Here is a 137,904-nt window from a genome sequence, read left to right as displayed (position 1 = left end):
TTAGTGACCTGAGTGACTCATCCCTTTTTGTGTGCACACTGCAGCCTCCCACCACACTGTAAAAGATGCACCATAAAGTCCCCCCGCCCGGTGCCCGGCGTAACGGGGAGCCCAGACCTGTGGCAGCCTCCTGCTCACGCTGCTTCTCCTCCCGCTTCGCACGTGGTCTTCACACCTCCACCCGGACCTGGGGGCTCTGCGTTATGGAGATGCCCTGTTTGCGCAGCGGGGACCCTGTGCAACATCTCAGTCCCCAGCCTTTGTCCCAGCAGCAGGTCCCTCTCTCCCAGGCTGTGGAAATCCCCGACACAAATGCATAAATGCATGTTTTTCCAGCACAGGGCAGCCAACGCATGCTTTTTTAGCAAACAGGGCTTTACCGCCGGTACCAACCCCCCCGAAGTGAGGTGGGCAGCTCGGTCAGAGCCAGATTTCAGCCACAGGCCATGCATCACACGCCATGAACACCACGGGGGGTTACCGTCTTGTACCTCTGCAGCCAGAAGCTGCAAAACAAGGCCGGGCAGTCACCCGGCTGAACTCGGGGGGTCTCTGGGGCTCACTCACAGCTCACTCCCGCTGCCCACCGCTCGCACACAGGAGCCTCTCGCCCCTTCGCTTTGCTGGATGCCTCTGGAAACCACAAAGACCTTGGAAACACGGCACGTTTAGTCTCTTTTTCGAAATCTGTGCAAAGTGAAATAAAGAATTAAACAGAGTTGAGTCCTATGCATTTAGCTGCTGCTCATAGCAATATTTGCTTCTTGTAGAGCATTTTGCATGCCAAGAAAAACAGTTTTGCATTTCAGGGAAAGAAAGTGGTGGTACGTCTGTGCATCTGTACATACGCTTGTTAATTCCGCCTGAACGGCTTCCCGGGGCTGTCAGCTCAAAAGCTCTCCTTACAGTGACAAATCTTGACTGTGTTTGCAACAAATCTTCAACCAAGAGGGGTTTATTTAATGAACCAAGAAATGCTGCCACATTTCCAGGCTTGATCCCAGTCCCATTAATGTCAGCAGGCGAGTTCCCACCACGTTTGGTTTGTTGGTTGGGTCTAATCTGGATAAGGGAGTTAAAAACCTGCGTTAGGGTCAGATTTGCAGACAAGTTCATTGCTCCACTTCGCTGTGCCAGAGAGTCTGTGGGAAAAGCAGATGATACAGGTGGGACTCATCTTGACTGATTTTAGGCACCTTCAAGCCCAGCAACAGATAGCCAAGAAGGAGGAACATTCAGATCATCTTAAGCCAGGAGCCCCAAAGAGGTGAAATTAATTTATTTCTTTCTGTGGAGGCATCTCACCCCCTGAGGATGTGCAGCTCGTGTGAAGGAACCTGACAGGGCAGGAAGGTCTCTGCAACAGAGGGAAAAGGACCTTGCTCAAAGCCAGCCCCTGAGCAGGCGGGTGCCAACCCAGGCGCTGCCGCAGGTCTTCTGCTCATGTCTCCTGCCTGCGCCAGGAGGAGCCCAGGCTGATGTTCAGGATGTAACCACAGCACAGCAACTCTGGTGGGCAGTGACCCCCTCCTGCCAGCAGCAAATGCTTCTGCATGGCCCTGGCAAGGCCTGGCAGAGCTGCTGGGAGAAGGGGAAGGAGGAATGTGGCAGCTCCCCACCTTCCCTGCGCCCTCACCCACCGCCAAAACACATGCTACATCCTCACCTCCCCATGCCACGAGTGGGGACCAGCACAGAGCAAGAGCTGCCCATGCTGGTTGCTCCAGGGACAATCCCACCACTCTGCTCCCAGGGCATAAAGAGCACTGGGGAGGTTTGGGGGGCCAGCTGTGCCCACATATTTTGAGGGGGGTCCCCAGCAGTGACCATGCACCTGCAGTGTCCCACAGAGATCAGTGGCTGCTTGTTGCGAGGGAAGGAGACTCCCTGGATGGGAAGGGCTGGAGGAAGGAGGGCTGCTTTGCTGCTCCATCACCAGCTGCAAAAGCTGACCATACAGGCTCATGTGCCAGCGGTTGGCCCTTAATTACATATACAGCTAATAAAGAGAAGGAGCTCATTTCTTCAATTCACAAGGGGAAGCAACACTGAGAATCAAGGGGATTGCAAAGCACGAGATGCCAAAACCCCACTGTATCTCAGGGCCATCCTGGCTTTTGCTGATTTGACAGAAGCAGGACGCAGAAAAATGAGCAGATTTATGGCTGTAACTGTCCCTGGGGCTCGGAGGTGCTCCTTGGGATACAGCTTTTTAAATCATCATTAACAATGACATGAGCGGGCACTGGAGAAGCACGGCAATGCAGGGGGTGAGAGCAGAGTTTGCTGGCACTTCCTACGCAGCGCTCCTGCCCCGGGATGCGGAGATGCTTTATTTCAATCAATCATGCCCAAAGTGGGTGCAGTGACAGGGTGCTGCAGCTCCTACGGGCTGTGGGGAGCTGAAGTTGGATCTGTGGGGAGCTGTAGCGTTATGGATGGGTTCTGTGTGTGAAGATGGAAGAGTTGGAGGCATGGGTATTTTTTCAGGAAAGGAGGGGAAGAGTTCGGTGCTCTGGAGAAGCTCAGATGGAGGGACTGCATGCAAGCGGCAGAGGCCAGATCTGCTCCTAGCATCTTCCCTATTAAGATATTCCCTACTGCAGAGACAGAAGAACATCTCATTTGGGAATTTTACCTTTGTCTTTTGATTTCCTCTGGATGAGGTGGGAGCTGAAAGTTTCAGGGCTTTGCTGAGCAGATTTTGGGGACCTACCTTAGTGCGTGCCTGGCCCAGCACTGCTCTCCACCGGCTGCCTGTGGTCTTGCCGCGCAGGCAGGCAGCGCTCCCCGCAGTTCCCCGTCTGCAGAGACCTGGGAAACTCGTCACCACTCCCTGCAGCAGGCGGGCCCCTGCTCCAGCCCATGGGCCAGCTGGCTGCTGTGGTCCTATAAAGCTTTAAAAGAAGCCAGATGACTCATGACTGAAAGCGTTAGGTGTTTATTTGCACTTTAGACATTAACTCCGTCTGAAAGCCAGCCGCAGCTCCCTTTGCACAGCAGCAAAGGTGGGTCCGTGCGAGGAGCGGCTGACCGTGATAAATACCAGGCTTTGGTCCAAAGAGCGCAGCGTCTGCGGGTCAGCACTTTCCCGACAGATTTTAACTTGCAATCGACTTTCTTCAGCTGAGCTGCAAGATCTGCTGTTGCAAATCATGTCGCTTCTTTCACACGGACGGAAACGTTCAAGCTGTTCATGGTGGGAAAAGCCAAGAGAGAAAAGCAAAACGCCGCTTGGGACCGACTATTCCCCCCCCCAAAGCGGAGATCCCCACAGCCCCTCGGCGATGACACACGCGCTGCCCTCGCCATTGAATCTTGACTTCACAAGCCTTCAAACCAGTGTTGCCTCTCTCTTTTTCACATGTCTAATTTTTAATAGACATGTCTAATCCCCTCGCAAGGCTGGATGCAAGAGTAAGGTGCTGCCACCCACCTGAAGATTTCAGAACTCTGCTGGGGTTTGCCTGCTGAAAGCGGTGGTTCAGGCTACTGCAGTCATTCGCCTTGCAAAAAACCCAAACCCAACCAACAGCCTCCAGAAACTTTAAAATGCCGAGTTGTTGTCTGCTGTATGCTCTTCCAAAAAAGAGTGAGTAATGCTAAAATACTTTTTTTCTTCTGTGAAGGAGGTGGGCAGTAGAGGATAACACAGATCCTGAAGCAGCTCAGTCACCCAGGAACAGCTAACCCGGGAACTGGCACAGCTTAGTCATATATTTTAAAACCTGATATTTTCATTAATATTTCCATTTCCAAAGCACTTCCCTCTGCAAAAATTCATCCTCTCAGCTGTTCTGCAACACAGGTAGTTAATTACTGGTGCCCTCTCCTTGAGTGTAGGATGGAATCCTGTCTCAAACCCACGTCCATTGGGGAGGAGTGGACGCAGTGGGGGGACAAAGCATCGTTCACCCCCATCCCTCACTCACCGAGGAGCTCAATGAGCCTCCAGGGAGCCAGGAGGATGTGCTTGGACGACTGCATTGGAGGCTGGAATGAGAAACACTTCAGGACTGGAGTAAATGCAATGTTCATCTCTTTCCATCTCCAGGTGTGCTATAAGCAAGATGGTTGGGTGGAGTAGCTTTGCTCTATAACCTGGTCCCAGTTTGGTCTCTGATGCCAGCAGTCCTGTCTGTCCCTTGTGTGAGATTAGAACCAGTGATGCTGCAGTCACCATCTCCCTGCAAAACAGGCATCAAGGTGAGGGGGCTGCTCCCGAGAAGGGGCCAAGCGCAAACTGAAGTGGTGCCGTCCTTTGGAGGGAGTATCTCAGAGCTCATCAGAAGCTTCCTCCTCACAAAGAATGATGGTCATCTTCTTCTCATCCGTCTGGCAAGAAGTTTTCCTGATGGAGTTGAACCCCAGGGACTGGCTGGCTCTTTGGCGGATGGTCCTCATACGTGACATGCAGTCTTCACTGGTCATCACGTAGATCAGGGGGTTGAGGGCACTGTTGAAGCTGGCCAGGCCCCGGGTCACCTGGTAAGAAATGTAGATGTTCTTTAAAGCCTGCGTGCAGGATCCTTGCAGCTGCCAGCCTCGAGACAACAAGTTGAGGTTTCTGAAGATGTGGTAGGGGAGGAAGCAGATGGAGAAGAGGACCATCACGAGAATCACCAGTCTGATGCTTCTTCTTCTAAGGCTGAGGTCCATGGTGTCGTTCCTGCAGAGCACCACCACCACATGGCAGTAGCATCCGATGATGATGAGGAACGGGATGACGAACCCAGTCATGGTGATGGCCGCGTTGTACGGTAAGTAAACGCCCAAGTTCTCATGCTCCGTCGTGTCATGGCACCGCGTCCCCGTGTCGTCCATCTTGCTGAAGGCAAAATCTGGAGCTACCTGTGCGATGACCCACAGCCAGACCATCACGCTGAGCCAGGCAGAAGAGGTTGCCCCCTGGTACCTGCCCCGCGCCTTCAGCGGGTGCACGATGCCCAGGTAGCGGTGGACGCTGATGCAGGTGAGGAAACCGATGCTGGCGTAGAGGTTGAGGTGGAAGAGGCCCCGGGTGATCCGGCACCAGCTGTGCCCGAAGAGCCACGCTCTGCCCCGCAGGTAGTAGCTGACGAGGAAGGGCAGCGTGCTGACGTACAGCAGGTCGGCCATGCCCAGGTTGCCCACCAGCAGGCCGAGGGGATGGCGGGTGCCGCGCCGAGGCCCCGTGCAGAGGTGCCACAGCCCCAGCCCGTTCCCTGCCAGCCCCAGGGGGATCACCATCAGGTACACAGCGGGCAAGAAGCGCTGGGCGAAGGCGGCGTCCACAGGGCACAGGGCCCTGCTGGCATTGCCGGGCCACCGGCTGAGAGCCTCGGTGGCCATGGGGCACTGTGGCGGCCCGTCCCAGCCGCCGGCGAGGCGGTGGTGGCAGGGGCGGGGCGGCCGCGGCAGCGCCGTGCCCAGAGCCGTCCCCGGCAACCCCGCGTTCCCCGGGCCTGCGCTCCCCGCTCCTGCTGGGCCCCGGCTGGGGGCGGTTTGGGGAGCAGGACTTTCCCCCGGAGCGTGGGGAGGATGTGGCTCAGCCGAGAGACCCGGTGTCCGCAGGCTTCCGCCGCTCCCTCGGCGCCTGCCGCCAGCCCACTTGAGATATTTTGAGCCAGGCGCCAGGGACGCGCAGGCCCACGGCTATTTCGGACGCTGCGGAGGAAGGGAGCAGGGAGGGGGGCCATGCCTCGGAGCGGGAGGGAGATTCTGACGATGGCGGGGGCAGAGCTTTCAGGCTGCTTCTGTTCTGTCCCACTCGGGGTGAGGAGAACCGCCCCATCCCTCCGGACGGGGGGCTGGAAGCCTGCACCCCACGAGCCGCCCCTCACTTTCAGCCCTGACAGCCATTCTCCTGGCTCCGCGGCTCATCCAGGAACAGCGGGAGCCGGGGTACGGTGGAGACCGGCAGCTTTCCATGGGGCTCGTGCTGCCAGCCCCGTTCCAGCAGGCAGCCATGCCGGCAGCCCCGCTCCCTGCTGAGTGGCTGCACCTCCCCTGAGCACACAGCAGCGACCGACCCTTGCTGCCTTCTTCTATATCCCTACCCAAGCGCAAAAACCCGCTTCCGCACCCTGGCTCTTTGACCCCAGCGGGGAGGGAATGCCAGGCTGTGACCCTGCCTTCCCTGTCTCCTGCCTTCCCCGTCTCCTGCCTTCCCCGTCGCAGGGGATGTCACGCAGAAGACCCCCCCAGATACAGTGAGGCTGGGGCAAGAGCTAAAACCAGCGACCCCAAAGAGGACCCCCAAGAAAAGGCAGCCCCCGTTTGCATTGCTGAGCAGCTGCCGCCGCGTAAATGAGGCCAGAAATAACTTTATCTCCAGGCGCAGGAGTAAACATGCCAGCAATCAGAAGGGAGAAGGTTTATCCTGGCAAGCCATAGGGAAACGACCTTGGCAAAACGGCTTCATTTGAAGGGCTGAGCCCAGGACGGGCCATGGTCACCTGCTTTCCTGGAACTCAGTCTCGGGCAGAGGCTGGGAAGAGGCTATCATCTCATCTGCCAGCGGGGAAGGAGTGGGGCAAGTCCTGCCGAGCCATCCTGACTGCCCTTCCCGCCTCGGGAGCCGCTGGACCGTGCTCGAGCGTGGCGGGTCGGGGCCAGCATAGGGAAGCCCTAGATGGTGATAGCTGCTTGTTGTGCGTACCAATGTGTTGACTCCAAAAAGCGCTCGATGAAGCAGATAAACGATGGGAAAGGCCGTATGTTATTTCCTGCCTATGTGATAAAATCTGACCACTTCAGATGTGCCCCGAGAGGTGAAGCTTAAACGCTGTTTCCACGGGGTGAGGATATGGCTTTTCTGAGGTTTGCAGAGGCTCTGGTGGGCGTGTGCTCCTGCAGCAGCAGCAGAGGAGGGGCCCGTGGGAGCTCACCCCTCAGGAAAGCAGTCCTCCATCCTGCCCTGCTCCTGCCCCCTTCACCTCCATGTGTTTCAGCTGCTCCTGCAGCCTGGCGTTGGGGTGGAACTCACAGAGCAACTCTGTGGAGTTGTGGAAGTGCAGCGAGATGAGAGGAACAAACTGGGACTGGTTCCCTTTGTCCCAGAGCATCAGCCATTGGGGAAACTGAGGCAGAGACAGCAGCTGGTTGGGAAGACTTCTGTAATCATGGGAAGGGTCACAAGCTGCTCTCAGCAGCGTAAGCAAAACTTCCTTGCTCCCCAAAACAAAGGCTTGGGGCTGGATGCCTCCTGGGAAGAGAGGAGCCGGGCAGGGCACGGCACAGGGAGTGCTGCCCTTGCCTAGCTGTAGCCCCGTGTCCTCCACATCTGCTGCTCCCTGGACCTGGTCGAGGCACGCACGCAGTGGTACAGCTCCGCTCCTCTCTCGTGCTTGCCTCACGTGTGTTTAAGGTGTCCTCGTGACCCATGATTTCACGTGCAATAGAGGTGCTACCACCCGACTCTGCCTGAGCATCCCGTATCAGGATGCTCGCCCCCAGTGCCCGGCTCCGGCACACGGCAGCGATGCTGCTGCCAGGGCAGTGCGAGAGCACAGGGCTGGGATGGCTCCTGTGGGTACCAAAGAGGTAACCAGAGTGATGGGCTTTCAGGCAACCAATTCATGTCTCTTCAACAGCAAAAAAAAAAAAAGGGCTTTGATCTACTTCTTTTTATTGAGCACTGCACACCTGTGCTTGGGGAGGTATCTGAAAATGGTTACCTTAAATGAGGGGCTCACCCAGCCCTTACTCAGCCAACACCACGTATTTAAAACTCATCAGTCATGAGAATGGCTTGGAAAAAAAATTTTCTGATGCACATTGTTTACTCATGCAGTAGGACACAGTTTCCCCTTCAGCTGCTGAGTGTGCTTCACTGAAATGAGCTGTGATCTGTTGCTCACGGCTGGGTCAGGAATACGGTCGTCAAATCACATGCCGTTTATGTATGCAGATGTGGCAGTACGCTCTGAGGACAGGAGTGAGTTGTCTCCTGGTTTGGGGTTTTTTTTGTGTTTACAGGTGAACTTAATCATCTGGGCATGGCAGAGTATTTATCTACTGCCCCACAAGAGCAGGCAAAGCTTGGGACCTGCTGTGTCAGAGGCTGCAATAAACCTGATCCTCAAATAACCATGTTTCCAGGGCAGCAGGGCTTTAGAGGGAACAGCAAATATTGTGAGACTAGCAATCAAATTGCAAGAGCTGATTTCCCCGTATTCTTAAGGAAAAATAACTCTGATTTATTTGGATTCATTAATTCATTATTTAGATGTTTTCTGCTCAGTGAATCAGGGAGAAATGACATTTTGCATTTTGCAGGGGAAAAAAAAAAAAAGGGAAAAAATTATAGCAGAGGTGCATTGAGTCATTTCTGTTTGAGGTAAGAATTACAGGTTGCTGCTTAAAAAGTGACCTTTTGATTTTTATCATCACCCAGAGGTGGCTGGGCAGGATTTGGGAGGGGATGAGAGTCCTGGCAGCACTCCCTGCCGGCAGCTCACCTGGCCTTGGTGGCCGTGTCTCAACATGCTTAAACAAAACCTGGCTTAAAAACAGGCTTTTCAGTACACAGGACATATCTCATCCATGTCAATCGAGGAACATTGCGGGTTTTAAAGTCTACATGAGCCTCATGTCACCACTTTTTTTTTTTGGCACAGCCATCGCAGAGGTGAAATAAGTCAACAAAAGCTGCAGGCTGGGCCACGTTCATTCTGCAATTTGCTGCCTGCCGGAGGTTCACCACGTCCCCTGTATCAAACTGCATTAACGAATTAACGATTTGTATTCGGGCAGAGCACCAGATGATCACAGTAAAGAATTCTCTTTGTAAGCGATGTTTTACTGCACAAGCAGTGAGATTTTCTTTTTTTTTTTTTTTTTTTTTTTCCACCCCAAGAGGTGCCGGAAAAGCATCCTTGACTTTAATTTTATTTTCAGCACTGGCTGGGGGAGCGGGCGAGCTGCTCTTCCTGCTACTTGTGGGGAGGGAGGAGAGAGGAGCTCCCTCTGCCATTCAGCCTTTTGCCCCTGCACCCCCAAGTCTGCCCTGGTATCGCCTTGCTGGGTCAGGAGGACAGTTAGCTGGTGACGGTGGTGGCACGATGCCGGGGAAATCCTGGTCCAGGGTGAGTGGAGGACATGTGTGGCTGGTGGGAGGTGGGATGAGTTACAGGGGGAGAATTTGGGCTTTGGTTTTTGGGAGGCTGAGAAGAGGCATGACCTGGTCTGTGCTGGGCTGCAGCCCCAGCAGCAATGCAGCCCCAGCAGCAATGCAGCCCCAGCAGCAATGCAGCCCGCGCCATGCCGTGCTCTTCTGCGCACCCTGGCAGCGAGTGGAGACCGAGGCACCACTATGGCCAGAGCCGGTTCCATTGGCAGAGCTGATGGAGTTACGGCTGGGTTAAAGCAAAGGGGCAGAATTTAATCCAGGATATAATATACTGTAGTGTTTTCAATGCTTTAATTCACTTTTTTTTTTACTTTTTTTATTTTCTTATTCTAAACAGCCTGAATTGAGGTGCCTCCAAGCTGACGGGTCCTGGGTCAGACCTTTTCTGCAGCAGCCAGGCTGGAGTGAGCAGCAGGGATCCCGGGGGCTCACCGGAGCCGGGATCACCCACAGACAGGCCCAGACAAGCTCCACACCTAGATGAGCACATCTTTATTTTCAGTTCCACAAATACACATCTCAACTGTCCAGATCTCACCTGGACACGTCACCTAAACCGCTGCTCCTTTCCAGTTGCCCTTCTCGCCCCGCCGTGGGACGCGCGTTCCCTCTGCACGCTTGTGCGAGGCCGTTAGAGGGCATTTGGGTTTCATTTTTCAATCACCCAGAAGGATTATCGCTGTGAGAAAGTTAAGGCAGAGCTGCCAAGCCGCTCTCCTGCGCCGACTCCTGCATAGCTGGAGCAGCTCCAGACCGTCGAGAGAGGGCCCCGACTCATCTTTGAGATTTGTTTTCTCTTTTTCCTGCTTTTCTTTCGGCCCTGGCGCGTGGGGTATGTGCTTGGATGGCAGGCGGTATGTCTGGTGCTGCGGAGCGGTGTCTCCTGCGTCTGAGCTTCTCGCTCACCGAAGCCCTGCCAAACCGCCAGTGCTTTGGAGAGGAGGAGGCCAGGCGGAGCAGGAAGGTTCGTGTTTATTCTGGAGAGATGTGGGGAAGGTGAATTAGAGCTGCCATCAGGAGGATGCCTCTGCCTGCGCCCAGGAAGGTGGCTGCAGGGTGGATGCTGTGGGATGGCTGAGCTCATGCAAGGTGGAGCTGCTCAGCCTGGTGCGGCGGTGACTTGTGGCGTGCGGCCCGATGTACCTGCTCCATCTCTGGTGGGCCAGGGTGTGAGGGTTTCCCCCGGGGATTTGGGCTTCCAGGTGCTAGATACGGTCTCTCTCGCAGCCCCCGCAGAGCAGAGCTGGGTGCGTTGAGTGACGTGGTGGAGGAGTAGCATCACCTTGCCAAAAGCCCCACCAATCTGGGAAAGGACCAGTTCCTGGTTTCTTGGGTAGGTTCATGCTCGGGGCAGGGTTTCCCCATTTCTCATTTCATTCAGCCTAAGAAACTCGCAGATGCCACCCAGTAACCCTGCCTGGGGCAGTGGGGTGCACAGAGGAGGCAGGTGCTGGGTAACACGGGGATCTTGTTCTCTATTTCCACCCTCCTTCGCAGCCAAAGTCCATCAGTTCTTCCCCAGTTTCCCAAGGGACATGTCCTCCGTCTCCGCCGAAACCACAGTGCCGTGGACTTGTGCCAGACTCTTTGTCGGGATGAGGTGTTGGCTCTGGGATGCGACCGGTGTGGGCATGGCTACAAACGACCTCCTCTTCCCCTCTGGAAAAGCAAAACAGAGAGTGATGGGGAGATGGAGGGGGTGGTGGCGTGTCCTCCATGTCTAGGGTGCAGGGTCATGTGGTAGTGTGGGTGCCTGGCTCTGGAAAGTGCCGGCTACATGTGAGCAAGGCAGTTTTGCACCGTGTCTGTGCTAGGGCTGTGCCAGGCTAATTAAAGGGGTGGCAGAGCCCTGCCTCTCGGGGGGAGCCGGGGAGCCAGGCAGGAGCTGCAGATGCATCTCCAGCCACACGGGCAGGTCGACCCCAGCTGTGCAGCTCAGGGTTACATGGGATTCATGGTGCTCTTGGATTCAGACATCCAGAGATCCCAAAATTCAGGTCTGCACCTGCAATCAGCTATTTTCCAAGTGCTGAAACTAGGAGACAGTTTATCTTTTGCTGAGACACTGTCAGCTCGTGGCTGGGGAGGGGTGATGGGGTGCCCACAGGTAATCAGGGCATCCCATGGCTTGTGTTGGCTGGCATTTGCCTTTCGTGGTCAAACCTATTGCCCAGGGGCACCAGCTTCACTGAGGCTCTCACTTACCGCCGGGGATGCTGCCGGCAGGGCCGGGCAGGGTCTGGCCATGCAGAGCCGCCTCTGGGTCTCCAGCCTGCAGTAGCGGTTCTGGTTGGAGACGCGGGTAGAAAAGCCCACGCCGCAGGTGGCCGAGCAGGCGCTCCACTCCGTGCCCCACTCCTGGCAGGGGTATGGCAGCGGTGGGGACACTGCCCTGGGGGCTGGATGAAAAGAGATGAGGGGAAAAAGAGCGGTTGGAGCCAGGCACTGTGCAGAGTGCCCTGCGGGTGCTGCGGGCATAGCCCTGCATGGCAGGGAAATGTGCAATGAGGTGTCTCCTGTTGATGCGCCCTCTCTGGGGTGAAGGGACCACCCCCAGAGACCTGTGTGGGCACCCCCTCATTGACATGCCCTGCATCTTACCTGCCGCAGCATCCTGGAGGAGGTGCTGGTCCCGGGCTTCACAGATCCACTCAGGGCAGCACTTCCCGGGGACCTCCACGCGCCGTGGGTAGGGGCAGTCCGGGGTGGGCAGCCGGACGTCCTCCTGGCAGAGCGGGACGCAGGTGAAGCCCCCGTCCAGGCAGCGGCACTGGAGTTTGCAGCTGGGCTGGAAAACCTCCCCATCGCGATAGACCCGGCCATTCACCTCGCAGCCCTCCTCGCTGTCTTCAACTGCAAGCGACAGCCAGGAAGCCGTTAGGGACTAAGCGGCAGAGATGTGGATGGCAGAGGGGACTGCTGGGGGAAACAGTGGGGCTGGCACAAAGGGACTGAACAGCGGGGGCAAGAGAAGTGACTGAGAAGTGACCTCCTCCCCTTCCTGCCTCCTCTCCTGATCTCTGTATCTTCAAAGCAGCAGCTCACCACTTGGTGAGGAACCTACTGCCCTTCAGCTCTGACCCTGTCTTTCTGGGTGTTCAGGCTAGAAAAAGTGTCTCTGAGCTTTCTCTGTGGGACCCCCAGGCTCCAGCCACAGCAGGGTGACTGCAGCATCCCCAGGACCTCTGTGTCCATCCCCGCTCAAACCACCCTGAATCCCCAGGTGGTAAATGGCACGAGAGCTGGCTGGAGCTGCAGCACAGCCCTGAGGCCAAGCTGTGGGCACCAGCCTCAATAAAGCTGCTTTTGGAGCCTTAACGCCTCCTCTGAAGGTGCTGTGGGATGCCTGGCCCTGTCTGGAGCCCTGGCCGGTGCCAGGGTTATGCTGGGCTGGGAGCACGGGGGCATCCCCGGGGGACGCAAGCACCCCTGTGCTCACAGTTGCAGGTGGCTCCTGTCCCCGCGGGCGCCGCGCTGTAGTCGCAGACGAGGCCCTGGCTCTGGTCACAGACGTGGAGGAAGTCGCAGGGCTCTCCCAGGCGCCGGGCGCAGATCTTACAGCAGCCGCAGCCATCCAGGACCAGGGGGGACCCGCGGGGGCAGCGGGGTGGCACCCAGGGGCAGTAGCATGGTCTCCGGCACAGCTGGGCACACACCTGCGGAGGCAAAGCCATCCCTGATTCTATTCAGGTTGTTTTTTGGCTAATGGCTGCTATTTCGCTGGGGCAGCCAGGTAACCTTCTCTCATTAATTGGGCAGATTTTCAGTGGAGGGAGGCTCTGCAAATCCATGGGAATACGGCGAAGCAGCTTGGAAAGCTACAGTCACCTTAGGGCACAGTGTGACAGGCACCTATGGAAAACCAGGGAGAATCAGGGATACTCTGCAGGATGAGGACTTAAACACACCACTGCTCTGAATACACAGGAGGAGGATGGAGCTACAAGGTGAACGTCCCAAGTAGCGGTGGTTATTTAGGGGGGCTGGCAGCCCCAGAGGCAGCCGATGCTGCCCTAAGCAGCCCAGTGGGAGGGAGGGAGGAAGGGAAAGCCCCGTGCCAGCCACCAAGGCAGCAGGTTGTGCCCAGCTCGAACCTCCCTGCTTTTCTTCCTGGTCCAGCTGCCTCCTCTGCCCTGGCCCTGGCTGCAGCATCCTCTGCCTGGCCCGGCCCGCTGGGCGAGGAGCCCTGAGATAGGCATGTTTTCGAGGACTGGGAGCTATATTTTCCCCTTCTAGCTAGACTGAGTAATGACTTCGGCAGGGCTGTGCACTGCTCAGCTGATTGTTTGCCAGGGATGTGCCTGCAGGAGTTCACCCGGGCAGTTAGGTCTTTATATCCACAGCTCATTCTGCTCGCGCAATTACCCTGGCACAGACAGCTTTTGCAGGCAGCACTTGTGCTCCCGTCATGTCGTATCTGACAGGGCCGTTGCATGCAGGGCCCCAAGCCAAGTGAGTTAGCTCTGCAGTTTGGAAGGGAATTCTTTGCCAGTACTGGCCCGGCAGCGTGTGTGAGCCCCGCGCAGCCGCCCCCCTGCAGCCCTGCTGCTCGGCACCACGCACGCTCTGCTCGCTGCGCGGCCCGCACCTGCAGCTTGGGCAGCAGTTCAGCAAACGTGCAACCGAAAAATTCATCCCTGTGCTGGTCCAGATACTGATGTGTCTGCTGAGGCTGCCAAGAGATCGATGGGTTCAGCTGGACCACATAAATTTTTAGATACCATTTTTCTTTCTCTTTTAATTTCTCCCAGTAGCATCAGGACTGACACGACCAGTTAGACAGAGAAGGTAGGTACCAGTGTGTTATCTGTTTCCTTTTTGCAGCAGTTCAGATGGTTTTTTATGGGGCTGTAGAAATATCACTGCCAGCAACTGGCAATAAAATATATCCGAAGTGGGCTGGGCAATCTGTGTCTTGTTCTAGTTTTACCAACAAGCACCATCGTTAGTGTGGCAGAAACCAGGGAGAGACTGGTGGCAGGGACCGAAGGACTGGCTGTGGTGGCCAGGTTTGGGCTGGAGGCACGAGGGCCCTTGGTGATTCTCCAGGCACTCGTGAGCACCTGGGGCAGGAGTCATTTCTCTGTCACGGCTTACCCAGGCAGCCAAGGGCATTTTTCATCTTTCAGGAGGCTGCTATTACAAATCAATGTTTTAGAAAGATTAGCCAAGCCAACTCCATTAATCCATTTCCCCCTGCTCCTTGTAATTAACTTGTCTTTAGATGACAATGTGGCTCCTATCAGAGATCTTAACTGTCTGGGAAAGGCGCCAAATAGGCACGACGCTGCCATGATGTCCCTGCTTGCAGAAGGTCTGCTTTGGGATTCAAGCAGCAATTAGAACTTGGAGCTGAGATACGCCAAACTTTTCAGCTTTCCTGCTCTCTGCACAGGCAACTATTTTCACATGGAGTCCAAGAGGAAAAAAAAAAAAACAAAACTTAAAAAAATCACTGCAACAACCCAAATCCTGTCAGAGGCATTGGCTTTGCATGAGCATCCTGAGAAGTCGGGGGGGGGGAGCTGAGTAATGCCGGGGCTGGTGCTCGCTGCTTGGCCCCCTGCCTCGGGAGCCTGGGCAGGGACCAAGGCATCTGCAGGAGCCGCTACCGCCGAGCTGCTGCTCTCTCCCTTGCAGGGGCACATACCACAGCCCCCGGAGAGCTGCGGGGACGGGCGAGCAAACAGACCGCATTGCTGTCATTCCTGGGCGCTCCGTGGGCTTGCACAACTTTGGCCCACAAACGTTTAAGACCCCACTGCTTAATTGCAAATGTCTCTCCCGAGCATAGCTCTGCCCCCCTGGGACTGCGTAAATAAAGCCCGTCTGCCAGCTGGCGTTAGCCACTGGGCTCCTTATAACACCCCAGCCCTCCCTGCATCCCACTTTGCAAAAACCGGGTGCTTGCCCAAGTAAGGCTAAAGCCACCCCAGGGCCCCGTCTCCCTTACCTTGGAGAGGATGCAGAGGAGGGAGAGGAAGAGGAGCTGCTTCTCCAGCTGGAGCCTCATGCTGCTCTCCCCTCTGCTGCTTCAGCACTTCACCCCCCAGGCAGTTTGGAGGCAGCGGCGTGTTCGCAGGTTTTAAAGCCCCGAGTAGGTCCTGCTGGTGTTTATACTCTCCCTGCTCTGATGTCACTCACAGGCTCCAATATAAACATGAGTAGGTTTGGACAAGCCTCAAGATTGTCTTTTTTTTTTTTCTCTTTCTTTTTTTTTTTTTTTTTCCAGCCCACATTCCAGCTGCCATTTCCACTCCCCTCTAGGTGAGAACGTGCCTTCCACCCAGACAGTGAGCGAAGGGAAGGGACGCTGTCCCAGGGGAGCACGGCAGAGGGGCTGGGAAGCCAGGCTGGTGGGGTGAACCGGCTCCTTGCTGCTGGCCGGGACCGGGAGGGAAGGTCCATGCCTCTTCCTACTGATCAAGCTCTGCCCAGGCAGAGCCAGTGTCTTCCTCCTGGGTTTTGAAGGGTTTGGTGGGGCTGGCCCTGCCACCATCTACTCTGGGACATTGTCCCCACAGAGTGGGGGACCCTCCCCTATATTTTAAGCTGGACGCAACGCATGGCAGGCTATGGGACAGGGGTGAGTTGCCCGGGCTGTAGTCAAGAGCAGGATCCTGTCCCTCCATCACTGGGGACAGCATGTGACTTGCTTTTGATTGCTGGCAACTGGTGTTGCAGCAGTTTGCCTGGCAAGCTCTCCAGGCAGTAGAGCTGTGCTTCCTTCCTTCTCCGCTCCTCTGGCACAGCAAGAGCCAGAAAGGGGTTTGCTGTGGTGGTGCTGCCACAGCATCCCCATGCTGCGTGGGGCTGCGGCTGCCCGGGGTGGTGGTGTTGGATGCACATCGCGTTGCATTGCCCAGGGTCCACGATGCAGAGAGGGCTGCAGCCTGGCTCTGCTGGTTTCAAGCCTTGTAAACTCCAATTCAGCTCCCGAAAAATTATGACTGGCTTAAACAATCACGAGAACTTAAAATCCAATTTTGGGGAAGAGGAACAGGTGCTCAGCGTTTGCCTACAAACGCTTTGCCACTTTTTGGTCTGCCCTTTGCAAACTTTCCTCGTGGTGAGGCTGGCTCTTCGGAAAGAAGAAACGAAACATCTCAAGACCTCCGGGAAACTGAGCCCCTTCTCTACATTCCCGTCTCCCAGATCTTATCACAAGATGCAAGAAGGGGAATCTGGTGGATGCACAGACTGTCCTTGCCTTGCCAGCACGATGAGAACTGCTGCTGTATATCCTATATTATGATATATGTTGGCAAACACGCAGAAGAGGCTGGTGCTGTAGAAGCAGAGCACTGAAATTATGCCCCATCCTGTCCTCCACCATTTCCCCCCCCGCCCTTTCCTTTTGCAAAGGCAGGTGACAGGTCCTCTGCCACCTGGGCATCAATCCTGACCTCAGCTCCGGCACTTGCCGTAGCCTGGAAGCCAGGGCACAGAGCAGGGAAGAGCACACAGTCAGAGCTCTCCCGTTACCACCCTGATTCTCTGCTTTGGTTTTGCTTCGTTAGCTGCAATCAGTCTGTTAACGAGGTCATGGCAGCTTGTGGAAATACCAGGCCACCTTCCAAAGGCTGCTGTCACTTATCCCGGCGCTGGAGTCTCCGCTCTTCGTGTCAGAGCCTCAGCTCCCTGCATGGCCCGAGCCCTGCCTGGAGGCAACCCATGGAGGTGTGAGGACCGTGCGTTGCTCCGTCCTCGCTAGCAGCGGGGTTCAGGCCCTACCGACGGGGGCTCACGAGCCAGAAGGTTTGATGCCAAAGGCTGGAGGCACATCTCGTGTTGCTGTTTGCTCCTCCACACCCTGGAGATGGTGCCCTCCCGCCAGCCACCGCGTTTGGGATGCTGCAGCCCAGCCAGACGTCCCGGGGGCGGCTGCGGTGCCTCCGTCAGCAACGGCTCGAGAGCAGCCAAAGCGCTGGTCCAGCTTTGCTGCAGGGGGACGGCGCGTTCTATTAATTATTCCAGGCTTGTGTTTATTAGGGACCGCTGATTAATGGGCATGACTTCATTTCCCAGTTAGAAATCAGGTGACAGTGCTGGTAAGGGAAATAAAAACCTCTCGTCGCCCTCAGTGAGCAGCTCTGGGAGCAGCCAGCAGCCCCGAGTGTGAGGTCTGGGGGGGCAGCAGGGCACCCCCCGGGGGGTCCGCAGGGCTCAGGGCTGCCCAGGGGAGCCCACGGGCGATGAACGCCCCTGTGCCTGCCCTCTCCTGGGTACAGGTTTGGCCCTTTGGGGTGGGGACCCCTTCTTTACCCTCTCCCTCAGCTTGGGACGAGAGGGGACATTGGTTCCACAGCTGATACCACTGGGATGCAGTAAGGTGACATCACTATGATGGTGTGACATCACTGTGATGGTATGACATCACTAGGAAGCCAGCAGAGCTTGGGCAGTGACAGAGAGTCGCAGCACCAAGTCAAGCAGCCAGACAGGGGCCGAAGCCACCATCGCGTGCCTGGCCAGATGCCCATCCTTCAGATGGCATTGGCGATCCCCAGCAGTCCCTCGCTGGGTTTTGGGGGTGCCCAGAGGAGCTGGCGGGATGGGTACCCACAAAGTCCACCATGATTCTGTCTTCCCAAGGAGGATTTTCCATGGGTGACGTGGGCTTGAGTTTCCCGTCTCCCAGTGTCCCATGTGCCCACCCACGTCACCGTGCCGGGGGACCAGGGGCTGCAGGCAGAGCCCGACAAAGCAATACAGCCCTTGCGCAGGCTTTGATTTGCGAAGCCGCACGAGAGCAGCACATTAGCAGTTCGTTTTATAAATACTCAGTTATAACCCTTCCCCTCTGGAGCACGTACCCCATATGTGTTCTGTACCATACGTGTGATTTCATAGCTAGTAATTAAGTCCATATGTTGTGCTTCGCAGTTGCCATGGTATTATTGTCAGGTTTTTCGGGGGGTTGTAATTTTTTTTTTCTTTTTGTGGTCAGTTGTGCAAGAGAATAGTTGATACACGGATCAGAATACATCTCCTTTGAGTTAGCCGCTGGCAAGCTCGGCTGTTTCTATAGAAATGAAGGAACTGACCCAGTGAATTTACATTTTAGACAGCTTTTTTTTTTCATGTCTGTGCAATTTAACGTGCCATCGTGAATAACATGGCAAGGCTCTCATTTGCGCACCCTGCTCAGCTGAAATTGCATCCATCTGTGATGGATATAGACCATATTCTCCCTCCATCCCTTTTCCTTTGCTCAGGACTCTTCCCTTCTTTACTTTGTGCCGTGTATTGAACACCCTCCCTGGAGCTGGCTGAGGTCAGACCAGGGTCTGGACATCCATCTCAGCTGGGGAGCACCTGGGCTGGCCTGGGGCCTTGCTGGGTTTGTTTCTCTTCATACCAACAGTGAAATTATGGGTCTAGGGCGAGCCCAGCTCCATACCTTGGTGGGGAAGACATTCCCTTTGCTTCTGGGCACTGCTGGCTCTAATCCCCACTGCAGAGGAGCAGGGCTGCCCACGGATGGTGGACAGCACCGGTGGGAAAGCTGGACAGACACCCAGCTCGGAAAAGCCAAGAGCCCCTCGCCAAAAAGGAGACGTCTCAGGTCTCCCTCAGCTGTTGGAACCTTTGGGGTGGCTGCTGGCTGTTCTTCATGAGACTTCTGGAAACACCCCGGCTTTGGGAAACTTTGAAATACCTTCATTTTTGGCAGGATGAGAAAGTTGTTTCCTACCCAGAATGAATCCGTCTCCAGTTTCAAACAGCAAGAGCCGAGAGGGGTGGTGATGGCCATTTCCATCCCTGTCTGGCCATTTTTATTCCCTCTGGTTCTCACACCTTAACTGGAGAGCGGAGCTGGGCTGGGAGGACTGGCCACCCCGAGGGACGGGCCAGGCAATCTTTTACCTTGAGGTCACTCCTTCCACCCCAGAGCCGGGCTAGGAGAGACTGAAAGTATTTACCATCTGGTGCCTGTCCAAGTGACTTGCGAGAAAAGAATTCAGGGCTGCCGTCCAGTTTCTTGATGGTCAGGCAACTACATCAGAAAACCTCGGCTTCATCTGGGACCAGTTGACCCCTCCAAGCTCCCAGCCACCGCGGCGAGGCCAGCGAGGGAGCGAGCAGCAGCCGGGCAGTGCCCTCTCCCAAGGAAAAAGGGTCTTTTGGACGGGGAGCAATGCGTGGTGGTGGGGACGCTTGATCCTTCACCATTTTCCAGGCATTTCTAAGTAGGTTTCATTAGAAAGTAGCACTGATAAATGAGACTCGATGCTGGTTCTGGTCTCAAAGCCTGACATTGCCAAGAGGAAGGAGCTGAGTGACTACAAGGGGAGCAAATGGACTACCACAACCAGGAAAGGGCTTGTTTAGCCAAAACTATAGTGAGATCCCATCATTCAGGCTGAGGGACTTCTCATTAGTACAGTCCAGCCTTATATCAGCTGTTGTGACAGGACAACGTGTTTTCTTAATAGACATATCAAACCCTGGGCAGTAATTCTGTGTGGTTTCTTTTTTTTTTTCTGCAGTCCAGACGAGAGCAATTCATAATTGTCCCCCTAAGTTAAACATTCAGATAACCCGAAGTATAAGACTTTTGTAAAACAAATCCTGGAAACTTCAGCCAGATGAGTCTTTCCATTATTATTTGGAAAACAGTGTCAGAAATCATCACGTATCAAACATTAATGATCCTCTGAGAGTTTATTTTTGGTATCAACATCATCAAACACAAACTTATTTTTAAAAAAATCTCACTAGAAGTTTTGTCTTTCAGACAAGATATAAACCCCAGATCCTGACCTTGTGTGGTTACTGACAGGCCCTTGGTATTTTCCATGGAGCTGCACGGCTAACTCATGTTTCCTGATCAAATTGCTCATTCTTTTTGACTATCTCTGTTTTTCTTGTGGTTTCAGGCTAAAACAGAGGGTGTTTTTCCTTCAGTTCTTGTCCTGCTCGAGTGTGCTATGTGTTCTCAAGCAGCTGCCATGTCCCATGCAGCATCAAATATGCTGCAAACTGAGGCATGCGCTAAGGGTACAGCCAGGGATGCTTTTAGGTCTTGCCAAATTTACCTTTTAATTGCAGCCAGCTCTGCTTTTACAGCAGGAGAGCTTAGGTGACGCCTGCGTTTCCTTCCAGCCCTGTTTTCTGTGACGCTGGGAAGACCTTTGAGGATGCAAATGCTGCACCCTCGCAGCAGCTCGTGCTGCGCCTGGGGAGCGGGTGGTGCTGGAAGAGGTTTGGGTGACACGGGTCGTGTCTGCTCCCAAATGTCACAGCCCTTCACATGCCCAGAGCAAATGTGAGCCAAAGCAGCCCAGGGCACAGGTGGATCCAGGACACTGGGACTGTGTGCAGAGAAGGGAGGGTTGGGACAGGATGGAGCTGGTGAGGGGACAGTGACCTGGGACAAAGGTACACCTCCTCCACTGGTGTATCTCCAGTGGGTGCTCTGCACAACTTCCTCGCAAACTCCTGGTTGTTCCGGGGACCTTCCCAAAGACCTTGTGCACCAGGCGCTTCCTAGCATCCGTGTGGACTGGGAGGAGTCTGGCCCCTGCAGGGAAGGGGCTTTCAGCGTAGCCACTGGGCAGGTGAGCGGGGCTCCGCACGGTGGGCTGGTCTGGGGAGGATGGAAGAGCTGCCGGTTCACCTGTCTTGCACCTCGTTCACACCCCACACTTAAAAACAAACCCCAAATGACTGGTCACCACAAAAAACCAGTTGGCAAGGGGACCTGCTGCTACTCCCCAGGGAATAAAGCAAGGACTGGGCTGTCTCTCCACCTCCTGAGCAAGACTAGAAAGGCTGAGACCAGTGATGCCTCAATGTGCAGAGGGGTCCTAGGCCACCAGCCCTCCCCTACGCCCCCTCCCCATGCCAGAGACATCTGGAGACATCTCCCAAGCATGCACTTTGCATAAACCACCTCCTCTTGTCCACTTCCCCAGCCAAGTCAATAAAGACATGACTGAAACCTTTAGTGTATGTGTGTGTGTGGGATCCAGTTGAGAAAAACAAGCCTCTCGGTCTCCCTATGGTTATGAAAGCAACGATGTCGCCTGGAAAGTATGTACCAGCGAGCAAAGAGCCTGTGTCGAGGGGCGAGCGGAGGAGGTGGGCACCGGCTCAAATATGACTCAAAATCAGGGTAAATTATTTCTGATGAACGTAATTACTTCGGCTCCAGCCCTGATCAATACGAGGAGCTGAAATGCTCATAAACCGGCCGAGAATGCGAACTATGCAGAATGATTTGTAAAAGGTGTTTGGCTGGGCGCGCTCTCGCCCGGCTGTCAGGCTGCCCACGGGGCAGGGTGACCTGTTGCTCTGGGAGGTGGGAGACCGGCAACTTGCTAATTGCAAACCGGTGGCCCCTAAACGAGAATCCCCCACAAAGGAACAGGCAGGCGGCTGCCTCACGCAGGTCCCGAGTCTAATTAAAAGCAACTCGCTTGGCTTGGCTGGGTTTCTTTTGTGCTCTGACCACAAAGCAAGAGCCAAGACTGGCTCTTTACAGCCAGGCTGGCTTACGCTGGCCCCCACGGTGTGTGGGGAAGTTTCGGGGGGCTGGCACCCAGCACAGCCCGGGCAGGGGCTCCGCGTGGGCACTGGCAGGGCTGGAGACCTGCGGGACCACAGGGACAGTGCTGGAGGGGACGGTGTCCTCAGACATCATGCTGGCTGAGCTCCAGCTGTGTCAAGCGTGGTGTCAATCTGCAGGGGACAGGTGGTTCCTCCTCGAGGGCACGGCTGCATCTTGGGGACCCGCACCCGCAAAAGCGGATCAGGAAGAGGAAGGGCAGCCCGGGAGATCCCCTGCAGCAGGTTGGCTGTCAGGAGGAGGCAGGAATTTCCTCCTGAGAAAGCAAGCAGAAGCTGGGGAACGGTGTTGCAGGGCACGAGAGTCTCCTGTGAACCGGTGGTTTGCCTGACACCGTGAGGAAAGGGAAGGAGAAAGGCTGTGACAGTCTCATTTTTGTCCCGCCGTTCCCCAGGGAGACTGGAAAACCCCACCATGAATGTCTCCCACCATCTAGGCTTCTTATTAGGAAAGTGTCTCCAGAAACCACGATGGCAGAGAGGCAGAAATGGGAAAAGAAGATGAACAGAGCCCCTTGCTGGTAGCTACCCACACCCCGGCACCGCGGTGGCAGGAGGAGATGGGGTGGTGACAGCTTCGCCTTTCTGCTCAAGCAGCACTCGAGCTGCCCTGCTGCCAAGGTGTTTCCAACCTTCTGTGGTGGCAGCTCCATCTTCACCTGGCTGCAAGTTACAGCCACCACCTGCTGCTGCTGCACTGCAGCCACCCCACCTCACTCCCATGAGACACTTGATTAGCAGGTGGGGCAAAACTCCCCGATTCTTATTTAATGGGACCCTGTTGGCTTTCAGCCATCCAAGCCCTGCCTGCAGAGGGTCCCTGCACCCACAGCCCTCCCAGCCATGGGAAGGGAGACCGTTCTGGAATTTTTTCCTTTTCTGACTAAAGGGTTTTTTTTATTATTTTCTTTAAAAAGAAAGAGAGAAATAAAAAACCAACAACAAAAAACCCAAACCCCCATCCATGACTCGTGACTCACTGGGATGCGTCACGTTCTGGATTAGGATCTGCTCGTTCTGGGCTGGTCCCCTTCGCCACGGGTTGCCTTTTCCGTTTGCTTAACTGGGCCAGTTCTGTTTCTGGCACGGAGATCAGCACCTCCCTGGCTCTGACCGCACCACTGGGAACGGCTCCTCCAAGGAAGCCACTGGTGGGCTCCCTTTGACAGCTCAGACAGCCCCGGACAAGAGGAGCATCACCAAGCTGGCCGCTGACCTTCGGGACCATCTGCGGAGGCGTCTCGGTGAGGCGGGCAGAGCAGTGTTGTGAAAACCATGTGTGCCTTGACAGCAGCCCAGATCCCTGCAGCCCCAGGCAAAAAATAGCCAGAGCTCCTGCTGGGGGTCACCAGGGCAAGGCTCCCACCCGTGGCCACCACATCCACCCTGGGAAAAAGCCCAGCGGCTGGCTCATCATGGAGCTGCGGTGAGACAGCCTGCTGCCCTTGGCCATGCTGGGAACTGGGACGGGCTGGGCTGGGCTGGGAATGGCAAAGGATCCTTCGTGTATTCCTCCACTAAAGACCATTTTTGGTCGGGTTTCCACCTGCTGCAGGGCTTTGGGGAGGGAAATATAGAAAGGGAGCATTTGACTGATGGGCCTGTTGGCACCTGGCAGCCCGACCCACGGCTTGGCTTGTCCTGGGAGCTTTCCTCTGGGTCGGAGTCAGCTGGAGCCCCGCAGGAGCATCTCACGAGGCAGCTCCTCTCATGGGCCAAACTCCAGGATGGGAAACACAGCCCAGAAGGTCACTCTGTTGGCCAGGACAGACACCTGCTCTCCCTGCTCCGGCTGAGCCCAAGGGAGGACAGTATCTCTACCGGGTACTGCCAAGGGAGCAGCTTAGAGCGTGGAGAGCTGTGTGTGCGTGGGGCAGCCAGGCTGCTCTTTAGCCCTCGCTGACGGCCCAGGCTGGAGGGGATGTTTTGAGGTGCTTTTGGCTGCCCTGCATGCTGTCCGTGCCACATTTCTGACATTATCTCCATCTCCTTCCCCCGGCAGGGAGCTCCCCAGGCCACATGGAGAAATCTGGTCTCCCCATGCTGTGATTTTGCTGGAAATCACATCTAGCACGGTGTGTTTGGGGTTAGGAGAGCTGTTTCCCCAGCGGTTGGCTGCACTTTCCACCACCAGAGGCTGACCGCATACAAACCCCAGTTTTCTTTACATCCCCCGGTCCTGCTGAGATGTGGTCTGCCACCCGTGCAGGCGAAGCCACTCCGCTGGCCTGCCATCCAGAAAACATGCTCTGGATCGCCTGTATGAGAATCAAACACAAACACTTTGCAAACCGCAGTCTTTGAGTGCGAGGCAATGAGCCGAGAGCTGTCAAAGCGAAGGGGAAGATCCTCAGAGCTGCCCGGGCGCAGCCGACCCCCCTGGTACACACAAGCGGAGAAGCGACAGTGGCTCCAAGGGACATCAGCCATCCTCTGCGCCCAACCCTGGCTTTGAGACCTCACTTTTCTGCTGCTGTTCCCCCGTCCTGCCTGTGATCCCCGTCACAGGGGTGGTGCTGGGCGTGAGAGGAGACTGACAGTGCAACCCCTGCTGCAGACCAGCACCTTTCTCCATCAGCTTGGCCCAGGGACGCTCTGCGCAGCCCAGTGTCCCCCCAGCGGGGCAGAGCCGTGCCTCCAGCCCCTCTGCCGCAGCCTCTCCCCCCTAAACCCGTGTTGTCTCGGTACCACTGTGCCTTCCCCTCCATTGCACTCACCCTTATGCCACCTTTGATGGCACCAAAAGGTGCTGCAACTCATGGGGAGGCAGCTTGATGGTTCTGCCATGACATGCAGCTTAGGACCTGGCCGTGTCCTCCACAGCCTGGTTGTCCTCCCTGTCCCCATGCAGGGCCACAGGCACCTGCTTCGAGCTGGCTTTCCTCTTCCAGGACGTTCCCTGCCTGGGCTGGTCTGCGGGGTACGAGCCCAGACTCTCTCCTCCTGCCTCCGAGCCCTGGCCCCTGGAAACATCTGCAAGGAAATAGCTGAAGGTATTGAAAGGGGAGGCAGGAAACGCTCCGAATTTTTTTTTTTCTAAATATAATGACACTAATGCTGTTTGCAGTGTTAAAAATAGAAGTGGAGGGAACCTGCCTTTTTCCTGTTTGCTTTCAGCTCTCGCTTTCCTGCCTGTCTCTGCGTTCTGGGGATCTGCGTGAAAATAAACCCAACAGAAAAGATCTCAGCGGTGTGCAAAGCAAAACCAGACAGGTTTGTCTTCGGCTCCAGCTTCTCCGAGCGGGGCCATGTCCCACTGCGCAGCACAGGGAGCTCGAGGCCGTGATGTCCCCACCTCGGGCAGCTGTCCCCACAGGCTCCATGCTGCCGTGGGACCATGGGCTGACCCAGCCACCAGGGTCCTGGCCACTCTCACTGGGTGTCTCTGCGAGCGTGGCCGCCCTCCCACACCCCTTGTGCTGGCTCCAGTCACTCTCTTGACTTTCCCAAGCGTCTCAATGCAGCGAGTCAGCTCCGAGCATCGCTGCTGCTCTTCTAACTGTGGCTGGCAGAGCCGTGCTTGTGCCTGGGGCTGGATCTGCTGGTGTGCTACCACAGGAGCCCTGGGCAAAAAATGCCCACCTCTCCCGGGGAGACATTTCTCCAGCTGGCTGTGGCTGGGCAGGAGCACATCCCTGTGCCCTGTATGTGCCCATTCCCAGGTCTCCCTCCCAGCCTCCATCGGTGCATTGGGGGGGATTTTGCTGCCAGTCTCTCACCAGCTCATTAGAAAGCAGTGGCCACGCTCAGCACCTGCGTCACCAAATTCAGTGGCTGATGGATTCAAACTCACTTTGGCAGCACTGAGCCAGAGCAGGGCATCCAGAGCTCAAGGGATCGGGATGTGGGACCCAGCTCCCTGCCCTGTATGGGGAAAAGAAGAACGCCGGCGCGCAGCAAACCGGCCAGGGAGACAGTGTGTGAGCAGCGACGTGCCTTTGATTCAGGAGGCGATGCCGCACCCCCAGTCAGCGCGGCTGCCTGCCGGCTGCAGGTGTTCCGATGAAAAGAGAGGCGCTCATTTTTCAGCAGACCAACCCGGGGTGTGCGTGTCTTGGATGGAGGCTGCTGCCTGATTTATTACAGACTCAGCTCTAGGTGCCTCGGGAGAGTAAGTCCTGGCAGAGGATGAGAGGCAGGCGTGTGTATGGATGGATTGCAGCGCACAAAATGCTGCATTGTAGTACAACTGCCTGGAACGCGCTGAAACTGGGAGCGGGGAGGATGAATGAGTCCTCCGTCCTGGTTTGCATTCCTCTGCCCTCCCCATTCCTTTCTCCTGTCGGTGAATGGGGTGGACAGGCAGTTCCGGGCTCTCAGTCTGTCTTGGAAAGCCAGGAGGCAGAGAAGCACTGGCCGGGAGCGTTGCTGGCACTGGCCTGGCAGAGCACATGGAGCATGCTGCCAGCGCCAGGGGACCCGCCCCGCTGTGCCGCGGGTGCCACCCCCTGCAGCATCCCCCCAAAAGGCTGATTTTTGGGAGTGGTTTTCCATAGGGTGACAACTTACCGGATTGACCCCAGGTTGTTCTTTCAAAAGTCTTTGGTTAGCTGGAAATAGACACTTCATGGGCCACTTTTGGATCGCAGACCCAGTTCTCCTGCATGTCACTTGAACCTGGCATGACATGATTTTAAAAACACCTCCACAAGAAGCTTCCCTGAGTCTCCTTCTCCCTCCAGCTGCTTTCCTGGCCCTGGCATAGCCCTGACCCCCAATAGCCAGCACACCTCTACTGCAGGTTTTTGTGTGCCTTTTCCCTGCCAGGTGTGTTTGGTCCTGTTAGTGCCCGGTCTCTGCTGTCAGCGAAGGTTCGGGTCTTTCAGCAGCAGTGTGTCAGCAGTATCCAAAGGGGCCATTGATTTGCAGATGTGACAATGTCCTGGGCTGGCGGATCATGCCCACCTGCCAACAGGACACCTCTCTGCTGACAGGGTTTCACTGGGAACTCACTGACAGTGCTTTTGGGGCCCATTTGAGCACCAAACCTGCGGTGGGAATGGGATCCTGACCCCACCTGGTGCTGATCGGCAACCTGTCATGTTGTTAACTGGGGCCAAACTGGAACCGTTGACGGAGGATGGACACGCAGCCATGGGGACTGACAGCCCATCCCTGCGGGCTCCTCCCCTACTTAATGCGTTGTATCTGCACAGTCCCTCTGTAAGGCACAGCGGGGTGACTGCCCCTGACGTACAGATGGGAGCTGAACCGCAGGGACTTCCCGGGCTTTCCCCTCTGCCCAGTTCTGCTGCTGATCTGCAAGACATCCCATCCACAGCCCATGTCTTCGGTGGGAATGGAGAATGGGACACAGCTGTGCCATCCAGGCTGACCCCAGAGGGGAAAATAGCCCTTCAAAAGGACTTTAACCATAACTCATATATTTAAATGCTCATCTTCTTTTCGCCAGCCAGGCCTAGCAGATGAACAAAAGGTCCCCAGGATGGTGGGCAGCGATCTCGCTCGGGGACCACTGGAGGTGGCTGCCTTCCCACAGTGCATGTGCTCTCTTACTGAATCGGGGCCAATCACCCCGCATCACCCTGGCTCCACGGCGTTGCGGGGGGGGCTGGAGCCGTGGTCTGGGGGGAGTCAGGCGGTGGCAGTGCTGCAGCCCCTGGTCCCACAGCAGCCCTCGGCCTCGCAGCCCCCAGCCCCACAGCCCTCATCCCGCAGCAACCCCCCGGCCCCGCAGCCCACCCACTCCCGCATCAACCCCCCAGCCTGGCAGCAGCTCTCATCCCCCCCAGCCCCGCAGCCCCTCAGCCCTGCAGCCCTCACCTCGCAGCAGCCCCAGCCCTGCAGCCCCCCTGTCCCGCAGCATCCCCTGTCCCCGCATCGCCCCCGGCCCCGCAGCATCCCCTGGCCCTCAGCATCCCCTAGCCCCGCAGCCCCCAGCCCCACAGCCCTCATCCCGCAGCAACCCCCCGGCCCCGCAGCCCACCCACTCCCGCATCAACCCCCCAGCCTGGCAGCAGCTCTCATCCCCCCCAGCCCCGCAGCCCCTCAGCCCTGCAGCCCTCACCTCGCAGCAGCCCCAGCCCTGCAGCCCCCCTGTCCCGCAGCATCCCCTGTCCCCGCATCGCCCCCGGCCCCGCAGCATCCCCTGGCCCTCAGCATCCCCTAGCCCCGCAGCCCCCCCGCCCCGCAGCCCCCGGCCCCCCCGCCCCGCATCGCGCCCCCACCCGCCTCCCCCCGCAGCAGCGCACGGGCTCTGCCTCCCTCTCGCGGCCGCTCTGCTCGGGCTCCGCCGGGGGCGGGCGAGGGGCTGCACTCCCTGCCCCGCATCCCCCTCCAGCATCCCCGCCCCGGGGTCCCCGCCTGCCCCCCGGCACCCCCGCACTGCCCCCGCCGCCCCGCACCCCGGTGTGTCTCCCCGCGCCCCTTCGCCGGGTGCCCACACGGGTTTAGCGTAACGTCGCGCCCGCGGGCGCCGGAGGTGTGGGCAAGGCCGGCAGCGCGCAGAGCCTGTTCTTTCGTTGCTCAGCACCGTTCCTGGATATTTACCTTTTGCTTTTAAGCAAAGCCCTTTCGGCTCCCCCCGGGGAAAAACTTTTTATAGCCAGACTTGCATCACGCCTGGGGAATGACTGGAAACGAAGCCAACTTCACTAGAGACAGCTGTCTAAAAATTGAAGCTGTTTTCTTCCCAATAATCTGTTTTCAATTTCTTCTGCAGCCCTTGAAGCCAAGAACAGAACAAAACAAGAGCTCCAGGAGATCCTATAGAATATTAATTGGGTCGGGGCCCTGGATTAGATGAATCAAAGCGTCTCCAGAAATTTCCAGCTCGGCACGGCAAGGATCAGTTTCTCTTCAAACATTTTTTGCTTGAGCCGTGCCCAGTCTGCCCTGGGGCTTGCAGCCACCTTTCTCTGTGGCAGCAGCCAGGCAGCCCCCTGTCTGCCCCAGCGGCACCAGGATGCCCCCCAAATGCTCCCAGCACCTGCTGGGAGCCTGCACTAGGAAATGGGTGGGAGCACCTGGATGTTCCCCTTCTGCTTCTTCTCCCCTTCACCTGCTTTTCTCTCCCTTCCTGCTATTTCTCCTTTTAATTGCACCCACTGCAATAGCCCCTAGTGCTGGTATTTCTGCTGGTGGTCTGCAAGCCCAGCTCGAGGAGCAAACATCTCCTGGGACCAGGACCCCGCGTGTGAGTGCTGTGACCCTCAGACCCTACCTAGCTGGCACTGCAAGGTGGGTCATCCGGGCATCCTGGGATGGCAACCTTGAGCTGGGACCAGGGAGGACATGCTCCCTGGGTATGAAAACAGCTCCTGTATCACTCAAAACCACCTACAGGCAGCGTGGAGCAGTGTCAAGGATGGACCAGTGCCAGGACCAAACCCTGCTGTCTGCCAGCTTTAAGGGCTCCACGGGGCCTCGCAGTGCCCTGGCTCAGGGTAGCAGAGGAGCAGAAGCAATCCCCCAGCTTTGCTTTGCTTTGCAGGATGTGACACTGCAAGTGTCAGAGCCCTGAGAACACTAATGGGCCATAATGGCCCTGACCAGCCCCACCTGGCCCCACACCTGTGGGCCCAGGAGCCCTATTTAAGCTCAGCCCAGGGCCTCAGGTTCTTCCTGAGCTGTGCTGGAGGGGTGCTGGGCTCTGGTGCAGCCACAGCAGTGCCTTGGTTCTGACCTCAACCTGCTGACTGCCCTCCTGGCTTGGGGTCAGCCCTGCCCCATCGCTACGGACCTGCCTGGTGCTTCTGGACCTGATCCTAGCTCAAGTGGGTATGCTGACTTCCCAGCTTGGCCTGGGACCTGCCTCATCACTGTCATACTGCTTTATGAGCTGTGCTCTGGGATGGACCTGGCTGCCACCTGCGCTGCTCCCTGTGATGGCACAACACCTGGGTTTGGACACGGTTCTGAATATCTGGCCTGGACTGGGATGGAGATGCAGGTATGGGATGACAATGGGCTCCTTAGCCCTGGTCCGCAGGTGCTGCTGAGAAGACCGGGGACCCCCTTCGGCTCTGGCGCTGCTGTGCTACAGCCTGAGCAGGATGGCTGGGCCTGTGCTAGTGGAATAACCCAGTGTTAGGCCCCCGATGTGGTGGGGTGTCAGATGGAGAGGATGCCCTCTCCCCCTGGTGCTGAGCGACCTGCAGGCAGCACCTCCCCATGCCTGACCTGTCCCATGCAGCAGCTCCTGCCTCCCTGCAGCAGCTGACCAGCTCGGCTTCCATCCCTCTTCCCCACATCCCGCCCTGAACAACTGTGTGATGAAGGGTTGAGAGCTTGGTTGAAACCCCTGAAGGAGCACAAAGCTGATTCTGTGGATCCTTCTACAAGAAAGATACGGATGTGCTAGAAAATGCCGAGAGAAGGGCCACAAGGATGATTAGAGGGCTGGAGCACCTCTCCTATGAGGACAGACTGAGAGAGTTGGGGTTGTTCAGTCTGGAGAAAAGAAGGCTCCAAGGAGACCTCAGAGTGGCCTACCAGTATCTTAAGGGGTCCTACAAGAAAGCTGGGGAGGGACTTTTTAGGATGTTGGGTAACAGTAGGACTAGAGGGAATGGATTAAAAGTAGAGATGGGTCGATTCAGACTGGACGTTAGGAAGAAGCTCTTCACCATGAGGGTGGGGAGACACTGGAACAGGTGGCCCAGAGAGGCTGGTGGAAGCCCCATCCCTGTAAATTTTTAAGGCCAGGCTGGATGGGGCTCTGAGCAACCTGATCTAGTGGGAGGTGTCCCTGCCCATGGCAGGGGGGTTGGAACTGGGTGATCTTTAAGGTCCCTTCCAACCCTAACAATTCTATGACCTTTGGGAGGGGTGGGGGGGAACACCAAACCAGGCTCTAGAAGGTGTTGCCTGTGGAGGGGTGAGATGCGATATCAGGTTCAGCAGGAGCTGGGAGCTCCCAAATCCGCTTGGGCCCTGCCTGCCCTGGGCCAGGGGAGCTGTGGTGGGGAGATCCAGGCTTTTCTGCTGTGACAGCGTCCCGGCTCGAGAGCTGAGGCTGTGATATTAGAAAGAGTCTGAGGGGGGCAATATTATGCTGCTGTTTTCTGCTGCTCAGTCCCTACCAAAGTACCTCTCAGAAGGTCAGGTTTGGCAAAAGCATTCTCCTTTTCTTTTTCGCCATTGCGGTGAAGATGGGGTGCATGGCGCTGACCTGGGGCATCACAGCCCTTCTGAGAAACACTGTCCTCAGTTCCTCTCTGTCCTTTAATGGCCCGGGTGGCAGTGTCTGGCCGAGCGCTTGTAATCTAATTACCTGGCTTATGCTGGGGGCTGGAGGGCAGCTCAGCTCCCCCAGTGCAACACGTGCCGCTAAACCCCAAGCACGCAGGGTCTCCTCTGGGACTGGAGAAGCTTATTGCTGCTGGTCACAGCTGTCAGGTGTGCGTACACCACCCTGACCAGGCGTTTCACTTGGGATCCTCGTTACTCTGCCCTGATGCGGTGACTCTGCAATTTTTAGACAGCACTTGGCCATGGGACAGGGTGTGAAAACTGATCTAGCTCCTTGACGTGGCCTGTGGGGATGGAAATCTGCTCCCAACACGGCCCTGGATAACGGGAGGAATAGCTGTGGAAGCACCGCGGGTTTGGGGCTGCAGAGCTTTGCATACGTGTAAAACTGCACAAGCCTTGGCTCCCTGGGCCCTGCTTTGCAGAGATAAAATCAGAGGTGTCAGACCGCGTGTCTCCTGGTCCCTGCTCAAAAAGGGGATTTGAATAGAGACATGTGTTAAGGTGCCACAGCTGGACTTGCGCTTAGCCTTGCGAGCTGTATCTGTGTTGCTCGGCTCAATGACCCCCTCGCAAGAGCAGGGCAGCCCGCTCGGTGTGGAATTTCCTCGAGAGAAGTGCTGCAGGAAGGGGTGGAGGGGGGGGATTTGTTCCAGATGAGGCTTGGCATGCTCCCCTCTGCTCCTCCCTGGCAGGTCCCACTGGCTCAAGATGCTCCGAGCCAGGCCCAGCAGGGCTGGTCCAGCGCTGCAGGAGAGCTCGGGTAGGTCTGAGTGGGGCATTGGGATCACGTTCCAGCCCCAGCCTGGACACCGTGCTGCTGCTCCTGCGGAGGCTTTGATCTGCAGGTGAGCTGTGCCTTTTGAGATGGTGCTCAAAAACCCTCAGGAGAAACACGTTGTGCCAGGCTGGGCTGAATCGGGGTGCAAGTCTTGGTCTCTGTTGGTGCATGATGCCTACAAGGAGGGCACCATCCTCCTCCTCAGCAGGGGGAGACGGGCCTGATCCCCTCTATCCTGGCAGGATGGTTCCGTCTCCTGTGGAACGGTGAGGACGGCTCTGCCTCACCCCTTGGCTCCTCTGAGTGCTCCTGAAAGGCTTTGCTTGGGGCGGCAGCGCCGCGGTGTCAAGTCCCAGCTCTGTCTCACCCAGTGCCTTGAATAGGGGATGTGTTTATTTAAGGAACAACAAAACAGAGGAATGTGCCCTGGCAATGACCGCACCTCCTTATTGCTGGGAGTTGGACTGAGCTCCTCTGGGACCTTCCCCAGCGTGGTGTGGGGACCAACTGGGACCTGCTGGAGCATGCCTGTTCCCATCCCGCTCTTCTCTCTGGGTTTGCCTTTGTGAGAATTGGAGCCAGTGCAGGGAGGGACTGGTGTGTGCTGGGGCTGGGCTCCCCTGGGGCGCAGGCACCAGGAGGGTCTCCTGTCCCACGTGGTGGAGGTGTCTGGGCACTGACCCAGGCAGCGGGGTGGGAAGGGGGACCTCTCATCATCCCAACAAGCTACTGGTGAGAAGGTGGCTCCAGTCCTGCAAGTAGCATCAGGTTCAGTAATTCCCTGCAGCAAAGCCTTCCTCCAGTGCCCGAAGCATCACCCCTTGCGGTGAAGGTGGTGGGCTTCTTTCAGCACGCTTGGCCAGGGAAGCCTTGTACCCATCCACCCCCTTATCTCCTGGCCTCCTCAGGATGATCTTGGCTGATAACGATGTTGGCCTTAACCTGAGATGAGGTCCATTCCAGTGAGGTTTCTGTCTTAGCTGCTGCATCTGGTTCAGGCTTTTCTCAGCTCTTTCTCTTGACAACGTTGGCACAAGAGGGACACGGCTGTGTCTTTCCATAGGATGGAAAGATTCCTTTCCATCCTTCTCTTTACCCACAGGAGGAATCAAAGGGCAGCTGGAGCCCAAGGTCCCAGGAGGAGATGAGCTGTCTGCGCCTCACCTCCACGGCACGGCAACGTGAACCTTGCTTCCATTTGTGGTGATATTACCCTGGGTCTTGAACTTGAACCTTGATTTTAATACTGTGAAACAGGCTGACAAAGCAGCTAGGGCAGAGGGAAGGGTGGTGCTCCTGCCAAGGCGAAGCTGCCCCACGCTGCGGGGACCGTGTGCTCCTCTTGCCTGCGGGCACTGCGTCCATCTGTGGCCCGTGATCTGAAGAGCTGGGTGAGAGCAACGCTGCCTTTATCCTTGGGTAACCCACAGCTTCCAGCGTGGGCTTTGAAGGCATTTCCAGGTCTGAAATGCTGCCAGATCCAGACCACTGCTCTTTTTCCCAGCCCAAAGCAATGGCACTGTGTTTCTCTGCTGTATCACCTTCAAAGCTGTGCTATAGCCATGTCCTGTGGGCCCTGGAGCACCCGGATGTCCCCATAGCTCTATTCAAGCATCCCTTCTGGTCCAGGAGGTGTTCAGAAAAGGTTGAAATACGTTAGCATGGCCTGATGCTCCGTGCGAATTGGCCCTCCATGTTACAGCCTTAATCCGGTTAGGGGATCAGCGTGGCAGGCTTGCAGTGGCCCACGTGGCTCTGCCTGCGGCTTCATCCTGGGATGCGCCTGTCTGCCCAGGCGTCTGTGCAGGGCATGGTGTCATCAGCCAGGTGTGCGTTCCTGTGCTGCTCGGAAATGCCACCAAATGGGAAAATGCAACCTGTTTATAAGATAGGCTCATCTGTACCCTAGGGTGGTACACCTCAGGGGGAAGGAGGGGGGCTCCACTGTGGGGGTTAATAGGTCTTTCTATTTTCAGGCTAGTACTGCACGTAGTGGTGTGAGGGTTGTGGTTTCCTTGGGAGCAGCACCAGGCAGGAGGGAGGCAGTGGCAGCTCTCGGGTGTACCCCGGTAGCCATCAGCCCTCTGAGGAGCTGCTCGGTGGCACCCTGTGCTTGCCTTAATGCTCTCGGGGCTGCAGTTGCATGAACATCCTTAAGAAAAGCCCGTCACCCACTCCCGGACGATGGAGAGCTGGGGGAAAGTCTGCCTGGGACCACGGTCTTCTGGAGGCCGGTGTTGGGTCTGCTCCCAGCTCCTTTGAGAGCAGAGGGGAAATGAAGTCCCTTCAGGGAGCAGGGTGGCTCCTCAGCTGGGTTTTTGCCTTTCCCATTGACCGCAGGGTCCTGTGATCCTCAGCAGGAACCAAGCGGGTCACAGCTGAGTTCCCACCAGTGACTCCAGCGTGGGGACTGGTGGTGGCTTGCCCCGGGGCAGAGGTTCTCCCTGTACTGCGGGGAAGCTGCAGAAGTTAAATGGGAAATGCTGAGACAAGTTAGGGCTTTGTCTCAGAAACAAAGATTTTGCCGAAGCAATGGATGCTTGGGCTGAGAGCGTCTGCTCTTGCAAAAATGACCCGTATAGCAGTATGTTGTGGTTATACAGGACGCAAGCATTTATAATCCCTTACTGGTAGAACTAATCTAAACACTTTTTCCTCTCTTAGTCACTTACAATGGGCTGTACGTAGTGTGACACTCATTGGTATCTGGTTAAAAAACAAACAAACAAAGCCCCAAACCAAACAGAGAAGTACTTTTATTTTTTTTTCTTCCCCCCTTGAAAATCAAATCCCAGCATAAGCACAATTTTTAGTATTATTTTGGAAAGTTACTTGTGAGTGTCAGCAACCCCGGCATGCAGCTGGTCTTAACCTGTGGGGGGCAAGAGAAAGGAAGCGTATTTTAATATAACCCCTGGGAAATAAGCGTTGGAATATCTTCCAAGATCAGTTTTACCCCTACATTGCTGCCTGGAATTTTTCCTAAGGACACAAAAGTTAAACGATGAAGAGCAGAGACCAGAGCCATGGCCAGGCTGTGCAGATGAGCAGTCGCTTCCCCTAGGGATGGCCCCAGAGCATCCTCCTGTGGTGCCTTGTACTTGGCCAGACCACCCCAGGCATGAGATGTGTCCCTGTCCCCTTACCAGCCCCGCTAGCCTGTGGTGGCTTCCACACATGGTAATGCAGCCTGGGGTGTCTCTTGCGTCCCCCAGCCCTGTTAGCGTGTGCACTGATCCCTCACTCCAGCAGCCCTGGGGAAGCAGCACCCTCCCGCTGTGCCTGGGGCTGCCTCTCCTCCTGCTTGCAGGGCTCAGGAGGGGCTCCCAGCTCGGGGCAGTGACATGAACCGAGGGAGCAAAATCACACTGGGGCCACTTCATAACCGTGTTTTCCCCCGGAGTTGTTCTTCGCTTCCTATTCCTAACAGCGAGGCCCTGGGGAGTGCCTGTCGTGCTGAAGGGAGGGAGGGGTTTGGTCTCTTCTCCACCTCAAAAGCACGGCTCCTCGAAGCTGGACCCAGCGCAGGGCTGGCTGTCGTTACAAGTGACTCCAAGGCTTGACCGAAATGGAAGGGAAAGCAAATGAGGTCTGAAGTGTTGGGCTGACACAAATGTCCAAGCAAGGGTTTGGGTGGAGCAGAGGTCTTTGTGTGTGCCCCTCTGGCTTCCCAGGTGGGAAATCACAATCAACCATTAAACAACAGACTCTCGTCCTTCTGGCTGCAGGGAGGTGTGGTGTTCTCTCTAGGAAAACATTCATTTAACATCAACAGTACAGCAGTTGTCGCAACCACCCGATTAAGCCAGTGGTAAAGATGGATAAAGTGGATCAAGGTCAGGTCAATTAAAATCAGCCCAAGCCTTATTTCTAAGGCTCTGCAACGCAGTTGAGTGCAATGAATATGCTACATGGTCCTGGCGTTGACGCTCCTGGAAAGAGCTGAGCCTGCAGTGCACATGTATTTGCTAAGCAGAAAAAAAAAATAATCAAAAAACCCTTAGTACACCATTCCTTGTTGATGGAGCCAGTTCAGCTCCATTTGCCTCTTCCTGACCTTTGCTAAAAACCCTCCTCCCAACACGAAAATTACCCACGTTATTTTTTTACCTTGTAATTTCCTTGAATCTCAAATAAAGGCTCTATCTGACCTCTGTCCTTCCAGCGTAGATGACACATCGAGCAAGGCTGTGCCCACAAAAGACCATTAGAAAGCACCGTGTACTCATACTGGGAGCATTTATGCTGCAGATGCTTTGAACCAGAAGTCAGACCTCAAATATGTGATGCTGCAGGACACTCTCCAGGCAAAATAGATGTTTTTCAAGCAGCTGCTAGAAAAGCCCATGATGTGGAGGTGAAACGGTCCAGGAGAGCCAGAGCTCACCTTGCTTGGGGACAATTTCACACCCAGTTGCTAATTTTTATTTCTGCCCAGACCCTCTGTGCACACCCAGGGGAGTTTTACCCAAATTCAGTGCTTGCAAAGCTTTGGGAGCCTGGAAAATCTCGATCTATTTTGGTGGCTCCAGAAATCACAAGTTTTAGTGCATAAAATACCTGCTGCTTATTCCCACTGGTTTCCCATGAGCCTGGTTTAGTGCTGCTCCATCCTACCGGCTCCTGGAAGCCCTGAGCGATGCTGGCACCACGCTTGGCAGTTACTTTCCCCTGCCAGTCACTATTTTGTAAAGAATATTTTTGCCGGTTAACTGCAGCTAATGTGCTTTCGTCTCTACAGTATGGATGCAGTCAGTGCATCTCTGAAAGGTGGTACTTAATAAAAAAAAACATGTTGATGAACTTTCCTCCCCAGCCAAGCCCTGTGCTTTTCCCACGGGCTCCGCTGCAGTGTACATACCCAAATGACCTTGGGATTTGAGCTGAAAAACTGCTGTTTTCTCAATGCCTACTTGGCTTTGGGGCAGAAATTCCATCACTGCTCTCATGGCAAAACTGGGGAGGAGGAACAAGGGATGCCGGTGACATTTCCCTGCGGAGCAATGAGTCTGCAGCACGTCCTGCATTCACCGAGCAGTGCCTACCACCAGTTTAGAGTCACCATTTTCAGGGCTGCTGGCTCTCCTGGGCTGTTCCATGTCACCTTGCTGGGGCGGCAGCGCGGCTGTGACAGCACAGGGCTGGAGGAGCGCCCAGCCCTCCCCATCCCCGCAGGCAGGACTCCGGCATGGCTAATCCCCTGCTGCGAGCTTCCACAAACAGTGTCCCTCTGGTGTAAACACAGCTGGGGAAGAAGAGGAAGCTTCATTTTCAAACCATTTGTGGTAGTGTTCATGCCTACAGCCCCAAGTGCTTTCTCCGCTTACGCACCAGCACGAGCGATAATAGTATTTTACACTGATTTTCATCTCCAAGGCTCCCCGCAGACCTGGCCTGCGGTCTGGGGACAGCCTCACCTGGGCAGGTGAACTCCAGTGGTGCAGAACAAGGCCATGACCCCAGTCTCTGCAGCGATTTTGGAAACATCACCCTCTTGCTTAAGGCCCTCCAGACAGCTTGGAGCTTGTCTCCCCTGGGGCTGTGCCAGGACCCAAGGGATGTTCCTCAAAGCTCACTCCGGGGAGCGGTTCCACCTTGCAGATTTGCCTTTGGTTAAACGGGTTTGACTTTGTGGGTGCTCCAAGACCAGAGTGGCTGAAAGCTCTGCATTCTCCAGTACCACAGAAGCCACGCTCGGCGGGGAGGAGCAGTACGTTTTGCCCGCTGTCCCTCAAGGATGCGGGCTGCCACGTGCGTCACCTATCAGAGAGGAAGGCAGGAGGCGGAGGAGCAGCACAAAACATGGCCAGGTCACTAAAGCCAGGTCCTGGCTTTCAGCAGGAGCTGAAGGCAGGTGTATGATGGACCAAACAAGTCCGAAAGGCCATCAGACACAACAAGTGAGCCACCGAGCAGCAGCTTTGTAAGCAGGAAAGGGGGGTGAGGGCTGAGTGCTCCTAAGCTGAACGATTAAGTCCTTTTTAGGTTAAAAAAAAATATTGTTGCATTGGCTTAAGACGGCTCTCAAAGCCGGAGGTCGCATTCCAGCCCTAGGAGCTGTTTTATCGTGGTGTATTTTCCTTCGATGTTATCGCCGGAGGAGCGGCTCCGCCCGGGCTCCGAGCTCCCGAAGGAAATGGGGTGGGGGAGGCATTACCGGGCGGGATTTGGGGGACGGGGGGGCGGCCGAGACACCCCGCCGGGACGATGGCGGGATGCGGCGGGGCGGGGCCAGCGGGGGCGGGCGGGGCGAGCGCGGCCGGAGGAGCGGAGCGGGGCGGCGGGCGCGGAGCGGAGCGGGGGCAGCATGGAGCGGGGGGTGTGCGTCTTCGGGGACCCCAAGGTGAGGTGGAGGCGCTGCCGGGGGGCACGGGGCTGGGAACGCGCCGGGTGTAAGGGGCTGTGCACCGGGACTGGGAACCGGGGCGTGCACCGGGTGTGAGGGGCTGGAAACTGGGGCGTGCACAGGGTGTGAGGGGCTGGAAACCGGGACTAGGAACCGGGGCGTGCACAGGGTGTGAGGGGCTGGAAGCCGGGACTAGGAACCGGGACGTGCACAGGGTGTGAGGGGCTGTGCACCGGGGCGTGCACCGGGGCTAGGAACCGGAGTATGCACCGGGTGTGAGGGGCTGGGAACCGGGGCGTGCACCGGGTGTGAGGTGCTGCGCACCGGGGCTGGGAACCGCGGCACGCACCGGTGTGAGGGGCTGTGCACCGGGACTTGCACCGAGGATGAAGCGCCGTGCACCGTGGCTGGGAGACGGGACATGCCCCGGGGCTGAGAACCGGGTCGTGCACCGGAGCCGAGCCGCTGCGCATGCCCCGGTGTGCGGGGGCTAGGAGCCGGGCATGCCCCGGGGCTCGGCGGCTGAGCCGTCAGGATGTGCGTGCCCTCAGGTCTCACTCGGCGGTACCAGCCGGGGGCTGCGCTGCCCCGGCCCCGTGCTCTCCGCAGGGACAGGCGGGAGCTGCCCCGGCTGTCCCGGGAATCCCGGCATCCCGCCGCCGGAGCGGTACCGGTCCCTCGTCTCCGCCGAGATGGAGATGCGCTGGTGGCACGGCTGGGGCATGGCTGGGGAAGAGGCGTCCCTGAAGTATCCAACACTCTAACCATTGCCTTGGTCTACTAAAACAAACGTCTCTCTTGGGGTTTTTCTTCTTTTCGTTTGAGGGTTTGGTTTTGCTGGTTTATTTTTTGTTTTTTGGGGTTTTTTGTTTGTTTGTTTTTTTGTTTATTCTTAAACCCTTAGTTGAGTTATCCCTCAGATACCCGAGATACCATCTTTGGTGGCTGCTGTCAGAGGATGCCCCAGTCTTTCGCTCTCACCACGTGCTGCATAAATACGTCTCAAGTAGGATCACACAGTAATGTATTTATTAATCAGATTATAACAAACTTGAGAAGGAAGAAGATGAAACAGATGTGGTTAGCTAGAACCCTGTATCTGATGGCAGAGTGCTGCCTGTGCTGCAGGACAGCTCAGCTCTTGGGCTGTGGTCCGGGTAAGCTGGCGTATGGGGACCTTGGCTGCCTTCGGGCTCTGACGACCAGCCAGGGTTGGGCTCTTGGTAGGCAGCGAGGGACCGGGGCAGAGGAGACCAAAAGAAGTGATGTGAAGGTCGTGGTGGTCCGCCCTGGGAGAACCTGAGTGGAGGCAACTGCATACACCTTTCGCAGGGAAGATCGGGTCTGAAATCCCAAAAGGTTGTTTGGTTTTTTTGGCCACTATTTGCATCCCCTACCACTCCCAATCCATTTGTCTCTCAGTTTGAGCTCACACCAGAAACATCTAGCATACTCGGAAAAGCCTGTGTGCGCGGGTCTGATTTGTGCTTCGTTCCATCACTGCATGAGGTTTCCCTCGCAGGGAAGGCGACCCATGCGATAGCAGGCAAACCTTCATTCCAAAATCAAGGGAGCATTGACACCTGTTAATAGTTAAAGCCTTCCTCAGGCTGCTTCAGTTTTGGGAGATGTTGGTGTTTCATCAGCTCCGCCAGGACCAAAAGCTGGTGGTTTACCCCACTGATCTTAAACTTTTGGCTAAGAGAAGCAAGTTAAGTTCTTCTTTCACTTGTGCTTCTTCCTAATTTTCTGGTGCGTGGGAGAGCGGGATGCCAAAGAGAGACCTGGGAAAAAACGTGCAGGGTTTGACCACAAAGATCAGGCTTCTGTTGTCTGGTTGCCGGCAATTACGAGACTGGTTTTCCTGAGTCAGGCAGTCCCTTTCAGTCCTGCCAACCTGCTAAGTCAGGCTTGGGGAAAAAAAACGGGTCTGAAGTCAGTTAATGAGCCCTATTCATTCCCCTGGACCCTCTGCCATTGGGAACGATCAGTTTTGTGTTTTAGAGATGTTTCTGGTCACTGGAGCGGCTTCGAGCTCCGGCTGAATGTGGGGCTGGGGCTGCCTCCGTGCTTTTCGGGAACTCGCTGACTCCCGGCTGCTGCAGCGGATGAACCGGGAGCTGCTGGGGCTGCTGCAGGGCGACTTTGAACCCTGCTTATCGTGGGCCATGAAAGAGCAGAAAAGACTGCTGTTCCTTGGATGCCGACCACCAGCCTCTTCCCTCTCTGCTCCACAACCAGAGCAGAGACGGTGTCCTCGCTCCCTGCTGGCTCCTCTCCCCAGCTCAGGGGCTCTGGGACTCGTGGCTCTTTCTCCTGCGACTCCTACGTTGCAGGGAGCAGGATGGGACCAGGTTCTCCTGGGGTCAGACCCGACTTTCCCAGCAGCTGGTGTAGCTCTGCCGCTGGACACTTGTTGCCCAAATAAGCTCAGGTGGCGCTGGGCAGGGGGCCCTGCAAGCCCTCCCAGGGCACACTCTGTGTGTCACGGCATTCCGGGGCCTGTCCCTATCCAAGGGGAGGTGGTTATCTCCGATGTGCCCTTTGTGCCTGGGCATTGGGAGAGATGGCTGGAACTGGCTGTAGCCGCGTGTGTCCTGTCAACGGTTAGGAGAGGGCCTGGGGACCAAATCTGGGTGGCACCAAAGGCGACGGCCATCCTGTAGGTACAAAGGTGAGCGCTGGCTGTACCCAGGGGGTTTGGGTGGGCGTCCTGCCCTGCTCCCTGCAACGGCTGCAGCCTCCCCCTGCTCGAGACAGACCTGCCTAACTGCGCTGAGCTGGTATCACAGGTATTTGCTTTGGCTGTAAAATTTAAAAAAGTTTTAAAAAAAATAATTTAAAAATAATTTGCAAAGGTGATCCTTATTGTGGGGAGTGCAAGTGCACGTGGGTGTGCCGAGGATGATGTTTTCTTCAGCTCATCCACTCCTCGTGCGCAGCCTGACGCCTGACTGCCTTGGCACGGGTCGAACCCTGGCGCCGCCGGGGCTGCGTGGGGCTGAGCCGTACCCAGGCAGGGACGCGCACGCTCGGTCCTTCAGCAGCGCTCTGCGGGCACGTAACCTTCCTGGCTCTGCTTGTCAAACGTGAGGGCAGTAAGAGGCTGGCCTGGGGCTGCTCAAAGTGCAAGGGCTCTGTTTACTGCTCCCAAGCATTGCCTCGTTGCTGCCACGTGCAGTTGCGAGGTCTGATATGGGAGGGCCTTGGTCCAGCCATCCCTGCAGGAGGGCGACACACAGCCACCATCACCTCTTAACAGCACCAGGAGCCTTGTGCCGAGGGGCTGGTGCCAGGAGGAATGGTACTAAAGGCTGCTCCGCATGGGAGCATCCTCCTCCTCTGTCACCAAAGCCACGTCTCATGTGAACCCTTCCCTAGAAAGCACCGTTATTTCTTGCAATGGGGCAGTGGGTGAGTCTTGTAGTCCCCCGCGTTTCTCTCTCAAAGGCTCAAACCTTACAGCGTATGGTAGATTCACCTCCAAAGCTCATGTGTGGGTGGCGTCAGGTTTGAGGGTAACACTGTGCCTCTTCTACCTCACATCCCTCTTGATCCTGGTGCTTCTAGATAGCGTTTGTGGCAAGTTTATGAGGACTTGGCTCCTGACAGTGCACTTTCATGAAACCAGTATTTGAGGAGCACTGTTCGTGTTTTTTGCAGTGGTTGGCATTCGTCTTATCTCTTGCTGAATTTTGCTCTCTGTTAACGTTTTCCTGCCATGTGTATCTAACAATTGACAGCTGTAATGACGCTGTTTTTCAGTTATTGAGACCAATAGAGTGAACTTTAAATTATCACCTTTTAATGCGCTGATAAATAATCCTGGGCAAAGTCACCACTAAGGGTTTTAAAATGATGCAACTTTAGCGGCTGCCTGGATTATCTATTAACATCTGCTGGAAACCAATCAAAAGAAAAGGTGAGGTTGGTGTTACTTTTACCATGGTGTCAGGGCTGACTTTGTGCATTGTATGTATTTGAAAAGGGACCCTAAAACCACCTGATACAGGAATTCCCTCCAATGCATTAGCTTGGACGGTCCTTTTTACGCCACATAATAGGCGAACCGAGCAGCTAACTGCTCTGCCATGGTCTGCTGAGCAAACCGTAGAGTAATAGAGAAATTCTGTTGGGTTGACTGTAGCTGAAAATATTTTGAATGTTTGGTTAACTTTTTCCTCTTAATTTCACTACATTGAAAATAATCAGACTTGATCTTTGAACGGAACATACTTGCTTGCAGTACCTCATTTTGCGTTTGAATTTATTTCTGGAGCTTATTAAGTTCCAGAGAAAACATTACAATATTTTCAGAAGAGAAAGATCAAGCCAGAGCCCTTAAAACTTCTCCTTTTCTAATATCTGAACCAACTTGCTGATATCCGCACTAACGAGTCACGTGCCGTGATTGAACTTAAACTTTTTTTGCATAAAAATGGAAAGCGCTCGGTTTGCTCCGACAGCATTGCTGGGGGTTGTCTGTGCTGAGGACGCACAATTTATGGCCGGTTACGTCTTTTGAACTCATCCCTCTGGCTTTTGGCAGCTCTTTAGTGAAACTCGGAGAGCTGCGGGATGGTTTGCATTGTCACCCCGTGACCGCGGGGGCCGGTGAGACCGTTCCCAGCCGCGGCCCGGTGGGGGTGCAGGAGAAGAGCTGAAGGGTGCCAACGCAAAGGTGGCCCTGAGGGTCCTTGCTGTGGCTGGGGGAAGAGCAGCGCTCTCTTTGAGAGTGTTTGAGAGCTCTGCTGGTTTCTCCTTCATCAGAACAGAGGTTGCCACGGCCAGGTTTGCTGTGAGAGAGGGAGGCATCGCTGGTCCTGGCACGGCTGAAGGCTCCCGTGCCGGTGCAGCCCATGGTGCCGTTGGGGTCCTGGACCAAGTGTCGAGATCCCTGTTTAATCTGTGTGCACAGGCTTCCTCTCCAAATAAACCAGAGGGTTTGGGGTGGGAGACCACGCGTGCGTGGACCTCTGCGTGCTGAGGGGCAGAGCCCTGGAAGAGGCACTGGGCTCCTGCCTTCACCGTGTTTCTGCTTGCTCAGGCGTCGTCTCCTGGAGCCACAGTTCAGAGAAAACTCTTTCATCTTTATCTGGGTACTTTCCTTGACTTAAAGCAAGGTCATGTCACCCACTTGTATCTGGAAAAGTCTTGTGCTTTGTTTACCTGAAACAAACAGGCAGGAGGAGAGCCATGGCGTGATCGGCAGCGAGCGACCTCCCACGGACCAGGAGAGCTGCGGGGTTTGCGAGCAAAGCGCCTGGGGCAGCCAAGCTGCTCGCTGTGCCTCTGCTGATTGCATCCTTATCTGGGGCCAGCTCTTGGTGGAGACCCTTGTAGGCACACCTTTCCTTCTCCACTTGAATGTCCCTTGGTAATCTAAATAGCCCAGATTAGTCCCCAGCTGGAGAAAGCTCCCCCAAGCACCGGTCTTGAGGAACCCCACAAAGTTTTGGGTTGAGTAACGTTGCACAAGAGTTTCTTAGCGCTTAGTTTAGGTTCTTCCAGACCCAAAGAAATGCATGGCAGCGGAGAAAGAGCCTGTTGGTGGTGGTGGAGAGGAACCTTGCTGCTTTACAAGCGTCTCACCTGCAGCGGCAGCAAAAGGAGGTGGTTTGCATGGGTGAAGGGCACCCCTGAATTTACGTTCACATTGATTGAAGTGTCACACTGGGATGTTCTTGCAGGAAATGCTTGAGAAACGTTTGGAGTGAGAAGACCCCAGCAGGTTCGGGTTGCTCAGTTTTTATATCCATCATGAGTAAGTTTCAAGCCTGTAACTCCATCAGAAGGTCGCAAGGGCTGTCAAAAACCTCAAGGAATGGAGCTTGTGTGGTTTTGAAATAGGAATCAGAGCTCAAGAGTGGAAAACTTGCCAGGCGTCCACATCTGGCGATGCGGATCATGTCCGTAGCCTGTTATTTTATCTGTGCTTCTCGGGACATTTAGTCCTCCTAAGCAGGGTTGCGTAACTCGAGGTGGGGGGAAAGATCAGGTTTTGCCCTTTTAAAATCTTCACCCCTGTAGAGTCAGATCGTGTCTTAAGGGTAGGAGAAGTCACAGGGATATCTTTTTACAACCCGTTAGCAGGGGTGTCAGTGGGAATATTCATGACCCCTGGGCCAGCTGATTGCAAAGGTGCAGGACCAGCAGCTCCAGCTGCCCTGAGCTGGGCACCTGCATTTTGCGTCCCACCGATGCACATTTCAGTGGTAGCTTCATGGCCATCCCATGGAGATGGCCTGAACCCGAGCACAGTCTCACCCCAGCAATGATGGCTGCAGAAGGGGTCAATGAAAGCCCTGGCCATGGGTCAGAGGATCGGTGTCTACCTGCATGGCAGGTGTCTGGGGCTGCGGGAGGAGGTGGGGACGGGAGCGAGCTCCTGGGCATCAGCGTTTGTCCCAGAGGTGGGCACTGCACTGGGAGCCAGGCCAGCGGCGTTGAGCTCACGTCAGCTGCTCACGGATGCTTCCGAGGAGGGCAAAAGGACCTCGAGGTGGACAATCACTCATTGCCCGGCTTGGAGGAACCGCTTACTCATTTTTCTTCCAGCTCCTGGTAGTTATTGTTTGATGCATACCCTGACGCCAGAGGGTTTGTGGGTTTTAATTAGTAACCCTGGGCAGTTTAGTTATCCCTGCAAATATCCAGTCCGCTTCTGAATCCTACTGCGTTCCTGCTCTCGGCATCCTGCAGCAACCATCGACACAGCAAAATCTGCACGATGTTCTAGCTAACAAGAACTTTGGGTATTAAGTTGCTGCCCTGCAGTTTCATTTAAAAAAAAAAAATAAACATTAAACATGTATTTTGTAGGCTATTTCATTGCTTAAAAGAAAACAGTTCTGGAAATACAAAGACCTCGCTGAAACATTTTACAGCTAATATTTTCCTTCCCAGTTCGACTTCCAAGTTACATCTGTCATGTTCCTCCAAAAGTCCCAGTTGCCTAATGGAAAAAGCTTGCTTTTTGCTTTTCTGGGGCTCGTTCTTCAAAATCCGTTGTTTCAGCAATAATCGGGAAACAGGGTTTGAAAGCGAAGAGATCCGAGTTACTGTCCCTTTTCTAATGAGTCAAAATTCAAGTGTTTTATTTTGAAACCAGCTTGTTACCTCCATGGGGCAGCTCTTTTTTTTTTATTTTTTTTATTTTTTTATTTTTTACAGCACCTTGTACCATGGGACTGACCCCACGTGTAGGATTAGAAAGCCTGTAAGCTTTGATAATGCCAAGTAATTAGCAATATATCAGGAGCTGATTCTTGGAAGTGAAGTCAAAGTTTTCGTGTAATAACTCTTGGCAAATTAATTGATGGTTGGATGTCTGTGAATTCAAGAAGGAGCAAGCTGGAAAGTGAAGGTGTTTGGGGTTTGCTTTTTTCATTCTTCCCAAACTCCAAGCCATGCAAGCTGAATAAGGACAGGGCAGTTCCTGAAAATGACTGGAAACGGAATTAATTTCTAACAGTCCATTAAATGTGTGAGCTGCAGCAGGGATAAGAAGATATTTAGACAATACATAGATATTGAAAAATGGTGGTTTAAAAACGTTTTTGTGCTTCCTTGTCATGGCTTTGTCCCAGTGTTGGCTGCATTTGTACCTGTGTTAGCAGCAGCTGCTTATCTCTAAACTTTTGCTGCAGCTCTAAGAGTACCTCACTGATTTCTCCTTATCTTATTGCAGGTCGAACTTCACGTCCACCTGGATGGAGCCATTAGACCAGAAACAATCTTGCACTTTGGCAGGTGAGTTGCGGGGGGGGGGGGGTTGTGCGTAAGGAACTCTGTGAGCAGCAGTTCAAAAACATCATCCCTTCTGCTTGTCCCACTCTCCCCCAGAAGAGCTCGTGCTGGCAGGCTGGGAAAGCTCTCCCTTGCTGGGCAGGCACCAAACCTGTCGTACCTCCGCGTGGACCGGTCCTCCAGCCGCATGGTGCGAGGATATTGAGCCCCTCCCAAAGCCCAGTGTTGTAGTGGGGCTGGTGCTGGTGGCAGGAGCGTGACCAAGGTGGTCCTCTGAGCCAGGCAAGCTGAGAGGAGCCACCGTGAGAAAAGTAGAGAAGATGTCTCATAGACAGAGCTGGCTGCCTTTAAAGCGTACCCAGGAAACAGCGGGGTTGGCGTATTCTCATTTCTTTTTCCACATTCCTAATTGCAAGAGCAAGTGAAATGAAAGCAGGCTGGGAGCATCGCCTTGGTGGTGGTGGTGCCATACCACGGTCTGGGGAGGTAAAACCAGCTCGGGTTCTCCTCCCTGCCCTGCTGCCATGTGTCTTTGAAGCCAGGCTGGCTACCTGCTGCCAGCGAGCCGGGAGTCCTGCTCCTCTGAGGGTGACCCAGGAACTTGGCAGTGACTTAGGGAGGTTGTTCCCTTGACAGAGCCCACGTCCACCTTCTTGCTTCAGCGTAGCTCGTGTGGGAAGCAGCAAGGTGAATGATTACCTGGTGCGAGGGCCTGGCTCCGCGGCTGTAAGCAAAATAAACTTAAGGCTCCTTCCAGCTGTCACTATTCAAAAAGCTCATGGAGACTAGCAGATACCCTCAGATGGAGAAAGTGGCAAGCTTAAAGATTTCAGGAAACAGCTCTTAGGCACACCTCTGGTACTTTGGGGAGGAAATCAGTTCTGAGGAGGATGGGAAGTGGCTCTGGCATCCTGCGAGCCCAGCAGTCTCCAAGGCAGTGCAATCCTAGGGGAAAATATTCTTTCTAAAGTAGCTTTTTCTGCAGGGAGTGGCCATACAGTTTTGCAGCGTTGTCAGTGTAAGGGGGGTGGATCAGAGATGTCCATCTCATTCGTTGCAGGACGTTGGCACGGCGAGCTGGGGCAGGGTTCCTGTTGGCTGGTGGGCTGCAGGGCTGGAATACAAGTCCCGATGGACAGAAGAGTCGGTGCTGGCTCCCTGGGGCTCTGCTGGTTCCCTCTGCCAGCGAAGGAAAAACGCCAGTGTAGTCCCCCAGGGGGGCTGTAGGAGCCCTGAAGCCCAGGAGGCACCAGCTGGCTGAGGATCCTGTGCTTCTCTCTTGCTTAGGGCAGAAACCTTCGTTGCCCAAGCGTGTGCCGAGTTCCCTCTTATTTTTAAACAGCCTTGTCATCCCTCGGGAGCTGCCAGCCCTCGGGTGGAGCGTGGCTGTGCTATTCATGGGTTCTAAAACCAGCGCTCACACCAGTGTAGAAGCAACAGGGCAGTGGAGGGGGCTGCAGGGGACTGCCTTACTAACCTGGCCCGGGCACAGAAAAGCAAGCTGCTTGCGGTCTATTTTTAAAGGTAAAGAGCTGGAAATAAATTTGCCAGGTGGTGGCTGACCACGTCCAAATAACCCGAAGCTGCTGGGGTGCACAAGCCCCACCTTGGGCAGTGGCTGAACTCAGCTGGTTTTGAAAACTTTTGTCTCCAGTTCTGTCAGGTCTGGGTCAGGCTTTGCATCGCCCCCCCCCGCCCAGCCAAAGGGTTTAGAGCCATGGCAGACCCCTGATGGGACTGACGGGGCTGAGTGTCCCCGGGAGACACGAGCCCGTTCCCCTGGGGCAGGTTTGCTGCGGGAAGGCTCCCAGTTACCAGGTGGGTTGATGGGACAGCAGCAGCTCCCGACGCCACGCTGGCAAGATCCACCAGAGCCCCTCAGCTGGAGACCTGACTCCAGTGTCTCTGCGGATCATCCCAAAGCGCTGTCGCTGCCGGCTGCGCAGAGGCAACCCTTTGGAAAGCCCACGGAAGAGGTCAGGGAAATGGCTTTGCTGCAGGAAACTTTCCCTGGGCAGGTGGAGGAAGACGTGGGGACGGTTCCTGGAGCAGAGACTCAGTGTCAGTGCCATGGAAAGGGCAAGGCGGGACGGAAAACCGATGCCTTGGCAGCAATGAACGTCTCCTGCTGAGCGCCAGCAACTTAATCTGTGCAGATTGCATGTGAAGGCTGAGCGCGGGGCTGGTTTCCTTCCTGCCCGAGCAGAGAACGAGCAATGTTTATTGGGCCCTGGAGCGGGGTCGTTTGGGCTGCTTCCCTGCAGGTTGCTCATCAGGACGGCTGCTGGCATCGGGACACTAAAGCTGTCGGTGGTGTTTTGTGTCTATTAGCAGAGAGATCCGTCAATCGGCTGTAATTCCTTGTGGCAGGAAAGAGGATTAAAAACAAACGTCTAGTTATTATTTCTAATTTAGGTTGGCATTCATGGCAGAGTGACAGCCTGTGGGGTGGGGGGTGCCTGGGAAGCATGTAGCATCCTCGGCTCACAGCCCCCTCGAGCCCAGCTGCCACCCCACTGGGGACACCTCCACCCACCGAGGACTCCAGGGACAGCAACCTCGTCCCTCTTGGAGGAGTTTAGGTGGGCTTTACCGTCTCCATCGCTTCGGTGAGAGCAGTCGTTAGGATGGCCGTTTGCTCCTGCGTGGGAGGTGTCCCCATCAGAGGAGACGCCACCACGATGTTGGGCTCGGGCACCAGCTTGCTCGCAGGCATTAAACCCGTGAGCCACGACACTTCTGCGTGCATGATCCCGGGCCTGGGAGAATCTCCATGATCTTTCAAGCCTTTGAGCCTGCATAAGTGGAAATTAACTTTTCTAAAAAATTTTGGCAATTCTGCCACTAGGACTAAAGGTGCCAAGAAATAATCCAGAGCCCCTTTAGATGAACTCCTTCTTAAGCTTAAAATGTCCTCTGGCTGTGTTCCTGTCGGGTCAGTCTGGGCTTGTATTTCGATTTGTTTGTGTTTTGCCGGCGTTTTGGATTGCCTTCCGCCCCGCTGAGATTCAGGGCTGCATCTGCGAGGAGATTTTTGGAAGGACAACGTGTGCCATATCTTTTCTGTGAAGAAATGGTGGTTAATGCTGCCAGCTGAGGATGCGATTGCTGTATGAAACGGACTGATTAAAAATGCGATGGACTTCCCCATCAGTAACACGTGCCTTCATTTCCAGGAAAAGAGGGGTTCCTCTCCCCGGCAGCACTGTTGATGACCTCCTGAAGCATGTCAGCTACAAAACACCACTGACACTTACCCAATTTCTAGAGAAGTTCAATCACTACATGCCTGCCATTGCGTAAGTACCCCTCTCTTTGCTTCCCCCGCAACAACCCTTGGCAGGACCCCTTGGCTAACGTTGCTCAGCCTTGGAGGTCACCTTGCCCGTCCCCAGTGTGCCCCGGGGGTGACGAGTCCCGGTGATGGGTCCCACTGCCATCCCTGCAGGGGTGACCGTGAGGCGGTGAGAAGGATCGCCTACGAGCTCGTGGAAACGAAAGCAAAAGAAGGCGTCATCTACGTGGAGGTCCGGTACAGCCCTCACCTCCTGGCCAACTGCCGCGTGGATCCCATCCCCTGGGGCCAAACCGAGTGAGTGATCCCGCCATGCCAGGGAGCCTCTGGGTGGCCGGTGGGGCACGGAGAAGGCATGGCCCACGCCGCGTTCAAAGTGGCGTGTAACCAAACCTCCTCTCTCCTCCAACACGGGCAGCGCCAGCACTCTTCCCCCTCTCTTCCCCATTGACGGGATTTTGCTTCTTACACTGTCTCCGTGTGTTCTAACGTCCCTTGCTTTGGGCAGGGAATTCTGCGTGTGGGGAGCCGCTGGGCTGGAACTCCTGGCTGCGGCCGGTCTCTGTGCGAGGGGAAGCAGCGTTCGGATGTGGATCGCCTGCCTGCAGATTGTGAATTTGAGATGGCCAAAACAATGGGCAATGTTGGAGGGGGCTGGCCGTCCAATCCCTTCTTTACATGTCATCATCCCCTCTTGTGGTGTGTGCCTTTGATTAAATCAGTGCTGGGCTCTGTGGCCCCTTGCAAAATGCACTGTGACAGGCGTTGAGCCCCCCGTGCTTGCCCCTGCCTGGCTGCAGGCACTTGTGTGCCCTAATGAGATGCTCTGGCAAAGAGCGGGTTCCTCTGCTCGGGCAGGATTGGCTTCCAGTTCCCCGAGGCTTTTCTAAATCTTACTATCATCTTTGCACGCTTTTATGCCCGACATCAGGTAGATCGGGGCATGGCATGGGTGTAAAAGGTGCTCTTTGGCTCCGGGTGGTCTCGTTGGGCTCCTCTGGATGTTAAGGCAAGTGGGACCCCGGGCAGCCTGGGTTTTGCATGGGGTGTCCCGTAGGGATGCTGGGCTGGACCTGCGGCTCCTGCCTGCCCCCCTGGTGGGTGTCTGGCCTCTCGCTGACAGCTTTTCTTCCCTGCAGGGGAGACCTCACTCCAGATGAAGTCGTTAACCTCGTAAATCAGGGACTACAGGATGGAGAAAGGGATTTCCGCATCAAAGCCAGGTCTATTCTATGCTGCATGCGCCATATGCCAAGTAATGTATTGCAGCTCCCCTGCTGCTCTGCTCCCCTTCCCTCACGCGTGGCGGGGGGGGACGTCCCCTGGGTTCAGGTCCCTGCAGAAATGCAGGGAAAGCCCCGGTCCCGTAGCTCTGGGTCTGACGTGTGGGACCAGACAGTGCTGAGAAACAGGGTTGTTTTTTTCTTGGTGGGGATCCTCTGCACTCTTTACTATGGGGAAAGGTTCCGCTGGATGCAGGAGTCGGGGTCTGTGGGTACAACCAGTATCTGAAAGGTCCTGCTAGAGAGACAAAACGGGTTCTTCTGTCCTTTCCTGGGGGAGGTGTGATTTCCGCTCACCCCTCACTCCCTGCCCAAAGGCTGGAGCTCTCCTTGGGCCAGATGAAGCCGTTGCCACAGCGAGCAGTTGCATCTGCCCCAACCGTCTGGTGGGTCCGAGAGTGAACGGTCACAGGAGGACCAGGCGTGAGATCTCACACTCTCCCTGCTCATGGTCGTGCTGCTACAGCAGTGAACTCCTTCATTAGCCTGTGCCATGGATCAGCCAGAGAATCCACTGGCTGCAATCTCCGCTGGTTTAAGCTGAAAACACAAGTAAAATATACTTAAGTTGCGTACATAAATTTTTTCTATAAAATCAGCAGCTCTGAACTTCATCGGTAACAGGTGTTGTGATCCAGAATAGGAAGAAAACCCAATTTCCAGTGTTTCATTGGGCTGCTGAGTTCCGTGAGCATCTTCCTCTAGGGAAAGATGCAGTTAGTGAGGTGGTACGACAGGAGCCGTTCTACCTGAAGACTTGAGATATGACCTGAATATCTTCATATCTCACAGCAGTTTTATGTAGGCTTAGTAAGGAAGATGGTGGAAAGATTTTTGCTAATGAGTACGTGGTTAATTTGTGTCTAGAAATGTGAAAAATTACATTCTTGGAAACTAGGAAATTTGAGGGTGGATTTTTTTTATTTTTTTTCTGCCTGCACAATCAACCCCAAACAATACTGCAAAAACTTGACCCTTAAATTTCTGGTTTCTAGGAGGAAAGCTTTTTTTCTTTGTAGGAACTGAAAAGCTGTAAGGCAGTGTCACCCTTGTCTGCGGTGACAGTCCCTGCCAACACACAAGTGGTGAAGGCAGAAGGTGACAGGGCACCCGAGGGCCTGCGCAGCAGGAGGGGCTGCCCGTGTGAACGACGGAGTGTGTGTTCCCATCCCTCTGTCCCAGGGCACCGACTCGTTACCCGGAGCCAGGGATGTGCTGGATTGAAGGGGCTTTAGCACCGCATTCGGGATGCGCTGTGCAGCGAGAAGCCACCCTGTAATTTATGAGCTGTTGAGAGAAAGGCGGAGGTGCCAGCCAGAAGTAGCTCATATTAAACTTGTTAATAAAAATAATGGTTCTAACCCAGTAAGTTGGAAACGGATGAAAAAAGAAGATGAAATTGCACACGTTTTCTTATGTGTTCGTATGATTTTGGGATTGTATGTACACAGCAGCTGCCTGTTGATTATTAACACTGCCATTTATCTCTGTTTCTTGGCCTTTTTGCTAAGGGTAAGTGCCGTATGAGCTGGTAGATGCATGTTCTTTCTCAGAGGTTATCCTCTACCCCAGTCAGAGATAACTGTCCCTGCTTGCTGCAGGGGGGTTGGACTAGATGACCTTTAAACGTCCCTTCCAACCCAACACATTCTTTGATTCTGTGATAACTCTGAAGTAGTTGATGGCCACTTGTTACTCTCGTTCTCACTGATGCCAAAAGATAAAACTCTGTGAGCGTTGAACATCAGCCTTCCAGGAGCCTGACCAGCTCCTTCCCACCAGGAATAGTGTCCATCGTCTTGTCCGGGGGAGCTGAGGATGCTCTGCAACAGGGCAGGGCTGGCTGCCCTACAGGGTTCCCCCTCCCCTTCAAGATCCCTCCCAGACCAAACTCCTCCGTGACACAACACATCCAACGGGCCGTTCTTCCCTTTCCCTCCCCTTGCCCAGCCTGGGATGCAGTGAAAGCTCAGGAGCGAGTTGAGGAATTTCTCCCGCGCACCATGTTCCAGCACACGGGCTGGGGAGTTCAGCTTACCTCGGGCCAACTGCAGCAATCACCACTGTCTTTGGAGGGTTTTCTCTTTTTTTTTTTTTTTTTTTTTCCCTGGTGCTTAAAGTGGGCAGAAAAAGATGATGAGAGCAGTTTTATAGCTGGTAAATGCATTTTATTTCCCTTTCAGTGACGTTGAAGTTGGCAGCTTTTATTTGGCCGAAGATGGGCAGACCTTTCTAGGAGCTTGTTAGCTTTCTTTTTGGGCATCAAATTTGAGGAAAGACCAAAGAAAAGAGCTCCAGCCTTCTAGTTATAGGACCAGGGTTCGTTTAGAAGAAGGCTGAAGGTGCAACCCTTACGAATGCTTTCTCCTGAACCCCGGCGCTCTCTTTTCCAGGCTGGTCTCCGGAGGTGGTGGAGCTCTGCAAGAAGTATCGAAACAACTCGGTGGTGGCCATCGACCTGGCTGGGGATGAGTCCCTGAAGGTGGAGAATACCTCTGAGCATAAGAAGGCTTACGAGGTTTGTTGAATAAGCTTCTTAAAAGAAATGATAAGAAAAACATATCCTGGGGGGACACGCAGTACAGTGTTTAGGCTGCGAACAGCTGGGACAGTTTAAAAATTCATTGCGGCTATTAGAAACATTCTGTTAAATAGCAAAAGCATTTGTTTGTGTTTCCTAAATGATTAATAGCAGGCATCATTGCTTAAACATGGCCTTAGAGCTGGAGCTCGGCACGCTACCCCGGAGCACTGTGTGTGACAGGAGTGACATGGAGCCCGTGTCCCCCCCACTGCCGGCTGGGGTCTGCTCCTGGGGCTCCGTGAAACCACCACCGAGGCTGGAAGAGACTGGTCTTTCCAGTCTGGCAGAAATCACCCGAGGAGCAGAGAAGAGGCTGTTTGAAGTGCTTTTATCTGATCATCTCAAATGCAGACTCTGGAATGGCTTCGGGAGCCTGACCCAAGGCTCTTGCTGGACCTCGACAGCGGCTGGAAGGGAAAACTTTGCTCTCCGCTGCTCGTTGCTGGTGGGAGTTTGGGGTTGTTGGTCCCCTGCAGCAGTGGGAGAGGAGGTTGGGCACCGTCACAGCCAAAAAAGATGGTGGTTTGCCAGCAGTGCTCAGTTCTGAAGCGACACTGGGCTTTCTTGGGGTTTTTGCCCCCGTCAGTGGGATGTGATACAAGGTCCACCTGCGTGGATGAACTGAGTGGTTATAAACTGAGATGCGGGCACTGGCATTTATCAACCGATGGGTATCAGCTCATCCTGCCCTGGCGTGCCAGCAGTACCCAGGTCCAGACTCCCCCCTCTGAAGGATGCATCTTGTCTCTGTGCCAGGGACTCTGAGACGCTGAAGCAAACCCCCACTCCTGACCATCGGCCCCTCTCAGCCTGCATGGCAGGGATGTGCTTCCCCATAAATACTACTCCGTGGGGTACGTAATGCATCCAGGGAAATCGGAGAGATTTGTGGTATCACTCAGGCAGGTGGGTTGTGCCTGGGAACTCTCAGGGCTATCAAGATAACCGTGAAAGCTCAGCTGTGGCTGCTGGCTGCGGAGGAGCACCAGGGCAGAAGCAAACAGCCAAGGATCCCGGGACCGCTATGTACAAGGAGGCAGCGATTCATGGAGGAGAAGCCAAGAGAAGCACCGTGCATCCTCAGACAAATGGGCTGAAAAAGGGATGAAGCCACTCCAGGGAAGATATGCCCATGGATGGACATTAGACACAAGCTCCCTCCTGGATGCAGCGGATGGGGGTCAGGCCTCGGTGGCCAGGAGGGTTGCTGGAGAAGTCCTGGTGCATGTGGTGTTCCTGACCCGTCTCCTTGTATCCCCAGCTCCTGTTGGGATAGTTAAGGATGCCTGTCTCAGGAGTGAGGGAACAAGGGTTTCCAGTTTGTCTTCATCCCGTGTAGAAACAAGTGGAAAATCTCAGTGCTGGTGTGAGTCTGTCTGTCATCTTAGTGTGGTAGTTCGGCCAGAGGGATTTTGTTATTTTTAAAAATGTAAAAAAAATTAGCTGTTTAGGAGAAATCAACAGTGACTTCAACGCAGGGAGCACAGAGTGCCTTTCAGGGTGATGCACACAGGGCTCTTCTGTAGGCGTCCCAGGCAGGACCTGGGTGTGTTGCACATCAGGAGCTGAAAATTAAGTAACTGAAAAAAATTAATGAGTGAAAAGCCCTGAAGGAGTGCCTGGGAAGAGTGTCTGCTGCGAGACGGGACTTGCAGCCTGCCGGCTGGGTGGCCCTTCTCCAGCAGGGCAGGAGCCGGGCTTCCCTCGAGGCTGTGTGGCTTCCCAAAGCCTGGGTGATCCGTGGTCACCCTGGCCAGGGGTTTTTCAGGGTGGCCATCTCAAAATGCCCCCAAAGCTGAACCTGCAGGGTCCTCCCGGCTGGGCTGCCTCCAACCCAGCCCCTTGCAGGAGGGAAGCACTCGGTGTCTGAGCATCATCTAAGCTTGATCTCTGCCCTGGGGGCTTTTAAATTCTCCCACTAGGCTGCAGCCAGCCAAAAAGGTAGAAGTTTCAAAGGCAGGAACTGCTGCAAGGCTCACGCAGAAGGGCAGTGGGGTGGAGGGAGGCGAGCTTCGAGTTTGCTGCTGTCTGGAGAGGAGAGAGCGGTGAGCTCACCCGGTATTAAAAGACCCTGAGGAGTGTGGCCGGGCTCCAGGGGAAGGTAACCCGGCTTTCTGAGTTTCTCTGCTTCTGGCATTACCGAGCTCTCCTCTCGCAGCCTGTGCTACGGCAGGGAGCGTGCGCCTCTCGGGGTGCAGGGCTCGTGATTTGGGGGCAGAGCCCTGCTGCTCGCTGTGCCCCCCGAGGGCGCTGCCAGCCTGGGGGTTTGCTGACCTGGCGGCAGGTGATGGGACAGGAGCGTGTCCTTTTTTCTTTGCAGGAAGCTGAAAGGTGCGGGATCCATCGCACCGTCCATGCTGGGGAGGCTGGCCCGCCTGCCATGATCAAGGAGGTACGAGGAGCTCCCGCCTCGGGGCAGGGAGCGGGGCAGGGCTGGGAAGGTGCATCCCCTGCACCGGGGAGAGAGGAGCCCGAGTCCTCTCCGTATTCATAGCAGCGCAAACGCCGGGGACCCAGGCAGAGATCTGGCCCCGATGGCTCAGAGAAGGACCTCCCTGGGGCTGGCTCAGTGGTGCGGGCTGCACCCGTGGTGGGGCAGGGACCTCTGGGCAGGCAGGAGAGGTTGGAGGTTTGGAGGCTGTACGTGTTTTTCCCATGCTTTCTAGGCAGTTTACCTCCTGAAGGCCGAGCGCATTGGCCATGGCTACCACGTCCTGGAGGACCCGGAGCTCTACAAGGAGCTGTTGAGAGCAAAGATGCATTTTGAGGTAAGGATGCGTGGTGGGAGGATGGCAGGCGAGTAGCTGCTCTCTGAGTGGGAAATCAGCCCTCGCTTGGGCTGTGCCACAGCCGGGCCACGACCTGACACCCGAGTGCTGACCACCCGTATGGTGACGCTGCCGTTGCCGTTGAACCTGGGTGCCCAAAGCTCCGCAGCAAAAATGGTGGGAACACCTAGGTGTTTGCCGGGATCTCTGCTGGGAGCAGCACTGGTGCACACAGCAGCTTGCCGGAGGCATGTTGAAGAGCGAAAAGGATCCTGGTCTGGCTGAGGATGAGTTTTGGAGGGCTTATTCACTAATTTACATACCTCCTCCTCCCACAAATCGGGTTGCTGTACCCGGCCATGTCTGGTTGGAGGGTGGAAGTGCCTGGGAGTGAACTGTGCAAGGGCAGATTTCCTTGGCTTTTCCCCAGTGTATCCAACTAATATATGGAATGTATATGTAGATACTTAATGCCAGTGGTGTTTTAACTGTGGTCGACGCGCAGCTGGTGGCCGTCTGACCTTGGGAAATATCTCACCATGTCCTGCCGTTGTCACAGAGGCTGTGGGCTCTTCGCATCCCTGTCCTGGGACGTGCGGCGGTCCCAGCGCTGAGGGGTAGCTGTGGACAAAGCTCTCTCCTCCCGCCCCCCATCTGGCTTTGGCAGCATGCTGAGCTATCTGTGTACACAGCTGTGGTTCAGATCCGCATGGCTGATGCTGGTTTTCGTGTTTAACTCCCCCAAACAGGTCTGCCCTTGGTCCAGTTATCTCACTGGGGCATGTCTTCCGGACTTTGGGAAACACCCAGTAGCACAGTAAGACTTCTTAATTACATGCAATCTTAAATAAGCAGGATTTGGGTTGATTGTAGCTGCTTTATTGTTTTACAAAGGTAAGGCACGTCTAACCGCTTGGGAAAATGTGGTACACCCTCCCACTTTGGCACGGAGGGGCCGGTGCGGCGGCACGGGATGCAGGGGTCCCTCGGCAGGGGGGACTCTCCTGTCCCCCTCCACCCCTGCTCAGAGCCGTGGGGTGCTCACACCAGCCGCTGGCCCTCGTTTGTGGGTGCCAGCTGAGGTCGCTGAACCTCTGGGTGGGAGATGCCCCGCTCCCTGCCTCACCGGAGAGGCCGATCGGCGCAGAGCGGTGGTGAGCCGAGCCCTGTGTTTGTGTCCAGCAACCCAAGCTGTGGGGACGGACACGAGGCATTTGCTTTTACTGCGTTTTACCCTGAGAATTGCATGACCGGTGCCGCGTCCGGTGTTTTCGCTGATTTCAACCTGATTTCCTTGCAGATTTAGGAAGGATCGCGCTAACTATTCCATAAACACGGATGACCCCCTCATCTTTAACTCCAATATCGACAAGGATTACAGCATAGTGAAGGACTACATGGGCTTCACTGAAGAGGACTTCAAGAGAGTGGTAAGTCCTCCTCGGCTGGGTGCTCTGCTGGTGTCCTGGTGCAGCCCAGAGCAAGCCGCTGTTTTCACATATAAGCTGAAGGGTTTTCAATGGAAATAGGGAAATTCTGCACTGGCCTTGTAAGCAGGAGGCTGGAGAGGGCTGAGCTGGCTGAAGGGGATGCGGGAGCAGTGGGATGTGAGTGCAGGGTGGGCTCCGCAGGGGCTGCATCACTTGGGCTGACTGCTTCGGGCTTCCCAGCGACCAGATCAGATGGAAACTGTCTGCCGAAGACCTGAGCAGGAAGGAAGGAAGGTGCCTGTTGCCTTACACACACACACACACGGGTTTGGAATTACATGTAGGTTATTTTGAGGTCTGGCCCAAACGTTAGCAAGGTTCAGCAGCTACAGAAGTGCTTGCAGTCTCTGCACGTATAACATGAGTACGCAACAACGGAGCTGGAAACACAGTGAGTGGTGGCTTCGGTTTTGGCACACGGTCGTTTATGTGCCTTGATTACATCCTGAAAAATGGCTTTAGGCATCGATTTTCTAATTACTTACCCAAGACAGAAAGAGAGGATAACTGCTGGGAGTTTGACTTAGCTGGTACCAAGCAAACCTTTCCTGGTTTGCACTGGGAGTCACGTTCAACACTCACCTATGTTTCTCCAGAGATACCTGCTTGGATTGGGAAGCGCAGGATGCGCTTTACAGGAGAGCATCCACCCTGCGCTCAGCTCTGGCTGGAGGAACAAGTCCCTTTCTCCTACAGACCTCGCTCTCTGGGTCTGGAAGGGGGAACAAGGACAGCTCTGAGCTCTGGGATCCTGGATCCACAGCTCTTGTGCTGCCAGCTGTCCTCTCTGGCTCTTGCAAAATCCAGGTTGTTCCTGCGTAATGAAAGAAAGGTCCCCGCGCAGGACGGATGAGCGGGTCACGTTGCAGAGCCAGGCTGTGTCCCAGCCACGGCGCATCCGGCTGCCACCACCGCTGGTGGGAGAGACTGTGCCCAAAGGGGAGCTGGGAGTGTAGGAGCAGGTCTAAAGCACATGTGCCAAGAACTCCAAAGTGTTTAAAGGCCTTTGCTTTGTGCCTGCCTCGTTCCTAGTGATGGGCCAGAGCGGTTGGCCTGTGAGATGATGCTGTGGAAATGAATCTTGGAGTGGAAACTTTACACTCTCCTTCGCTTGTTGCTGTTCAGAGCCAGATGTTGGGATGTGCACAACCACACGTTCACGTCTGATGTGTCTCAGTGTCTCCCTTGTGTTCCCCCTCTCCCTCCCCAGAACATCAACGCAGCTCAGTCCAGCTTCTTACCCGAGAAGGAAAAGCAGGAGCTGCTCAATACACTGTACGAAGCCTACGGGATGGTCCCCAACGCATCGTGACCCATCCCTGCGAGCCGGCGTGGAGCGGTGGCCCTTCTTCATGCGTGCTTGACTCTCCTCTGTGCCAGTGGGAGCACTGGGAGAAGGTGCCCAGAGTCTGTCTCTATTACTGGCGCCCCTGTGTTAACACTTACAGTGCTAAGCAGAATCAGGCTATCACATACACCTGCCTATCACCCCTTCAAACTCTCTCCCAAATGGATGTCCAGCTTCCTATCTTGCTGTTGTGCAAGCAGACTAAAACTGCCTCCTGGCCTGACTCCCTTCTCCGTCTGCCAGTCTTTCTGTACGGCGAATGAGAACAAAAGAACCTCCCCTGCTTTTTCCTCCCCCCTCCCTCTTCCCCTGTTTTATCTGTCCTGCCTAGCCCTTGATAACCACCTTCAACTGTGACTGTGGCCTGGGTTAATCTTCACCTTTCCAAGGAAAAGGTGGGTTGGTGCTGACAGGGAGTGAGCAGACAGGTCAGAAACAGAGGACTTATTCTCATCCGTGTAGGTAGGAGGGTTTGGCCGCAGCTATATTTACCCAGGGTTAGTCTTGTACTAACAAGACGAACAAGAACAAGCTGGAAGCTGGTGCTCTTGCCCACACGCAGGTCTAAAGGGCATTTAAAAAAAAAAAAAAAAACAATTTTTTTTTTTTTGCATCCTTTCTTGGATAAGGGCTCCCATGTGTGAGGCCTCTCAGTGTCACTGCTGCAGAAGCGCACGCCCTGGGCTCAGGTTCCAGCTGTGCTCACAGCTGGCCTTGACCATGCTCACACATGCATAGGAAGTTGGAATGTATTTTTTACCATTTTGGGCTGAAATCTGCCTTCTGGGACTTTTCCCAGTTTTGTACTGATCCTGGAGAATTCCGATGAGCTGCAGTTTGCTCTTCTTCTATCTTTGTTTAGGACTTGGAAAAACCATGATCGATTGCCTGTTTTAACCATTCTGCCCTTTTCCTGACTTGACGTAATCTTTAGGCACTATTAAAACTGAGTAAGTAAATTAATAAGCCAGGGCCCAATGTCACGTATTGACTCAGGTCCCACCTCAGTTGCTTCTCTCAACCACAACGCTGGCTGGAAGCCAGATCTTCAGTTTGGTGAAGAATTTATACAGAAATATTCACCCAAATTCCCCAGCAATTTTGGTGCGTTGTAGTATTTTCACTTCATATGCAATAGAGCCTGTGCATCCAGAGAAAAGACCATCATTTTCTTAGGTGAGTGTGTGGTGTGCTTTAGCATCCTGGGTGTCTGCCAAGATGCTTCCTCCAAAGATACTGTACCAAAAAGTTGCCTTTGACACGGGGCCGTGGTCACCATTGCCACGGACTGTGGGTCTGACTGGTCCAGTCTCAGCCACCAGCAGCCACGTGCTGGGAGTATTTCCATTCTTTCTGGGCTTCTGTTTTTGTCTTCTGAGTAAAATACTGAGCTCTGAAGTACATGGTGCATATATACATACACACACACATATATATGTAGCTAGATAGATGGATATGAGAGAGTGAATTTCTTACTTTTATAAAGCAAATTGTAGACCATCACTTTTAAGAACATGACTGCAGTAAGAACTAGGCTTTTTTGGGGGGTATTTTTTTTCTCCAAAAATTGTTTCTGAAGGAAGAGTTGCTTGTTTGGATTCTGGACAGTTGATTGTTAATCCTGTTTAATAAAAATAACAAATTTATATTAAAAGACAAATCCTCTTGCCTTTCTGTTCAAGGGTGACTGTTAGGAACCGTGGTCCCCACCGTGAGCCGTCCTACCCCTGCTAGAGCACGAGGGTCAGTCGATCGGTGTGATGGGGGCTTTGACATCCCGATTCCTGCCTTCTCCTGTTGCCAGGTCGGAGCACTTCGACAGCCGGAGGGAAGGTACCCCTGCTCCCGTGCTAGGCAGGCGAGTTGGATGTATGGATGCGGGTTATTCCAGCCTCGCTTGTCCTTTTCCCTTCGGTAATCAAAACGATGCGTATCACTGCTAGAAGCAGCAGCGCCATCACTGTGTACTCTCAGGGGGGTTTTTTGGGATGTATCAAAAATATTTTACAATTTTTTCCTCCTCTCTCCTGGGTTTTGCGCAGTGGGTTGATGCTGAGAGGCGGCAGTGGGGCAGCCTGGCTGTCGGACTGCCCTGGCAGCTCGGGCAGGGGAGTGTTTGCTGAAGGACATTGCGATCATTCAGCGCTTGGTTAAGAGTTTCGGGAGGTCCGGCGTGCCCCTCCGTTCATCTGAAAGGAAGGGCTCGGAGCATCCGTGTGCTCAGCAACTTTGCAAGTCAGGATGTGGCTGGATTTAAGCAAGTGCCCTTGGTCTTTCAGCTCAGTCAGGGACGGCAGCGGAGACGCCTCTTTCACTTGCAGGGGCAACCTGATGCCTCTGGCCTGTCCTCTGAGGGTAGTTGGCCGACAGGTCCCTAATCATCTGCCTAAATATAATTCTGGAACAGATATTTTCTGACCAGGGAAACCTAAGATTACCCCACGTTTGACTGCCGGAGCTCTTGCGCGGTGCACAGTCCCTCCGCGCCGCCTTTCAGCTTTCTCTCTGTATGTCAGCACCAGCCAAAAATACTGTTTGGTGGCAGTGAGGGGAGCTGGAAATGGGGCTTAAAGACCCAACTGTGCGGTCAGCCGAGCCCAGGGGCTACCTGCTGTTTTGTCTCCGAGCGCAGGGAAAAGGGAGCAGGCTCTTGGCCACCGTCCGGGCACAGAGCCGCAGTAGTATCCAGGCAGCGCTGGGAGCCGAGCTGGTTTGCAGCTGCCAAAGCAGCAGATGCAGCCCCTACCTGGCTGCCAAATCCTCATTCCCCGTGGGGGCCAGAGCCATGGCCATCTCTGTGCCAGCCCCGCGGACATCGCTTCCCGGCAGCCCACAGACAATTCTCCCTCTGCCTGGCAACCGCTTCTCTGCTTATTTATGGCCTTGTTTTCTCTGATAAATCTCAAAACTTGTAACATTCGGTTCTTCCCTAGGCTGACAGGGTGATGCTTGTCCTTGTGTCACCAGTGGAGAGTCTTCCTCAGGCCAGCCCTGCCTTGTCCTTGTGCCGGCCGGCTGTCCATCCATCCCAGCTGGGCTGTGGCTGCCTCCGGCGGGATGGGCTCTGCCTGGGCTGGGTGGAACGCTGGCGATGTCCTCGTGGGGAAGACGCCTCTTCTGCTGGTGTCCGGGACGCTCCGCCAAGTCCCGAGCCAGCCTTGTGCTTGACTGCCGGGCTGGTAACGGGGAGGGGAGCAGGGCTCCCACGGGGGGGTGAAACACCCGTGGGGATAAACGCTGCCTGGCAGCAAACCTGGGAACCTCGGGGAAGACTTTTAGCATCTTCTGTGCTCTGCTTCCACCTGGGTGCTGCAAACCCGGGGGGTTTCACAGACCCAGATGTCAGGGACTCTTATAACCCAGCTCCTTATCTCCCTGCTGGGAGAAGCTGGTGTAACCACTCTGCAGCTTAACCAGCTAGCGGGCAAAACAGAGGAAGAAGAAACACCCAGGCAGAAAAAAAAAACCAACACCTTCAGTACTTGAAGGCTGTGTTATTTATTCCAACAGCTTATATAGTTTTATCAAACCATCTTCAACACAAAAACATGTCTCCTAAAAGAGAGAACGGTGTGAGATCCTACCAGAGATCATCTCAGCTAACAGCTTGCAAAGTTAAGCCTGAATTTCAACAGTCAAACCAGCAAAATGTTTCTCCCCCCGCCCCCCCCCAACTTAACAATATCTTAAAACGGTAAAACCCGAAGAAAAAGATGCCTGTGGCTGGTGCTGCTGGGCCTGTGGGTGGAGCTCGTCCACACAGAGCTGTGCTTTGGTCCTTTCCTGATGCTAAAGTGGCAGCAGCACAGGGGAGCGGTGCTTGACATGAAGGCGGTGGGACTGGCCGGGTCCCTTCCCCACCGCCACCCTGACGAGGGGCCGCACGGACAGTCCAGAGGCCAGGTCAGGTCTCAGATGCAGGTGAGGGTGAGGCTTAGAAAAACCAATAACCTAAATTTCTAATCTATGGAAACAGAATAAATAATAGTCTAAATTTGCAAAGGAGGAAGGTACCTTGGGCAGGAAAGTCTGGCGTGTCTATTATTACTGAAATCTTTTTTTCCCCTAAGGGAAAATTGCAGCTAAGGCATCTCGAGAATGGCTCATATCACTACAACCACGGCAGTGTTGCTCTAAATCGTTAGGGATGGGAGCAGAAGTCTTTTGGAGGTGCCAGTCCTTGCACAGCATCTTGTGGCTCTCTAAACAAAAACGGTTGCAGCAGAGGCATTCGACAGGCCACTTGCTCTTCCAGATTGGTTTTTTTTCCGCAGATTCAATCATGAATTCTTGTTTAATGTTCACAGCAAGGCCCTCCTCCTGCCCATCCCGCCCCCTGTGCACTGTCATGGGGAGGGGCTGTTTTCTTGCCCCTTTGGTCTTGCTCCAGGGTCGTTCTCAGAAGAGGTGGCATCTCTTTGGCTTTCTGCAGAAGGAAGGATTGGGGAGAAAGCACGGTTACACCCTGCCGAGGACACAAGCGATCAGTAATTGCTATAGCTGATTTTATTCAAATTGCCGCCTGAAGACCTGTCGCTACCCTCCCCGTGGCCAGATGTTTGGCTTAAGAGTATTGGGTTCTCCCTTCACGTTCCTGGAGTACAAAGGCTTCTCAACGCATCTGGCGGTGCTGGGAGGGAGCAAGGGGGCAGGGATGTCCTCTCCTTGTCCAACCTGTAACAGCAACTTGCAAGCACCCCAGGAATGTCTGCTGGACAGCCGGGGTCGCTCTCGCTTAGAAGAACTCTAATTTGTGCTCATTGTGGGCGGGTGGATGGACATGTGCTAGTATGGACATGTTGAAAGCAGTACAGTTGGGGTTATGCATTTTAAAGTGTTTTTATAGTTACAGATTGTAGGCTGGAGGAGTAAAGGAGCAAGGGCAAAAACTGAGTTTACCCTCTGCAGTGGTGCTGTGTGTTTTGTTGCTTATTAGTGAAATCAAGGTGGCTGGATTGCTTGTGCTCTGAACAGAGGATTCTTGCTTCTTGTAGTCAGCTGGTCGGCATGCAGCGAGCAGGGTGATGCTCCTGCCATGCCTGGCCTACAGGGGAAGATTTGGAGATGGCCGGTGGTGTTTAAAATTATTGCTGTTGTTACTTAAAATATGGTGGAATTACGTGAAGGCTGATTTTTAAAAAAAATCAAAACCAACCAGCAGAGAAAAAACAAACCACAACCCACCTCACACTTGATTTTTATAAAGCCTAAGTTATACCTGATGTGTAATGTGCGCTGGGAAAGCTCTTGGTTGGTCCATGTCTGGTTTAAGCACCAGTATCTCTACAAACCAGCCCAGCAAAGGGACTTGGCTGGATCGTGCAGAGCTCATGTGCCAGGACCATCTCGTTCACTGCAAGAGCCCCTCGGCCTAGGGAGTCTCCCACTAGCTGAGTATCCACCGAGCACGAAGGCTCTGAATGCAGTGAGGAAGGGGATGTTCCTCCTGAGCATCTGCGTGATGCTCCCAGAGACGGGACTGGTCAGCTGCCTTCCAGTCCCTTCCAGCCTGGGTGCCACGAGCTGGGCTTACTGGTGTCGGCTCACCTGCTCCTTCAACAGCGAGGTCACCTAGGTCCTCGGTCAGCTTGCGCATGCTGATGGTGGTTGCATCTCGTTGGATGTCGTGGACAGCGTTCCTCCGACCGGCCCGATCGCAGGAAATAAAGTCGGTGTATGTGCTGGACTCTACCTCCATTGCATCTCCATACACCTGCAAAACGCTGCGGAGAAAACACAGCGGTGAGGTCAAGGATGCTCAGCAAGCCTCCAGTCATGGCTCCCTCCAGGTTAGGTTACTCCCCGGAGTTAAATTACAGCACGAAAAAATAGTCCCTGTAACTCTGCTCCGGTTCGTCTCACAGCAGCGGCTGAAATCTCAGATATCAACCCCGTCACGTGGGGCAGCGTGTGGGGTGACCCATGGTGCTTGGTGACCCATGGTGTTGCGTGACCCACTGTGCGGGGTGACCCATGGTGCTGGATGACCCACTGTGCGGGGTGACCCACGGTGCTCGGTGACCCACCATGTGGGGTGACCCACGGTGCAGGGTGAGCCACGGTGTGGGGTAGCCCACGGTGCCGGGTGAGGGCAGGTAGGCAGGAGGGATCCATCCCAGCTGCCTTACTGGCCCTTGTTCTGCCTTCCCATTGCAAAGCGAAGCAGAGGAGGCACCTGCCTCCCCTTTTGAGTTTCTGGCCTTCTCCTGTAGGAGCTGCAAGGTCGCGTTACAGAAAAAGCCCTTCTTCCTCCTCAAAACACCGCAGGAGGCTTTGAACAGAAGCCAAATTTGGCTCGCTGCGTGGGGGGGTGGGGTGTGCTGATCCAACCTGAATTTGTAATGGGAAATGAGGATTTCCCCGATGGACACCCACTGGAAAGCTCGGGGAGCAGGGGAGTATTTTACAGGTACGGGGCTTTGGATCAGTACTGGCCTCCACTGGCTGTCAGATGTCACTGAAAAAGCGTTGGGCTGGACTGCTTTGAGATAAACACTTTCAACATGTGAAAATCAGCCCTTCCGTGAGCTGTTTGGATCCCTTCACTCCAGGCTTGTGTCTCTGCCAAGCGCACAGCACGAAGAAAGGCTCGGAGCGGCCACTCGTCACCAGCGAGCTCCGCGGCGAGCCAGCTCTTAGTTCAGCCTGAACTAGGTCCTGGAGTTGTTGGCTTTTATTTTAGCTGAGGGTTTAACTTGCCAGCGGTCACACAGCGTGCAGAGTCCAGGGACATCAGCAGGTCGGGGGACGTATCGCAGGCGTCCTGGCTGCTGGGCGCAGAGACAGCCAGCACTAGAAACCTGGTGCTCTTGGTTCCTGCTCATGTTTAGCCAGTTTGGCACTCAGTTTGGTTTTTGCATGGAAATTAGAGATTAATAGTTGTCTTATCTCCAATTTTACACACTGAAAAATACCCTTAGCCCTGCTGATAATGTCAATACTAGAAGGAGGTCCTGATTAGAAACGCTTCTCTGTAATGAGAAAAAAATCAGCTTCTTGTCATGCACTTGCTTTTGTGTCTTTGGGTTAATGTCCCACTGAGAAATTTGCTTAGCTCCTGCACAAATCCTGCTTGATGCTTATCTTCCTAGCAGGGAAATCTGCGGGCAGACCACCAGCCTGGGCAGGAATCGCACTCCTGGCTCTGTAATCCCCCATGTTATGGCAGCAGAAAGAAGATGCTGGTGAAGATGCAATAGCCAGGATAAAAAAGGTTAAACTATCCCCTTTCCTGAGACTGAGCAGGGTGCGGTAACTTCAAACCTGTGTAAACCCAGTGTGTGTCAGTAGCCCCAGGGGCTCCTCTCTTGGTGCTGATGCCAGCTCAGCGAGCGCTGGCACCCGCGCGCTGGTTGGATGTGGGGCTTGGCCCACCCAGACATCCCCAGGAGAACCTGCTCCTCCAAATCCAGCAACTCCTTGCAAACACCCGCTTGGCATCCATCTAGCCTCTGTTAAATGAGCTCCGGGAAAAGCTCCATCCTTTGCCCCAGGAAGAGATCCCGGATGTTGTTTTTCCTTGTCTTCCCTCTTTCCTTTCCAGGCTCCTGGGACAAGGTGCCCTCCCTGGCTGGCTCATCTCAGCGAGCAAAGTGCCTTGTCCCTGGGACACGATGAGTATCCATCATTCCCAGACAAGTGCTCCTTGCAGGTTTTGGGGGCCCAGAGGCTGCTGACCTCCTGTAGCTGCTGGAGAGATGTCACACGGACACAGGAGGCTTCCCTAAGAGCGGTCTGCACAAGCCTGGGTCCATCTCCACATCAGTGAGGCCAGTTCAGAGCTGATTTGGGCAGGAGTCCTCCTGCCCTTGCACCAGGGGCTGGACCACCTGGTTCATAGGATGGACTCCACAAAATGGGGAGCAGGAGACAGCCAGCCCCCCCGGGATGTGGCATTTTCCCGGTGTCCCTTGACGTAGCTGCCAACGGCAGATGTGCTCGGCTGCGACAGCGCTGGGCAAGTGACTAAATGCCCCATCCCGTGGGAAAAGGATAGGATCTTGATCTAAGCTCGGGGCAGGAACCAAGTGGTGCAGAGGCAGGTGCTGCTCGGGGCCGGGCTGGGTCCCGGCTCGGTGGCCGGGAGATGGCGCCTGTGATTGATTTGTTTTCCGCGGCTGGGAGAGCTCCTGCCTCCGGCTCTCCGCTGGAGAGGGGCGGGTTTATGAGCAAAGCTTTCACATTTGTGCAGTTCCTTCAGGATTTTCAAGGTGGGCGGCTCTCAAAAGCCTTGCGGGCAGATCCCCCTCCCGCTGGCAGAGACTCTCCAGCCTCTGCCTCCGGGAAGCTGTTGGACCGAGGAGGTGATGGGAGCGCTCGCCTCGATTTTTGATATAGAAAAAACATGATTTTTTTCAAAGAGCGTTTCCACATTTCCAGGCAGGTGCAAAACATTTCAGTGGGTTTTTAGTCAGTGGAAACATCTTTTAACGTCTGCCAGGGACAAGAAAGGAACCACCTTGCCTCTTGCCTGCGTAGCTCAACCTGAAACTGCGTCACGGTGGCCAGTCATTTAGCGGTGGCAGGGGGGTGCAAAGGGGGGGTGCATCACCCGCCGGCTCCCCACCTTTGGTTTTCTGTACTGCCGTGGGCTGGCGGGAGGGGATGATGTGCCAGCTCTTGCCAGGCCTTGCAGGAATAAGCCCGCAGCACACAAATACCCTGCAGAGGTTTCCCAGGGCGCTTCAAAGAGATGATTCAACTTGTCCCCAGAGGGTCACTTCCTGCCCCCCTTCCCTCCTCGCTGCTGACGGTAACAGAAACGGTCCCTGCGCCCTCGGAGCAGCGTGCCAGCCCGCGGGGATGGGGCAGGGGATGCGTGGCACGGTGACAAAGGCCATTGGCAGGGGGCTGGGACCTGCTGCCTGTTGCACATTGCTGAAAAGCTTTTCTGTGCTGCTTGGAGGGAGGCTGTGTTCCCTCCACCGTGGGGACACGGTGCTGCCCGCCCCAGGGCAGCTGGACACAAGCGAGGAAGCCCCTCGCAAGCTCCCATAGACACCAGACGTGTCCCCAGAGCCACCTCTGCTCCCGTGCCCCACCCCCCCCCCCCCCCCCAAAATAACCTGGCTCTGCCAAACCTGCCGTTTGGCCTGGACTTATTTTTCTGTAGTGTCTTGTGAGGACTGAAAAAACAAAATCTGGAGCTGTAATAGTCTTTGCTTTGCTGGCCTGGACTCAGCTTCCCGAGCGGTTTTGCTGTCGGACAGCAGTTGGGCTCACTGGCATTTTCCAGGGAAATCACCCAGCAGCTGACGGAGCAGCTGGCTCTGCTCCGGGGGGGCTGCAGCTAAACCAGCCCCACACACTCCAGGGCTGAATTTTACCCATTTAGAAGGCGGATGCTGAGAAATTAAAGGGTTAAATGTTTCTTCTGCCTTGTGGTAGAAGAAACCAGGGCATTTATTTTGGGTCAGCTCAACGCCCCTCTCGGTCCCACTGACAAGCCAGCAGTTAATTCCCATTTTCCGCCCTTGCCTGCTTCTCCCAGGACTACGAGCAAACAGTTACTGCAAATAATGAGAGTATGGCAGACAAATGACCTGGAAACACCACGGGCAGGTTAAAGTCACCACAGGGCCGTGCGCCTGCAGAGCAAACACAAGCCCTGTGACCCGAGCCAGCGGCCGGGGTCTAATGCCGAGGGATCGGATGGATGTTACGGTCACACCCAGCCCCGGACTCCAGTTTCAAGGAAACCCTTCACACGATATTGCATCTGTCCCTTGTCTAGGTTAAACTGTAAGCTTTTTATGGCTAGGAAGGGCTATTTTTGGACTCTGCGCTGATGCTGGCCATCAGCAGGCTGTGCTGAATTCGGCCTGCTTCCCCTCCGTTCTGCTCTGCCTCTCTTACCTCTTGCTCTCCTCAGTATTTTCCTCTCCATTTAACCCACCTTTGCAGCGAGCGCAAAGGGTCTCTAGGTCAGAGAAAGTCCCATTCATCTCTGGATGGCATCCACGGCAGTTTTGGTCATAAGGTGTCTTAGCCTCTTCCTTGGACATCCTTGCCCCTTAGGGCAGCCAGCACAGCGCGCCTGGGCTGCTGTAAGGAAGGAGGTTCAAAGGATTTCCCTGCTTAACTAAGCCTGAATCATCGCCTGCGCCCACCCTGCTTTCCTTTAGAGACCTCCCTGTCCCTCCGGGACAAGCAGGAGGAGTTGCTCAGCCTGCTGTGCTGTTCCCTGGGACACCCAAGGAGGGATCCCCGCACCTCGGCCACCTCTGTGGCCACAGCAGGCAGCCCCTGAGGGCAGGGGCTGGGACACCGAGGTCCCCGGGGGCAGGAGCCCCAGCAGACTCACGTCCCGGGGTGCTGCTGCCCGGCTGTGGCCCTGTGACAGCCTGTTGCCAGCGGCCGTTGGGACCAACAGCTGCAGGTTCTGGTTGAAGATGGCTCCTCGGTGCTGCAGCCCGGCCGGGGACGTGTTCTCCCGCCCGCTTGGTCTCACGCCAGAGGATTTAATGCTCTCTTTTAGCCCCCAAACAAAGCCACGCAGCCAAGCTAAACCTTGCTGTGTTTTTGAGGTGAAATTTTGAAGTTCTGCCGGGGAACAGGGATGTGAGCCCTTCTTCTGCTTGTGCAGCACATCCCGCTTCTCTCCCCTTCGTTGTCAACCGGCAGGGACCAAGGCACGAAGTGGTACGGTCGCCTTCGAGCTCCCTGTGTTGTGCAGCGCCCCTTGCCCTTTCATTCCAGGGTACAGTGACTATTATTAGACCTCTCCTGCTGGGGCCGGATCTATAACAACAGCAAAACATGCTCCACAGCCCTGCTGGGGCTTTTAAAATATTTACAGTGTAAGATGGTTTGCTGCGGAGGGGGGCCTGGTAGAGCACAGAGAGGGGAGCACCGGGATTTCTGTGCTCCCTGTGGGTCTGCTGTGAGGTTTCCTGCTGGGACAGTCACATCCAGCGAGGAGGAAAAAAAATCCTGTAGGGCTGAAGCCAGCATTTGAGGTCAGGGGGTTTCCACCAACTGTCTGACAACTTCCAGCTGGAATTTCAGCAAATTTTCCACTGGCTCTTGTCTGGGAACATGCATGAGGGGTTGCACATCAAAGAAGGAGTGCTCCGTAACCGTGTTATCGGGGTTAGGGAGTATTTTTAGACCTGTGCTCGTGCCTTCAAGGCCTCGCCATGGCTCATGACTCCCATGCACTAGAGCTTAGATCTGCGGCCAGAAGCCGAGCTGAAGCTGCAGATGTCCTGTTGGGAGCCTGGTCTGGTCGTGGAGACACACAAGAAGCAGGGTCTGCACCAGGCACGGAGCTCCCCTGCTTTCCTGCTGGGTCTATGTCCTCCAAAATGTAGTAGTGGTTGGTCTTTTTGGCCAGAACTGATGTGCTCCAAACTGCTGAGCCCCGAGTTTCCCGGCCGTGTGAGAAAACAGGCAGGACCAGGGCAGCAGCCTGGTCTTCTACCAGCACACGTGCATCCACGTCACGCTGAGCAGCTTCTTTCCAGGAGAGAATAGCGTGGAAAAGCCTCATCGCCCTTTGGTGGTGAAGAGATGTCAAGGTTGGGCATGGCACATTGGTATTTTTGGAAGGCTTTTGCTGTGGGATTCCTCATAATAACTCTGCACCCTCTGGCTCTTACGCTAAATACCATGAATTCAGCCAGCGCAGATGTCACAGCTTCTCCAGCCACTATAGGGGTTTTGCAGGAACAGAGCTTCTAGGCTTCTCTAGGACTTGGTGGAAAATTATAATTCATATAGGAGGAGATCAGACACAGCAAGGGGAATGAGGCTCAGTGCTCGTAAACATATCCTTTGCTTTGCTTTGCCCTTGTTTTACAGTACACTTAATGTCACTTAATGCCTGTAGAACTGATAACTAATTGCTTAGCTCCGGGTTTAAAATTAGGCTGAGACTGAGTCCTCCAGGACTTTGTAAACCTTGCATTGAGCTTCTCCCTCTACCAAACTCCCCAAACTCCGCCCCCCCTCCCACCTCCTGGCCTTCAGCATGTCCCCAGGGACCCCCACTGCAGCGTCCCTGCTGTCCCAAGGCACCTCCTGCTGCCCCACATCCTCCTGGCCGCTGCCTGGCTCCCAGCTGACGTAAGAGATGCTCCAGCCGGATTTCAAAATCCCGGCCGACCCTTGGCATTGGGGCAGGGTGAGTCCTTCTGCGCGCTGCTGCGGGCCCCAGGGGAGGGCGGAAGGCTTGGGGAGGAGTGGGGGAGGCGGGAGGGCATTGCTCAGCCCCGCCAGCATCTCCTTAGCGTCAGGATGCGTGGCCGACGATGGGAGGGAGCTGCCTGTCCATCCGTCCCTCTGTCTGCCCAAAGGGCACCCTGGTGCCCAGTTCTGGCCACACAACACTGCCAGCCTGAAGCCTCATGCCCAGAGCAGGCAGCACCCCTCTGCCAGTCCCCACAGGGTATGGGTGCTGAGCATCCGCTCCAAAAATCCTCTGCCACAAGAGGAATCATGGTTTGCCTTGGCAACCAGGGTCTGATGGAGCTTTCTGCTCCTCCCTCCCCTCAGCACCGAGCCTCGGCTGCAGTTTGAGTCTCTTCTGCAGCTTCTAAGTTGATTAATGGAAATAATTGGTCTCTTCATGCATCTGGAGACAGTTGCCGTGACAGCAGTTGTATTTTTGTTTTGTTCCCAGGTCGAGCTTGTTTTTCACATCCCACAGCTTCGAGGTGCTAATAAATCAGGGCACTCCGGTTCCCCTCCTCGCCCCCGAAAGACGCACATCCCCCCAAGGGATGGGGTTGCAGAGCAGGATGAGGCACACTCAGCCCCGGCCAGCCCTAGGATGTGTCAGGCTGTCACCTTTCTCCCCCCATTTTTCACCCCCTCAAGCCAGGCTCGCAGTGGGTGGATGCGATGCCGACTTCTGCACAGCAAAGAGCAACGAGCCAGAGCACCTGGTGTTCACCCAGCACAGCCAGGAGCACCCATCGCCCTGTGAGCCAGCGCCCGTGGGCCTCTCCGTCCCCTGCAGAGACCCTTTCAAAGCTGTAAGGAGTACGAGGGTACGAGTCCCTGCTGCGCTATTATCCATTTCTCCCAACTTCTTATTTAGCTGCCTTTGTAAGCCAACATATTTTTACATGAACAAAACCAGTGACTACATGGAAGATCTGCTGATGCCTGAACTTGCAAAGTAGACGAACCACAGACCAGTCACTTTAAACCCTTTGTGGGGCTACAAAAGCCCCACAGCTGCTGCTGCAGGCATGTTCCAGGAAGACTCATGTATTGTCCCGGTTTGTGATGTGTGGACACCCTGTCACACCAGGGCCATGGGGTGGATTCCTTTGCAATGGGGATCCCCTTCAGCCTTGGGTTCCCTGTCTTCCCCCAAACCACTCAGGAAGAAAAGTCCCTGCTGGATTTCACCTCAAAGGCTGGAAACTCCCCAGTGCTCCCACAGCTTTTTTGATCACGCCGGGGCCCTGACCTCTGAGTGAGCACCACCTAAAGCAAACCCCACTTGAATTCCTTGCCTGGGGATGTTCACCCCCAGCACAACCTCCCCACCAGCTTGCAGGCTTCCCTGGGCAAGGAGAAGTCAAATTAGTGCAGAGGAGATGCAGCTGGGGCTAATTTCTAGCACAGCTGCCCTTGTCATGTATAAAAGGAAGGTGAAGCCACAGCAGGTCTTGATGGGATAGTGGTGTTTCTGCGTGGAGGGGGACCTCTCTACAAGGACAGAGGTAAGCGAGGATGGCTCTTTATTTTTATGCCTAGCAGGAAAAAGAGCAATTTTTGTCCAGCTTTTCTTTGTGATGTGAGGAGCTGAGCTCTGCTGCTGCGTGACAGCAGTGCTTGCGTGGCTGGGAAGGAAAGCTTAGCTTGGAAGAGGTGTTGTATGGGCTGTGACTATGCAGTTTGGGCTGCTGCTAGTTGAGGAAGCTCAGCTGAGCATGGGGTGCGTGAGGCTGAGAGCCACCTGCCTTGGCTCTTCCTCATTCAGGCTTGCACAATCCCCTAGGAACTCACATCCAGCATCCAAAGAGTCTCCTCCTGACTCGGCGTGGTGTGAGGGGCTGAGCGAGAAGCTGTGAAACCTCCTGAGGTGTGGGAGCCCTGGCAGCTCCCAGCGGGGCCTAAAAATAACCAGGGCAACTCTTTGGAGTGGAATGAGGCTGATTAGCAAAACCAGGCTTAGCTCTGCTCCCTGCAGCTGGCTGCCCTGGCCGTCCGCCCTGCCGCGCGGAAGGGACCCACCAGCGGGACACAGCCCAGGGCAGGGGCAGTGCTTGCCTGAAAGAGGGGAGCAGGGGGGAGATGTGTCTTTGGGAGCTGTGAGAGGGACTGGGTGGCTGGGATGGTGCTTTACACGCCATAGAAAAGGAAAGCGTAGGAGTTAGAACCAGGCTGGCAGTGAGGGGTGGTTGAGCTAAGCCCTTCTGGGTGGCTCCGTGGCTTGTTACCCACTGAAATCAGTAGTTCCTTTGGCTGCACTGCCCTGCTGGGACCCCTACCTGGACAGAGAAAGCTTTGCTAGCCCCCACACCCTCTTTTCTGAGTGTTTCTGTGATGGATGGAGAATTTTTGTACAGCTCTGTCAGGTGACAGCAGCTTCTGATCCTTTCTGCAGGCAGGGTAAATCTGTCTGCATAAGTCACCAGGGATATGACACCTAGACACGAGTTGAAGCGGCGCTCGAGACGTGCCTGTAACGTTACACTGGGGATGCTCAGCGATCATGGCAAGTTATAGCCTTAGAAAAGGGAAAGCTTCTATTAAATGAATTGCCAACTATTTTATCGCCCACTGAAATGTAGCCTAGGCGTAGAAGGACACAGGGTATCTCTAGCATACACGGGAAAGATGCTGGATACAAGAGACAAACCGCTCTGGGAGACCTGTGGGATGAATGTCTACATGCCCCAAAGAGCCCTGAGATCCTGTATCGCCCACAAACAATGTGGCAGTGACGGCCCTGTGTAAGGGGAAGCTCAGCGCGGGAACACGAGAAAGCAGCAAGGTGATGTGAGGAGATGCCCTGAGTGCGGGAGTCATGGGAGGGAAACCGCGGAAAGGACTGGCTGAGCTGGCTGGTTACGCGAGTGCCACAAAAGGTTAAGCTTTTGGGGGTTCCCTGGATCTCGCTGGGCTGACTCTACGTGTGAAGCAAAACTTGCTTACATGGTTACGTACAGGCAAACAATATTCCCATGCAAAGCCTTTGGGCTGCCCGTGAGCAGGATTTGGACACAACATCCCTGTGGCTGGCAGGGAGATGCCGTGCAGCACGGCTTGCACTAGGGGCTGCCCTTAGAGTCAGCGTCGGAACATGGCTCGGGATGAGTACATGGCTGTGAAGTATGGAAAATACAGCAGGAAAGTCATTACGGCAGGATTGCTGATATTTTTTTTCCTCTTAGCAGCTTTCTAGCATCTAGTAATTCAGAATACAGAGGGAGTTCAAATGACTCTCTAAAATTGGAAGGGAAAAACACATTCCTGTTTATGTAATATCTCCCTGTGAATAAAAATTATATGAGTCCATAGTGTGAATCCCTACCTGATTTAGTTGACTTTCCTTTTGGACATGACTTCAAACAAGCTTCACACGCAGCAGGGCAGCAGCTTCTGGGGAAGGAAAAGAAAATAAACGTAAGAAAACATTATCTGTGCTTTTGTTGGAAAGCATAAAGTTCAGCTGCTTTTTCCACCGTCTGTGACGAGGGCAGCAAAGGGGACGCAGTGTCTGGCAGGGCTGTGCCTGGCTTGGTGAGCACGGAGACAGCAACCGAAGGCTGTGGGACGGTGATGGTCGTGTGGCACCTTCTCAGGAGGCTTCGTGCTCATAGAGACTTGGCCTCTTGTGTCTAAGAACAAGGGATGTCCTGGCTTCAGAGAGAAGTTCCCTTTGGTTTTGCTTCTCCTTTTGTGAACTTCACGTGGGTGTGCTGGGGGAGAACCGCAGCGACTCGCATCTCCTGACCTGCACCACGGGGGGACCCGGTGGCTGCCTCCACACTATAAATGAATATTGGTTTGCAGCTCCACTGCCCTTTAAAGAAGTGAAACTTCCACATCAGCTTCTCTGAGGCAACTGGGGAAGTTTGATCTGGTACTTTTAGTCGCCTTGCTTGGTCCCTCTTCTGCCCCTTGGGTTTCTTTGCCATTTGTGCGCAGCTGTGCCTTCTCCTGCTGTCCCCAGGCCCCACTCACAGACATTTCCTCTGTGGCCTTAACATCTGTGGGTGCTTTGCAGTCCCCTGACCTGCAGAGCCCAGCCAACAAGACACTTGCTTATTTTAGCAGCTGTTTCAGCTTTCAGACTTTTTGGAACATCGTGGACTGTTTTTTTTCCACTTTGTCCCAGGGACAAATATTAGCAGAACAGAAAGGAAGAGATGAACCATTTAACCATCTAAGCAGTAGCTCATCCAGCCATTCATCCGTCTGCCCCGTCTGGGTTGAGTACCACTCTGGTTTCAGTTTCCAAGCCAGGACAGATCTACAGCCTTTCTCTTTATTTTTTTGACCCACTTTTAAAACTCCCTAGTTGTTGGAGCTGGCTACTTGCTGGCCCTGGCCCTGCTTCAAGGACAGGGCACTTGCTGCTTCTGTGTGTCTGTTTGCCCATCTGTTAAACGGAGCTAATAATACTTGCTCCCCTCGCCAGATGCTTCAAATATTTGTAAAGCACTTTCAGACCTGCAGATGACAGGCTTACAGAAGTGGAAAATACTAATTATGATGGTGACAGTAGCCAAACAAAGACATGGGGGACTTAACAATACACTTTTGTTAGTGTTTACCCCATTTACAGTGAAGTGCTTACTGGAAACACTGGAACGGAAAAGAAACAGTATTCCCACAACTCTGGGAATATGCATTGCCCTTTTAGGGCACCAAGCAGGCAAACAAAAGCAGGAAGGAAGAAAGCAAGCCAGCTTTGGAAATCCACAAGTCTTTATTTTCCTCCTTTGCCTTCCTGCTCCGCTCTGGCTCGTGTGTTATGCAGCCCAAACAGTTAAACCTCCAGCACTTCAGATGTGTTGCAAAATATCTCAAAATACATGGCCCTCCGCCAAGAGAGGCTTAAAGCAAATTGGAGCAATGATGCTCTGAAGTAAAAGTTATCACCGAGCACCCCGGTTCCTGATGGGATGGGGGGGGACCCCCATTTTCTCTCCAAAAAAATCTGATTTTGGAGACAGAAACTCTATAGCAACTGGTATTGGCTTTCCAACCCTGCCACCCTGGCTCTGGTTAGATGTTTGTCCCCACAGCCCTCGCTTGGGGATCTGGAGTCTGCAAATCTGAAGCTGGCCCCTTGTTCCACCCCCAAAGGCTCATCCTCTGCTGGGCCATCCACTCCTGCTGCTCCCGGGGTGATGGGCAGAGCTCTGAAGGCCCCTCTGTGGAAAGCCCGGACAAATCCCAGACGGGGAGTTTGGGGATTTAAGGGTAGTGAGGTGGATTAGTCCAGGCAGTGTGACTGAGGATGGGTAAAAGTAACTTGTTAAAGAACATGTTGTATTTCCTAATCTTGTCCTATCAAAATTTCCTAATCTTGTCCCATCAACGTACCACGGATTATTTTGGGCCCCCTGTGGAAATGTTCATTGGATAGCTAAACATCCATACCCCATCAGGAATGAACTACAAGGACATCAGCATGATGCATGTGTTTGGGGTTCAGATTCTTTCCATGTTTATTAGCTGTTACCCAACAGGAACAAGCACACAAAACAAACTCCGTGCTATCAGCATTGCTTCAAAATGAATATATGTTCCAAAAAATAAAAAAAACAACCCAGAATGCTTTTTGGCAGAATTTAGTCTTATTCTACATAACAGCTGCGATGGTGCTGCTTTTGATCCAGAGAGGAAATCCTCTCTGGTTTCAAGCAAGGGGATGGCAGCAGCGAGAAGGTCGTTCTCGTCGTCTTTCACCTTCTGGGTAAACAAGAGGCTGTTCACATCCCTGATGGGAACAGGAGCCCGCTCCTCCCGGCCCAGACTGAGAGACTCTCCCATGTACTGCCCGCTCCCCAGGAGCAGCTGGCACCCCTGGCCTCAGAGGTGCAAGAAAACTTGTAATTGTAGTGGAATGTTTTTCATCAGTCACTAATTACCCTGAACCAGGAGGTCTTACAAGCCTTAAAATGCAATATCCTCTTAATCATACCCAGGATTGTTTTGTTACCGAAGATAACTAACTACCTGATGTCTATTAAAACGCCTTCTGAGCTCTTTGTTCCAGTGATATCTCATGGCAATGAGCGCCGCAGATTAATTACACTTTGTGGAAACAGTAATTCCAGTAAAGTTGATGACGCTCTGGTTGGGGATATGTTTGGCTTATTACATCACTGCAAATATCAACAAATGTTGGCGTTTTGGCGCTCACCAGGGAGTTCCCGAGGCGGTGGCTTGTGACCAGCAACATGCGTGCATGAAAGCTGATGTGGAGGAGCCGTGCAAAGAGCACCGAGCCTCTCTGGGGCTGTGCAGGGAAGGAAGCGTTTGGGAATTCATCATGCAAACCAGAAATGGTTGGTGTAAAGTCGGTATCTTGAAGGGATTGAGAGTTTTGAAACAGGGGAATAGGTGGTTCATAGTCCAACTGCTGTTCTTCCTGCTCGTGCCGCAGGTGCCAACTGGGTCTTGGAGCCATGTCCTGACCTCTCCAACTGCCAGGTTGAGGAGCTGGGGACAAAGTCCATGCAAAAGCTGCACCTCCCCTTCTCACTGGCAAGCCTTGGGAGCAGCTCTCTTTATGACTTAGCTTTGTCTAGTCATGGGCTAGAGACAACTAGAAGCATGGGGGGGTTTTCCCCCTCTCATCCTCTCTAAAATGGGTACTGTGATGGAAAACTTGTTTTCTGGATCATGTATACAGCTTTGATGCTAAGGAAACCCTTAGTGGTGTGGAGAAACAATCGGATCCAGGCTTTGAATGTGAAAATGGGAGAGACCAGAACAGGGTGGCATAGAAAGGCAAACAAAAAGCTGGGTTGAAGCTTCTGCTGTTCTTTATGGACTTGTGGATTCATCCCTGATTCTGACACAGACCTCGTATGAGCCCAGGAAAATAATCTGCTTTGTGTGTAGCCCCTCTAAGATAGGACCAATGCAGGTGTTTGGTTGCCCGGACAGGCTGGAGGGATTAATGCATGGCAGTATGGTGCAGAAACTGGCTCCAAAATGTGGAAGATCAGGAAGTGTTAGGAATTTGGAAACCATTTTCCATAGTTATTTTGGGGGTCTGGGTTGTATGCCTGTTGTTATCCCTCTGAGTGGGCTCAAAAGCAGGTGGACTTCTCTTTGGAATAAGAGAAAACAGCAAAACTCTGCACCACTGGCCACTGAGTACAGAAATACCAGGTGGCTGGAAGACACATGGCTACGAGCATTCTTGGGTCTTCATTTCCCCGTGACCAAGCTACCTACGCTGGGAGCCTATGGACTATATTTAATGATCTCCAGTTCTTTAAGGCACTACTTAGTCTGAGCTCTCTGGAAACTGTCCCTGAAAATGATGGCATGGGGGACACATATATCCACGGGGAGCTCTGTCTGAAGGACTCAATGCCCTGTTCTGTGCTCGAGGTACATTAAGCGCTACTGGTGCATCCATGTTTGTAAACAGCCATTTAACCTACATCTGCACTCTGAATGAATCCAGACGTTGAGGATCTCTTCATGCATCCTTCTTTCCCAAACATCATCCCTCACAAGAGTGGAAACGTGATAATTTCTCAGTTAGGTGGCCATGCATTAACATGGTGGCTCTTTCCAGCCCAGAGACTCAGAAGCCAAGGTGTGCTCCATAGCTACCCGAGCAAGGCACGTCAACCTCGCCACCAGCAAATGGTCCGGAGCCTGGGGGGCTGCAACCACCCAATGGTCTCTACCACCTGGCCAGGCTGTCTCCACCCCACAAGTCTCTTCTCGCTCTTGTGCTGCTGCAGCATCCCTGCTGCGGCTGCCTCTGGCTCATTTGACCCAAGTGTGTCCTCCTCCTAGTTTGTGCCACCGGCCCAGCCACCTAGGGCATTGCTTCTGGATTCATGGCTATGCTCGGCCCTTGTTCTGTAGACCCGTTTACCCCTGCCAAGCAAAGGGAAACGTTTCCCCAGCACTCCCTTGGGGCCAAGGCATGACATGCATGTGAAAGCTCACCACCACGGCTTGCTACCAGCTGCTTAGGGGAATCCAGAGAAAGAAGAGAAAGACACACAGCTCCGAGGTGGAGGAATTTGCAAAGCCTCCTGAGAATACCACCACACAGCAGTTCTTTTTTTATCCCACATCTTTGCCTTTTAAAACATTTGCTTGGAAAGCTGGATGCCAGGGAGTCTCTGAGACCGCTTCCGACACCGTGCTCTGCAAAGCCCTTGCCTGTGGCTGGAAGGGGAGCCCCGGGCAGCCCTGCAGCTCCCGACAGCCCTGAGGATGGATTCACACCACGGCCCCGCACAGATGGCACACTGGGCGTCTGTCCCGCAGGCTGGCATCCCCCCCCCGGCAAGCACAGAGCCTCCCTGACGCTGTAAGGGATTCCCTCGGGCAAGTCGCTCAGAATACATGGACACATGTGAGAAATGAGGCCAGAAATCCCCACGGGGGTCACCGATCCACAGTCCTTTGTGATTTCTAACAGCCGAGTCTGCTCTCCCTGCTACCCCTTCGCAGCAAGTACTGAACGGCATCATTTTCCAAGTGAAATAGCAGCCACCTCCCCACCGTCAGCCTACAAACGGTTTCTCCCAACAGCAGAAAAACTGGGATGCGGCTTAGTTTTTCAGCCCACGGCTCGCAGGCAGCAAAAATCTCACTGTTCGCAGTCGGTTAGGTGAAAGTTAACTGTACCTTAAAACAAATCACCCCTTCGCAGCTCCGGCTCCCGTGCCAGGGGGAAGCTGGCGAGCAGCCCCTCGCTGCGCTGCCAGGTCTCCTGGCCACTGACCATCCCAGACCGTTGCCGGCCCCACAGCAGCGTGCACAGTCCTACTTACGGCCACCCCAGCTCCTGCTGCCTCTCGAATCCCAAGTCCCGCTGTCCCGAGGCAGGAGTCGAGGCTGGATTCCACCCTCCAGGCGCCTCTGCCCACTGTGGCGAGCGGCCAAGCCGGCCGGGGAATCACAACCAGTTTCAGACTTGCCGTTTCCTTGTACTGGGAGCTGCTAAATGAAGTTGCACTTCTGGGGCCGAGGGGCGTGTTCTCCTCCCCTCCCGAGTCAGTCCCTGCCTGCTGTAATCCAATGCTCATCCCGATGATGTCAAGCAGCTACTGCTCGGCTCCTACCTTACAGTCGGCAGGAGGGATCCGTTTCCTTCTCGCAGAGATCTTTGTTTAGCTGCGCCTTGTAACCCCATCTCCTGGCAGCTGCATGTGCCCGAACATCCTTCCTTCGGTGCTCGGCACTGTGGGTTTTGCTGCCGGGCGCTTCCTCCTGCCCTCCCGCCCCATCGCTCCCCGGGGTTTCTCCGGCGCATCGCTCGGATGCACGTCCCAGTCCCAGCTGCATCCCGCCATTCACCCTCTCCATCAGGGCATGGCCAAAGGCACCATCGCACCCCATGTGGCCTGAGCTATTTCACCGGGTGTAGCGCTGGGGAAGTGCCTCCCAGGAAAAAAAAGAATAGCTTTGTGTCTTTTTATAGTGCCTTTTGCTCTGCAGGCTCCCACGGGGTAAAATCCAAGTGTGCTTCAGCTCATCTGCCCCTGGGTTGCCAGCCTTATTCAGGGGTGAAATGCAGAGCTGGTGACAGCAGCCAGGTTCAAGGAGGAAAAGGTGCCTGGGGCACAGCGGTACAGCAGATCAAGCACATACCTTTGTATCCACCCTGCCGTGAAGCACAGCCTAGGAGCTGTTGTTGAGCTTGGGGCCACTCCCGAAGAAGAGGAAGTTTTGGCTGTTCTTGTCGCCACAGAGGCCCAGGAACATCCCTCTGGGTGGTATCACCTCCTTGTGTCACTTCAGTCTTAGGGACACCACTGGGTGGCTGAAGCCAAACGAACAAGCTGGTTGCAGTGCTAGGTCGCCAGCCGTCCTCCTGGCCCATGCTCCTGCAAAGCCCCACCAGCGCGGTGGAAGGTGCGTGAGCACACGAGGGCGTAGATATTGCTGCCTGAATGCCCAGACCGGAACAGGACTTGTTAGGGCTGATTGCTTTGTCGGGAGAGGGAAAGACTCGCTCCATCCCTGCCGTAAGGACACTCCAGTCCTCAGCCTTGTGAGGGGGAGAAGAAGTGGGACAACTCAACTGGAGAGCACGAAGAGCGTTTGCCAAGGAGTGGATCCAGTCCCTGCTCGAGCTAAATGAGCTTTAATTTCAGGTTGTGTGCAAAGTTGAGCAGTGCGAGCCGGGAGGACTTGGCTCTCCCAACCTGCCATCTCGCCGAGCACCAGACAGACGCAGAGACAGCGCCTCTGCCACCCTGCAGCTCTCCCACCACAGATGGGCCCCGGAGCCGTTCATCCCCGGGCTCAGCGCCTGGTTGAGGAGCACCAGCTTCTCCTCTCGCCCTGGCACCAGCTGCGCAGCCAGACCTGCTCCACCTCCGCCCCCATTCCCGCCTCCAGCCAGAATCTGTCTGCGTGCCCCAAAACCAGCCGTTTGCCATGATAGATACCCACACCCCTGCCATGGCACGCAGGAAGAGATAAAAAACACCAACAAAAAGCTGCAGACAGTGCAGGAAACACCCTGGTGATAATACCGAGGCACGGAGGAAGGGGAACGGACCTCAATAGGGCAAAACATACCCACGCTCGGTGCCATCCCCAGACTGACTTCGTGTAGCTCTGCCTCCTGATTCAACTCTGTTTTATTTCGAAACCAGCCCTGGGAAGCCAGTTTGATTTCCTGAGATCACTTGGCAAAAAGTTGTGCTTTTGAGTCCCACGCTACTACCTACCCGAAAGTAACGGCGCAGGATTCACCCCAAGGCCCTGCCTGCCGTCATGAGATGCAGCGGAGGGAGGAAGGCTCAGCCACGCTGTGCCCAGGGACCAGCGCAGCCCCAGGAGGTTGCTACGCTGGCCTGGCGCTTTCTCTTCACTCCAGCTCGTATTTGAAAGCGATCCAGAAAGCTACAGCTTTACGCTAAAGCTTGGACTGCGGTGTCTGGAGGCCAAATCTGGTAAGGATGCAAATGCCACCCCAGCAGCCCAGATATTTTCTTGGCAGCCTGTGGCCAGCACTGTGACAGTACATGCAGTATATAGCAATGATAATAACAAAGCACTTCAAACAACTGGGAGCACGGTATGTGACCTGTACTTCTTAAATAAGATGTGTCCTATTTGTCGTACTCAAACCCCCCAACGCTGTGTGAACGAGCCCCCCGAAGCATCCACCAAAGCGTCCGTCCTTTCCTGCGCACGCTCACGTGTCCTTACAGTGACCTCCTCATCCAAGACTATCCCCTACAAGGTCAAACATTTTCCGTTAAAGCTCTTTTTAAGTAGAAAAATGAAGTTTGGGATTGTCTACAGAATGTATCTTTTCTTTTTTTTTTTTTCCTTTTTCCACAAGCCAAAAAACCAAAAGATGCCAAAACTTTTGCCTGAAATCCTAACACATGAGGATAAAAATGCAGGGCTTTCAATGTATTTATTCTTCCTATTTTTAAACAGAAGTTGACATTTTCCTCTGGAAATTCATCCTAACTTCTAGCAAACTCTCAGGTTCACCATCTCTTGTCCCATTGCTTCGCACACCATAAGCCTTTCACCCGGAGGTCTGGGCTATGGATAAATGCAATCCTATCTTGCTGCAATGAGAAGATGTTGCAGCTGCCTGGCATGGCGCACTCCGCATGATGGATGGTGTTGCAGCCTTGAGCCAACCGACTTGACTGCAGCCACCATCAGCCTTTAATGGCTGGCTGTGCTCTTGTATGGCTGCTTCTTGATTAATACGCCTGCCTTTGGCAAGGGTTTTGCTGCCTCTTGCATCCATCCGCTGCTCAGGGAAGTGGTGGAATCATCATCCCTAGAGGTATTTAAAAGACGGGTAGATGTAGTGCTTAGCGATATGGTTTAGTGATGGTTTTTGTCAGTGTTAGGCTGATGGTTGGACTCAATGATCTGAAAGGTCCCTTCCAACTTGACAATTCTGTGATTCTATCCTGTGTGGTCTAGGACTGGTGTTAATGACACTGCTGCTCTGGACACCAGGAGGCCTGGCTCTGCTCTGGTGGCTGCTGCTGACCGTGCAGTTGGTCTGCAGAAAATGTGGGGATTTTTTTTTTTTTTTAGCTGTGCATCCCAGAGTGGGATGCGGAGAGCAGCATCCTGGGGAACAGATGGTCCTACGATGCCTGAGCACAGCTTAGGGAAGAGCAAGAAGCTGTCCCACAGGTTGACTGTCAACCTTTAGCTGGAGGAGGGACGAAGCCAGAGTGATCTCGTAGGGCAAGAGTCCAAATGAGGTGAGACTATCCCCAAGGGTGCTAACACGAAGATACCCCCCCGGCACAGCGCTGCGGTGCTGGATTGCGCTCTGCCTGCTCCAGCAAGAAAAAACACCAGCACAAAGGACCCTCCGGGAAGCTCAGAAGCCCATGAAGAGAAGCTGTCACTTCAGAAGGATCTGACCCGCCTCTGACCTGAATGTTTTTGCAGCCTGAGCCCCTGCTTCCCGCAGAAGCTCATGCTGCCGGTGTCGGAGCAGCGCTGCAATAGCCCTCTGATGTAGCGTGATGCCTCCTCACGTAACAGCCGCTTCCCGCTGCCTTTCCCAGGCATTGAGCTCTCTGTGTCACTTGATGTCATCAAGATTGCAAGGAAATGTGCAATGGCACAAGATACGCATGGAAAAAATGTGACAACCTGACTTTTTTTTATTTTTTTTTTCCCCAGACTTCCTCCCCCAAAATAAATACTTTAAATAAACTTTTGATCAGAAAAACCGCAGAGCATATTTCAGTCTGCCGGGCTCCCTAAGGAACGCATGGATGTCTTAAGCCATCAAATAACAGCTTGCGCTCAGAGATTCATGAGAAGAAGAGAAACCGACAGGTAAAAGCAGCTTTAGTGACAAGCCACTCTCTTCGTTGTCAAAGAAAGGACACAGTTTTGCTGTTGATTAGGGAACAGAGAGGGGGTGTTGGGATGTCTGAATGGATTACTCGGTGCTCAGACCCGTTTCCCTAGAAGTTGCTCATCCAGAAATGTTCATCAACAAGTGGAACACACACACAAAAAAGCTTGTAACGAGGCCGAACTCATTAGCCACCCCCCTCCAGGGTCACCTCTCTTAGCAGGCAGGGTGGAAGAGTCGAGCCTGGCGGTGGGGAGCCCCTCTGGGGGCTGGGACCATGGGGATGTGGCTGCTGGCCCGGTGGCTCGGCGTGGGGCCGACATGCCAGCAGGGCAGAGCACGCTCAAAAAAACTGTTTGCTTTGAGATGGAGCTATTTTTAGCTCCTGTAATCTGTGCAGAGATGATAAAGCTTTTCATTGCAAAGTGAGCGTCTGTGCTTTGCTTCTGGGCAATTTCACTCCACGAGCTCGTCCCTCCCCGGCCGCTACTCCCTGGGGACCTTATCTCATCTCTCCGCTGAGCCAAACACCTCCAAAAGGTTTCTCCCAGTTAGATAGGTTGGACTCTCAGCCCAAACTTACTTTTTTTTTTTTCCCTAGGAAATGTAATCGGTTTGGAATAGAAATGAACTTTTTTTTTTTAATAGTCTCTGAAGTCTAGTTCAAAGCCTTTGCTGAAAGCCCATCATGGACGTGCACCCTCTAATCCTTCATTTCTGCAAAGTTTCTTCTGTCCAAAGGCTCTTGCAAAATAAGACACTTGACTGTTACCTCTTTGCAGCTGCCACAAATACAAGCAGGTCCAAAACTCAGCTCTCGTGGCAAGCCAGATTTTGCCCAGAGGGTCCCAAAGCCCATTACAAACTCCCTCACACGCACTATAGAAGAAGAATTTTACCTGCTGCTGATAGGAGAAAGCGCGGCAGCTGGGTAGCGGCACAAAGACTACAAAACAAGCATAAATCCTGCTTGGTAAGGGATTTGTTTGTCTAAAGGAATCCAGAAGCTTCTTCAGTGTAAACCCACAAAGGTCACGTATCCAGCACATGCTTCACCAGAAAATCATCCCACTGGCAAAAGCTTTCTTGTCTGGGACACGGGGTGAAGAGCAACATGGCTGGGAGTTCAGGGATGTATTCAGAGGAGGGGAGAATACGCAAGTATTAATTAAATAGGGTCATTCTGCTTGCTAAGAGGAGTCAGATATAAAGAGAGAGCTAAAAATGACTGTCAGGAGGAGAAGGAGCGACAGGAGGGGTATGGTGTAAGCTGATGGCGACTGAGTGCTTGGGACTTGCTGGCAGGGAAGCAGGAGATCCCCCGAGCCCCGCGCACAGGGACTCCTTCCCTTCGTCCCCCTGTTTCTCTACATGGGTGGCTGGAGAAAAACAAGTAGCAGGCTGGGTTGGCAGCTGCGCTTCTCCCTTTTGGAGAGCAAAGGGGTATGCCAGTAAACAAGAAGAAAACAGCCATCTCTGTCAGCTTTATTATACATGCCAGAGCCACCCAGGCAACGGTTATGATTTTTCCCCCGTGTTTGGCAGCCAGACAAGACCTCCTGTTGCAGAAGTGCAGGAGCAGTGTAAATATTTTGATCCTGATTTGTGCTCTCAGTTAAATGGGCTTTCATGTGACTTTATTCCACGGACTCCAAGCGGAGTACTCCTGCTTTGGAATGGTGAGGGATCAAACTCAGGTTATTAATTCTCTGTTGTGAGTCAAAGGACTGCGATCTTCAGGCTTCACCGTATACACTCATTCTCTATCTAAGGTCGGGAAAAAATTCAGCCTAACCTCCTGGCACGATTCCCTGCTTTCCGTGTCGGTTCATGAAAGGGGTGCGTGTAACGAGATGCCATCTCATGAAGCAGCTGATCACTGCAGCAGCCACGATAAGCTCAATAAGGCTGTTCCTGTGTCCTGTGCCATCCCATGTCCTTAGACACGGTGCTGTTTGTCTGTTCTAACTGCTCCTGAGGCCATGGAGACTAAGACTGGGGAGGCGCAGCATCCCCGCAATTTGGTCTGAGAGCAGCAGGAGTTCAGGGCGCCCCGTGGGAAGGGCTCCATGTTCCTCTCAGGGAACAAAATATTCTGTTTGTGCTGACAGTGTACGTGAAATAAAAGCAGGGATTGCCTGGTGACCTGGGAGCATTTCACTCGGGCGCTGACACACAGCCCTCCGCTCCCAGCACCGTACTGGGAACCTGCCCTGGGTTTCAGGTGTTGCCCAGGTGTGTGGTGGCTGACACAGGGGCGTGTAAGCAAAGGTGACGGGGCCACCGTGTGTATTGGGTGGCCCAGAGAAGGGCTCTGCCACCCCGGGGTGGACACAGGGGCTGACAGAACCCTGTTGTTCCTTACTGACTGTGTGGGAAGAGTACGGTGCTGGCTCCTGGGAGGAGTGCGGGATGCTGCGGGGCATGGGATTTGCCTGGAGGCAGAGCCATCAATCCTCAAGTGATCCTGGTGGTGTCACAGCAGTGTCTCAGACAGATCCCACACTCCATCCCTACTGTAGTAGTAGATACTAAAGGCACAGTCCCAGCCTCAGAAAGCTTATCCTTTAAATAGCCAAGGCAGACAAAAATAAAGGAAAAGAGGTGTTATCATCTCCTTCTGGCAGTTGGCTATGGAAGGACAGAAGGCTAAATGACCGCTATGGAGACAGATTATCACCCAGCCCACAACATTAACCTTGTCTGCACTGTTACTGGCAGCTCCTGCATGTCCATCGCAGATGGACAGCCTGATGCTGTTGTGGGCCCAGGCCAGCAGACCTTCCTCACCTAATAACGGCCAATCTCACTCCCTGCTGCTCTAGAGATGTATTTTATTTACTGCTCTTTGTGTCATGACTCTTCCCTTATGGTTATTCTAGCATTTCCAGTTTTTAAAGGGTTCTACTTAATCCCGTAATTCACTGTATCTGTTGCAGATCCTTGCTTTCTCCCAGAGTTGGGCTGGGGTTTTTGGACAGGTGTAAAATTTTAACTTTTATGCAGGATTATAGCTTTTTTGGACACAGAGTTTAATGTTTTCATACAGATCCTAGTTGCCTCTCACTTTTGTTGATTAAATACTTTTCCTTTTATAACATATCTCCAGTAATTGTTTTCAGCTTTGGCCTGATAAAGCATCAAGTATCTCTAGTTAGATTATCCATCGCAAGAATAACCTATCAATGGCGTTTAAATAGACATCTACTTCCTCGAGCCATATGTTAAAACCTTAGCTCCATACAGCATGAAACTGTTAGTCATAAGAAGGTCTTGTAGAAGACCCTTTAATAAAAGCCCACCATCCAGGCTGTCCTGGGTCAGAAGGTTTCAGTCCTATTTGACCTAAAAGTCTGTGTTTGGGTCCGGGTTCTTTGCCCTCTAATACTGAGGGAGAAACAAACGCCAGTCAGGCTCAAAAATATCCTTTGCCCAAATTGCTGTGCTGCCTAATAGCTCCTCTCTGCGTGCCAAGGTGGCTGCAATCTTTGTGACCTGCCGTGTATGCTGCAAGCCATCGGTGTGACAGTCGTGCCATTATTTCTACACAGACAGATATATTTCAATATTTCAACATATTTCTGTATGTTGGCCATCCTGCAAAGACGTGTTCAAGGGAGCAACCTCTACCACCAGCTAAATATCTGTAAAATGGCTCGCTCTATAGATGGACACTTTGCAAGCTGCCCGTCTCAAGGTGGTCATAGCTGCTGGGACCTGGCCGACTGATGGAGCTGCTAATTAAGGGGATGCTGTACCCAACGGGCACTTGCGTTGCAGAATTGCTACCCCAAATGGCCTCCGCTCTCCCCATCGCTATGGCAACCAGCAGGACATCTCACTGTTCGGACAAAAGGTGCGTGCTCCACAGCAGCGCTGCCTGCTCTCCTGCAGAAACAGCAGCTCAACCTGAGCAACCAGGAGGAGAAAATCCTCTTTATTTTGACTAAAAGGCCTTTTTAGTTATCATTTATCCAAGCTCCGTTACACTCCGGGCACTATAACGTATCATTAATAATACAATCACATCTCAGCAGTCTTCAAGGATGAGTTGAACAAGAATGTAGCCAGTTGGGCACTGAGAAGCATTCCTTTATGCCTCTTCATTGCTATGGGAAGTTCATCCTCAGCTCTCCAACGGCTCCACCAAACACACCGCTTCTGTGCTGAATGCAGAAGGTCATCAGCTTTTCAGTATCTGAACCAATTTGGGAAGTAAGTCTGCTAGCTCTTGCATTGTTGACTAACAAGAAATTGTGTGACACTGAGAACTAGAATTAATGGAACAACAGAATCCCCTTTTCCCCTCTTTATTTGCATGAAGGCGGGGGGGGGGAAGATTCATTCAATCTAATGGTTTATTAGCTATATTTAAGATGCAAAATTAAGAGAACCTCACGCATATTGAAATGTTGGATGCTGGAGGGAGAAGCATGTGATCTCACCTGCAAAGTAATCTGGAGTAAACCACTACACGATAGGGATCTTTACCCCAAGAATTAATGTGGAGGGGTTTGTGTGCTACGAATTTAATCCTAATTTGGCTGCATGCTGACCTCCTCATGTAAACAGGTCATTTTGGCAAGGCTTATGGTATGTTTTCCACTATTTGTTCCATGCTACTTCAAACCGGGACACCACCACAGTCCAAACAACTGAGCTGTGCGCGCTGGATCCAGCCCAGCGAGAGCCAGGAGCTGACACTGGCACCGTCAGCCACGGTATCCAAACAAGCTAAGTTTGGGAAGCTGTTCGGAGTCATCTTTCATCATTCAGCATTTTCAGTTGCGTTCGTTTAGTTCCAAGCTGGGTAATTACAGCCTCATTATTTTTCCTTTTACAATGAAGACAAGACTGCAAGCCAGGCAGAATAATTCCTCCTGTTACTGTTGCCAAGATATGATAGCACATCTACGCCATAAGGAATGTGTCATGGTATCAGTTTTATTAATGGTAAATAATGGCTCTTCTGTTAAGCAACATCCTAACGCTATCTGGTGCCTAACCATAAAGCGCTAACTAAATTTCAACCCCTACAGACAGATAATTGAGCTGAGATTACCACTGCCCAGCACGTTACTTGCTGGCAGGCATGCGTAAGGTTTTGCACGCTATTTTCTTCACTGAAACGAGTACCCAGCTACAATCAGACTTTAATTCTAAAACCACAAAAACTTATCTGAAAATAAGTCATCAAGGTTCCTGTGGCAGTAGGTAGAGGCCAGGACTAAGGGAGTCGTGCTGGATCAGATATCAGAGAGCAATTGATCCCGTCTGTCCATCTTCGCTGGCTAGAGAGAGAGAGCTCGGTAACTACCGTGGGGTAGATATTTACCTTGCAGGCAGCTTCAAGGCAGTGAGATGAAACCCATCCAAGCACGAAAGGAAAAGAGACACCTCGTTTATGCTGTTGTATTTCACCAAAGGCTCTCTGTTCTTGCAGGGACTATTTCTCAGCCCAGAAACCACTGCTAGCGCAGGGAAATTTTCTGACGTACATATGGGCACCAGTGTGTCCGGTTCTGCTTTGCTTTCATGGCTCTTGCATGAAATCGTTTGAGGACTGTAACAATATTAAATATGTTTGGAAAAAACAGCTTTGAAAAGAAAGTACCCACAAGAATTGCATTACTGGCCTGTCAAGGCATTGGGTTCTGCATAAGCCCCTAAAAACATGGTAACAAATACAGTTATACTAACATACATTTTAACTACAAATTGTAAGCCATCCTTCAGAGTCCGGAAAAAAAGCTCCTGCCATTATCTCACAAAGACAGCAAATTCAGAACTGAACTATTACTTATATCAGGGGAAAATCACTCTGCTTCTGCCACTGAGATGCCTGCGGAGCTCAAGCATAGCAAGGTCCTATGGACACTCTCAATTTTGCACTAACATGACGCCCTCAGTGTATGTTTTAAAAATTTGCCTGTGTGAGTTGGTAGTAAAGGTTCAGTGCTCTCAAGTGTGCTCTGCAGCAGGAAGCCGGTTTGTAAGATCCCCTGATAAACCAACACTCGGGCCTCAGTTCTTTCCCTTCCTTCCCTTCCAGAATGAAGCTTGTGGCTGTTTCTGCCCACCGTGCACGCGGTGAATGCTGAGCCTTGTCAGCTCTTGCCCTACACCCTTCGGGAAGCCGCTTGATTTAGTCTCTCTTGGGCAACAACCCTATTGAACTCAACACCGGGACTAGAGATGGTATTGTATTATTAGACTCCCTTAGGATGCTTTTTTTCTAACTCATCTAGGATGGGAAAAACATTCATATAAAGAAGAATGCTGTGACTCACCCTCTGACTCCATGGAGGTTCGGAGCAACCAGAAAAGAGTTAACAGCACAGCCGCCCCCCAGTAGTATTTCAGTCTTTCTAAATACAGAGTTCTTTTCCGATCTGGTTGCCCATTTTTGTTATCTTAAAAGTATTTCTGGAACTCTTGGCCAGCTTCAAACAAACAAACAGGGAGAAATATTTGTAAAGATAACGTAGTTGAGCGTGTTTGGTTAGTGAGTCTTTCTAAGTTGAAGGATTTCATTTTTAGGCTTCTTTTCTTTAAAGCTTGTGAACTGAAGAAAAAATTGCTCCGGAGACATTAAATCACACAACCATCCCAGCTATTGGCTTTGGAATAACAATCATTCAACTCAGAAAATATCAAACGTGGGAAGGGATTTATGTGACGCATCTATATGATCATGTGAACTCCCTCCTCAAGGAGAAACAGTCTCTCTGCTGGAGACACACGAGGAAGGAACTGTTTTCACTTCTTTAAAAAAATACAACATAAGCAACTGTAACATGGTAAATGCTTCCTGGAACAAGTGCAGAAGTGCAACATCTAAAATGTCAGCTGGTACACCAGGAGGATTTACATGATTTAAAAGATTTATGAGAAAAAAACTATTTCACTAGCTTCAGAGCATCTTGGAAAGCAGCAGCACCAGTGTGGGGGACAACGGAAAAAGAGGGGAAAAGAAATCTCCAGCTAAAAGAAACGACCACAGCCAATATGATCCTGTATTGCTCTTTTTCGTACAAGAAAAAAATGGGTCAGGCACTCATGATTTTAAGCTGTGTGGAAAGACGAACGAACGGAGCCTGCCATGACTCTGGGATATGCTGGTTTTCTCTCTTTACATATTGACTCACATAGTCCTGTGGCTCACCTAAAGCCACACAACTCGTCACTGCTCGAGGCAGGATTAAATCCAGAAATTCCTGACTTTTCCTCCCACTATTGTTTCACCAGAAGCTGCTCAGCTGCAGTGATCGCTGATCCAAGAAGGCTGGCCAGCTGGATTTCACTGCAGGCTCTCCTGGGAGAGATGGGGTCACTGAGACAGGGGAAATAAATCCTGGCTTAATAAAAAAAAAATATATATCAGGCAAGGAAAAATCATGAAAACATTTGAAACAATAAACTCAGCAACATTTCGGTTTAGACTGGATATTAGGAAAAATTTTTACACCAAAAGGGTTATTAAGCATTGGAACGTGCTGCCCAGGGAAGTGGCTGAGGCACTATCCCTGGAGGTATTTAAAAGACGGGTAGACATAGTGCTTAGAGGTATGGTTTAGTGATGGTTTTTGTCAGAGTTAGGTTGATGGTTGGACTAGATGATCTGAAAGGTCCCTTCCAACCTCGGCAATTCTATAATTCCATGATTTTTAAGTGCGCTTGGACAATGCTTGAGTAGAAGATTGGCTTGTATTGTGGCTACTTGCTTTTGAAGTGGCTACTTAAAAGCAGGAACCTTGATGTCCTGTACAGACAGAGGGGCTCTGGCATCAAACCCGAGCCCAGAGCAGCACTGCCGGCCGGAGCAGGGGCCGGTGCCTGGCTCTGCACTAATTCTGTCTCACCTCCGGGGACGGAGGAAGGTGCCAAGCTCCAGCACCGCCTCTGGCTGCAAGGCTCCCCCTGGGACAGTTCTGCCAGCTCCCACCAGTGCTGGGCTAAGGCTGCTCCAACAGTGCCAGCCCCTTCGGGGGCAGATCCTGCTCCCCACGGGGCCCTGTCTGAGCATCTCTCCCTCCTCCTTTTACAAGCCATCTGTTGCTAGTCCCCTCCATGGTTCATTCACAGATGTCACTGCAGATCTTTTGTACAAAATATTCCCTCCAGTATATCTCTGTTTGTGTTTTGTTGTGGTTTTTTTGGGGTTTTTGGTTATTTTTTTCCAATAAGCTTTTCTTTAATGTTATATAAATACTTTTCAATACGTTTAAGTTTCACTAGTGCTTCTGTAAATAATGAGATGAAAGAGCTTGGTAATATCATTCCAGAGTATTGGATAAAGGTGAACATTTCTCTTCGTCTGTTTTACCAATAATCTAAACTAACGCAGTTTCCAGACCAGAGCACATGATCTAAAGCGGACTGAAGTCAGTGAAAAGGTCTCTGGTGACATATAAAGACTTAGAGGAGATTGAACAAAGGTGTTCTATCAAATAAATTTCTGGCCAAACAAAACTGGACAGGCACAAAGATTACAATTCCTCTATCATAACAGCAGTGACTCATCCAGTTGCATAGTCACTTGGGGTGAAAAAGAAAACAGTTACTCAATCTCTCAGGGATTTAGACACAGAAGAATATATTATGCAAGTTTTAGCAGCATTACTAATGGCCTTGAAGCACACAACTCTACTATGACTCTCACTCAGCTCCGCAGATCACAAATAGGATGACTCACGTATCCATGACATGATAGGAAAATAGAGAGCCTAAGAAGTGCAGAGGCAGGTGCTAATGCAGTCACAGAGCACGCAGTCAAGGGAAGAGAATTAAAAAATCGTGAGCAAAGGACTGCGGAGAAAAGCAGCTTGCATATTTGAAGACTCGAGAGTGTGGACTAGGTTGGTTTATCTCGATCTCAAATTGCAGGGGCTTGTGAGCGTCCAGCCAGCCTGTGCACAGAGCAGAGCCCTGCTGCTGGCACTGGTCACCTGCGCTTCCCCAGGGAATCGCAGCCGACAGCACACCTCCACCTTTGCCTGTTGGTGGTGAGTCCCCGTACCTACAGCTCACCGTTAGATCAGACCCCCGCGAAAGTCACCTGAGCGCTCCATAAATTTAATGATATTTATGCTTGGGAGGACTTTCTACACTGCTAGAACATCACGATTTTGTAGAAACTATTAACTCTGACCACTTAAAGACTAATTAAACCCACTAGTGGTTTCAGCCATAGCAGTATTTTGCTCATGACCAAATGACTAACTTCCTCACGGATGGAGGACTTTGACTGCTGTTCTCAAAGCATGGTTTAAAATCTGGATGGTGGAATAGAGCTGAACTAAACAGCTGGAAAAGCAGCTGTCCCTAAAGAAAATTGTGTCATTCTGTATGCTCTGGAGAGCCAACCACAGGCAAGTTATAAACACTGTTTAAAGCCAAACACTTTACAGAAGTCCAATAATTAGAAGGGTTGTATTAGAAAGCTGATGCCGGAACCTCGAAATTTGGAAGTTTGTGCGGACCAGAGCACAGTACGATGTTTAGACCTGTGTATGGGTCAAGGCAGCACCACTGTAGAAACACAGACTATGTACAATTTTTTTAATTGTTACAGCTGGTTTGACCCAGCCATTCCAATCTGCAGTTCCCTTCACCTGATTGAAAGATTCCGGATGGTCAAAGGATTATTCGATTATAACCTGTCTGTGGGACCTGCAAAAATATAGCCCATGCAGAGCAGGGACCCTCAAATACTCCATGGAATGTGAGAAAAAGTTCTGCATTTTTGTTATCATGAAAGGGAGACCCTTGAGATTAACAAGAATAGCACTAACGCACAAGCTTGAGTGACATTTTTTTATGAGCTCAGTTGCACAAAGAACTGCAGAGGACTACTTTCAAATGACTGTATCTGACACATTTCCTTTAAATATTACCTAATTTCAAGGGTTTTATTCTAGGCATTTCAACGAACACATAGATATGTATGGGATGTAACGTATAGATACATAAGGGACGCACCATTTCATTCTGCTGCCAGAACTGATTAACATACCAGAGCAGGGTATTTTTGTACAAACGAGGATAACCTCCTGCCACATCCTGTCTCGTTCCCAGGGCTGACAGTCACTAGGCTGACTTCATCCTTATCTCCTGTTAAACACGTGTGGTTTGAGGTGATGTTATGCAGAATCAGAGGGGGTTTATGTTGGGAAGCAAAATGAGCACTTAGAAATCTCTTGTTACGTGGACAGAGGAAGGAAAAAGCTTTTTATCTGTATCCTTTGTCTTTCCCTGACATAATCTAGTGGAGGATCCCACTGTACTTAACAAAACTATTAGTGTCATAAAGTTCCTGTGAAGAAAATGTTTTCAGACTGAGGATTTAGATGAGTTTTGTCACTGTATTAGTAATAACCTATGAAATTATTTATCCAGGATTACCGGTAAGGGAACACAGAATTTTGGATTCTGCCTTTATTCTGCATACATTCATGTGAACAAAAGGTGAAGTAGCAGGGATGTGGCAAAAGCCTTCTTACAGATCCAGCTGATGCACCCAAAAGGGTAATAAAAATATGTTAATAATAAAGGCTCGTATATTATCTGAAGGAAGCACAGTTTCAATAATTTATGGTGTGATCCTTTTCTGAAAGAAGCCTGTGTGTCTTCATGAATGAGGCTGATTACAAGAGAGATGATACTGCTAACATAATGTTCGTATATTCTGAGCCTTAAAGCTGCTGTGGAAAGTAAGTGCCTGTTCCACTGGATGCTTTTTGTCATTTCTTGGCAATTTTAGATGGCAATAAAGCTGTCATTCTGATTATTTGTCCCTTTCTGCGATGAAAGCAGTTTTTTCAGAAAGGGAATATGTGAAGGAAAGAAGGGTTTGACACAGGGAGAAGTGATGTGCAACAGCTGGAATTGCTACAGCCAGAATATAGCCAGTAACTCAAACTGGTCAGTTCTGACCCAGCCCTCTGATATTTTGCAACACTAATGACAATTAAATAGCTCCAGACCACTTTCCTAAACCTCTGTATTGACTTTTGTCACCTTCTTGCTGCTGTTACATCCTCACAGCCTCTCATCCATTTCATTTGCTCCCAGGCTTTAGCAATGAGGAGCGCAGCACTCAGCTGTTTCTCTCGAACTCCTCCAAGCTGCGAGTCGGGCAGCGTGCTGGTAATCCAAAACCAGAGGGGCCCCTGCGCTCTGGGCCGCGGCAGAACAATGTCTCTTTTCACGTACTTCCTCCTCCTTTTCTTCCACTTTAAAGGAAGATACATCTCTAGCTTTTACTTCAATATATGGACTGAGCCCGGTGTAAACTGATGGTGAAGAATCTCCTGGAGAAACCCCACCTCTGAAAGGCTCGGGAGGTTTCCTGTTTCCACTCAGAGCCCCGTTACACCGCCACACAGGCCAAAACTCACAGACACCATTCAGCACTCAGCAAAGCATGCAGGAAAAAAGGGGCAGCAACATGATGTGAGTTCTGCGGCACGAGCGCTTGTGTCCGTATCACGATGGGACAAGAGTGGGAATGAACTACAGATTCCTCCCAGTCACAGAGTTCCAAGAGGCCAAGCAGGCCCCTGGGCCGTGGGCAGGGAGATGGCAGCTGTGTGTCCAGCACACGAGCAGCACAGCCATTACTCGCACCCCTGTGACCCACCCGGGGCTATCCGTGAGGCTTCCGCGGGCGTCCCCGTTGCCGCAGCCCCTGCGGTGAGGTCAGCGCTTCAGCGGTGACGCAGGTGTAACTCATACATCCTCAACGCAATCTTTGCACGGAGGTGACGCTTGTCACCGCGCCCGCTCACGGCTTGTCCCCTCAGGAACCCGGGCGGGTCCGTTTTACCCGCGCGGACGGGGCGCAGGGCGCGCCAGGGCGCACTACCGGCTGTTGGCGCTCAGGGGCAGGGAAAAGCAATGCGTTGGGCCCCGAACCCTGCCTGCGGCGGGGGCGGCCTGGTGGGAGGGCCGGTGGCCGGCCCGGTGAGGTGGCCGGCCCTCGCCGCCATGCCGGCGGCCCGCCCCCGCTGCTGCTATGGCAACCGCCGAGCGCCCCCAGCGGCCTCCGGGAGAGGGCGGGATCATTCATTGGCTTGTGCTGCTGGAGGAACCGCCTACTCACAAACCCTTCCGACCAATCAGCGTCCCTTCTCCCTACGTCAGCCTCGCGTCGGAGGAGGCGGAAGAAATGTGCATAAACAACAACTCCCCCGCGCGCTCCCCGCGCCGCCCCCGCCTGTCCTCCTGCCCGCGCGCGGCTCTATCCTGCCTTCCCATTGGCGGGCAGCTTCTTCAGCACGCGCCAGCACGGTGGGGACAGCCAATGAGCGGCGCCGGCGCTGAAGGGCGGCCGCCTGACGCCGCGGGGTGGGGGCGGAAGCAGGAAGTGGCCGGAGGGCGCTCGGTGGCGGCGGCAGCAGCGGCGCCATGGGTGCGGCGCTGGGGGTCTGCTCGCTGGCCAGCTGGGTGAGTGGCGGCGAGGGCAGACGGTCAGACCCTTGGGGAGCGGCCCCGGCCCCGAGCGGTGCCTCCGCTGGGGGGCCCGGCTCCAGTGCTTCCGCTGGCCGCCCTCCCGTGGCCTGTGGGCAGGACCCTGGTCCCGCCGGCTCCGGGAGCGGCTTCAGCCCCTCGGGGCAGAGCGGCAGCCAGGCTGTAGCTACACTGCTTCTTCCCCCCCTGGCCGGGAGGCGGGTCGCTAGCCTTGCCCGGCGGGGTCGGTGAGCGCGGCCCAGCCCGGCCCCCGGGAACGGAGCCCAGGCTGATAAGGCAGGTTGTTTACGGGTGTTTTCAAATACGATGTCAGTCAGAAGTGTCGGTGAAACGGCTTATCTGTGTGGTCCGGCAGGGAGTGGGGTGTCTGTAAGGGGGTTTGGGTTTTCCTCTCTCGAAACCGGCTCTGCTGCGAGGGGAGTGCCCTTACTGTTCTGTCTGTCCTTCAGATTCCCTGTCTGTGCAGTGGTGCCTCGTGTTTACTGTGCCGATGTTGTCCCAACAGCAAGAATTCAACAGTGACACGTCTTATCTATGCCTTCCTCCTCCTCCTCAGTACCATTCTTGCCTGCATTATGCTGGCACCAGGGATGGAACAGCAGCTCAAAAAGGTATGGAAGAAAAAGCCTCTTTCTAGCTGTTTGCAAAACCATTACTTGTGCCAGTGACTATTGATTCCCTTTACTGGGAATGGATTACATGAGAGACAGAAACACCCAAATGTGCTTTGTCCCCTGAGTTAAGAGATTGCATGTACTGAACAGCTTCTAGCTGAAATAGCAAATTCAGTGAATGTACTTTTTTATGTATGTGCCTGGTCTCTGAAACCTGACCAGACCTGGAGACAGCCAGTCATTATCTTGCTACTTTGGTATCTTCCTGTCTGCGTTTAGTGATGACACGGGGAAAGACGATAATGAGGTCTGTGCAGGCTGACTGAGCACAAGGTCTTTTGTTATCAGAACTCCCAGAAGAGAGCTGACTGAGAGCCTTAGCTGTTAGAGTACTTAATGTAATTGCAAATGCAGATGTAAATTCACAACTAAATGTGTCTTTGCTCAGATACCTGGATTTTGTGATGAAGGGCTTCATACTCGGATACCGCACATGAATGGCTTTGTCAGCTGCGATGTGTTTGTTGGATATAGAGCTGTGTATCGAATCAGCTTTGCCATGGCAGTGTTCTTCTTTCTCCTCTCTCTGCTCATGATACAAGTGAAAACAAGTAATGATCCTAGAGCCTCGGTACACAATGGGTATGTGTGTGAGCCAGCTGTCTGGTCTCCCAACTTGTTTATTCTCTCAGGTTTCTTTGCTGAACACAGTGGCGAGTTGTTTATGCATACATTGACATCCACAAGTTTATTTTCAACTGAATACAGAGTAACGCTTTAGTCTCCTGAAAAGCTTTCTATTTATGTAACATGTTCAATGTAGTGATAATGCTCCGAGGTTGGGTAACCGGAAGGGCAGTGCTCTGGGCAGCCCTCTGTGTTTCCAGAGATGCTAGATTTCAGCTAGTTTATATCCCCATCCTTGCGCTGACTCTAGCACTCATTGGGTCATTCACCAGGCCAGTCTGACTTGGTAATCCAGCAGAAACTGGTTTCTGATTTCTGATTCACTGACTTAACTGGGTTAGTTCTGGGATAGGAGACTGAATTATCATAGAGTCATTTAATTTGAAAGGAATGTTTGGAGAACATCTGATCCAAGCCCCTGCTCAGAGCAGGACCAATGTGGAGCAGGTTATCTGGGGTCTTGTCTAGTTGAATTTTGAATGTCTCAAAGGTGGGTGATGCTTTGACCTCTCTGTGAAACCTGTGCAATTTTTTGCAATATCTAATGTTAGTTTCTCTTTTTGCAACTTGCATATGTTGCCTCTTGTCCTTTCATTGTGCACCTGCAAGAAGAGTCTGGTTTTGTCTTCTTCACAGCTTTCTTTTAAGCAGTTGAAAACAGCAATCAGATCTCCCTTTTTCTTTCTCCAAGCTAAACAGCGCAGAGTTAGCCTTCCTCCCTGCAAGGATGAGCTCATGACTCACCTTCTGTTTCTTGGAGCAAGAGCTCCTCTTTCAGCACAGCTTTCTAGCTAGTCGGCCCCCAGTCTGTCCTGTTGCATGCAGTTTTTGTCACAGGTGCAATGCTCTGTATTTGCCTTTGATGAACTTTGAGGTTTCTGTCTGTCCGTGTCTCCAATGTATTGACCTTTGCTTCACCCTCTCACCTTGATTTGGTGAACATTGTTATCTGTAATCCCACTGAACACAACTTTTGTTTCTTTAAATTTAGACACTCATCTATGTACAGCAAGCTGCTTACAGATCATGTAAAATATGACCATTGTGTGCAAAATAAAACCAGTATTTTCAACTTATATCTTCTTTTAAAGGTTCTGGTTCTTCAAAATAGCTGCCATTGTGGCTATCATGGTTGGAGCATTTTACATTCCTGAGGGGCCTTTCACAAGAGGTACAGTTAATATGTCATCCTGGAATTCTGTCTAATAAACTCAAACCTTTTCTCAGACTTACCAGGCTATAGTTGTGATAGTGAAAGTTATCTTGTAGAAGACACAGATTCTGTCCTACTTCATTAGAGTATCTTAGTTGATCCGGTATTTTGGTGACCAACTGAAGTTATGACAATAAGCAATCTCTTTTCAAGTGCAGAAGTGTCATGTACTAATAATTTGGTACTCCATGACACAATCGGTACTGGGCTGAGTCTTTTGCCACTCTCAAGATTAGAGGCAGCTCAGAACTGGCAAGTGCTAAATGCTTCCCTAGAGCCTCTGAAAAATCTGTGCAAGAAACCTTTACTGTCTGGCCACATCACAGGAACTTGAAAAGGTTGTTGATCCTCACAGAAATGTGGCATGATGCTACTTATGTACACGAAGGTGTCTTGTGTTAGATCTTACATTCATTCTGGAAACACGTTGGGCTAAACATGCCTATGCTCAGCTTGACTAGCATAGGCTGCGCCCTTCTATAGCTGGGACTTGTTGCGTGTTTCTGCAGGATGGAGGCCAAAGTGATTAAGAGCAACTGCATTTCTAAATATAGTTTCAGATTTTTTCATTATTTTTCTGCAGTATAATTAGGAGCTTTTTATTTTTTTTAAACTAGGGTAGCATGGAAATGATGAAAGCTAACCCTGTTTTTCTTGCTCCCTTTTCTAGCTTGGTTTGCTATTGGTGTTTTTGGAGCCGTCGTCTTCATTCTTATCCAGTTGGTGCTTCTTGTGGACTTTGCTCACTCCTGGAATGAGAGCTGGGTTAAGAAAATGGAGGAGGGAAATTCTAAATGCTGGTATGCAGGTAGGAATCTTAACCGGTAAAGGATTTGTTTCTGCTGGACAATACTCTGCAGAATGTCACTTGCTAGTTTGCAGACGTACCTAGAATTACACTCCACAGTCTCCTTGAGTTACTACTGCAAACATTTGGAACTAATAGCTGCAGTGTTGCTTTTTTTCTCACGAAATAAAATGCACAATATTTTAGGCTTGTGATTAGCAGATCCAACAGTCATAATTAACAACACTTGCCTAGTTTGCAGTGTGGGTGCAGAATAGTAGCCTGGATCTCTTCAACTCGACTTTGCTTTGCCACCTCCCCTCCTGAGGTCCTCGGGAAGTCCGTTACGTCAATGACAGTGGCTGCAGTACAACACAAAGCATGCCTTAGCGCACGTTCCTGAGCTGACCACTAAATTACAAAGTGCTAATTGTTGTGGTTCTTTGCTCATAGCTATGAATGCTGCAACAGCATTTTGTAGCTTATAAAGAACATAGCAGAATGGAAATGAAAATGAGTGTCCTCTAGCACAGAAGGGTGAATTCAAGGCTTATAAATAGCCCATGAGAAGTGTGCAAAAAGCACTCTCATTTTGACAGTGTGGCTTGACATCAGTTAAACCAATTAAACTGCCGCTGAAAGGCAGGTCTTATTCCCCTGATGGCAGCATTGGCTTTCCTCTGAGCTATGCTGCTTAGTGAGCCAAAGCAGAAATTTAGCCATACCTAATAAAAATGCGTTCTGCTCGCCTAGTTTTCTGAACTAGACCTCCAAGTGAGGAAGGGGGACTCTCCCATTACATCCCCTCCCATCACCTTAGATGTACTGATAAACTACATGTGTATTTTAACAGTTAATTTTTTTTCCTCCAGCTCTGCTGTCCTGTACAAGCTTGTTCTATGCCTTGTCGCTGGTTTTTGTTGTGCTTTTCTGTATTTTCTACACGAAGCCTGATGACTGCACTGAGAACAAGGTCTTCATAGGCATTAATATCATCCTGTGCATTGCTGTCTCCGTTGTTTCTGTCCTTCCAAAAGTTCAGGTATTATTTTTCTCTGCTATTTTCTTCTGAAATACAAAGCAGGGAAGTAACAAAGATGTAGTACCAGTTCAGTCAGACATAAGAACTTGAAAATTTGGCTATCATAGCTATGCTAGCTAGGAACATTTTAAAAAAATAATCTTGCTCTGAAACCCACGTGCTAAGTAGTGACTATTTCCTGAAGATAGGCGTTTTTTGGCTAACATTGTTTTGGACTTTGTTTCCATGTGGAGGACTGCTGGTGTGGTTTTAGTGGTGAAGGTTCTGACAGAACAGAGAAACCCATTAGGGAAAAGCAAAATAAGATGGGAATTTATTGGCTTAATACTGTGGCTTTGAAATTATGGTTAAGCATGTTTAATATGAGAGGAAGCTTGCATGTTACTTGATTCTGAACTTGGTATTGCTCAAATAAATCCCATGCTACATTTGTATCTCCATAACTTGTTTAGGAAGTCGGGATTAACTCAGTAAGAACTCATAACCAAATCCTGGGTGCAGAAAAACTGAATTTGGTTTGCTTATTCCTTCTATGTTTGAGTTCCTCACTACATAAATTGTATTACTCTAAGGATTTTCTTCCAGTCTTTTAAACATAGAACAAAGCCCAATGCATTTCTAAAATATAAAGTTTTGCATGCTAGTAACTGTTGAGTCTGTGGCAGTAGGGTAAAATTATCCAACTATAGGTAAAACTTGCCCTTTTGACCTTGTCTTGCTATTCTGTCTTTGAACAGGAACATCATACTTACTCTGGCCTCCTCCAGTCCTCTGTCATCACGCTCTACACCATGTATCTCACTTGGTCAGCCATGTCCAATGAGCCTGGTAAGCAACAGGCTGTCTCGAGGAACAGATTCTGCTGTGAAAGCAGAAGCTGATGATGGGGCTCATAGTTATTAGAGCTCACTGTGTGAGGATTGCTGATCTGTCCAGATAAAATTGAGGCAGTAGAGCTGATATTACTGAAACCATCAAATTGCCTCTTTTCAGAATTAAGCTGGGGTATTAGGGTGGGGGGAAACAGTGTCAGGGCATGATAATTGTATTTATTTATTACACCCTTGCCTAGCTCCCAGAAAGAAAAAGTAGTCCATGCCATTGCTGCCTCTGGGGTATCAGAGAGATCGTGAGTTAGAGGGAATGGAAAATTGCAAACTTGTCTGCCGTCTTTTGTTAGCTAAATGCTGTCAAAGCTCATCTCTCTTTAATCTGCCTTGAAATCTCTTTCAGAACGAAACTGTAACCCAAGTTTGCTGAACATCATTATCCAGATAGCTACTCCCACAGTTGCTCCAGCAAATACCACTGTTGTACCTGCTACTCCAGCTCCCCCCAAGTCCCTACAGTGGTGGGATGCCCAGAGTGTTGTTGGATTGATTATCTTTGTCCTTTGCCTCTTATATTCCAGGTAGGACCTGCACTGCTATCAAATGATAAACAAACAACTGTGATTTGTCTGCTTTTTTTTTTTTTTTGAATCGGGGTCTAGTGAAAAATATACCTGCATTTATTAATATCCAGCTGCTCTCTCAGCCCAAGCCTAAATATGGCTAATAAAACTGTGGTCTGTGTTGTGGATGAGGATAGGCTTTATTAGCCCAATTCAGATAACAGAACAAAATGTGTTATAAGACCTGGACTAGGAACACTATTTAATTAGGTTAACAAAAGCTCAGTTGAAAACAGATCTCATTGAGGAAATTCCTGTGTTTCCGGATGGATTTTAAAAATTGTTATTTGCTAGTCCCCGACATTTACTGTGGTCAGTTGCTTGCTTTATTAGCAAACATAGCTAACTGAAAAAGGAGTTTTTAACTATGTCTATCTTTTGGTTACACTTCAGCATTCGCTCTTCAAGTAACAGCCAGGTGAACAAGCTGACACTGTCTGGGAGTGACAGTGCCATTCTGGAGGAGACTGCGGGAACAGGCAGCGGGGCTGCAGAGGAAGGAGAAGTGCGCCGTGTCATGGATAACGAGAAGGATGGTGTTCAGTACAACTACACCTTCTTTCACTTCATGCTCTGTCTCGCCTCTCTTTACATCATGATGACACTCACAAACTGGTACAGGTAAGAGCAAGACAGAAAGCGATGGGTTGTATGTGCCAGCCAGTGTTTCTAGGTGGAGAGTCCTGCCATATAGCCTGCTCCTGCCAAGCTGGTTAAGGTGTTGTCCCTATCCCAGTTACATTAGAGTTGTGCCTTCTCAATTTTATGTTGCTGAATTAAGACATAAAAAGGTAAAATCATCTGTTGTAGTCCTAGCGGACTGCTTCTCAGCTGCAAGGGCAGAAAGGGCCATCCTTCAGATAGGCAAGCAGCAGGAAGGACACATAGGAAATTGGTTTAAGGTAGCGTCCTGTGAAGTTTGTCAGAGGCCAGCCTAATGTTACTGGCTCTTCACCCTGGGAAAGATGTGCAGGGACAGCCATACGTGCCACTGGAATGGAGATAAGAATTCCTAGACCTGTTGGGAGCACTTGGACACATCCTCTGCTGCTGCAGCTTATGACTGTTTTCCCCAGGACTGCCATATTGTATAAATTAGCAAGTACACTGACAGAGCAGCAGCCATCAGGAGTCTATTGCTGGCTGAGTTGTCTTATGTTCCCTCAAAGGCTTTTGCACTGGAGTGTCCCAAATGATGGGGACAAATTCATATAAGAGGTAGCAAGGAATAATGGAAGGTGCCTTCTGTATCTATTAATTGACTACTTTACTTTTTAGCCCTGATGCAGATTTTAAGACAATGACAAGCACCTGGCCAGCTGTGTGGATGAAGATAACCTCCAGCTGGCTTTGTCTCCTTCTCTATTTTTGGACCCTAGTGGCTCCTCTTGTCCTTACTAATAGGGACTTCAGTTAAATTGCTGCACCTGTCTGAGCTTACAAAAGTGGAGAGCTTTTTGCTGAAAGCCAAAATGTTTGTGTATTGCTTTAGTTACACTGTCCACGTTACTGTTTCTTATGTTAACATGCAGGTGGATAGAAAGTTATGTATTGCATAATGCTTGGTGCAGGATCAAAATTATCATCAGTTATCTTTCTATTTTAACCTTCAGTCATGGTTATCTTATTACTACACTTTTAAAATTCACTACAGCTGTGCTGTTAAAGCACAGACTTATGTTATGTCCAATAGCCACAACCTTTCTATTGAATAGAAGTAACATTTAGCTAAATATGAAGTAATATATTTTAAAGAACAATTATATTCAGCATAATGCACTAGTATGCTAAGGCTTCAGTTCCTGAAAGCGTAAGCCATGCTGCTTGACTTCTACATTCAACTGTAAAAGTTTTATTTAAATTTACACTTACTTACCTTCCTATGTTGCGGCAAACCCCTTCCCCGCCCCCCCCTTATTCCTCACCAAAAGAACAGAACTTTGAGATTGAAAAACTGATTAACTCTAATGCCTTTTAAGAACAAACTTGCCCTTCCTAAGGGCAACTTCTTTTTTAGTATGTTTGCCAAATATTGAGTGGTAAGTGTATAAGCATAAAGCTTAAACAACTTTATGATTACAGTGGAAAAATAAAGCTTCTAATTGATTGCTTACAAAAAGAATTATTATTATTGACACTAAGGCATTTGCACTGTAAACTCATTTGAATAAAGTGGACTAACTACTGAAACTGTCCCAGCTCTTTTGAGAAGTGTTAAGAAGCAGCAGTTATTCTGCAATGCAAAATACTGCATCCAATGATTAAAATGCTAGTTAGCTGCTGCAGTGTGCAGTTGGATGTCAGCTCCTCTCTCTTGAAGTTGCTCAGGTACAGTTGTTCAACTAAAACTTAGTTCTGCAGTAGAAAGCAACACTTTTGACTAATGTAACATGTGGGACTAAGTAATGTCACTATTGACTTACATTAAAATACACCAAGACAACACAAGGCAAAAATATTTAAAATAACAAATTAGCAGCTGTTACAATGTGTTTAATCACCCAGTCATGCATCATAAAATTTACACATTTTGACCACTCCATTTTATAAAATGCAATATAAAAATAAATTTTGTCAAAATAAGATGTACACTTAACCACCCAACACCTCTAGGCCCACATAAAATAGGAGGCAAAATTATTAGCTTGACTAACACTATGATTAACTCATGCCAAAATGAGATTTAACAAAAACAATACGTCACGCAATTCCTGAAAATACCTCAGGGTTTGTAACACCCATTTGCAAAAGTATAAATTCAAGTACTTTTATGTACAGTATGCAGCTACCTTTTGTCCCACTTAATGCTAAAAGCCATGGCTGCCCAGTGCAGTTCAACTATTTTTCCTTATTACATGTTGGATTTGGCAGTAGGGCTTATGTACTGGGCAAGGCATATAAAAAAACCTCTGGAAATAGTTATTTCAAGTGGAAAACAAACAAACCTGTAAGCTTTTCTTATCTCTTGACTTGCAGATAAGGAGACTCTATACTTAAAATGAGCGTTTATTTTCCAAACGCTGACATGAGAAATTTTGGGAACAAACTGATTTCTCTGCTAGTAAGTGCCAAAGCTCAAAGAGCATTCTCAGCTCAGTAGTCAGGCACATATAAGACAGAGCTGTTCTTTCTCTATGACAAGCCAAGCACTGGTTACAAACCTGAAAAAGGTAAGGATACAGCTCAATAAAGTTGCAACTCTCTGAGTTCTAAAGCCAAGAAAGAGCAAATTAGAAGTAGCAGTTAGATGCTTGATAAAGGTAAGCCTGGCTTAGTTCAAGCATCCTGACATCAACTGCCCAGCAGCCAGCTTTAAGAAAAAGAAGTTCTGGAGGCATAGCATGGGCTATTTTCGGCATTGATAATGTAGCCTTATCTATTATGTTTAACTCATACGTTTTATTCTTAGTTTCTCTGCAAGCAGAGGAGAAAAGGGGAGGGAGAGATGGATCTAGTTTGCCTACTATTTAAGGCATGCAAGAGAATATAAAAGCCTGAAAAAAGGTTTGGTTTCTGTAGAGGTTCCACAGCCTTCTCCTGAACACCACTAGATTTTTTTTCTTTTTGAAGGACACTAAATTGAATTTTGAATATTCAAACTCGCTCTCTAGTAGCTACATAAGGAGAACAAAGTAGTTCTGTTCTTATAGGTTAACTTCAAACCCTGCAGCACAATTAAGGAAAGAATATCAAATACCAGTCATGCCTTCACCTCTGGGAAAAATGGTCCATCCATTTTTTGTTGTACATTGTGTCTGGAACTAAGAGGCACTAAAACAACATAAATACCACCCTCTCTGTTCTGGCAGTTAAAGGGCATGGGCAGCCACTTACCTTTCTAAGTCCTGGTGCTGTGTGCCACTGTCTTGCTAGGTGGCACAAAAAACTCAATTAATCTCTGCAAAACACGCAGCATGTTCTGCTCAGAAATGAGGAGGAAATGGCTAGCAGTACTCTTTTACCTTATTTTAAGTAAATGAAAATGGTAAGGTGTTTCTCCCCCCAGCACTACAGGTAATAGCCAAAGAGGAAAAAGAATTGACTTACAAAGGTAGGAAGAGTCAGATTTTTCAGTGAGGAAAATTCATCTCTTCCCACCTTTAATCTAAAGCAGTTCAAGTGATGAGTTCCTTGCTCCCACAAATTCTGAACTGCTACCCAGAAAAAAGCTTTATGGTTCACCCCTTTCCAAAACCCAGTCTCCTTTTATAATGCTCAGATAACAGGTATGGCATTTGCTACCCCTAGGATAAGGATAACCAAGATAAGATCTGCTGCCAGATCAGGAAGTCATTATGGTGGTAGAGGCGTCTCTTTTTGGCAGTGCAACCGTGCTGTAGGGGGACTGAGAGGAAGACAGACATTCAAAACAGAGTTTGGCACTTTGAAAAATGAATGTCTGAAATTCTCAAGATGCTTTAGTTTTATATTTACAGAAACATAACTGGTACCTATAATCACCCTTGACACTAAATAAAGATTTCATCCAGAGAAAGTGCTCTAGAGATAAGTCTCCAGTGAGAAGGGATGTTCTTTTTCACCAAATAGCGAAATATTTCACCTTGAAGTATCAGGGTGTGCTTTCCTGGTCCAAGTGAGGTTTCCCATCTCCACACTATTTTATAGTGCAGAAAAACGTGCAAAGAGTGTGCTGAGAGTTAAGTTCTAATTCAAGACCATTAAACAGACTGAACTTGGGGAGTGGGAACAGCTTATTTAGACAAAGGTATCTTACCCTGATTTGACATCGGAGTCTTAGTTCTGTCTCTAGACAAAGACCTAGAAGCACAGGCATACACGCTACAGGTAAATATTACAGAGATTATTAAAGTCAAACTTCATACAGGAACTTGACAACCAAAGACAGAAGAGGTCAACAAAGTTGCAAACAAAGTTGTAAAATTGCACAAAAGAGCAGACAAGCACGGTGAACAAAGTGCTACAATGCCAGGAAATTTAAGAATGTGCTTTCAAATAGCCTGTCTGCATTTGGTTTCACAAACTTAAACTCAAATTCTGCCTAAAGTAACAAGCCAAAGCAGCACCTTGCTGTCTTAAAGTATTGCCTTCTATACATCGTATGCCAACTGCTACAAAGCCTCCTTGCAAACTGTATGTATGAGTTACTGACCCAATTCCTCATCACAACCAGCTGAAGAAAAGAACAACTGACAATGTGGGAAGGTGGCTGACATAGCTTTTTCTTATTTGGTCCTGAACCTCATTATTTGAAGCTGTTATCTAATCAAAAGCATTAGTACTTAATCTGAAAAACTTCCTGTTTTCTGAAAATGAAGATTGCACCTGTTTATAATAAGCCTTGGCATAGATGTTATAGTAGTTAATCCACCAGTTATAGTTTTTCCTACTGTGAGGAAGTTTCAGAGATAATCTCCATACTGGTATTCATGGATAAGAAAGTTTTTCTGTATATTAATTTGAGACAAATATCATTGACAGGCCAAGTTAGACTTCATGTTTTTAAGCAATCTTCACTGACAGAAGTACATTTTGCAGGGTTCAAAAGCAATTTTCTTGTCTTGGATTACTGGTGTTTGCAGAAGGGGAAGGGAACAGATGGTCACAAGGCTAGTAAATCATTCTTGTCACTTTTCCATCTGTGTTGGGAGGGGGTAAGAAACTATCAAGCTTACCATCCTGCAATATTTTTGTTTTCTTTATCATTAGCAAGAATAGGCCAGTTTGCATCATTCACACCGAGGTTGATGAACCTCAAGCATTTTACGTAACTTGTGCTCTTTGCCTTTACCCTCCCCGAACTCTGCCCTGCCCCCTTTGTACCCTCTTCAGCTTCCTTTGGTTCTACAGTGTAAAGTGCCTCAGCAGTCTGTTCCTCACTGCAGGTTTAGGAGTAAGGCAGAGTTCACAACATCACCTATCAGAACAGATCTTGACTGTGCAGGAAAACTTCCTTTCACTGGTTTGTTAGTAACAGTAATAGAGCTGAGGTTTCATGCCTCGCAGAGAATCATCACATTGCTTTTCATCAGCATCCCCACTCACTAGCATGTCATGGGGAGAGCTGTCACATGGGAGAACCAGCTGGGAGAAATCATGCAGAAAGTCCTCTTCAGAGGCTAGGAGCAGCTCATTCCATGCAGAGATGTCCAGCTTCCCTGCAGTACCACCGTACTCTTCAGGAAGGATCACTGGAGGAATGTTTTGATGAAGGGAATTCAGATCACAGCCATGAAGAAAAAACTGAAGAAGCAGGCAAAAGATAGCTTCAATAGTGCATATCAAACACTTCACAGCAAATTACTGAAACAGTCGACTAACAAGCTTATTTTGAGCTAAAGAGCAAATTTTAGAAGTGATGACATTATGGGCAAGTGGCAGCATACAACACTGGGCAGGTGCAGTTAGACACACTAGTGAGAGAAGCCTTGAGATGATCCAAGTCTAGTGCAGTTTAAATCCTAGCAAGAGCAACAACATTTGCTAGCCTGCACAGAGGTTCCAAATTCAACTAGTCCCCAAGTTCGTTCATGGGATTGGAAGGAGTTATCCTTGTGGAAAAAAGCATCATCCTTTGCAACTACATCCAGTCCTATGGCAAGAATGCTAATGCCGTGCCATCAGGGAGAAGAGCAAGGAAGGGGCAACACAGATTTCATGTGACAGCATCTCATAAACCAAGTGTTACTTGCCAAGAAAATCCAACACCAAGAATGGTATTAGTGTCCCGAATACATAGCACGTGTGCTAAAGAACCATACTGATGTTATGCCAATATTATATTCCTCAAAGCTTCTCTCTCATGAAGAATTTTACCAACCGGCATCTTTTAAAAATTAAAGCAGAAAAGACCAGTTAGATCAAGTAAATGGCACCAACATTTTTCTAGCTGTGAGGTTTTTCAACAGTTTTTAATTCCAGTGGCCAAGCGAGGAACTTACAAACACTAGCATTAATGTTAAAATGACACAAATCCTTACCCGATTTGCTATCTTTTCCTTCAGAAAAGGCTTGATGATTGCAAAAATGCCTTTGAATATACGAGGCTCATTTATTATGTTAACGGCTTTTATTCGAATGGGGAATCCATCCTGAAGAGTAAAGAAGATTTTTATAATGCAGTTTAAAAACATTTGCCATCTTCCTCTTTTTAAAATCTCCTGAGACTGACTGCCAGCACAACCCACTGGCTCCCAAATTTCCATCTGAGGTGAGGTATCAATATAAACCAATATGGCAACAGAAACGCACCTTGTAATACGGAATACTCCTAAAATGAGATCAGTGGGCATAAAAATAAAGTCAAGAGACAAGAAAACTTTGCATTGGGAAATATATTTCTGTCAGTAAAGCTTCATTTCTTATGTTGTTCTTCATCTCCCCTGACAAAGGCACTTAGGTAATCACTGTCCTTCAAGTATTCCCAACCCTGATAAGGATGCAGTTACAAAGTGATAACCGCAGCTTCTGAGGAGTGCACCAGAGCAGGCTGGTTCTAACAGTGTGTCCAACTACAAGATTTGGTGCCCAAGATACTCTAAAATGTGGTTTTATATAAGGAAGAAATATCACTGTTTTTCTGCCATTCCAACTATTCTGTCATGCTAACTGCAAAAGACAAACAGGCTCTGCTGCTAAAAGAACACACTGTGTCTCCTATACAACACAGTTTAAAACAAAAGTTAGTTATGGGATTTCTGCCAGAGAAATTTATTTGCAGAAACATTTTTCCAAGGCAAAAGCTCATGATTGGCAATTAAAGCCTCCTGTGCCAGAGTGAAGTTTCTTTCCCTTATAACCAGGTCTACATATACAAAGTAGTCAATGCTTGGAGGGAAAAGCAGGTAACATGCACTGCAGGAGTATTTTTCTCCTTATGAAACTGATCTTTACAAGTGATGCAGCTCAGCAAGGTTGATGCAACGTGTTTATATACCACCCATACCTTTTTGTCCTTAACCAAGCCCAGCTTTTGCTTTGTGAATAGCTTCCACTAATAACAGCAGGATACCCATCACTTTATTTGTACAAATTATATGTGGGTTCAGACAATTAAATGACACATTTAGATCATAATTTAAAGGACTGAGTTCTTATATAGGCATTCATAAACTCACTAGTCTCATTTTTATAAACTCCCCTGATTCCCCCTTCCTTATCCTGCCCCACCTGCCACAGATGCAACAAAGAACATAGCAAGGTCAGGCCAGAATAAAAGTTATGAGGGAATGAACCCATTTAAGGGAAGTTTTCCTCATCTCACTCCTCCAGATAGCCCACTAAAACATCAACTAAGATCATCAGACCTTCCTGCCACTTTGGCCAGGTTATTCCTCACTCCTTTCACCTTCTTATTTTGTACAACTCCACTTATGCACTTAGAGCGACTCCCTTGCTCTAACTTGCTCTCCATCATTTTCCTTCCAAACATCTAGTCAGAGATCCTTTTTATTACTGTCTTTTTTGCTGCCCCCTATGCTGAAGAAGCCTCTCTTCCTTCAAATCCTCCTCAAGTCACACCCATTCAAAAGTCCTCTCTGCAAAATTTTTGCAGCAGTACTTGAACTTGCACTCGCCCAGTGGCAAGTGACCTGCTCCATCTTGGCTGACAGGAACCATTTAAGTAACGAGCCATTTCTCGGCATTCAGGCAAAACAGTGTCTTCTCTCTAACCGTATTTCACTGCTCTCTCTCTCTCTCTCTCCCTTACCACTACCAAGCAGAACTACTTCTTTCTGTTCCAACTCAAAGTTTGCATTTCTAATGCAAATTTAGTTTTAGGGATGTAAAAGTCAAAAAAAAAGCAAGTGAGGTAAGTTGGCAAGGGTCTGAGAAACTGGTTGGGCAGAGACATGTTTTAACTCTGCTCGTAAAAGCCAAGATGCTTAACTTTCCAGTGACATAGTCAAGAATTCTAGACACAGCAGCAGTCATTTACAATGCACAAGCTTATTTTCCCACCAGTTCAGGTCTTACCTGAAGAATTCCAATCACTTTTTTGGCTACAAAAGGACCAAAATGAGACGCCTTAGATAAGCTGACTCCTTTGTAGTCTGCCAGGATTACAATTCCATTCACCTGGGTCTCTTCGGACTGAATGAGTTTTTCTAACGTTAAGTATATGGCACGAATGTTCTCAGTAATCGGATAATTACTGGGTGTCCATCTGTCTGAGGTTACAAGACATGGATGGTAAGTCGGAGAGTAAATATAAGCTAACAATACACATTCCAAAAACTGATTTTCTATTTTCCTGGACTCTTAAAAGTTAGTCTTTAATAGCCACAGTCCTAGTTGAGAGCAGCCTTTCTTAAGCAAGGGATAAATGGCAACTCATGTTTACTTCAGGGAGCAAAGGCAATGGTTTTAAGAACCCCGTTCTCCACCCAGCACAGCTTATTAGAAGCAGTTTCAGCTCAGAAAGAAAGCAGGTAAATGGAAAGGAGGAGAATGAATGAAGAGAAATTTACAGCAAGCCTGGCAGCACCAAAAGCACACGGAAGGCTCTGATTGTTTACACGGGAGTCAAAGCCACAGGCTCCTCTCTCCACTTATTGTCAAAGCAAATTACAAGCTTCTAACTGTAGGCCAGCAGCCCTGTTTCAATTTGAGTTACTACACAATAATTTTTCTTGAATCATCTAATATTTAATCAACCCACCTCACTGCATTTTTGTTTTGACATAACTGCAGTTATTGCTGACACAGGAAAAGGAACTGATATAACGTTGGCTAACGGCAAACATGTTCCTTCACAAGTTAACTTCTCCAGTTTCAAAGGGAACCCACATTCTTTGTGTAAGTAACCAGTGCTCACAGGAGAGCAGGAAACACATTTTTTGCTCAGACACACCTCAAAGATGGAGAACAAAGACATTAATGCATTTCAATACCTGGACGGATGCAGACGACATGGCGTCCCTCTGGGTCCAGACGAGGCAGCACAGTGACAAAACCAGACTCTAGGACAGGCTTTATTGCGGACGGCTTCAAATTGTTGAAGACCTCAGGCCAGCTCCTCCTACAGGTGTGGTAGTTCACCAGAAGCTGAAGCGCTCGATCATAATCGAATTTCCTGGCTCTGAGGAATCTTAGCAAAAAAGCATCGTCCAGGCAGGTCCCCAGGGAGGGATAGTCTTTGCACACCATATCTCGGAGCGCTTGCACATCACGGAGCCTCCATTCAGGTTTCTCTTGGAGCTCTTCCCGGGCTTTGGTAATGAGATCAGGAGACAGTGAGCAAACATACTTTGGCCGATCTGGCAAGAACTCATTGTCTGATGGAGACCCCGCTGACGGACTTGTCCTGGTGCAGTCACTGTCTCCTGACATAGTGTAGCAGGGATCTGTCAAAAACCAAGTGCTACACATGACAAACAATCCCATGCAGTACCAAGCTTATTTATTATTTACATATTTATTATATCCTACATCCTTCCATTTCCCTAGTGACAAGACTGCCCTTGCAAGGATCGGCACTGCAGCTAGAAGTACAGTTCAGACATTTTAATTCTCTTCCTAGGATTAGAAAGTGCAGGTTTCTCTAATCTCTTTATCCTGCATAGCAGGTAGAAAACAACCTTAGATGAAACTTAACCAAATAAAAAAAATAATAATTAAAATATAGAATTACAAAGCTTCATTAAAAAATACAGAGTTTAATTTGCCTTAACGTTTATTTCCTATGTCAAATTGGAAACTAAAGCAAACATATTCCTGTTAGGCAGGATTCTCACATTTGGTCAAATTACACCCTCTTCTGAGAAACTCTCCTAGCTGAGCCCAGACAGACGGGAGTTTTCATTAACTTCTCTGGCAAAAACGTATGTCAATCAGCATGTCTGTCCAAGTGAACGTTTTGAGCAATTCAGGAGGAGCAGCATTCAGGAATATAAGAAATGGCTGCAGTTCACAGACTGGATAAGCAGGTGAGAAAATTACAGGCTCTTATGCCAGCACCGCATGGGTATTAAGGTAGGCTTAATCTAGTTTGCAGTGTGCTGCCAATATTTCTGAAGTAGGAGCTGAATTTCCAAATTCAGTAGCAAGTGGATAGAGTGACAAATTATAAAATTATAAGTCTGGCGTACTTCCTGTAGCTTGACCTGGGACTGGAAGGGAAAAATACGCCTTTTTTTCCTGAGCTAGTCCTATTCAGAGTCACTCACAACACACGATACCATTCCTGGGTGTCACACAGGAATCGTCTCTCAGAATAATACCTGTCCCATGTAACCAGCTTCCCTCTTGCAGCTCAATCGCTTACTTCTGCCACGCCTTCCCCAGGCTCCTCGGGGAAGACCCTGGGGCACTGGGATCACTCACAGGGATGTGCTCCATCTCGCTACAGCCTGGGCTGTGCAGGACGTGCACGGGCAGGCTTCTGCAGAGGAGCTGGCAGCAGGGAGCAGCACTCCCTCCCCACTTTTCTCACGGCTGAGGGCCCCAAATCCTTGGTTTGTGCCCCAATAGCCTGAGCATCTGCCTGCAAACAGCACTGGAGCCCCCTGCACCCTGCCAGTGCTCCGGGCACCAAATGGGGCACAGGGGCGAGGAGGCCCCCCCAGCCCCTCAGTTCCAGCACTACCCACACACACACTCCACAGCCCCAGCATCAGCCCCGCACACCCCACAGCCCCTCAGCTCCAGCATCATCCCCCTGCACACCCCGCCACAGCCCCTCAGCAACAGCATTAAGGCCCCTCAGCTCCGACATTAACCCTCCACACCCTCACAGCCCCTCAGCTCCGACATTAGCCCACCCCCGCCACACACCCACACACCTCCCCCAGCCCCTCAGCTCCGACATTAGCCCACACGCCCGCCCCCCCCCCACCCCCCCCCACAGCCCCTCAGCTCCGACATTAGCCCACACACCCCCCGCCCCGCCCCTCAGCTCCGACATTAACCCCACACAGCCCTTCAGCCCCATGGCCCCCACACCATCACGCAGCGCCCCCCCATCAACACCCCAGCCCCACATCTCCTCCCCGGGTCCGCCGCCGTACCGGAGCGCTCCCGCGCAGCAGCGCCGTCTCCAGGCAGCAGCGCCCCGGAACTGCCGCGGCTGCCCGGAAATGACGCACTCGCCACGCATGCGCGGTGCCGCCCGGGCGCTGCGGGCCCCGCGGTGCCGGCCCGGAGCTCTGCCCGGCGGGTGCCGCAGGGTCCCTTCTCCCCGGTAACCTCCCCTCGTCGGGCGAAACGATCGTGAGAGCGCCGGGGTGTTCGGCCGTGGGCCGAAAATGCGGGTTTTCCCCTGTCTCTGGCACCCGTGCGATGCGGCGTGAGGGAAACGAGGTACTTGAGGTGCCCAAAACTGGACACAATACTCAAGGTGCGGCCTCACCAGTGTTGAGTACGGCGGGGCAATCAGGCACAATTATATATATATATATATTTTATATATATATATATGTGCATTAAGCCCCCCGGAGCTGACCCTCGAGAGCAGGAGTGCTGGGGTGGTGACCTGCCATGTCCTCAGGGTTTCTCCCTGCCCAGGCTGGGCCTTCGTTTCCCCGTCTGGGCCCAAGCCGATATCTGAGACAGCAGCGACCTCCAGGGCTGCGAAGTGAGGAGGAAGGTGGCTGGGAATGGGGCCATGGCACCATCTGTGGGCCCCGGAGCATCTCCCTGCCAGCCAGAGCTCCCCAGCCAGCTGAAAGCTAGGGCAAGGGCAGAATGCAATGTACTAGACAACCTCTGGAAGTGTCCTTCAGCCACGTTTCCTGTAAACCTCATGTTCATCCACAAGCTCTACTTGATCTTCTAGAAATTTGTGCAGCACTCAAAGAGAAGGAATGGGATTAACTCTACAGTGTACTGGAAACCAATGTAGAGAGCAGAGAATGCAGGAGAGAGTGTCCTCACAGCAGACACAGAATTACCTGGTCAGAGCTAGGGGAGCTTCAAAGCAGGGCCCAGGCAAGCACAACTGGCTCCTGCGTTGTGATGGGACTGGGGCCCAAGAGACATGCTGGCTGCAGCCAGAATTTAAATGCCATCAGAGGGACAAAATGCTAATAATTTTTTTTGCTGTTTTTCGTTTGGTTTTTGAGAGGACAGAAAGCTACATCCTACAGGAGTTCAGACGGTGATGCCTGACCTCTCTGCATGGAATTTGTAATAAAAATAAAAAAGATGGCCACTCCCAGGCTTGTTGCATTAAAAAGAGTTCAACAGGGAGTTCTGTGGAGGGTGGGGAAAAAATAACATGTTTAACCCCACTGATCAATGGACGCAGAGTGAGATTGCAAAACGGGCTCAGCATCCTGATGGGGACCGTTCCCCAGCTGAGTTGTCCCTGCGAGCTCCGAGCGCTCTGCTCTTTCCTCTCGACTGTAACCCGTGTTTTCAGCCAGGAGAGGGAGTCAGTGATAGCTAGACAAAGAGAACCCCAGGAGCCCACGGTGGGAAACAAGGCCTTTCTGCAGCATCTGAGATTCAGCTCTGTTTTATTTCTCTTCCAAGTTTTCGTCCTTCCAAAATGGAAAATATTTCAGTGATGCCATGCCTGGCAAGAGATATCCCGGTGTGGCAGCAAATTGAGTGTGCCACAGGTGTCTACCTGCAGAGAGACATTTCAGAGAAGGGGAGTACATTGAATCAACCCCGTGCTGATGTTCCAGTCCAGCCCTGCTTTGGCTCCCCCAGCTCAGAGCTGGGTGCAGCCTGGCAAGTTGGTGCCCTAAGCTGGGACCAGTTTGGATCTGTGTGAATTAGACCTGTTGATGATGTTGCTCCATGCGCTTTGCAGTAGATCATGGGATAAATGAGGTTGGAAGGGACCTCAGGAGGACAAGAGACCTTACATTGCTCCTGTTTCCATTCATGCAGCTGCTGGGCACAGACCTGGAGTCCCAGGGCAGAGGTAAGAGCCTGAAGCTGGCAGATGCAGATGCGGTTTCGGGGGAGCTGTCTCTGGGTAGGAGTCATCCCTCTGGAGAGAGGGAGGGGGTGTGTGTTGGGGAGACTGGTCTGTGGCCTCACAGCTGAAGGAGGTTCCCAGGTACACCTGACCCAGCTAATTGCTGAAATTAGCAGGGAGTCAAGGCTGATCTGAGAAAAGGCTTAAAAACACCAAACAGCTGGGAAATACTGGAACTGCAAGCAGGAATTTATGCTACAGATTGCAAAATCTGGTTGGAATTTGCACCCCTTAAACAAGGGAGGAAAATTTAGCAAGGAGCTGGTAGTTCCAGAGCTGACTGGTTAATAGCTGCTGCAACAGGGCGTTAGGAGTCAGCGGGGATGTTTGAAAGGAGTGACGTGTGAAGGAATCTCTGCTTTGGGGGACAAGAAGGGCAGGAAGCAAGTGAGAATCAGTAGCAATCACATTGAGATGTGAAAAAGGATATTAAAATAAGAGCAAGAGTCTTAGGGCAGGTAAGAGAGAATAAGGAAGGAAGGTAAAAGTGAAAATACTGTGTAGTGAAGAAGGACTGGAGGTGAAATGTAAGTTGGGGATGGTCCGCAAATAAAGTAACTACCTTACCTCACTTCTTATGTGGGGAATGTTAATTTGAAGAGAGTGGTAGGTGGTGAATGGAAATGAAGGGTTCAAACACCAACTCAAGTTATAGGGGGAGTTTTAAAGTACTGGCACATGAAATCACAGGAATAGCAGCAAGTGTTTCTATAATTTACTTTTAACTGGTGTTGGCATCCTGTGACTAGAAACCAGTAAAGGCAGAACCTGTCTATAAGGAAGTAAAAGCTAAAAACGGAAAACAAACATCCAGGCACCGACAGTCTCCCCTAGTTGGAGAGTTTTGTCCTTACCCACAGCTGCAGGAGGGAGAAGGACGTACTGCACGACATGCATGCAACCCTCCCCAGCCGAGAGGAGATAACCGCACCAACTCTGCCACTTCATCAGCTCCAAATCTGCAGTATTTTGCAGGAGCTTCAGTCGGGACTTGTGTTTCCTGACCTTGGGAGCCACACCTGGAGCCCCGTGGGGAATCCAGCCCTTCTCATGTTCATCTCTCCTATCACATGCGATACATACCTTTGTCAGCTCTTCTCCTGGGAGCTCCCGCGCCCTGCCGTTGTGTTATAAATGAATGGCTGTTGGTGTTGGTTGATATTTAATGAAGTCCATGTAATAGTCTTCACTCATTTACTTATCCGAACAGTCTTAATATCCAGCCTGGGAAAGTTATCTTGGCTTCTTTAAGCTTTTCCACCATTAGCAATAAACATTTTACAGTCTTGGCAAGCTGAGGCTGAAAAGAGAGCATGACTTCAAACAGCATTGCTCACAGAGAAGGCTTTAAACTGATATTAAATCACTAAACTGTGCAAACATAACAGTCCTGTAATAAAGATAATCTATGTACAGTTCAAGCCAAGAGGGGCTCTGGTCCTTGGGGTGCAGGTGGAACCTCTGGGCCCCACAAATTACACAACCCTTTTGGGCAGCTCAGCATCAGAGCAGAGAGCCACTAGTCCCATAGCGCTGGGTGAGGTCTGCCCGTGCATGGGGCCATGTATCTTAAGCTCGAGTTTCTTCCGTTGCACCAGTCCAGCAGCACGGAAAGGGCTGTAGGGGAATGGAACCCCTAGTAAACTCCCCAGGCAGGGCCACAGCAGGGTGGTGTAAACCTGCTCCAGACACGGTGCCTGGCTCACAGGGCGCTTGGCTGTGGTACAATCCAATAGCTATTCCTCTGCACTCCAAGGGTGAAGTGACTAAGAAAATATGCCCTAAATTACCATAAGTATTCGTAGTCTCAAAGCCTGGAAGTGTACATCCTCCAGAACAGGCTTCCATGCCTGCTCTTACCCTGCATGTCATGGTGAGGAGAGGATCTCACAGATGACAGCCTCAGTTGTCAAAAGCAGAGAACTGCCCTGGTCTGCACGTGCTCTCTCCACACACGTGTGGCAGGCCAGACCCACATGCAAAGCTATGGAAACAGGCACTAATAGGCAAATGCATGCAAATCTGTAGCATCTGCTGCCGAAGGAGGCACATGAAGTCATGTTAACCTGCAGTTAGACCACCAGGAAGCCAAGTGTGTGGTGCAACACAGACACACAGCCGTATGCAGCCAGGGCTTTGAGAGAAGACTTCCCCCCCTTCTTGGGCTTTGCTAGCTTGAAGACCAGCAATGTTTTTGCAAAAGCTTGGCACGGAATGTGCTTGGCAGGACCTCTGAATGTTTTAAATATGACAGGATTTTTGTAGTTTAATATACTCTGAACTGAGACAGTGTTTTCTGTCTTTCATCATGTTTCACACTGCTCTTCCTCACTGGAAGGAAAGCAGCTGTCTCCAAGGTAGGATGGGTTCCTGGCAGGATTAGCCTTTGCGGGGGGCTGTGAAGGTGCTGCTCAGGGACCTGTCCTCCTTGCCAGCCCCTTCGTGGCAATGGCTGCAGTGCTGCTGAGTGCATTAGAGCAGTAGAAGCAGTTGGGTTTGCTCCTGCAGGAACGCGGTTGGTAAATGGTGTAGGATACTTTCCAGAGGCGGGATGAGGGAGGCACTGCTGCTCCCTAGATTGTACTGGGTGCTTTTGCTCTTGGGGCTTTCAATCTGGTGCCCATCACAGCCCCTTATATCAGTGGGAAGGAGTGAAGCAGGTGTGGGTGTTGGAGTAACCCCTAAGCAGTATCTCGGGCAATTGCACAGCCTTGGGCTAAAGGAATGCAGCTGCGTGGTAGGCTGTGAGGAGAGGAGCTGCACGCAGGAAATAGCGGGAATTGATGGAAATGCAAGAGCCTGTAATGCTGGAGCTGTCTCCACTGCCTCCTCCATGGGCATGCAGCACAGCAGGTCTCCAGTGTGCTCTCCCAGGCGAGATGCTGCCACTGTAATCCCACACCTTAAGGTAATTTTAAGAGAGGGCTAAAAACCACCCAGAAGTAGGGATCCCAGTGGTTTTCTTTCATCTGTGCCAGAAGTGCTATAGTCCAGAGTCAGGGATTCTGGGTCTGGCCTAAGGTTTCTCTTTGCTGCTTCTGCCTCAAGCTTTTTTCTCAGTTGCTTGCCGTCTTAGCTGGTGCATGGTCTGGGGACCTCTACGTCTCTTTAGGTGGACTTTTAAGGCTTTATATCCTCTGTAAATCAGCTCTGAGTGTATCCTAGGATATGTATGAACCAGTGCGCTCCATGTCAGTAGTTAATGGTAATACTAACCCATGGCAAGGGGTTAGTATTACACCTATTAATTAATAGGTGTTTTTAAGGCACAGTGAAGTTTTGGAGAGTCCTAGAGAAAAAGAGAAGTGTATTGTTGAGTTACTTCATTGTAATGATTTTCCTGGTCAGTGAGGGGGAAGAGGTCATGTTCCAGCCAGTGCGAACACCTAGGTTGGCAACTGCCAACCAGTGAGGAATTCCTGTTTGGTGCGCGACGTGGGTGTCTATTCAGACATGTCCCTCAGGCAGCTCTTGCACTGCTTATTGCACCCGTGGCAGTTTCTAGGAGGAGGCAGGGAATCACAACAGCTTTGCCAGACCAGAGTCATCTGGTGTGGGGTACCCCAGGCTCAGAAGGGGTCCCTGGTCTTCGTGTGTCCATGGGGTCACAAGGGACTGCAGGTCGGAGCCAGGCAGAGCTGCCAGAGGTGAGGGACTGAAATGGAGCATGGTCTACAGAGCCCAGTGGTTGTGTAACCCGTATCTTCTGCGACTGATCTCCCAAGTTAGGGGTGGCCTCAGGCCTCTGAAGGCTGATAAAGCAGCCATGATCAGGCAAGCCTGGCATCATTTCAGATCCAAAGCCAGAGTAACCCTTGGAAATACAGTTCCCAAACCACGTTCCTTCCCAAGACCCAGGTTAGACTCGGAGCTCTTCTCCCCCTGGGCTTGAACTGGGAGGACTCTGTTGACCCCAGCAGCCTCTTCTCTCTTACACGGGACACTGAACTGAAGGACGTGACTGCGGTCTTGTTTGTGCCGAGCTCGCTCCACACCTAACAAAACTGACAGTATATTGCCATTTTTATTGGCCTGGCTGGCAATTTTTCAGGTGCTAGGTGTGTTTATGATTATCAGGGTCACACCTCAATTAGGAATGGGGAGAGGGATTTTAAACATACCCACACCTTACCCTTCCTCCTCCAGCCTCTCCGAGTGGAAGGGGATTGTGCAGTGTGCGGCCTGAAATCCCCAACTGGTTGGTGATATTTGCACTCAGCCTTGAAGGAACTGGCCAGCCTGGCACACAGAATTGCCTGGCTCAGCAGTGCCACGTCGCTGAGCCATCTCTGCTGCCTGTTGTTGTTCATGACAATCTGTGCCTGCGTGTGCACTTGCAAGTTTAATAGCAGCAATAGTTGCTTTTGTCAGAGATGATATGCAGGCCATAAAACTCGTTTGCCATTCTTTTTTTTTTTTTTCCCCCTGCTGAGATATGAAAGCTGTGGAAAAAGCTCTAAAGCCTGTTGGCTATTTCAGATGAAGGTTATATAAGGAATGTGAAAAGAATGCATTTCATAGTGGCCAGAGGACCTAAAAATACCACTTTCACAGATCTTTGCTTGGACATCGTGAAAAAATTTCACAGCTGGAGATACTGCTTTCCAGGAAATCATCCTGAGTCTAGGTTGCAAGCACAGAAGAGGACAGTAAAAAGCTCTTGTCTCCAAAAACAACATAAGGAAGTTATGTCTTAAAGGCCGATACAAGTTGTCCTTACAGCAGCCATCTCCTGTGACATGGGACATTGCCTGTGGGCTCCAGGGAGCCCAGCAGCATAAAACACAGCCCACGAGTGGCAAGACCAGTGTCTCAGGGTGATTCCAGGCTGGAGTGACAGAATAATTGAGGGCTGGGATCGAGGATACCACTTAAGGACAAGGTTGTCTCTGGGGCAGTTTGTGGTTTTTTTCAAAGTGAGCTGAATCCAGCAATAAGAAACCTCCTGTAGGGACTGCACTGATTTAAGATTAACCAGGTAAAGGGCAACCTTGATAGAGCAGCTCATGGGATTTATTGCTTCAAAGATTTGATATTACATATATGGAGTTTTTAGGGCATATACCCAGGCAAAACCAACCATGGGTCACAGGGTTTCTGTGGCAGACAGAGAAGTCCTCGTTTTTATTCCGCCTTAAAGAGAAGGAACTAACTCCTTTTCCTCCTCTTCACTGGACTAACCACTCAGCCACTGTGTGTGTGCTGAGATAGCACATGTCCTGCCACTGCCTTTGCTGACCTTGTTCATGTGTTCAGCGATGGCGTCGGGGCTCTAGATCATCATGTATTGAGGTGCACATGTATTGAGGTGCACATGTATTGAGGTGCACATGTATTGAGGGCATGCTGTTTGAGGTCTGTCCCATTCCCCTGGGTCCTTGGCCCCAGAGTGGAGGCAGTCTCTAAGTGCTGTCTCCACATGCTCCTCAAACGTGGCTCTGAATCTTCTTCCTGCATCTCGCACCTGCATGACCGTCACTGGAAAGCCACTGGATGTGCAAGTGGGATGGAAGATCAGGCTGCTTCTTGAGCCCTCCTCATACCTGGGATGAGACTGCCCACCTCATTTCACCTTGAGGGCAGGAGATGGGGGAACATGAGGGGCATCTGCTGCAGATCAAAGCTGAAAATGCTGAATGTTGTTCCTCCCCAGATACCTAATCTTTACAGCCATCCCCTCTTTCCCTCTCTCCCCTCTTTCTGTTATCTTCCTGGGCATGCTACAGCTGAGAGCAGGGTCCCGTGATCAGAAAAGCAGGTCATTAAGAGCCTTCTCTAATTGTCAGTGTATTTCTTCAGCTTTACAAGCAGTGACAAATTGACTTTCACTTTATCATCTTATTGTGCCCTGTAGGCTCAGTCTGCCTTTGGCTGCACCTGCTGCCAGCAGCAGGTTGGCTGTGTGCGAACCAAAGCAGAATCATCACCCCAAAGTGCTCAGAAATTACCTCTGAAATACAGGAGATACTTAAAAATGAACATGTTCGAAATGCTAATAACATATTTTGGCTTCCTTTGCTTGGCTTTCGGAGTGTGGTCTTCAGTCTCTCTGGAATCATGAAAGCAAATATTTATTCTTCATGTTTGTTTTTCTTTTAATGAAAATTGGGATGGTCATTTAATCTTATGATTCCTGCACACGTGGCTTCAGAACAGACATCAGCTAACATGAGGCTTGCCAGGAAATAGTGACAGCTGGCAACAGCATCAAACACTTGTTTGGGCTTTTTCCTCAATACATATATGCTTTGTGCTCAGACCAACAAGGAGGTGAGCCCCTTGATTTAAAATAAATCCTCCCAGAGGAAAGAAATCCATCTGTCTGGGAAATGTTAGAAAATATTTCTGCCTTTATTTCTTTTTTTTTTTTTTATGAATACAAACTCTAGTGAAGAAATATTCCTCTGTTTCCATTGGAAGGCAGTAACCAGCAAAAATTAATGTACAGTATCGAGGAATGCTTGGTGCAAATGGACCAAAAAGGATTCCCCACAGAGTATCTCTACATACAGGAAAAAAGGTTGCTGCAGTTGGAAAAGACAGTCTGGTTATTACGGGGGTTTTTTGCATTTAATCTCCCAATTATAAACAATCAATGTGATTTACAAAATAATTTACAGAAAATGATTGGATTCATCATTGCAATAAATTACTCGGTACGATGCCACCAGTGTTGAGAGACGATACAATACTTCTGACACCGTCCGCGCGAGGCGAGTGGTTTCGTTTTTGCATTGGAAATCAAGGGACAGACCTACAGCTCCTCTGGCTGGGCTGTCTCAGATTCGTCCCCACCAGGGACCTCTCGGCAGCTGTGGTTCCACCAGCTTCATCTTCCCAAGAGGCCAGCACCCCAGACAGTCTGTGGTTACTTGGAGCAGCTACTGCCTTGCGCTGCCAGAAATGACTCAGGCCTGAAGTCGTGCAGGGCTCTGCGAGCTCCAGCCCTGCCAGCAGCTGGAGAGGCGAGCGCTGGGCACGGGAGGGCTCCTTTCCTGGTTACAGCTGTAAACCAAAGGTCACATCTGCAGGGTTTTGGCACAGAGAAACAGGGACTGTGGCAGGGAGTGAGCAGGGCAGGCAGGTGCAGAGCCAAGGCTGGGGCAGACCCAAGGGGCTTGGGCAAGACAGGGTCTTTTCTTGACCTCTATCGTTCTTTGCAGGACTCAAAGCATTGTGTTTTTGAGGTTGCTGCCTTCAAACCCTCTGAGGTCTGAAGGCGCCATAACGAATTCGTATCTTGTTATGAAGACCTATAAATCTTTTATCAGCCGCTCACTCTAAGATGAGGGAGTGGCACTGGACTGGACAAATATGGCATATCTTAAATTAAAGCTGGGTCACGATGCTCCCAGCACGTGGGTAGCCCAAGGTCTTGGTCCAATCTCTGAGGCTCGGGCTCTTCTCACCCTCACAGGTCTCTCCCCTTCATATGTCCTTCCCCCCTGTTTCCTTCCTAATAGGCATCCAGTGGTCATCTTCTGACTGCTGAGAAGCAGTAGTGGGGCCAGTGATATTTTGGGCAGTGCTGCCCACTGCCAGCCCATATGGGGGTGACCCCATCCCATTAGCTGAAATCTCCTGAATCCCATGGTCCCCCAACTTCCCAGTCCAGGTAGTGAGGAGGCAGTAAGTGGTGTAAGGAAGGATTTGGCAGTGGTTGCCCCTCTGGGCCTTGTGGTGAGAGGGCGGTCATGGCACGGAAATAACAAAACCCCTCAAAAGGCAGAAGGATCCAAATAGTGGAGAATCCCGGTGGAGCAGACTTTGCCCCAGTATCAGCTGAACAGATTTGTTAGACCTGGCTGCGGGGGTTAGTCTGCTGGAGGGTGACACCATGCAAAGACCTGGGACTAGCCAAGGCTGAGGAGTGGTTCTGCCAGTGCTGCCTAGGCAAAACCCTTGTGCTTCACCTGCTGCAGTGCTCCTGGGGGAGCTTCCATCTCCATCAAGTTTGGCTGGACTGTGGACTGTCTGGGGGGCTGGCATGGCTGCGGAGGGAAGCCCTCCATTCAAAAAGCACAGAGAATTGCTTGTTCTCAGGGTGTGGTGTGTGCTGAACCAACGCTGAGAGGTAGCAATGGGGGAACAGCCAGCTGCACTGTCCCCAGCCGGTCACTGCAACCTCTCCATGGAGAGAGGCAGAAATCTGGCCCTTCTTACAAGGACTGAGGGTTTCAGTAAGGCTTCAACCTTAGTTCTGGTACTGGGGGCTGCCCGTGGCACATGCTGTCCGTAGCTGCAGGAAGACAGCTTTTGGTGGTGGTGGACGAGTCCAATAAGCAAGTCCATGTGTTAGTGCCCAGTGACCTCTGGATGGCTTCTCTTTTCACAGTGGCAGAGTCAATTTGGGCGTTTCTCCCACACGGTCTTCTAAACGAGGCCAGCTGGTCTACAGATTGCTAGATGACCTCCTGTTTCGTGATGGCAGGTTGCGGGATGGAGGTGGGCTGTTTTGCCACGGTTGCAATGGCTCCGGGCAGCAGCTTATATTGCTCTGGTCCTGAGCCTGCAGGTGGAGATGGCTGTGGAGTTTCTGGAGTAGCTACAGAGAGAGAAATAAAATTAGAAGAGTTGATAGCACTGGGAACTGCCCTCAGTCATGTCAGGTTCAGGTGTAAGCAAAGCAAAGGCTCTGTAGCAAAACCATAGCTCCTAATGTTTGCTGCAAGGCAGCCCCGGACACAGAGACATGGTTAGGTGACTTGGAAGAGCCACAATAATGAACACTGAATGAGGGGAACTACTGGCATTTTGACCTGTACTGGCCACTTTTTTGGTCAGCTGATGTTGTTTCAGCCCAGATTCCCAAGTGGTGGCCCCATGTGGTGGACCAGATTCTCCTGTGTTTTTGCAGAGGGCAAAGTGAGGTGTGTCTGAACCATTCAAGGGAAGGGGAGCCTTTCCACTGATTTCAGTAGGCACTGGATGGGATCATTCGTCCCTACATTTAAGGGCCTGATAAAAGTTACAGTCTGATACGGAACATCTTGTTGAATCAGTTAGTCTAGCTTAATCTAATCTAACCCACGTCTCTGTTTGTCTTTCCCTCCTTTCTGCATAGGAATTTCTCACACACTCATTACCAGAGACTCTTGTCTTGCATGGAAATTTGCTTGCAAACTACCTCCACAGGCACGCTGGAAAGCTCTCAGCTTCTCCTGGGAGCTCACCGTCCGTCTGGCAATACTCACACATCTGCCCATTGTGCATCTGAGGAGGCATTGTGTTGGCCACAATGACGTTTGTTCCCAGGTTCTCCTGGATCAGATGAGGGTGCAGGGGGTGGTGAGCATGCGGCGTTTCACTTGATGAACCTAAAAACGTGCATATGACATTAGTTGCCACGATGAGAGAAGGAGACAGTTCAGATGGGCAGACCCCCGGCACCACAATGTCCAAGGCTTTGTGCATGATTAGTTTGTGCGTATGTGATCGGAGCACACCCTCCCCATCTTCCCCCATGGATGCCTTGGGCTCACTAACCCCTGCCTGCAGCCTGCTTTTCCTCTTATACAGGATTATATTCCTCTCCTCCTGAGTCACACCTCCATGTAAAGAATATCACAGTGGTAACTTTTCATTTTGTTTTGTCTGATTGGATGCTCCCAGTAGAAAATCTGGGACACTCTTTCAACCTCACCTTTCAGACCCTTTTGTTTTGATGCCTCCCTTCTGACATAGAGGAGGATTAGTGAAATGGCTGGCTGGTAGGAGTTTGGGGGTTGCACAGCAAGGCTTGTCTACGTGCAGAGGGGACGCCTCTCCGTAAACAGATGCACAGCTAATGCATGTCTACAGGTGAGAAATGAAGGACCCTTTGTTACTACTGCCAATGATGGGGGGAGATGACTTTGTGTGAGTCAAGGGCTGGCCCGCATACAGACTGTCTCTACCTTTTTCAAGTAGGAAACAGTGGCTATGAAGGTTCTTGAGAGAAGAGTGATCAGGGAGCACTGAGAGGCTTCTTCTAGGACCCTCAAGTACTCACCTCCTAACAGCATCTCCTGCAGCAGGTTGTCGATCTTGGCCATGCCGAAGAGCTTGACAAACTGTATCTGCTCTATCATCTGCCAGGTGATGCTCTGCAGCACAGGCAGCAGCAGCAGCAGCTCCCCGAAGCGGCCCCGTGAGTCATATTGCCGGTCATTGATGTAGTCCTCCAGGCTGACTTGCACCTGGTACCGCATCCGCTTGATTTTGGAGGGGTCACTCAGTCCTTTGGCATCTGAAACAACCCACAGAGCAAAATATCCAGGCTGCATCCCTAGGAACTACCCTTCAGTAATAGCATGAAGTCTGGGTGCAGGCTGAGGTGAGCTGTCTCTCATTCTGTATCATCTGCTGTAATGGATGTTTTTTTTTCTCTTCTTAGGCTGACTTCTCCCCTTCCTCTAAGAATAGTTTGGCCCAGAGAGGAGACCAGGCAGCATTCCCACAACTCAGGGCCATTATTAGTCAGCATAACCCAGACTAGTCCCCTCTGATGGTAACCATCACCAAGTTGGAGCGTACCTGGGTCAAAGAAGATGATGGCTTTCAAGCAGGCATATTCATTGTCATCTATCTGCAGCTCCTGGAAGGGAAGGACCAGCTCGTCGAGGATGCGGATGGCCACACGGTTCACCTCCACCAGTTCAGGGCAGTTCCGTGGGATGATGTGGTCGTTTCCTTTGGACAAACAACACAGAAACCATCACCATGTCATTAAACAAGACTTACCAAGGGTGGCAAGGAGTTCAAAACCCAGGTAGCCAACGCTGAGATAATTTTGAGGGTGGAGGACTTAAGAAGTTCCTCCTCCTTCTCTGGCTCAGCCTGGTAGAAATGCCGATCTGTGTTGCCAGAGCAGCCTCTCCTTACTCAGGAGTCACTCAAGCAAGGAAACGCTGCAAGGAGCGAGAGCCTTTTTCTCAATCACACCACAGCCTGCTTACACAGCCCTGGGAGGGCAATGTGAATGTTCATAGTCCCCCAGCTTTGCCATGATGTAGATGATAGCCAGGCCTAGCTGCACCCAAAGGTTGTGCTAAGATTGCTAAAATACAGAAGAGATCAAGCCACCCCCCTGCAAAAAGGATGCCCACAAACACTGAACCACCCTCTCCTTCACCCCGGCAGGGAAGCTTCGCAGAAGCAGATGGGCCAGGAGCAGAAGCGCACTCTTTACCTAGCAGCAAGACATCCTTGAACACCATGGACCTCTTGGCAGCTCCCAGTAACAGATGTTCCCCTGCGTGTGCTCGCAGCAGTGCTACCTGCAAGGGCAGGGAAAAGCTATTTGGGTGATGCATGGACAGAGACAAGGCTGTGATTTCACATAAGCAAGAGGGAAAGCCCAACATTCCTGTACTGCACTCAAGGATGGGGAGTGAGAGACCCTCTCATGTCACAGTCAGGCAAAGTGGTCAAAAAATGATTTATTACTGTGCATAAACAGCTATAAATCCGGCAGAACCAGTAGATAATAGACAGCACCTGAGACATCCCATCTTCACGGCACATGTCACGAACACAACCATGCTAGACTGTCCCAGCACCTCACACCAGCAGTGGGATGTGTTCACTGTGGGCCATTTGCAGACAGAACAACTCCTACCAAGTGCAGAACCAGGGACCATGCTCCAGCCTGGGAAGAGGTGAGAAGTACGATCTGCTGCTGTGGGCAGTTACTGTCCCTCTGGGCCGTGCCCACCTCCCATTGAAATCGCGCTCATGGGGACCCACGTCCGCCCGGCTGGTGGGGTCACCCTCTGGCCATTCGTTCCCTGCGCAGAAATGGGCATTTGGGCCGGGGAAGACAAAGGGATGTTTTTCTGCCCTGATGTTAATGATTGAAGTGTTTCTTTTTACACCCTCCAGTGGCTCCTGAGAATGTTCTGTATCTTTTGCCCTCCTTCGGTTAAAAATTTCAGAGATTTAGGCAGAAACAGAAGTTAACAATTGGACAGCCTGACACAGAGGCTTCTTAATGTCCAGCCAGGAGCCTCTGCTGGAGAAAACTATCATTAAACATTAATGGAGAGATTCTGAAAAGTGTGTCCTGATGGGAATGGTCCCCTTTGCTAGTGTGTTATCCCTCAGCATCTGACAAAGCCAAAAGAAGTCCTACACTACCAGAAATACCCAGAGAATGTGTGACCTGTAGAAGAGAACTCTGGTTAGAAAAGGTCCTGATGTCTGAGAGGGATTTTTTTTGCAGAGGGTAAAAGAGAGTTATGCAAAATAAACAGAGTGGAGGTCCTTGCAAAAAGACTACACACACATGATGCTGGGGAACCTTTATCTATATGCCAAAATCTAGCCTCTCTCTATCGCTATCCAAACATGGGTGGGTGTGTTACCTGAGCTGCTTGTAATTACCAGAGCTGCACAAAACTGAGCTTTGCAGGACATCTATCTGATGAAACTTAGAGAAGGATAGAAAAACTGTGAGTCCCAAGGGGAGCAAACCCCTCATGCAGAAATTTCCTGCCTAGTGCAAATTCAAGAAAGCTCAGTTTGGAACCACCATTTTTGTTTCCATAAAATTTCCTTGTTTGAGCAGGGTTAAAGTAAATTACTTCAACAAGGTAAAATCATCTCATTTGATATTTGTTCTTGCAGTGATCAACCCGAGAAACATCATTCCATTGTGAACTAGGATAAATGTAAAAGTTGTAACACAACAGAGTAGAACTTTAACTTTGAAATGAAACGGCTTTGCCCCACCAAACCCAGTACTTTGACATTTTGGTGGAGAGGAAGAATGAGGGGTTCGGTATGACCTTTCCTATAAAAATGTTGGCAGAGACGATTCATTCTCAGGCAACATTTTAATGGCAATATAACCGTGTTTTCCAACATTAAATGTTCCCACTGGGCATGTCTTGATTGGCTCTCGCGCCCCTTGGGCAGCTGGCTTGCACATAGTTTTGTTCATTCCTGCTCGCTGGTATTTCTGTCCTTCCTCCCGCACTCCCCTGAGTGTCTGCTGCCTCTGTTCTCACGCCATCCTTCAAAAGCATGGATGGCCTTAATTGATTAGTTTTAATGCAGCACAGTCTTTCCTCTCAAGCCCTTTGGGACTGACTGGGAACTGGCCATGACGGGGGATGGCTGGTCGTAACAGAAGACCTATTTCAGTTGAGACGAGGCTGTGGAGCATGCCAGGAGCTGCCTCTCCCCTGTGGGAAGGCAGGGTTCAGACAATGTCACCTTTAGGTTTTGTTTTCTTCTTTGAGAAATTTTGCAGCCCCACAATTGTAAAATGAGCTCATGTGGAAATTGCTGTAATTTGCAGAGTTATTAACCAGGTTTAGTGCCTCTGTTCCAAATGGCATGGGATGCATCCAAAAGGATGCAATGGGTTATGCAGAGCTGCCCCGAGCCTCCGCTAGACTGCAGCCTGTTTGCTGTGTGAAAGTCATTTGCCGTTGGAGTGCTTTTTGGGTTTCATAATTTTTGAGTTGTGTTTTGCCTTAGGCGTTTAACAGATTTCTTACCATTTTAAACAATTTAGCGCTTGCACACAATAGAAAAGAGGGAATGTGCTCCTGTGTTAACACCACTGAATTCCCCAGGGCTCTGTGCTGCTGGGTGATCACTGAAGAGCTCAGATTTAGGATTTAGGGGGTTTTGATCAACTGGATACTCTCACTTTCTGGATATCCTTTTTCTTCATGATATAAAAATTACCTCTAGGTCAACAGGGCTGGAGACTGATCCTAGCTGAAGAGAACACGTGCTGGTTTTGTGACTGTACATGAGGCAGATTGGAAATACATTCCTACCTGTGACAGGACCTGGGCTGGCCACTGCCAGAAGTGCTGTTCCCTGCCAGAAGTGTTGTCCCTTCTCTCTGGAGCCCCCCATCATGCACATGTGCTGTTCAAGGCTGGGCACATGTCATGTGCTGCAACATCTGCTGCAGACCTCTGAAATTTAGACTTACACAGGAGATACCTCCTTGTATCTCTCAGGCTGCCTGAGATCCTGCAGTATAGTTTTAGGGAGGACATCAAGCCCACTGTGCTTATCTTGGTTATGGAACCAGCAAATGTAATTTTCGTAATTTGTGTTAAATGCAAATATATTTCTGTTTTTTAACTCTGAATAGAGATTTTCTTATTGCCTTGGGAGCAAACTAGTGTTTAGTTTCACTAATTCCACACCAGGAGAATGGATACAGACATATGTCTGGGCAAGAGGCAGAAAGAAAGGTAGACAAGCAGATTTGGTTTTAAGTCTTGAGCTGACCTTAGGCTAGAAATCTGTCCTACTAAGTCTGATTACCCTAAGTATTTGTATAGCACTTTGGGTTTTCAAAGTGCTGCACAAATGATAATTAATAAATAATTGACTGATAGACCCATGCAAAATGCGCACCTGATTATGTACCTAATTTGAGCTCAGTGTTATCATGACTGTGCTCATCGACTGATTAGCTGCCCATGCAAATGGCCTGCGCTGGCATTGTATGGATGCCGTTCCCAATCAGCCGCAGCAGTCAGGATAACAGAGCGAACAATGCACATTTTCTTTGAAGGTCTCAGCTGCCTGGCTCTCCTTCGGCTCCCTGCTGCCTTTGACGGGGCAGAGTGTGGTGGGGTGGAGGGGGGGGACTTGCCTGGTCATCCAGGGGCAGCTCGCAGAAGGCAGGGATGTACTTGGCCCACTCCACCAACACCAGCAGCTGCTGCTTCATAGATTCGCACACGTCGGAGATGTTGGCAATCTTCTTCCCTCGGATGTCTCCGTTGATCACAGGAACCGGGGATGATATCTGGAAGGAGAGAAGAGGTCCTTCAGCTTTCAGTGCCACAGAGGAAACATAGACAAGAAAATCCCCAGCCCATGGGTGGCAGACTCCAGCATCAATGATTACTTTTTCTGTTGCACATCCAGCCCCCCAAATATGTGGCACAACTTATTTAAATTGAGCTCAACTTGGGGATCTGTGAACATGAAATGCTTCAGAGCTGAGGCTGTGGATCATCTTGGTAAATTGTCATGCTTTGAATAGACTGGAAAGCACAGAAGAAATGTTTCTAAAGCCAAATTCTTCCTCCCACTGAACAAATGTGCTCAGTCAAGACCCAGGAGGGAACAGAGGGGCTCGTGTAGTAGCCAGCCTCATCAGTAGCAAGGACACGTCCACCCAGTGCTGCTGCACAAGCTACTTGGTCCCACCAAAGGGCAGAGAACTGCTCCACCTTGCTCCAGAGCCAGTGCTTGGCCAGACCTGCCTCGTCTGCTTTAGACAGGAGACACACAGGCTCTACTTCTTCTCTCTGAGTCAGCGTGAGCACGAGAGGTCTCTGCTGAAGGTAGCTTCCCAGGTCTGACATTGCTTTCTGTGAGCACCAGGTCATTTATATTTGACATTACCCACTTTGAAATGCTAAAGACAGACTTTAAAGACAACGATCTCCCACCTCCCCCCAGCTTTTAGGCTGTTTTTGGCAAAACTGTGCATGTACAAACATGCCCACAGCACAGGTCAAATTTTGTGATTGCAAGGGCAAACAGGGCCACTTCATTTGCAAAGAACAAGCCTGACAGCTCTGCAAGTACAGTCACACAGAGCTGGAAAGAACATCTCTCCCAAACCACGCACCCAACCTCCTGGCCGGTTCTCATGCATAGCTGCTCACCCAGCTCACCTAAAAATTTGCCCTTAGTCACTACTTTATCCTCATGCTTCTGTGAGCAATTAACTCAACCCCATCACTGCCCTCTGCCTGCCCTCTCTGCTCTTGTACGACATCAGCTCTTCCTGTCCTATTCCTGCCAGCATTTTCAGCTTGGACCCTGCCAGCCTCCCCAAGGAAATGGAGTTCAAATGCCACCTGCAATTTTTTTTTTCAGGTTGCGTTACCTGGAAGTTTTCCAGCTCTCGAGCTATTATTGAATAAATAAGATTGTAAAAATCTCACCATGTATTACCCTAATCAGAGAGCCCGGAAGGCTTAGCAAATAAATAAAGACCTCTGAGTGAGTGACCCGAGATCTTGGAGAAAGCAGCTCCTCAGCAGTATCTCGTTCTAATTAGCTAGGCACATAAAAGTTACCAATTACTGTGCTGGAGCCTGCCTTGTTTAATGAGTGTCTCTGTGCTCTGTGGGGGAGCAGGAGCTCCCCTGGATTTGTCGATGGTTGTAGTTTTTATCAGCAGACCCTGCTCCAGACTTACATGTGATGCCACTGCAGGATTCAGACTCCTGGAAATGTCCTTAGATCTGGTGACTTGAGACCCCATTATCTCACACTTCTGGGAGCAGCACCAATATTATTTTTATAGGGTATATAAATATGTTACAGCCTGCGTAAGACCAGGTGAGACGTGGGATGAGATTGGATGTTTCTTGCGTGCAGGATTGGCCCGTAGCCCTTCTGGCATATCCCCTCCTGGGAAAAGTGGACCTTACAGCCCGAGCCCTAGCATGGAGCCCAGAGCACAGCATATCCTGTCCTGGAACATCTGCCTGGACAGTCTTCAGGGTAATGTGACCCCTGAAGCAAGGAAGAACGTAGACTATCAATTTGAATCCCTCTTCATTTTCCCCAGGAAAAGGAGCACTGCTCTCCCCAGCTGCCATGAAGGGTGGCAGCTCTTGCCTCCAGCACAGCCCCATCCTCATCGCTTATTCTTGCAGACAAACCCACCCTGCAGCCACTGCTTTCCCATCCCCTCCTGTGTCCTCCCAGACAGTGCTGCTCTGATGTACACCATTTGCAACATCCAGATTCTTAAGTCAGAGTCATCCTTTCAAGTGAACACTCTGGGAAATAAGTCTTGGCAGTATGCTCGTGGAAATGGGGAATTTCTAGCAAACACTGGAAAGAATATCTGCATAAAACTGATTCCTCATGAAACTCTGCAGGAAGCCAGAATCCAAAGTTCCTAACAAGGAAGGGAGGCTGCTCGTGCGAGGCCAGCCCCTCGGCTGGCGTAGGTGGCCACAGCTCCTTGGATTTTCAATGATTCTACCCTATTTTCTTCCAGCAGGCTCTCCAGCTTTCACATGTCCCATCAAAGCAGAACAGATTATTGCATATTATTATAACTGAGTTCTGGACCAAGGAGCACTAAAGGGGTGGTTTCAGGTAACAAATGCCTTTGAAAAAACAGTGTTGAGTTGGCAGATAAGTTACTTAGAAAAGAGGTGGTAATTTGAAGACTCAGCTGGTAAATACTCAACTGGCTCTACTGGCCAGATAGTGCCTGATGCTTTTGTGTTTGCCAAAGAAGAACGAAGAGATACCTGTTGTGCCAGGACTTCTGCCTGCAGTAAGACGTTGATGGAGGGCAAGCTGCTGTCTTCGTAACTTGATCTCCGGGTGCTGATTCGGTCCCGTTCATTTTGTACAGCTGCAAGAGAGTATTCTGTCTGAGCGGCAGGTCGTTCATGGCAATGCACACCAAAAACTAGCACAGACTTTTGGCGTTCCCCTTCCTTAGCTGCAGTTTCCCAGCTTCCCTGCCTGGCAGGGCAGAGGTGCAGCTGTGTCTGGTTTGTGATGGGATGCCTGCGAGAGCTGACTACATCTGGTGGTTCTGTTTTCACATTCACTTTATTAGGCTTTCCTGGGAAGGGGTCATTTCAGAGCCCAGGCACCTGGTTCAAAGCCTGTAGAGTTCAATGGGAAAGTTTCCTTTCCAAGGATCTGGCTCTGAGGTTTTTGATTTCAAGATATGGGGCCTGAAACGGTGGCCACGCTCACACATGCAGCCCAAAGCTTATGCATGAAATGGAGGAGTCAGGTATCTGCATGGCTTCTTTGTCCACATGACTTCTGTGAGCTCCAGGAAGCTCTTGCACTGTGTATGTGCCGTTGGAAAACTTCCATCTAAGCTACAATAAGGAAGGAAGTGCAGAATAGCTCCTCCTTATCTATCTGGAGCAACAGAGCTCTCTCATACCGTATTGTAAAGAGACTCCCAGGACAGGTTTGACACCATCCCAGGACAGGTTTGACCCCATCGTGCCTCCCTGCTTGGTCTAGTCTTGAGGATGTGGGCTTTGAGTCTCGAGGTGGCAGCAGCCGGAGCAGGAGGAGTGGTGCTGAGGGGGAGGATTTGCCTCTCTATCTGCCACAAGGGCTGGCCGTAACTCACCGCAGCCACGCCAGTCAAAGCCATCTGCTCAAACAAGGTATTGATCGATGGCAGGGGAAACAGAACAGTTCCTGCCTTAGGCTGGTGGCTCTCTGGATTAATACGTTCTCAATGTATAAATCTGCCTGATAAAAAGCAATAATGAGGCTGGGCCAGAAGAAAAGCCCTGCAGTCAGCGGCTGTAAATAGGAGCTCTCAAGGTTATGCTGCTTGTTATCAGTAGCAGGCCCCCGAGTTCAGTCACGCCATGATGTTTTCCAAATGTTTGCTCAGTATTAGCTGGTCATGCACCTAATGTAACTTCTATTGAATATTAACAGACAGCAGCAAAGCTCTGGGCATGGGATGAGCGGGCGCTGCGGGGAGAGGAGGATTCCTATGTTCTTCAGGAAAAGCCAAGCCAAGTTCCTTGCAATACCTCATCCCCTTTAACAGGGAAGAAATATTCCTGCTCAGAGGTGTTCCCACAGGCCAGTGTTCCTGGGGAAGCCACCCAGGTACTGCTGGTACTTCCCTGGTGTCTTCAAGGAACCCTTTTCTCCTAAGTTTCTCCTCAAGGGGGTGTGAACTGCGGGGAGCACAGGTTTAATTTCTCTACGTGGAACAACAGGACCAAATGCTTCACAGTTGTCCCTTTGCAGACATCAATGGGGTGAGCTCTGCAGGGTGCCAGGCAGCTCCTCTGCGCTTCTCCTGGCAGTTTGTCCCTCCACCAACAGGGCCACCAGCAGGACCACCAGTGGGGCCGCTAGCAGGACCACCAGCAGGGTCACCAGCAGGACCACCAGTGGGGTCACCAGCAGGGTGACCAGCAGCCTCGGGTTTCCTTGCCACTGTGAATATTCCTGAGAACCAAGCAGGGATAAACAAGGGGTGAATCCTGTCCTGTTGTGTCTGAGTCATGGGGACCTGGAATGGCTGCAGAGGCAGAGAGGCAGGGAAGTTGGTGGGGTGAGCCTGGGCTATGCAGGGGGGTGGATATCTTTACTCATTTCATATGGAGTTAAATAGCCAAAATGCTCCACCTTGCTCTGGGGCCTTTCTGCTGTGACTGATGTATCAGATAAAACTGAGGTCTCTGCAGAGAAGCAGCAAGAACCTATATGCACATTAGGAAAAAGAGGGGCAAAGTGACAGTCGGACCTTTGCTGGACTTGCCCATCTACCTGTGGATTTCATAGTGACTCTGGGGCACTCTCGCGAGCTTGTCTTTGCTGGCATTTTGAGAGGTGCCCTGAAATTGAATTGGGAGCCCACAGGTCCCCCTCCCATGCCTTGCCCTCAGCTGTTGGGATGATGGCTGCTTGCAAAGACTTCGCATGGGTGGGAGCGGGGCAGGTTGGGCACATTCAGGGCTCACAACTGGAGGCCAAAACTCCCCTTAAATCCCCCTGTGATGTCTGGATCTGTGAACAGGGGAGCATTGTGGAGGGAAGACAGGGCTGAGCTGGCTGGGCAAGTATGTACACAGCAGGGACCGGCCTTGGGCTGCGAGGGCTTAGGGCTTCCTCAAACATATGCCGCCAGCGTGACTGCTGCTGGGGGGGAGTGCAGGGAAGCCACACCATCACCCACCTTCCTTCTTCATTCCTGCTCGGAAGCACTTCTTAAGCCTGCAGTATCGGCACTGGTTTCTTTTGTCTTTGTCTACCACACACTGCCTGTTAAACCTGGTAAGAGAGAGAGGTGTGAGGAGCAGGAAGTCAGAGCCTGAAGGCAGGACAAGATACTCCAGCTCCAAGATATGCTCAGAGCAGGTTCCCAGAGGCTCACCCTGAGAGAAGAGCCCTGGTCTGTGCAATTTCCATGCTTGCTTTAACCTGAGGTTTCTTCTTTGCACCGAACATCTCAGCCCTCTGCTCTCCCTCTGGATGTTCAATAAGGATGGGCTAGAGCTGACAGTCACACGCAGGAGCTCAGGCTGCTGGTCTTACCCACTAAGCACTGGGCACAGGATGCTCATGATGGACTAAACAAGCCCCAGTGAAGTTAAAGGCGTGAGCCAGGAGGGTCAGAGCCAACTTGGTAGCTTCTATTGTAAGTTAGATCCCAGTTAGAACAGCGGAAGAATGCATTTATTCTGAATTTTTTAAAAAAAAGCATAAAAGGCTGTTCTTGAGATAGTCAGGTTAAGAAGTGCGTTTACGTCCCTGCGTCTTTCCAGGGCTGTGTCTGGGATCCAGGCAGGTCTGACCCCTGGACAGCATCGCTGGTATGTCTACAGCTCTGCAGCCACCTGCGCTTCAGAGGGGACTTGGGAAGCAACCAGTTCCTTCCCTCCACACTTGTATCACCAAATCCAACACACATGGCGGGGCAAACATTGGTCTCCCATGTGTGTGGCTCTTGTATGTAGCACAAGCCTGGTGGCCATTTGCAACATGCATTTCACTTGCAAATTTTCTCTAATTTACTGCAGATTAATCAAGCTTGCAAAGTAAAGACAAAGGAGTACAGCGCTGGGAAAGGGCTCTCAGCCATGCTGAGTGCTGTAGCTTTTGAAAAGGCTTGTTTCTACCATCCTTTTTAAAGCCCCAAGCTAAGATTTGCCCACATGGATGCCTGAAAGCAGCTTTTTAAGCATTTCTGTAGCACTTACATAAAAGCTGTCATCTCCAAAGAACTGGGCACCTTGGCTTTTCCCGCTGGAGCTGTAGGGAGGGGGGTCCCTGGGCAGCCAGCTTCAATAACGCTGGGGTGCAAGTGATAATGTGCTTCATGTGCACTCACAAATCAAGGGTTTTCCGTCCCTCAGATTTTAGAGTCGTGTTGCTGTTCATGCTCTCTAAGTGGCTGTCAGGCCATCAGGAGTAACTCACTCAAAAAGCCCAAGTGTTTTAGACAGTTTGAGCTGAGGATTCCTCGATTTCCCCTGCGACTCTCTATGTCTCAGTTGCTCAGAGCAGGGAGCAGGCAGGTCACAGCCACTGGTGGCACAGGAGAGCCATGAGCTACCACCAATGACACAAGGTGCAGTGCACGAGTTGCAGGAGCAACATGTGTGTCTCATCCGCAGAGACGTGCATGCCGTGCTCCCCAGCTTGTGTCTTTAGATGTTCTTTTACCATGTAACAGGCAGTGACAGCATTTTAGGTAGATGGCAGACACACTTCCATCTCATGGTGGAGAAGGGAAGGGAGGCCATTGAAGTGCCCCCAGGGAGAGAGCAGGGTTTGTGCTGCACTCAGAGCACAGAGCAGCGAGGTGCTCAGCCCCTCTAATAAGGTTTCCCCCCGGCACCACTTTGCTCGCTGGTTGCATCCATGGTTGGCCACATCCATTTGCAAAGAACGCGAGATTGGCCCATAAAGAACAGGGTAAGACCTCCAAGGGTCTTTCCCCACTGATCATTGGAGGGCAGCCCCAGAGTGAGGGATGTCTCTGGCCCGTCCCAGCTGGGGGTGAGGTCAGGGAAGGCGATGGAGGATGCAGGGAGGATGAAGAGGATGAAGGACTGTGCTGCTGTGCTCTGAGGGCTTTGCCATTCAGCTCCTAGGGACAGTTTTATCTCAGCCATGCGACTCTGTCCCCTCTGTCCTTACCTGCAGGAGTACATGTGGTTCTTCCGGACGCTCCTCCTGAAGAAGCCTTTGCAGCCATCACAGCTGGAAGCCCCGTAGTGCTTCCCTGTGGCGCGGTCCCCGCAGATGGCACACAGCGCACTCACCCCGATGCTGTTGGAAGTGTTGAGGTTGGCTGCTTCTGATGGAGACGTGTCTGCTTTGGGAAGGGCACAGGAAGAAGAAGACAGTGAGACAAACAGCCAACATTTCCTAACTCAGTTTCCAGTGAGAGACTTGATTTTTGGAGGAACCAGGCAGCTGCAGGCAGGCTGTGGAGCAGGGGCCGGTCAGAGAGGTGTCAGAGATGAGTGCTCTGAGTGTCTTAAGTTACTGCATTTTGAGTGTGCAAAAGCTCCCCGTGTGCCAGGGTGAGACAGCTCGTCCCAAAGGCCTGACTCCAGTGATGCCTTCAGACAAAATGGAAACCCATTTGCAGGAGTCACAGAGCAGGGCCAAAATTCCTTGGAGGTGTGCAGACGGTTTGGGCTGCAGTAGTGTGGCCAGAGAAAAAACTGGTGCAGAGTTAAAGCTGAGGTAT

General features: G+C 51.5%; 7 protein-coding genes across 15 annotated transcripts in view; 2 read left to right on the top strand and 5 right to left on the bottom strand.

Moving 5' to 3' along the window:
* Positions 1 to 623: 623 nt before the first annotated feature.
* On the bottom strand, positions 624 to 5,434 carry LOC128916545 (P2Y purinoceptor 1-like). 2 transcript variants are annotated; one of them, XM_054218424.1, is made up of 2 exons: positions 2,717 to 5,434; positions 624 to 687 (listed from the first exon to the last, which is right to left on the bottom strand). In XM_054218424.1, the coding sequence occupies exon 1, from the start codon at positions 5,329 to 5,331 to the stop codon at positions 4,276 to 4,278; it is 1,056 nt and encodes a 351-aa protein (XP_054074399.1). In that variant the 5' UTR covers positions 5,332 to 5,434; the 3' UTR covers positions 624 to 687; positions 2,717 to 4,275. The 2 variants fall into 2 exon arrangements, with proteins under 2 accessions (XP_054074399.1, XP_054074398.1); XM_054218423.1 differs by lacking the exon at positions 624 to 687 and adding an exon at positions 1,294 to 1,357.
* A 4,168-nt stretch (positions 5,435 to 9,602) lies between these two features.
* Positions 9,603 to 15,187, bottom strand: CCN5 (cellular communication network factor 5). The gene is made up of 5 exons (XM_054218488.1): positions 15,066 to 15,187; positions 12,552 to 12,768; positions 11,714 to 11,965; positions 11,318 to 11,511; positions 9,603 to 10,771 (listed from the first exon to the last, which is right to left on the bottom strand). Exons 1-5 carry the CDS (start codon positions 15,123 to 15,125, stop codon positions 10,748 to 10,750), a joined length of 747 nt encoding a protein of 248 aa, XP_054074463.1. The 5' UTR covers positions 15,126 to 15,187; the 3' UTR covers positions 9,603 to 10,747.
* A 22,769-nt stretch (positions 15,188 to 37,956) lies between these two features.
* ADA (adenosine deaminase) lies at positions 37,957 to 60,202 on the top strand. Of its 2 annotated transcripts, none has more exons than XM_054218752.1 (11): positions 37,957 to 38,022; positions 45,716 to 45,777; positions 48,951 to 49,073; positions 49,223 to 49,366; positions 50,209 to 50,324; positions 52,746 to 52,870; positions 55,257 to 55,328; positions 55,603 to 55,704; positions 56,454 to 56,521; positions 57,005 to 57,134; positions 58,405 to 60,202. In XM_054218752.1, the coding sequence occupies exons 1-11, from the start codon at positions 37,987 to 37,989 to the stop codon at positions 58,504 to 58,506; spliced, it is 1,080 nt and encodes a 359-aa protein (XP_054074727.1). In that variant the 5' UTR covers positions 37,957 to 37,986; the 3' UTR covers positions 58,507 to 60,202. The 2 variants fall into 2 exon arrangements, with proteins under 2 accessions (XP_054074727.1, XP_054074728.1); XM_054218753.1 differs by lacking the exon at positions 37,957 to 38,022 and adding an exon at positions 45,373 to 45,391.
* A 1,803-nt stretch (positions 60,203 to 62,005) lies between these two features.
* On the bottom strand, positions 62,006 to 80,329 carry PKIG (cAMP-dependent protein kinase inhibitor gamma). Of its 3 annotated transcripts, none has more exons than XM_054218782.1 (4): positions 80,311 to 80,329; positions 74,036 to 74,103; positions 64,090 to 64,265; positions 62,006 to 62,968 (listed from the first exon to the last, which is right to left on the bottom strand). In XM_054218782.1, the coding sequence occupies exons 3-4, from the start codon at positions 64,238 to 64,240 to the stop codon at positions 62,889 to 62,891; spliced, it is 231 nt and encodes a 76-aa protein (XP_054074757.1). In that variant the 5' UTR covers positions 64,241 to 64,265; positions 74,036 to 74,103; positions 80,311 to 80,329; the 3' UTR covers positions 62,006 to 62,888. The 3 variants fall into 3 exon arrangements, with proteins under 3 accessions (XP_054074757.1, XP_054074756.1, XP_054074755.1); XM_054218781.1 differs by lacking the exon at positions 80,311 to 80,329 and adding an exon at positions 79,782 to 79,890; XM_054218780.1 differs by lacking the exon at positions 80,311 to 80,329 and adding an exon at positions 79,491 to 79,701.
* Positions 80,330 to 95,818: 15,489 nt separating this feature from the next.
* SERINC3 (serine incorporator 3) lies at positions 95,819 to 103,984 on the top strand. Its single transcript, XM_054218913.1, has 10 exons — positions 95,819 to 95,974; positions 96,448 to 96,609; positions 97,061 to 97,254; positions 98,391 to 98,470; positions 99,183 to 99,320; positions 100,172 to 100,341; positions 101,079 to 101,169; positions 101,575 to 101,752; positions 102,188 to 102,415; positions 103,073 to 103,984. Exons 1-10 carry the CDS (start codon positions 95,936 to 95,938, stop codon positions 103,209 to 103,211), a joined length of 1,419 nt encoding a protein of 472 aa, XP_054074888.1. The 5' UTR covers positions 95,819 to 95,935; the 3' UTR covers positions 103,212 to 103,984.
* Positions 99,314 to 113,849, bottom strand: TTPAL (alpha tocopherol transfer protein like). 4 transcript variants are annotated; one of them, XM_054218919.1, is made up of 6 exons: positions 113,782 to 113,849; positions 111,667 to 112,119; positions 110,750 to 110,943; positions 108,754 to 108,864; positions 107,819 to 108,016; positions 99,314 to 99,661 (listed from the first exon to the last, which is right to left on the bottom strand). In XM_054218919.1, exons 2-6 carry the CDS (start codon positions 112,103 to 112,105, stop codon positions 99,644 to 99,646), a joined length of 960 nt encoding a protein of 319 aa, XP_054074894.1. In that variant the 5' UTR covers positions 112,106 to 112,119; positions 113,782 to 113,849; the 3' UTR covers positions 99,314 to 99,643. The 4 variants fall into 4 exon arrangements, 3 of the variants coding, with proteins under 3 accessions (XP_054074894.1, XP_054074893.1, XP_054074892.1); XM_054218918.1 differs by lacking the exon at positions 99,314 to 99,661 and adding an exon at positions 104,267 to 105,692; XR_008469060.1 differs by lacking the exon at positions 99,314 to 99,661 and adding an exon at positions 105,629 to 105,692 and having other exon boundaries at positions 106,530 to 108,016.
* A 7,917-nt stretch (positions 113,850 to 121,766) lies between these two features.
* The window catches only part of HNF4A (hepatocyte nuclear factor 4 alpha), a 19,694-nt gene continuing 3,556 nt past the window's right edge, over positions 121,767 to 137,904 (bottom strand). The window contains exons 2-10 of one of the 2 annotated variants that reach the window (XM_054218915.1): positions 137,346 to 137,523; positions 135,379 to 135,473; positions 132,950 to 133,056; positions 130,308 to 130,467; positions 126,874 to 126,957; positions 126,219 to 126,374; positions 125,695 to 125,931; positions 124,898 to 125,020; positions 121,767 to 124,248 (exon numbers count right to left, since the gene is read on the bottom strand). In XM_054218915.1, the coding sequence (XP_054074890.1) occupies positions 124,106 to 124,248; positions 124,898 to 125,020; positions 125,695 to 125,931; positions 126,219 to 126,374; positions 126,874 to 126,957; positions 130,308 to 130,467; positions 132,950 to 133,056; positions 135,379 to 135,473; positions 137,346 to 137,523 (1,283 nt within the window). In that variant the 3' untranslated portion in view covers positions 121,767 to 124,105. The remainder of the gene's footprint in view (positions 124,249 to 124,897; positions 125,021 to 125,694; positions 125,932 to 126,218; positions 126,375 to 126,873; positions 126,958 to 130,307; positions 130,468 to 132,949; positions 133,057 to 135,378; positions 135,474 to 137,345; positions 137,524 to 137,904) is intronic. The other variant, XM_054218916.1, reaches the window with a different exon arrangement.

Source organism: Rissa tridactyla, chromosome 12 (genome assembly GCF_028500815.1).
Source record: "Rissa tridactyla isolate bRisTri1 chromosome 12, bRisTri1.patW.cur.20221130, whole genome shotgun sequence".
Lineage (NCBI taxonomy): Eukaryota > Metazoa > Chordata > Aves > Charadriiformes > Laridae > Rissa > Rissa tridactyla.
The sequence above is the reverse complement of the archived record's forward strand: the minus strand, read 5'-3'. Positions and strand labels throughout refer to the sequence as shown.

Coding starts and splice junctions, on each gene's coding strand:
- LOC128916545 (XM_054218424.1), bottom strand. CDS start 5,331: ATGGCCACCGAGGCTCTCAGCCGGTGGCCCGGCAATGCCAGCAGGGCC.
- PKIG (XM_054218782.1), bottom strand. CDS start 64,240: ATGGAGGTAGAGTCCAGCACATACACCGACTTTATTTCCTGCGATCGG. Junction 62,969..64,089: donor CCTCGCTGTTGAAGGAGCAG/GTGAGCCGACAC, acceptor TTCCTTCTGCAG/AAAGCCAAAGAGATGCCACC.
- SERINC3 (XM_054218913.1), top strand. CDS start 95,936: ATGGGTGCGGCGCTGGGGGTCTGCTCGCTGGCCAGCTGG. Junction 97,255..98,390: donor AGAGCCTCGGTACACAATGG/GTATGTGTGTGA, acceptor CTTCTTTTAAAG/GTTCTGGTTCTTCAAAATAG. Junction 102,416..103,072: donor ACACTCACAAACTGGTACAG/GTAAGAGCAAGA, acceptor TTTACTTTTTAG/CCCTGATGCAGATTTTAAGA.
- TTPAL (XM_054218917.1), bottom strand. CDS start 112,105: ATGTCAGGAGACAGTGACTGCACCAGGACAAGTCCGTCAGCGGGGTCT. Junction 108,865..110,749: donor AAGTGATTGGAATTCTTCAG/GTAAGACCTGAA, acceptor TTTACTCTTCAG/GATGGATTCCCCATTCGAAT. Junction 108,017..108,753: donor AGGAAAAGATAGCAAATCGG/GTAAGGATTTGT, acceptor CTGCTTCTTCAG/TTTTTTCTTCATGGCTGTGA.
- CCN5 (XM_054218488.1), bottom strand. CDS start 15,125: ATGAGGCTCCAGCTGGAGAAGCAGCTCCTCTTCCTCTCCCTCCTCTGC. Junction 12,769..15,065: donor TCCTCTGCATCCTCTCCAAG/GTAAGGGAGACG, acceptor TTGCCTCCGCAG/GTGTGTGCCCAGCTGTGCCG. Junction 11,512..11,713: donor CCTCCAGGATGCTGCGGCAG/GTAAGATGCAGG, acceptor CTTTTCATCCAG/CCCCCAGGGCAGTGTCCCCA.
- ADA (XM_054218752.1), top strand. CDS start 37,987: ATGGAGCGGGGGGTGTGCGTCTTCGGGGACCCCAAG. Junction 38,023..45,715: donor GCGTCTTCGGGGACCCCAAG/GTGAGGTGGAGG, acceptor ATCTTATTGCAG/GTCGAACTTCACGTCCACCT. Junction 45,778..48,950: donor ACAATCTTGCACTTTGGCAG/GTGAGTTGCGGG, acceptor CTTCATTTCCAG/GAAAAGAGGGGTTCCTCTCC.